At 38.7% G+C, this 144179-nt stretch overlaps 2 protein-coding genes across 5 annotated transcripts; one reads left to right on the top strand and one right to left on the bottom strand.

Moving 5' to 3' along the window:
* Positions 1-56248: 56248 nt before the first annotated feature.
* RAD21 (RAD21 cohesin complex component) lies at positions 56249-112438 on the bottom strand. 4 transcript variants are annotated; one of them, XM_074317083.2, is made up of 15 exons: positions 112340-112438; positions 112090-112184; positions 76776-76950; positions 72230-72359; positions 71114-71213; positions 69220-69326; positions 68323-68529; positions 67704-67829; positions 67233-67355; positions 65202-65425; positions 63730-63889; positions 63147-63295; positions 60358-60507; positions 58705-58788; positions 56249-57976 (listed from the first exon to the last, which is right to left on the bottom strand). In XM_074317083.2, exons 3-15 carry the CDS (start codon positions 76917-76919, stop codon positions 57785-57787), a joined length of 1896 nt encoding a protein of 631 aa, XP_074173184.1. In that variant the 5' UTR covers positions 76920-76950; positions 112090-112184; positions 112340-112438; the 3' UTR covers positions 56249-57784. The 4 variants fall into 4 exon arrangements, with proteins under 4 accessions (XP_074173184.1, XP_019569676.1, XP_019569808.1 ...); XM_019714117.3 differs by lacking the exons at positions 112090-112184; positions 112340-112438 and adding an exon at positions 84183-84396; XM_019714249.3 differs by lacking the exons at positions 112090-112184; positions 112340-112438 and adding an exon at positions 84183-84366 and having other exon boundaries at positions 60358-60501.
* Positions 112439-127280: 14842 nt separating this feature from the next.
* On the top strand, positions 127281-141221 carry AARD (alanine and arginine rich domain containing protein). Its single transcript, XM_088799297.1, has 5 exons — positions 127281-127293; positions 127700-128037; positions 131752-137478; positions 139430-139497; positions 140942-141221. The coding sequence occupies exons 1-3, from the start codon at positions 127281-127283 to the stop codon at positions 131893-131895; spliced, it is 495 nt and encodes a 164-aa protein (XP_088655423.1). The 3' UTR covers positions 131896-137478; positions 139430-139497; positions 140942-141221.
* Positions 141222-144179: the final 2958 nt, after the last annotated feature.

Raw genomic sequence — 144179 nt, 5'->3', positions numbered from 1 at the left:
GACACATAAAATTAACCATCACACTAAAACTCGGAGAGCTCAAGTTACTTGCCCATATATGAACAGATAACAGGTGGCAGACCTGGGATTTGAAGTCAAGTCTGTAAATCAAAGTAGCTCTCCGGGCATGGGTGGGATGAGGGGCACAGGTGGAGAAACTGAGGCAAGACAAGCTTAACATATTTAGAGGCCATCTACAACAAGATTTACTCCTTCATTTGTGGAGATTCTTAATCCTTTGACTTCTTGATATGGCCTAAACTAATTTCTAATCAATTTTGGAGAAAAGATGTTTTGGGAGGAAAAAATGAAAAGGCAAATGAAAATAATATTTCTTGTTCCATTGTGTGCTTTTGAAAGTTGTTCTGAAGATCGTTTCAAATTTGGGAAGGATTCGATGCAGTATCAGTATTATTAGAAAAATGTACTCTTTCTTAAGGTACTATTTTGAAAGACAACATTCATTTGGTGGTGCTCATTTATGTGTGTCTGTATTTATTTTCTGAACACCTAATGTGCTGGGATTCAATGATGAATAAGATAGTTTCCCTTGATGAAGTGTGTGATCTACCTGGGGAAAAAGATATGTAAAGAGTGAATTTTATTACATTGAGATTAGCGTTATAATGAAACTCTTTCCACTCTTAAAATTCTGTGGTATAATATGGAACATCAATTTGAATTTCTTTTTGGCACAAGGCAAAGTATAACTATAAATGAGTAAATACATTATTTATAAATTTTTAAAAATTTATTCTGCCCGGGGGATTTCAGAAAAGCTTGACAGGGGAAGTGACATTTGAAGTAAGACTCAAAATAACCTAATAAAGATGTGTGCCAGAGACAAGGGGCTATTCAACAAATGTTTCTTAAATGAGCCAATGACATACAGAAGCCCTGGTTTTCCTTAATGCTCATTATATAGTATTGCACCTTTTTGAAAGCTAACCATCCTATTTCAATTATGTTGACTTTGGTAGAAAAAGCCCCTTTGAGCTTCGTCACAGTCAGCGAACTGAATGAATAAATGTAGCCTGCACTACGAAATGTAGGCCCAGTAAATTTATGTTGCTCGCACTAAAGCTTTGACAGGTATCATCTGGGCCCAGTCGCCTTGGTTTCATGCTTCTGGCCATTTCATGAAGTCATGTCCTAAGTACTACCTAGGATTAGGCCACAAATGTGAGGCAATTAACACTTTTCTAGATGACACATTCAGTATTTGCTTAAGATGAACTGCCCTTTCGTGTAACTTGGCTGAGTATTTTCAGGCCCTTCCTTGTGAAGTCACAAGGACAGGCCTAACACAAGAGCTGGACCACTCTTTTCCTCGTTCTCACCTCATTAAGTGTGGGCATGACCATAGCAGCAGGACTGCTCCTGTTCTGCCTTCACTCCTGTGGGGACGACAGTGTTTCTCCAGTGTGGTCCCCGGACCAGCTGGATCAGGGTCACGTAGACCTGCTCTTTCCTGGCCTCACTCAGACCTATGAGATAAAAACCTTTGTGAGTGAGTCCTAGCATGTAGAGTTTCTAAGTGACTATGATTCGTAGGTACTTTAAATCCAAGATCCATTAAGACACATAAAGGAGATTCTTACGCTTTCCTTCTGTAGTTTCATTGAGTTTCCTGGGAGATGGCCAACTATTTGACAGCCCCTCACCCAAAGGCTGCCCTTCACCTCAGCCGTCTCCTGTCTCCTTCCGTAACAATCCTATGATGTGAGTCTTATTTACATACCTTGTTTTATAAATGATAAGACCGGCTGCAATGGTCGGAGTTCTTAAAACTCCGCTGTAGCTCAAGGCCTTTAGAATGGGAGGGTCTAATTTGAGGGATGGTAAATGATTGTTCTAAATGACTTGCCTGCAGAGGAAGGGCATGACAAATTCCTGGCGATCTAGGGGCAGTGGCATCTCCAAAGCTTGAGGAAGCAAGCCAGCCCTGGAGAGATGATATTTTTGTTTTTAAATTTTCCTTTTTTTTTTTTTTTTTTTTACATAAAAAGCATAACACGTTTATAGGAAAAATAAAACATCATAGAAATGTACTTTGGGAAATGAAAATCAACAGTTAAATGTGCTCAGTAGGAAAATGTTTAAATAAAATGTGGCACATCTCTCTTCTATTGAATTCTATGTAGCCATTGAGAAGATTGAAGTAAAGGTGTGCAACACGTTGATTTGATACATTCATACGTTACAAAATGATTGCCATCTTTATGTCAGCTAACATTTCCATCATGTCACATAATGTCCATTACTTTTTCTGTGGTGAGAACATTTTAAGATCTGCTCTATTAACAAATTTCAAGTCTATAGTACATTATTGTCTACTATAATATAATCACCACGCTGTACATTATATCCCCAGAGCTTATTCTTCCTCTAACTGGAAGTTTACCCTTTGACCAACATCTCTCCATTTCCCCAATTCCCCAGCCCCTGGAAACCACCATTCATTCTGCTCTGTTTCTATGAGTTTGGCTTTTTTTACATTCTACATATAAGTGATATCATGCAGTATTTGTCTTTCCACTTGCATTTAGCATAATGTCCTCAAGTTCCATATGTCAGAATTTCCTTCTTTCTTGTGGCTGAATAATATCTATACCTGTATATCACATCTCTTTTATTCATTCATCTATTGATAGACACTTAGGTGTTTCCATGTCTTGGCTATTGTGAGTAATGATGCAATGAACATGAGAGTGCAGATATCTCTTTGATACCCTATTTTCAGTTTTTTTGGATATATACCCAGAAGTGGGATTACTGGATCATATATGTGGTAGTTCTATTTTTAGTTTTTTGCGGAACCTCCATGCACTTTTCCATAATGCCTGTATCAGTTTACATTCCCACCAATAGACACAAGGGTTCCCTTTTCTCCACATCCTGGCCTACACTTGTTATCTCTTATCTTTTTAATCATAGTCATTCTGACAGGTGTGAGGTGCTATATCATTATGGTTTTGCTTTGCCTTTCCCTGATTACTGATGTTGAGTACATTTTTAGGTGCCTGTTGACTATTTGGATGTCTTCTTTGAGAAAATGTCTATTTAGTTATTTTGCCCATGTTTTAATTGGAATTTTTTATTGTTTTATTGAGTTCTTTATATATTTGAGTTTTGGGAGATTAGTCCCTTATCAGATATATGACTTGCCAATATTTTCTCCCTTTCCATAGGTTGCTTTTTCATTTTGTCGATTGTTTCTTTTGCTGTGCAGAAACTTTTTAGTTTGATGTCGTACCACTTATTTATTTCTGCTTTCGTTGGTTGTGCTTTTGGTGTCATATCCAAAATATTGCCAAGACCAAAGTCAAGAAGCTTTTTTCCTATGTTTTTTTCTAGCACTTTTATGGTTTCAGGTCTTCCGTTTGAGTCTTTAATTCATTTCAAATTCATTTTTGTGAGTGGTATAAGAGTCAAATTTCATTTTTCTGCATGTGATTATTCAGTTTTTCCAACTCTATTGTTGAAGATATTATCCCTTTCCCACTGAATATTCTTGGCACCCTTGTCAAATATTAGTTGACCACGTACATGGAGGTTTATCTCTGATTTCTCAATTCTGTGTCATCGGTCCACATGTTTATTTTTATTCTGGTACCATACTGTTTTGATTATTCTAGTTTGCAGTATAGTTGGAAATCAGGAAGTGAGATACTGCCTCTAGCTTTGTGGAATCTAAAAAAAGTCTTATTCATGGAGACAAAGAGTAGAAGAGTAGTTACCAGGGATGGGATTGGAGGAAATTTGGAGATTTTGGTCAAACGGTACAAAGTTTCTGTTATGTATAATAAGTTCTAGAGTTCCGATGTACACAATGGTGACTATATAGTTAATGTACAGAGGGTGACTGGATTCTATACTGAAAATTTGCTAAGAGAGTACATCTCAGGTGCTCTCACCACATACACAAACAGACACACAAAGGTAACACACACAAAGAAGATGGATATGTTAATTACCTTGACTATAATAATAATTTCCCTATGTGGATATCAAAACATTATGTAAAATATAAAAAATGTATATATTTAAACATATTTTTCTTTTTCAATTAAATTTATTTAGATGACATTGATTAATAAAATTATATAGACTTCAAGTGTACAATTTTATAGTACATCAACTGTATATTGCATTGTGTTCACCACCGAGAGTCACATCTTCTCCTGTCACCATGTATTTGACCCCCTTTAACCCTCTTCTACCTCCCACCCCTCCCCCTTTCTGTCTGGTAACCATCATACTGTTGTCTGTGTCTATGAGTTTTTGTTTGTTTTATTCCTTTGTTGCTTTCAGTTGTATATCCCACATATGAGTGAAATCATATAGATCACTACTTTTTCTGACTTATTTTGCTTAGCATGATATTCTCAAGGTCCATTCATGTTGTCACAAATGGCAGTATTTCATCTTTTCTTATGGCAGAGTAATATTTTTTTTGTTTAAAAAAGACTGTCCATACTAATGGTTACCAGATGGCAGGGAGGTTGGGGGGCTGGGTGAAAAAGGTGAAGTGATTAAGAAGTACAAATTAGTAGTTACAAAATAGTCATGGGGATGTAAAGTACAGTATAGGGAACATAGTCAATAATATTGTAATAACTATGTATAGTGTCAGGTAGGTACCAGACTTATTGGGGGATTCACTCATAAATATATAAATGTCTGACCACTACATTGTACATCTCAAAATTAATATAAAATAATATTGAATGTCAACTATAATTGAAAAATAAAAATAATTTTAAAAAGACTATCCTTTCTCCACCAAATTGCCTTTGCACATTTTCAGTTGAAAATCAATGTGTTCATCAATTTCTGGTCTGTTTGTCTATCCTGACACCAATAACACACTTTGATTACTTTAGTTTTCTACTAAGTCTGAAATCAGTCCTAAAATTTGTTCTTCTTTTTCAAAGTTTCTTTGGCTATTCCAAGTCCTTTTTTTCTATATTAATTGTAAAATCTGCTTGTCAATTTCTAGCAAAACAACAGCAACAACAACAACAAAAATATGCTGGGATTATCACTGGGATTATGTTGAATTTATAATCAATTTGAGGAGGACTGAATCTTAACCATATTGAATCTTCTGACCCATGAACAGATAGTACATCTGTTCCTTTATTTAGGTCTTCTTTAATTTCTCTCAACAGTGTTTTCGTTTTCAGAGTAGAGTTTGTTGTTCAATTTATCCTAAAATACTTCATATTTTTATGCTATTGTAAATGGTATTGTTTTTTGCAATTTCCATCTCAACTTTCATTTGTTTATTGCTAGTATGTATAAATACAATTGATTTTTGTGTGTGTATTGATTTTGCATCCAACAAACTTATTAAACTCACTTATTAATTCTAGTAGCTTTTTTTGACTCCATTGGATTTTTCTACAAAGTTGATCATGTTATCTGCAATTAAGACAGATTCATTTTATTTTCAATCTAGATGCTGTTTGTTTTGTTTTGGTTTATTATTTTGTTTTGTTTTTTTGCCCTATTGCGTTGGCTAGAACTTTCAGTGCAATGTTGAAGTGATGAGAATACATAGTCTCCCCTTGTTCCTGATTTTAGGGGGGAAAGCAATCAGTCTTTTATTATTAAGTATTATGTTTGCTGTGGGTTTTTTATGGTTGCTTTTTATCATGCTGAGAAAATTACCTTCTATTGCTTGCTGAGAGTTTTTATTAAAAAATGAATGTTTTTGTTTTGTTTTGTTTTCTTCAAATTCTTTCCCTGCATCTATCGAGATAAAGGTAAGATTTCTCTTTTTTAGTCCTGGGATAAACCTCACTTCATCATGATATATAATCTTATATTTTGTTAAATTCTATTTTCTAGGGTTGAGTCTGTGTTTTACTCCTCTTGAATTATCCAGCCTAAGACAGTGCATAGACAAGGCATGTTATAAATGTTTGTTGAATCAAATTAAATTGGACCATGGTCTTAGCAACAGATCTTTAGCACTCTTACTTACCCAAGATAATGAAAATTCAGCTTTCTTGATTCTATCTTCAAAGAACTTGCTAAAGTGGAAAGGCATGACATCTTGGCCAACTCTCCCCCAGGCTTTGGACAAACATGAGATCCCTTCTAGGAGAAACCTGTCAATTTCTGTTTAACTGGAGTTGAGATTTCAAAGGGTCAAATTCAGACAGTGCCATGGACCTCCAAATGAATTCATGATGAATGAGAGCCCCGTCAAGTTCTCTAGTTTCTCTTCAGCAGAGTTGATTCAAGCCAATACAACTCTGTCCCTTCCTCCTTACGATGCTTTGCTGAACGTGGGTGGAAATACAAAAATAACTTGTTCTGTTCTTGGACTTGTAGGATCTTCTCAAGAGGCTCTATTGGCTGGCTGAAGTTTCTTCAGCATACCATAGTATTTAAGCATTTGGCTTTGGAATCATACTGCTCTGGATTTAAATCCCAACCATAACTTTTCATAACTGAGAGATATTGGGCATGTCTCATTTTTTTTTATCTATCTGAACTTTTGCTCCCTTATTTAGAAAGTGAGGATAGCTTAAAAGCATACCTAAAATGATTAAATTGTTTTCAAGTAACTTAAATGCATTAAAAAATCTCAAGCATATTTGTAGGGATACAGAAATATCTAGCCACCAAAAAAAGCACAATTGTCAATATTTGACATCCAATAAAAAATTCTAGGTATGCAAAGAAGCAGGAAAATATAAACTATAATAGGGCCAAAGAAAGAAACCCCAAACCCCAATAGAAATATATCCATATATGACATAGATATAGAATTAGTAGAGAGGAAAATTAAAATACTGAAATCTGGTTGGGGAGATGGATACATCAATAAATAATTGTGATGGAGTAGACTAAGTATGACAGGAAAGAATGTGCACACAGGACTCTGAGGGTTCATAGAGAGGGCAGTGATCTCAGCCTGGAGTTGGGAATATCATACAAGGATTCTTCAGCCTCATTTAGCTGTTGCATGAGCTGCATTCAGAGTTTCAAGACCTTTAATATTACACTAGACATCCCCAGGTACGTAGCAATCATGCCACTTTTTTGTTTTCATTGTTCTTAGTGATTCCAGAGTCACGATGCTGGGAATCCACTAATAGGAGAATGGAAAATTCCAAGTGGTGTTATGAATTTGCTCTCTCTTTGACATACTCTGTGACTCGAGTATGTCTCTGGGCCTTTTGGTTTTCATTAGGTGTCAATCTTGTGACTGCGCTTTGAATCACCTGTTAGATATTAACAGCAGAAGTCAGGAGTTTTCCCAGGGGAATCACAGGGTCAGAATTTGATTAGGGCAGAGTGAAATTCTCCTGAAATATGTGTGGAAATAAGACTTCATTGTGATTACATTCTACAGTACTAGAAAATAACAGTAATCAAGCTATGTTAAAAAGTAAAAAAGTATTATTACTATTACCTCTTAAAGCAAGCTATACTTATTCTTTCTTTTAAAATAAATTATGTTTCTTATACAAGTAACATGTTGATTAAAATGCAGAGACAACTACTGTTAGTTTCCTATTGCTATTGTCACAAATTACCACAAACGTATTTCTGTAAGCAGCATAAACTTATATAACAAATTACCTCAAATACTGTGGTTTTAAGCACATACATGGATTATCTTACAGTTCTGGTGGTCAGAAGTCTGAAATCAAGGTCACTGGGCTAAAGTCAAGGGGACAACAGGGCTGGCTCCTTTTGGAGACTCTCAGGGCAAAATGCATTTACTTGCCTTTGTCAACGTCTTGTAGCCTGCCACATTCCTTTGCTTGCAACCCTCTTCCTCCATCTTTAAAGGGTATCCCTCCAATTTTGTTTCTGTCGTCGTATTAGCTCCTCTGACTCTGACTCTCCCACCTCTCTCTTAATAAGGACCATTGTGGTTATATTTGTCTGACTCAGATAATTCAAGATCATCTCCCCACCTCAATACCCTTAATTTAATCACACTGGCAAAGTCCTTTTTGCCACATATGGTAATATTCACACGTTCAGGGTATTAGGACTTGGATATATTGGGCGCCCCATTATTCAGCCTATCATAACTATTATTGATGTGTTTGAGTATTCGCTTTTAATATTCTTTTTTTTTTTTTTTTAACTTTATTTTAAGTGTGTTCTCTCAGGACCCATCAGCTCCAAGTCAAGTAGTTGTTTCAATCTAGTTGTGGAGGGCGTAGCTCTCTGGCCCATGTGGGGAATTGAACCGGCAACTTTGCTGTTAAGAGCTCTGAGCTCTAATCAATTGAGCTAACTGGCCACCCCCAATATTCTTTAAAAATGTATGTGGTTCAGATTATTCTCTCTATATACATTGGTATTATGCTTTTTTCACAAAACCTTCTATTATTTGTCCATCCTAATATATTTTTTAAAATAATGCTTTTTGAAAGCTGCATAAGTCTCCCATCGGACATATCATCATTTATTTAGCCATTACATTACAATTTTTAATTGTTAGGAATCTGGGTTGTAAGCAATATACATCCAACTCTAGTTGGTTAAGCACAGAGAGGAAGTTATTGGCTCCGGTCGTCTGATGAGGGGCTGAACCAATAGCCTCCCTGGGATTCAGCAGGGCTTACGGAGCCACTGAAACCAGGGACTCCAGTAGTGCCACGACACACACATCTTTGTGTCCTTTTCACACACTCACTGAAACCTGCTTCTTCCCCACCCAACACATGCCATGATTTCATACATTGGAGAAAGGCTGGATGACCTCAAGTTCTCTATTTAACCTGGTCAGTGCAAGCCCCCTGACAAAAAGCAAAACCCCAGTCTCATTCGGGCCAGAATTTGATTCTGGGGAATTTAATGGCAGGTCCTGGTAACATGGTCCTTGCTACTCAGAGTGGTTCACAGATCTGTAGCGTCAGCAACACTTTGGAGCTTGTTAGAAAGGCAGCACTCATGCCCCACGCAGGGCATCCTGAATCATAATCTGTATTGTAACAATACCCCAGATGGCTGTCATGCCATGGATATGTGAGAAGCACTATTTTGGTAACTGCCTTATTTCTCTCCTTCCATTTTTGTGGGTGTCGACAAAGCCCGTGTTGACTGAGTAGCCATCAAGATTTCTATCTGGAAGGGGAATGGGTGAGGATGGTTCAGGCAGACAGAGTGAAAACAAGCAGCTCCACAGGCATTGAGAACCACCCTCAGACATCCGATCATTATCTCTGCATGGCAGGTTCTTGCACCATGGGCAGCTGGACCAAAATGGCCAATAGCTGCAGCTGTGTCATCCACAAGTTGTCTAAAGCATCCCAGGAAAATATGGCTTTGCTGAGTAAATCTGGGATTTCTCTGGTTTGGACTCTATCACCTACTACCTGGCTTACCCCAGGGACTCAGCTAATTTGTCCTTCCATATGTTTATGATTACAGGTACTCAATGGACAGACAAGGGCTAAGATAGTGTGATGCAATGTCATTTTGTTGATTACCTGTGAGGATTTTTTCCATTCTACACAAATTACCTGTGAGGACTTGCATCTGGGATTGCTGTGATTCTCCTCCTATTAAGAAGCATGGACAGGCAGACCTCATTGTATTGTGCCTCACTTTATTGTGCTACACAGATGTTGCATTTTTAAAATTATTTTCAGGTGTACAAAACACCATAATGATTAGACAATTATACCCCTCACAAAGTGATGACCCTCCCCGAAGCCTACTACCCCTCTGACACCATACACATATATTATAATACCGTTGACTGTATTCCCTATGCTGTACTTTACATCCCGTGAGTGTGTGTGTGTGTGTGTGTGTGTGTGTGTGTGTGTGTGTATGACATTCAATATTATTTTATATTAGTTTCAGGTGTACAGCCCAGTTGTTAGGCATTTATATAATCTATGAAGTGATCCCCTGATACATCCAGTACCCATCTGACACCCTACATAGTCTTTACAACATTATTGGTTATATTCCCCATACTGTATTTCACATCCCCATGACCATTTTGTGACTACCAATTTGTACTTTCTAATCCCTTCACCTTTCTCACCCATCCCCCCACCCTCTCTCATCTAGCAGCTATCAGTTTGTTCTCTGTATCTGTGAGTCTATTTCTGCTTTGTTTGCTCATTTATTCTGTTCTTTAGATTCCACATATAAGTGATATCATATGGCATTTGTCTTTCTCAGTCTGACTTATTTTTCTTAGCATAATATCCTCTAGGTCCATCCATGTTGTTGCAAATGGTGAGATTTCATTCTTTTTTATGGCAGAGGAATACTCCATTGTATAAATGTACCACAGTTTCTTAATCCAATCATCTATTGACGGGCATTTCCATTGTTTCCATATGTTGGCTATTGTGAACAGTGCTGCAGTAAATACAGGGGTGCATATATATTTTTTGAATTAGTGTTTTGGATTTCTTTGGATAAATACCAAGGAGCGGAACTGCTGGGTCATAAGGTAGTTCTATTTTTAATTTTTTGAGGCAACTCCATACTGTTTTCCATAGTGGCTGCACCAATTTGCAATCCTACCAACAGTGCATGAGGGTTCCCTTTTCTCCGCATCTGCGCCAGCACTTGTTGTTTGTTGATTTATTGATGATAGCCATTTTGACTGGGGTGAGGTGGTATCTCATTGTGGTTTTCATTTGCATTTCCCTGATGGCTAGTGGTGTTGAACACCTTTTCATATGTCTATTGGCATCTGTGTGTCCTCTTTGGAGAAATGTCTACAGAATGATTTTTAAATGGTCCTAAGATGTAATAATTTGAAACATGTATGTGAATCAATACAGAGACAATATGGACTTTGATATCAGTTATACCTATATTGTCACAGTAAAAAAGGATACAGAATCTTCTGTGCTTGGGTCCAAACCTTAGAGAGGACATTAGAATCTATCGTATAAGATACTATTAACTGCAAGTAACAGGAAACTCACAATCCAACCAAATACATAATAAGGGCATTGATTCTCTCACCTAACACCTGTCCAGAGAGAGGGCTGCTGTTCACACTGGTTTTCTGGGCTCCATCTCTGTTTTGCTGCAATTCTTTTGATTCTCTGCCCTCCTCTGTGTTGGCTTCATCTTCAGAGTGACAACAAGATGGCCATTTGTTCCAGGCATCAGTTCTTACATTTCACTGGCTAGAATGTCATCACATGCCCATGTCTATACCAGTAGCAAAAGAAATGGGTCTTCATGTTTGGCTTTGACAAACAAAAAAATATTCTGTGGACTTGAAGATGGGGCCAATCTTTCTAGAAACATGGGATGCTCAAAGTAGGATTCTGTTAGGAAAGAGGAAATGGCAGGGGCATAGATGTACATGTAATAGGCAACCTGTTACAGTGCCTATTGCAAGGGGTCAGAGCGGCATCTACAGCCACAGAATTTGAGTAGTGATACCGTATTTCCCCCAAAATAAGACCTAGCCAGACCATCAGCTCTAATGCATCTTTTGGAGCAAAAATTAATATAAGATCCGGTCTTATATGAGACCCGCTCTTATATTACATTAAAATAAGACCGGATCTTATATTAATTTTTGCTGCAAAAGATACATTAGAGCTGATGGTCTGGCTAGGTCTCATTTTTGGGGAAACACGGTAGTGTTCTGCGGCTCTAGAGAAAGATTTAGGGAGAAGGAACCATCACCCTAACTGTACTCCTCATATTAATAAAGAAGTTTTTCCAGTGACTTTTCTTGTAAAGCAGAGGAATATAAATCTTATGACCAGAGCTAGAAATAACATCAGGGATACAAGGTGTTTTGAGGAATGAATCCCACCACATTTTCCTTCTAATTCTTCAGATGGGGAGGTGGAACTTGGGAATTTTTAGACCATAGATGGGACAGCGGTTGGGGGCGGTGGGAGGAGGGAAGATGGGGCAACAGGAGAGATCCTTGTATGAATGGAAATGTTCCGTGTCTTGACTGTATCAAAGTCAACAACCTCATTGTGATATTTCACTATAGTTTTGTAAGATGTTATCACTGGAATAAACTGGGTAAAGGGTACCAGGAATATTATTTCTTTTTTAAAAAATTTTTCAATCACAGTGGCATCCAATATTATATTCATTTCAGGTGTGCAGCATAGTGGTTAGACATGTATATAATTTACAAGGTGATCTCCTGATCAGTCTAGTACACACCTGACACCATCTATCGTTATTGCAATATTATTGAGGTATATTATTTCTTACCATGGCATGTGAGTCTACAATTATCTCAAAATATAAAGCTTAATTAAAAGATTGCATTAAAGTTGTCTTTATCTTAATTGCTGAGTTTTTCACATCCCCTTAAATTTTTCTCCCACAGTGAGTATCTTTCTTGCCTCCCCCAGTCACATCCCAACTCAGGCTGAATGCTACTTTCCTTTTTTCTTTTTTCTTAAACAGTTCTTTTTTTTTTTTGTGGTGGTAAAAATACTTAACAAAAATTTTACCATTTTAACCATTTTGAACTGTACAGTTCAGTGACTTGTAAGGACATTCACATGGCTGTGCAACCCGCACCCCATTTAGCTCTAGAACTCTTTTCATCTTCCCAAGCTGAAGTTCTGTATCCATTAAACAATAATTCCTCAGTCTTCCTTCCCTGTCCCAGCCCTGGCAACTATCATTCTACTTTCTGTCTCTATGAATTTGACAACTCTAGGTACTTTATATAAGTGGAATCATACAGTATTTGTCCTTTTGTGATGTGGCTAGCTTATTTCAGTTAGCATAATGTCTTTAAAGTTCATCCATGTTGTGTAGCATACGTCCAAATTTCCTTCCCTTTTAAGACTTAATAATATCCCATTGTATGCATTTACCACACTCATTTATTCATTCATCTGTCAAAGGAGACTTGGGTTGCTTCCACCTTTTGACTAATGTGAATAACTGCTATGAACGTGATGTACAAACAGTTGTTTGAATTCCTGCTTTCACTTCCTTTGGGTATACGCCTAGAAATGGAATTCCTGGGTCATATGGTAATTCTATATTTAATTTAATTTTTGGAACCACCACACGGTTTTCCATAGTGGCTGTACCACTTTACATCCCCACCAGCAATGCACAAGGGTTCCAATTTGTCTACAATGTCATCAATGCTTATTTTTAAATTGAGATATGACAGACATATTATAATATTGTATTAATTTTAGACGTACAACATAATGATTTGATATATGTGCATATTGTGAAATGATAACCATAAGTGTAGTTAACATTCATCACCACACATACTTATATTTTTTTTCTTGTTATGAGAACTTTTAACACTCACTCTCCTAGCAACTTTCAAATTTACAGTACAATATTGTCAACTATAGTCACCATGCTGTACATAATATTCCCAGCACTTATTTATCTGCAATTTTGTACATTTGACCACATTCACCCATTTCACTGCCCCCACTCTCATCTTTGACTGCTACCAATCTGTTCTCTGTCTCTATGAGTTTGGGTTTTGTTTATTTGTTTAGAGATCACCTTAATCAAAGCCTGACAGAACCACTGCCTCCTTTCCAGCATAGAGGAGACCGAAACTTCTTCCCAACACCCAGCAGCAGAGGGAGTAGGTTCAACTTGATTAGAGGAAATTCTATCCTGTTCTCTAACCTCATCTCTGCGACACCTCCTTGCTCAGATATGCTCCCCTAAGCAATCCCCCACCCCCAAATGATGCCTACCCTTAAATGGAAACCTCCTTGGCTTTGTGAGTAGAGGTGGGGTGATCTATAGAGGGGTTTCCCTCCAACTTTGTGGGTTTGGGTACTTTTGCTTGATCATTTTTCATTAGGCAGAAGGATTTTGTGGGCAATATCTGGGCTCTGCTCAGTTACAGTAAGAAAAATAATCTGTGGGTCTTGAAGAAACAGGAGGCTCAAGTAGAGAAACATATAAAATCATTAAACTATCACGTTAGTGGTATTTCCAAATTGTCAAAACCACTCTGAAGTCTGTCTTGCTAACTAGAGGCATTCTTGGCGTTTTACAGACACTGAGTTGGGAAGGAATTTCTCTGTGTGATGGCCGAGGTTGTAGCCAGTAAACGGATCCAGTGGAGCAATATTGCCCTTGGAGCTGAAGGGTTTGAATCCTGTTTGTCCAGGTGCAGCACTCATGTGCAAATCCGTCCACACAACCCCTCTGCCACAAGGGTCTGCTGAGACAGTCAGGTGTGCCCTGAGCTGGTGGCCTTAGCCTTGAGAAGACTGCACCTCGTAGGAAGGTGGGGGGAACCAGACAGGCAGTCTACGGCTCCTGGTGCTGAAATGATGGGCCTGGAATAACAAAGGGAAGAAATCAAAACAAACCCACAGCCTAGGGGTTCCAACCAAGCTTAGAAGTGATGAAAGTGAAACGAAAATACAGTTGGAGTTCAAACTGTGGCTAGGGTTATGACAGTTAATAAATCAGCGAGTCTGGAAAATGTCAAGTCTCAACAATAAAATTAGGAAGCAATACTATCGTTCAACTGGTGTTATTTTAAAAAAACAGTAATTATTAACACGTGTGCGTCTCCTCTCTGCAGATATGTTTTATTTATTCATCAGTAAGGCTTGCCTTCTCCAGGAGAGAGAGTGGTATATTCATCAAATGAATCCTGCCACTTGCTAGCTATGTAGCTGTGGGTGGATTATTTAAGATCTCCGAGCCTCAGTTTATTCATCTGTAAATTGGATTTCATAATAACTTCTCCTTGGGTGGTGGTTTTCTAATATTTTGGCAGTAGCCTGGAGTAAGAAATAGAATCTTATATCTCAATGCAATTCATTACATATACATCACACGTGTGTAAACAAAACAGCTTTCATAAACACGTCCCATTACTATAGTTGACGCATATTTTTGTATTTTTCAATGATAGTTGACATTTAAAATTTTATATTAGTGTCAGATGCACAGCGTAGTGGTTAGACATTTATATAATTTATGCAGTGATCTCCCCCGATAAGTCTACTACCCAGCTGGCACTGGGTTATTACAATATAATCGACTATATTCCCTATACTGTACTTTACATCCCCTTGACTATTTTGTAACTACCAATTTATAGTCTTCCTTCCCCATTATATTTTAAGACATACTGGTTGTGACCCACTAAACTGATTTCGCAACTTAATGTTTCATAAACTTAAGGATTCCAAAATACCATGGTATGGTCACCTGCCCATTGAAAGACATAATATGCGTAAAGAGCCTAGCTCACAGAAGGTAGCCAATAAATAGGGGTTCTCTTCCTTCATCCGTGGGCAGCCACACATAGCATTGGCTACAATCTGTACTTTGTGTTCCTATGACATCTGTATACGTAATGCTTATGTAGTTTTCATAACTCAGTAAACTAACCGCCTGTCACTGTGGGTTTCTCGATATCAGTGCTGATTTGATCTGGGCCGATGAGAAACAATCACCTTTGACTCTTCACCAAGGAATTTATATGATCCTGGGTCATATTTAATCTGCAGTGAATGAAACAACAATCCAAGAAGTAAACATTAATAAAGGATTGCTACACATTGATTCTTAATATGGCCTTACATTTACATCAAACATTATACTTTCCCATGCATTTTCCCGTATACTATTTCATGGGTCCCTCACCATAATTCTCAGATGCTTCTAAAACAAAAGCTATGATTCTTTTTTTGGATGTGATAAAACTGGGATGCAGAGGAATCCATTTGTGTTCTTGACCCTGGCTGCAGATTAGAATACCTCAGGGGACTTTAAAAAGAGAGCCAATGCCTGAGGTGCAGAGATTCTGATTCAAATGGTTTGGGTGGAGCCTCAGCATCTGTATTTTCCAAAATGGCCTTAGGTTAGTCCAGTGTGCAGTCAGGGTTGAGATGCATTGTGTAACACAGTTCTGAGATTAAGATGCTGGTATAATAAATAAAACAAGGTATCATAGGAAAGTAATTTTCATCGTGCCTCCCCAAGCCCTTTACTTCCCTTACAGGTAAGTTAGAGAATCTGTGGTGGAAGGCAGGCCAGGCAATTTGTTCGAATCATTGCCTGTATTCACCAGTTATAAAACAGTTTCCTAGAAATTATTCTCAACGCAGACTTCTAACTAATTCTGACTAAGCCAGTCAGAATTAGAGTGTTTTCTGAATTAGTGTGAACTCTGATGTCTACCTTCTTATCCTATCTTCATGGGTAAGCCTCAGGAGGGTAGAGACTGTCGTGCTGTCTGAAGGCTGCTGACAATGGTAGCTCTTTCCTCATCGTCCCCACCACTTCTGGTTCTCTCCTCTGCTGTCACACCCCACAGATTAGACTGTACTTGATTTTTATTCTGAGCTTGCTTCACTCATAGGCTATGAGTCCTTCAAAGCATATGCCATATTTTGGATAACTTTATGTAACCTAACCTTGTACTAAGCTCGAGCTGGGGCAGACACGCCCCAAATTTTGTTGAAGGAATAAATGAATGACTTTGGAGCTCAGAGCAGATATGTGGCTCTGTGGGAGGACAGAACAGAGTGTGGCCCTACTACATCTCCCTCTCTTTTCCTTCTACCTCATAGCACTTTTGCTGGAAAGTTGGTTCTTTTTTTCACCATGCTATCAAAGGAAAATAGGTTGAGACCTGGTTTCTCTTGTTAACCATTAAGAAACCATAAGGTATAAAACCTTCTGCCATAGGGTTCCTTTGACTCCAAGAGGGAGCTCTGATTTTTGAGCTCCAACAGCACTGCCAGCTGTCTTATGTTTTGGAAACTGATACTACCCTGCAGAAAAACCAATAGCCTGAGAAAATAAAGCTTTTCAAGTGCACACTCCACTCCCAGGCTGGAGCTGGGGTCTCTACCCCACGGCTTGAGGTTCTGGCCAGTGGCAGTAATTATGATCTAATACATCAGACTGGTGAAGTAGCAATCCAGAAAATGTGGTTCTCTAAATCAACCAGGAAACTTGACTTATTTCTCCTTGCAGTACAAATCCCACAGCTTGAGGATGAGTAAGTCTGATTGTTCCTGATGCTGACAGGAAAGCAAAGGAGAGTATAATGTTACAAACATGAAATGCGTGTGTTTATTTCTTTCCTTCTTCTTTCTCAGGAACATTTTTACATTTCATAGCCTTTTATTTGAAGAACACATTTTTTATTTTTAAAACAGTTTTTATGTATCTGATCATAAATGCACTATAAGTACAGAAGTCTATGAAAGATACGAAAAACTGATTATCTCACTCTATCAAAAAACCATTGATAATATTTTGATGTGCACATTTTCAGTCCTTTTTTATTATGTTTGTGTGCATGTCTATGTTTGTATATGTGAGTGTATATAATAATATTGTACTCAAAGTTTTGTTACCCAATTTTTCATTAAAAATTTACGATGAACATATCCCCATTTTTTAATTAAAATTTATTTTATCCTTAAATACCGCCTCAAGATTGTCTTTGTACTCACGGTCTTTGATACAAACAACATCCATGTCTTTCAGGGACATTTATGTCCTTTTTTGTTCATAGAAATTACACTATGTGCTGTGCACAGTAGGTACTCAATGAACACAGTAGGTGATCAATGAAATGAATGAAATTGAACAACGCACCGGTCTCCACAGTGAGCCGAAGTGTTAATGTGAGCAGGAATACATTTGACAGATGTACCAAGGCCTCTTCCAGGAGATGAGGGCCCATCTTAGGGCAACTTTTCCACAAGACAACCCGTCACTCTGGAGTTTGAGAGACATAGCTGGACATATTTTGTCCACTGGCACCCTGATATAATATGGGGCCTGCTACACTAGGGGTTCATCCTATAACTTGAAGCTTTCTGGGTCTTCATTTCTTCATTCCCAATAATGGTGATCCTAACACCCACCTCACAGGGAGTTGATGTAATGAATGTGAAAGTTCCTGGGAGAAGTTGTGAAAATGAGTTCTCTATAAACCCTCAGCTGAGTGGGATTTCTGCCCTTTGTAGACCACACATTAAATCACAGCTCTTTCAAGTTCCCTTTGATGAAGAAATATAACTGAATGGGTATCCTACAAAATATATTGTTTTTCCAAATTAAAATTTAGATTTCACTTATAAATATTTTTATTTATGTTTATGCCACGTGCAACCAAGGCAACTTTTGGTCTCTTTGAATCTGGTTTATTTTATGATGGCATCTTCGGGCTGGAATTAATTTGCTTCTGGTGAGAGCTACCTCTAAGCATCACTAGACGCATTACTAAACATACTAGACTCACTACTAAACATAACTTTAGGTTATGCTGAACGGAAAGCCTGTGTGGTTTACGAGGTCAGACAATTAAGTTCGCGAACTCATCCTAGTAAAAGTGCTGCATACCTCGTTGCTGAATGTCACCTTCCAAGTACTCCCCTTGGGAAGCTATGTACTGACGCCAGCGCCTAGTCCACCCTTCAAAGCAATTTTGGAACTCTCTCTGGAATGGCCATAAGACCTGTCATCGTATTACCCTTGATGTCCTGAATGTTACCAAAAATGTCTTCTTTTCAATATTTCATTTATCTTGGGTAAAGAACGAAGTCACTGGGGGCCAGATCAGGTGAGTAGGGAGAGTGTTCCAATATAGTGATTTGTTTACTGGCTAAAAACTCCTTCACAGACAGTGCTGTGTGAGCTGGTGCATTGTCATGATGCAAGATCCATGAATTGTTGGCGTAAATTCAAGCCATCTAACGCTTTCACGCAGACTTTGCAGCACTTCCAAATAGTAAACTTGGTTAAGTTGTTTGTCCAGTTGGTACAAATTCATAAGAAGTAATCCCTTTGATATAAAAAAAAAGTTAGCAACATCGTTGCAACAAGTTCTCAAACTTAATTGTCTGACCTTGTATTTATTTGTTTGCCTGTGCATTCATTCATTCAACAAACATTGAGCACTCACTTTTTGCCAGGTACTGTGATCGGTATTGGAATAAAGGCAAAAGAGATTATCTTTGCCTCAGGAACTTGCCTTCCTGTGGAAGCAGACACATCAACCAACAACTATACTGTAATATGATGTAACTGTAATAATACAGTAACTATTTGCTGAGCTCCCACTATGTGCAAGAGATTATTCTGGGGGTGCGAATATATTGTGCACACACAGCACTTGCCATCAAGAGCTTGTAAGGCAGTGTTGGGGGGGAAAGTTACAATTTGACTGTTATAGGCACAGAGGCAAAGGCAGTTAACTTTGTCTGGGGGAATCATGGACGACTTCTTGGAGGAGGTGATGTTTGAGCTGAGCCTTAATGATTGAGCATGGGCTTTCCAAATGAAGTTTATGGGAGGTAGAAGCTATGAGGTAGGCTTTGTGGGAAAGAGCGGGTCTTCCAGTCAGAGGAAATAGCATCTGACAGTGCATGTGTGGTTACATATGAGAGAGTGGGAAGAGATGAAAAGGTCAGATCACAAAGGGATTTATGTGTCTTAATAAGGAGCTTAGACTTCATTCTGTTGATGCTGAGTCTTTATAGAGGCTCCACATGGTAAGATTTGTGTTTTAGGATGATTTTTCAATAACAATGAGGAAAATAGATTTCTTGTGGGTAGGAGAGGGCAAGAATGTTGTCGGTGAGAAAGGGTAGGAGTCTGATCCAGTTATCCAAAAGGAAGTCGATAAGTGCTAGAACTAAAAGCAGTGGTGTTGAGAATGGAGAAGAAGGGATAGATTCAAGAGAAATTGCAGAGATAGAATCTATGGATCTATAGGATGTTGGATCATTGGATGAGGAGCATTAGATGGAGTGGAATTCCGAGTGACTGCTAGGCTTCTGGTTTCAGTGATTTAAGGGGTTGATACATGATGATGCCACAGGGACCACAGGAAATGACCCTGGGTCTTTCTTTGCTAATTTTCAGGTTGCTGTTTGAGGACGCTATTAATGTCTATGGTATAGGCAGACAGCTGGTTGACTTGTGCAGGTCCTGTTAGGCTAAGAATATAGTTTTGACATATATACTTATGTAGACATATTTATATATAATAAATATATACTTACATATATATTATAGATATATGCTGACCTGTATATATGTGTTTGTTTGTATACACACATACTGATCTGCATATATACTTTGTGTGTGTATATATGGGTGTGTATGTGCATATGTATATACATATATACACATATATGTATATATGTGTGTATACATATATGTGTATATATGTGTGTATACATATAAATGTGTATGTATATATCCATATATATATATATACGTATGTACTAACATATATACTGACATATATACTAACCACACTTGTTTAAGGGACTACCCATGTGTTTAAGGTATCACTTTCTTTAATACCATGTTACTGCAGCAGTCCCGTGTTGAGGTTGCATGAGTGGGTTCTGGAGCCAGATTGGCTGGTCACAAGCCCTGCCTTCATCCCTCACTTGCAGACTGAGCTGGTGGGAGTGATGTCACTGCTTCCTCCCTGACTCTCCCCCATTTGTAAAATGGTCGTAACAATTCCACCAGCGTTGTAGGGACATTGTGAGGATGAAATGCCTTCAATCATAGTAATTCCTTTAGAACATGGCCTGCCTGGTACATTGTAACATCGTAACAGCTCCACGATTATTATCTCTCATTGTCATGCCAAGAACATCTCCATGGAACAGACCCTCGAAGGGCTTCTGATGCTGCTAGCCCAGCATTTACGCCTGTTGCTGCCAGGCAGAGCCCTTGCTCTGTGCCGGGTTCTGTGCCACAGGCTGTATTCCTTCCTTTAGTTGCACAAGAGAATTACCAGGTCCTACGTAGCGTATCATTGTCCCAGGGTTACAGATAAAGACAGAGACTAAAGATGCTAAGCAATCTGCCCCAAATCACACAGGTAATGAGTAGAGGAACCGGGCTCCCCAGGACTGCCTGGCTCTGCAGCCCTTGGACGTAATCCAGCCAGTTGTTAGGGCAGGGAAGGTGGTGACCAGAGCACTGAACCATTTCTAGAGGGACACTGGCTGGAAGGGCCTCATTATTCCCAAAACAAGAGTGACCTTGTTCTCTAAGAGCCTAGCCCAGTGCCATGTCACGATGAAGTGCCATCTAGCAAGTATCCTTCTATTTTTAAGAGAATGATTATACTTTTTCCTTTATCTTTTTCTCTTAGGCACCAAGCCCATCACAATCATCTTTCCCTCCTCATCTTTCCTTGTAAGGATTTAGCCTTGCTTGTAGAAGCTTTGAAACAAAATATCTAGTGTAGCAGGTTGCAAAACACTGTAAGAAGATGATCTGGAAAGGATTATTTTAAATGCAATTGCCTTGACTATGTTTCACTGAACCGTAAAAGCCACTTAGAGGAGAGAATCCTTTGAATACATATTGGTTGTGTGCTCAGCTTATCCGTCTGCACATCATCACCTTCACGTCTTGCTGGAACTTGGTAAATGTCAGGCCTCATCTTTCATTTTGCTTTCAATGAGATTCCTGCACATGGCTGCTGCTGATGGCTCAGACCAGTGCGTTGCCACTGTTCATGATGCTTTCTGTGATGCACAAACATCACAGTTGCTCAATATAAGCGTGGAATATTACTGATCACACTGTCTTTTTCAATTGCAAGCTGAGACACTTAAGGGGAATTTACTCCTAGAGTAAGTTACTGATGTACATTATTTCCAGGTGCTAAAGCCTGAGGACTTTGCACCATCCCAGGTCATCGTTTATAATCTCAGAGCAGACTCATATTTATAAGAACCTATTCCAGCCAAAAAGCCTTCTATGGACAGCTTTTCTGAGATTGTGGAAGTTCAGTTTCCTAAGCTTCGACTCTGCCATTGAAAAAAAGAAACACTTTTTCCTACTAAGCTACTAGCACCCTTTGTAACCTCTTATATTATTCTCCTGGAGAAAGAAATCTGGCTTCCACCCAAGTCGGGTGTGCTGCTTTAGTTCAACTGGATGTTGAAAATCTACACATTAAAGGAAGATAAAACAGACAAATTGGGTCAATCTAGCAACAATCCTCTGCTTTTCTGAAAGGATTCACTCAGAAGATTCTTTTTTTTTTTTTTAAATTAAAGTTTATTGGGTTGACAGTCGTTAGTAAAGTTACATAGATTTCTGGTGTACAATTCAGTAATACATTATCTATATCTCACTTTGTGTGTTCACCACCCAGAGTCAGTTCTCTTTCCATCACAATATATTAGATCCCATTTACCCCCTTCTAGGATCCCCTCTTCCCCTTACCCTCTGGCAACCCCTAAACTATTGTCTATGTCTATGAGTTTTTGTTCCTTCATTTGTTTGTCTTGTTCTTTTGTTGTTTTCAGTTTTATATACCACATATCAGTGAAATCACATGGTTCTCTACTTTTTCTGTCTGACTTATTTCGCTTAGCATTATAATCTCAAGATCCATCCACGTTGTCACAAATGTTTCTATATCATCTTTTCTTACCACCGAATAGTATTCCATTGTGTATATATACCACCACTTCTTTACCCATTCATCTATTGAAGGACATTTTGGTTGTTTCCATGTCTTGGCCACCGTAAACAAAGCTGCAATGAACATTGGAGCACACATGTCTTTATGGATAAATGTTTTCAGATTTTTTGGGTAGATACCCAGGAGAGGGATTGCTAGGACATATATGGTAATTCTATTCTTAATTTTTTGAGGAACCTCCACACTGCCTTCCATAGCAGCTACACCAATCTGCTTTCCCACCAATAGTGTATGAGGGTTCGTTTTTTCTCCACAGCCTCTCCACCACTTGTTACTATTTGTCTTGTTGATGATAGCCATTCCGACTGGGGTGAGGTGATATCTTATTGTGGTTTTTATTTGCATGTCTCTGATGATTAGTGATGTTGAGCATTTTTTCATATGTCTATTTGCCATTTGGAGAAATGTCTCTTTCAGTCCTCTGCCCATTTTTCAACTGGGTTGTTTGTTTTTTTGTTGTTGAGTTGCATGAGTTCCTTGTATATTTTGGATATTAGCCCTTTATTGAAGGCGCTCTTTGCAAAAATCTTTTCCCATTCAGTTGGTTGCCTCTTTATTTTGTCGATGGTTTCTTTTGCTGTGCAGAAGCTTTTAAGTTTGATATAGTCCCACTAATTTATTTTAGCTTTTACTTCCCTTGCCTTGTAGTCAAATTCATAAAATGCTCTTTGAACCCAAGGTCCATAAGTTTAGTACCTGTGTTTTCTTCTATGCAGTTTGTTGTTTCAGGTCTTATGCTTAAGTCTTTGATCCATTTTGAATTAATTGTGGTACATGCTGAGAGATAGCAGTCCAGTTTCATTCTTTTGCCTGTGGCTTTCCAATTCTCCCAGCACCATTTATCGAAGAGGCTGTCTTTTCTCCATTGTATTTTGCTTCTTTGTCAAAAATTATCTGTCCATATTTATGTGGTTTTATTTCTGGGTTCTCAATTCTATTCCATTGGTCTGTGTGTCTGTTTTTCTGCCAATACCATGCTGTTTTGATTATTGTAGCCCTGTAGTACAAGCTAAAGTCAGGGAGTGTGATACCTCCAGCATTGTTCTTTTTTCTTAGGATTGCTTTGGCTATTCGGGGCCTTTTGTGGTTCCATACACATCTGATCCCAAGATTCTTTATATTGAAACTTTCCCTTGAACCTTTAAGAGGATTGACGAAACTGAATTACACAAAACTTTTCAAGAGCTCATATGTTGAGGAAAGCACTGTTATTAGTCTGTGTTGTTTTGAAATCTTTGATTAGCATAGCTTGAGTACAGATCTGAAAAAAAAAACAAATACCCCACACCTATATAAAAAATACGGTCTTTTGGCACAATAGATTACAAGCAAAGGAGAAGTTCATGAAATTATTGGTTTGGGAAGGAATGCATCCTCACGGACTTAGCTGTCGTTCCTATATTTCATTTCTGTACACTTTGCTATAGGCATGGTGTCATCTCATGAACCGGAATGTGACCTGGAGGCTTTGTGAAATGTACTCACAAAGTACAAGTGGACAAAACTGAGAGAAGGATGTGTTGCTTTGTGTTGTTTTCTTTTAAAGCTTCCATTTTATTGGGTGCTTATGGGCTGGATGATTTGCGAAGAGCTTATGCACTTTATCTCAGTAAGAAATGGATGCAGCCAGACTTAATTGTCTTCATCTTGCCCATGAAAACACTGAGGCTCTGGGAGGTGAAGTCATTTGTCCAAGGTCACATGGTTAATGAATAGTTCTTGATTCAAATCCAAGCTTGTATAGTGTCAAAGGTCATCCGCTGAGCCAGGACACTTGCCACTTGACCTCAAGTGCACCTGTAGGCTGAGCCACTAAGTTGCTGGGTGGAGAGTTCATTTGTATCTGTGTGTCTCTGTTCTCCAGCAGGAATACTGGGGGCAATGTAGTTCTCCTGATTGTGGTGGAGGCCAAGAGAAATCCTGGATGTGAAGATGCTCTCACAGCACTTTGATGTTATGTGAAAAGTAACAATATAAATGTGAATCCCCCCTCTAAAAGATTAGAGAGTTTACACCACCTTGTATTGTGGTTTTGTGCATGTACTCCTATCTTCCTTGAGAAGTCGGAAATGTGTCTCATCATATTTTAATATACTGCATAGCATCTAGCCAGTGAATGGATGTGTGCTAGGTAAAGAATGAATGAATGAACAATAGTGTCAATGACTGACATGTTTTGAGCTCTTAATGTGAACTCAGGCACTATGCTAAATACGTTTTTTATAGTAGACTCGTTTAATCCTTACAACAGACTTATGTGTGGTAGGTTCTAGAAGCATCCTTCCCATTTTTCACAGATAAGGCATCAGGAGATTAAATGACTTGCCTAAGGACACAGTTGAAAAATGGGAGAGGACAGATCAAAACCTACATCCTTTGGCTCCAGAATGTTTTTCCCAAACACTGTGCCCTAATGTTTCTCTATAAAATCCTGCCTCACCATTTCTCCCACTTCCACTGCACTGCTAGCCCCTCTCCTACTTTTACCATAGCATTTCTCACAGCTGACATAATTTACACTTGTTTAATCATGTTGTTTTGTTTTCTTTTTTGGTTTGTCTCCCCACACTAGAATGTAAACTCCAAGAGAGTTCTTCTTTGTTTACTGCTATATCCCTGGCATTGTTACTTCCTGGCATATATCTATGAGGTCTGACAATTAAGTTTGAGAACTTTGTTGCAACGATGTTGCTAACTTTTTTTTTTGGATATCAGAGGGATTATTCATTATGAATTTGTACCAACTGGACAAATAAGTTAACCAATTTACTATTTGGAAGTGCTGAAAAGGCTACGTGAAAAAGTTATATGACCTGAACTTTTCTCCAACAATTCATGGCTCTTGCATCACGACAATGCACCAGCTCACACGACACTGTCTGTGAGGGTTTTTAGCCAGTAAACAAATAGCTGTATTAGAACATCCTCCCTACTCACCTGATCTGGCCCCCAAGGACTTATTTTTTTACCCAAAGATGAGGGAAATATTGAAAGAAAGACGTTTTGATGACATTCAGGACATCAAGGATAATACGACGACAGCTCTGATGGCCATTCCAGAAAAAGAATTTCAAAACTGCTTTGAAGGGTGGACTAGGCCACTGGCATCGGTGCATAACTTCCCAAGGGGAGTACTTCGAAGGTGACCGTAGTGATATTCAGCAGTGAGGTATGTAGTACTTTTCTTAGGATGAGTTCGTGAACTTAATTGTCACACATGAACTAATGCTAAATACAGACCAGTGCCTGGCACATGGCAGGCATTGAGTAGATCTTCACTGAATGAGAGAATGATTGAGTCATGGGCATATCTGTAAGCTCATCAGAACTGGCAGCTTTTCAGGATCATCCTGCTATAATTCTGCTTACAGTGGTGGTTTTTTAAGTCAATATAATAGAACGGAAGATAATGTGAACAAATTTCTCTGGACTCAACGGTGAATAAGAAGTAATTCAGCTGAGGCGAGGACAGATGTAGGATGGTAGCTGGAAGGGGCATCAGTGGTGGGGGAAGATGTCTGTGGGTAGAAAGATTTGCAGACGAACATGAGGAAAGCACGATCTGAATGGAGGTGAGTGGTGGCTCAGCAAAGGAAGAGAGGAACTGGGTTAAGAGCATTAGGGGAGGGATAAGATGATGCACTGCAAAAGGAGCCATTGGCTGGTGATTATGTAGAGAGATTTGAAGTGCAGAGAACTTGAGAGAGATCTTATTGCCTGCCCTTGATCTTCTCAAGATAATAGCAGGGGGAAAGTCTCCACAGATGACATTGAAGCCAATTCTGATTTTAAAAAAATGATGCCCGATAAAATGATGGTTTGCCACTACTGAAACGGGACAGGGGACCGAACTTCATTTCGTTTAAGACATTCATTTTCTGTAGGCAAGCAGTAACAGTGACAGGAAATCAAGACTGGCCTGTAATTAGTGTGAAATTGCTCTCCGTGAAAGTGTTAGTAAAAGGAAATTGTGTTTGATAAAGGGGCACTGACTTAGGCTGTTTTCATTGGCGACTTTTATAGCAACAAAGCAATTGCTTTATGCTTTGAGGTCCCCTATGGGATCAACCAAAGATTCAAGCCTGGAAGAAAAAAGGACACCTCCCTCCACAAAGTGTTGTGGTCACTGACTTTCTCAGACCCGTAGGACCCTTGTAATTCCTGGTTACTTGTGTCAATCAGCTGCTGCTCTTACTAAGATCGCTGACTACGAATGGTGTTCTAGTCAACTTGAGACCTGCTTTCTATTTATTACTTGAAATGTGCTTATGCACCCCCACCCCCCTTTTAATCTTCCCAATATTCTGCGAGACACTAATCTTTCCTCTTTCTTCTCTTACTGATAATTATTTATGTTCTCCCGGAATCTTCCTACTCAGGAATTCACTCCTTATGCTGGTTATCTACTGCTGAGCAATAAAATTACCCACCAAATAGAGAGGCTTAAAAAGCACCAACATTTATTATCTTATAGTTTCTGTGTCAGGAATTTGGGCGTTGATTAGTTGATGGCTGTTAGGGTTTGTCACAAAGCTGCGATCAGAGTTTTGGTGGGGGCTGCCTTAGTAAGTTATAATTTACATCCAATAAATTGAATTTAAAGTATGCCTTTTGATGAATTATACCAAATGTACACATCTGTGAAACTACTGCCAAAATAAATAGAAACTGTCCCTTCACAACAAAATTCTTCCTTGTGGCCATCGGCAATCCATTCTTTCTTTTGCTCCCAGCCCCACACAACCACTTACCTGCTTTTTGTCACTATTGGTGAGTTTACATTTTTTAGAATTTTATATAAATGGAATCATGCAGTATGAACTCTTTTGTATATGTCTTTTTTCACTTGCCCTAATGAGTTGATTTTGAGATTCATTTATGCTATCAGGTTAAGCCTTCCTTATTATTGCTGAATAGTATTCCATTGTGTAGACATACCACAATTTGTTGATCCAAGCTGATGCGGAACTTAGACTTAGGGTATTTTTTTTTCCAGTTTGAGGTGATTGCTTATTAACTTTCTGTGGGCATTTGTGTGTAAGTCTACATACTCACATTGATATACGCTTTCATTTCTCTTCGGTAAATACCTAGGAGTGGAATGACTTCAGTGTTCAGTAGATATACTCGTATGTCCAACTTATTCAGAAACTGCCAAACTGTTTTCCAAAGTATAGTCGTACCATTTTGCATTCCCACCCACAGTGAATGAGACTTCCATTCATTTCATATCCTCACCAATTCTAGGTATGATTAATATTAATTTTAGTCACTCTAGAAGGTATATATTGTGTTATCTTATCGTGGTTTTAATTTGTGCTTCCCTAATGATGAATCATGCTGAGCAATTTTTCATGTAATTATTTGCTCTCCAAATCTTTCTTCTCTGGTAGTTCTATTTAAACTTTTGTTTATTTTTAATTAGATAGTTTGTCTTATTATTGAGTTGTAAGTGCTCCCTATATATCTTATCTACAAGTCCATTGCTGCGTATACACACACACACACACACACAGACACACTCTCACACACTCACACTTCTTTCTAGCCTATGGTTGACTTTTCATTTTAACAGTGATTCTGGAAGAGCAAAAGTTAATAATTTTGTTGAAGTTCAACAAAATTTGTTGAATTTTTTTCTTTTATAGTGCATACTTTTTATATTTAAGAACTCTTTGCCAAACCAAGCTCATTAAATTTTTCCTCCTTTGTTTTGAAAGTTTTAGTTTTAGTTTTACTTAGGCCTGTGATTCATTTCAAGTTAATTTTTGTATATGGTGTGAGATAAGGATTGGGGTTCTTTTTTTGCACATGGCTACCCAATTACTCCAGCACCTTTAATTGAAAAGATTATCCTGTCTCCATTGAATTGCCCTTGCACCTTTGTCAAAAATCAATTGATAATATATCTATTGGTCTATTCCGGGACTCTCTATTCCATTTTCTTGATTTATTTGTGTATCCTGATCCAATACGATATTGTATTATTATAGCTTTACAATAAGCCTTGAAATATGAAAGTGTAAATCCTTTAACAGTGCTATTGTTTTTACAAAGTTGTTTCAGCTATACTCAGTTCTTTGCATTTCCATATCCTGCTGGGCTTTTGATCGGGATTATATTGAATCTGTAGATCAGTTTGGGGAAGAATTGAATCTTAACAATGAGGAGTCCCCTGATCCAAGAACACAGTATATTTCTCTTTTTGTTATGTCTTCTTTAAATTCCCTTAGCAATCATTTCATAGTTTTCAGTGTTGAATATCTTTTGCCGTATATATCCCCATTTAAAAAATATTTTTAAAGGCGATTATCAAATATATTTTTTTTAAATTTCATTTTCTGATTATCTCTTGCTGGCATATAGAAATATGAATGATTTTTGTATATTGAGCTTGTATCCTGCAACTTTGTTAAAGCATTTAAAAATCTATTTCTTAGGATTTTTTTATATGGAGAGTGATGTTGCCTGTGAACATAGCTATAGGTTTTTTGTAAATGCCCTTTATTAGGCCGAGAAAGTTCCCTTCTATTCTCAGTTTGATAATTTTTATCAGGAATGAATTTTAGATTTTGTCAAACAATGCTTTTCATGTATCTATTAAAATGATCATATGACATTTTGATTTTAGTCTTACAAAGTTGATAGTGACATTGATTTTCAAATATTAAAATAACCTTGAATTTCTGGGGTAAACCCGTTTGGTTATCGTGTACTATATTTTTATATGTTGCTAGATTCAATTTGCTAATATTTTGTTCAGAATTTTTGCAACTCTGAGCGATATTGGTCTGCAGTTTTATTTTTTGTTGATGTTTTTATCTATTTTTCTCTTGTCTATTTTATTATTTTCTGCTCTTATCTTTATTTTTATTTTCCCTATTCTTACCTTCAATTTAATTGGCTCTTCCGTTCCTAGTTTTTTAAGGTGAAACCTTAGGTCATTGATTTTAGACACTTATTCTTCAGTGCTATAAATTTCTTTCTATGTACTTAGCTGAATTCCACACACTTTAATAATTTGTGTGTTTTTTTTTTAACCAGTTCAAAATAATTTCTAATTTCTCTTTTAATTTGTGCTTTGACCCATGGATTATTAGAAATCTATTATTTATATTTGGGAGCACATTTTTCTGATGATTTCTAATTTCATTGTGATCCAAGAATATACTTGTTTCTAATCCTTTTAAATTTGTTGAATCTTGTGACTCAGAATATGGTCTGATTTGACAAATGTTTCATGTACATTTGGAAAGAATATATATTCTGTTGTTGTTGGTTGGAGATTTCTATAAATATTTAGACCAAATTGATTGATAGTCTTGTTCAAGTCTTTTATATTCTTACTAATTTTCTGTCTACTTTTTCTCACAACTTTTAAGATTTTATTTTATGATAAAATCTCCAACTATAATTGTGAATTTGTCTATTTCTTTTTGAGCTCTGTCTTGAATCTGAAGCTCTGTTGTTAAGTGCATAAATATTTAAGAGTTTATGTCCTTTTGATGAATTAACCCCTTTATCATTATGAAATGACTCTGATAATATTCTTTTCTCTAAAATCTAATGTGTTGGGTATTAATATAGTCACTCCAGTTTTCTTTGGATTAGTGTTTGCATGTTATATCTCTTTCCATTGTTTTTTGTTTGTTGTTTTTTTTGTTTTTTTTTACCTTTAATCTATGCATGTCTTTATAGTGCAACTGGGTTTCTTGTAGGCAGCAAAAAAAAAAAAAAAAAAAAAATTGGCTTGCTGTGCTTCTCATGAAAATTCTGTTTTTTGTCTTGATTTTTTTTTTTTTTTTAATATAGTATGTCTTTATTATTTGGCTATTTTAAAGATTTTTTTTCTCTTTACCAGTGGTTTTAAACAGTTGACTATGATACACCTTGGTGTAGAATTTTTTATGTTTCTTGTATTTGGGGCTTGTTGAGCTTTTCATCAAATCTGGGGAATTTTGGGCCATTTTTTCTGCCCTATCTTCCTTTTCAGAGAATCTCTTGATATATTAGGCTGCCTGAATTTTCCCCAGAGCTCACTGAATGCCCAGTTCATTTTTTTTTTTCAGTTGTTTTTCTCTCTCTCTTTCATTTTGGATGGTTTATAATACTGCTGTGTTTCGCCGAAAATAAGATCTAGCCAGGCCATCAGCTCTAATGCGTCTTTTGGAGCAAAAATTAATATAAGACCTGGTCTTATTTTACTATCAGACCGGATATAATATAATATAATATAATATAATATAATATAATATAATACCGGGTATAATATAATATAATACAATAATAGGTCTTATATAATGTAATATAAGACTGGGTATAATATAATATAATATAATATAATATAATATAATATAATATAACATGATATGATATAATGTAATATCCGATATTGTATTATATTATACCTGGTATTATATTATATTATATTATATTATATTATATTATATTATATTATATTATATTATATTATATTGACGTGGTCTTAGATTATTGTAAAATGAGACTGGGTCTTATGTTAATTTTTGCTCCAAAAGATGCATTAGAGCTGATGGTCCGGCTAGGTCTTATTTTCGGGGAAACACGGTATGTATTCATATTCACTGGTCTTTTCTTCTACAGTGTCTAACAGTCTCTTAGTCTCATCTAGTGAACTTTTTATTACAATAATTGTATTTTTCACTTTTAGAAGTTCCATTTTCATTTGTTTTAAAAAATTTACATGTCTTCATTTAAAATGTTTAACTTCTTCAACATATGGAATATAGTTATAACTTTTTAAATGACTTTATCCACTAATTCTATAATCTTTGTTATTTATGGCTCATTGCGTATACCATTTTCCTCCCTCAAGGCATGCCTGACATTTTTGGATTGGTTCTTGGACACCACAAATTTTATGTTGTTGGATAATTTTTGTATTCTTCTACTCTTCAGTGGGTTTTTTTTTTTTTTTTTTTTTTTTAATAATAATAGGATGAAGTTTTACTTAGAACTAGATTGCTCCTTTCAGGTCTTGCTTTTAAACTTTATTAGGCACATGCAGAACAATCTTTAGCCTCAGGCTAAATTTTTCCCACTACCAAGGCAATCATTTTCTGAGGACTCTCCCCACCCCACCCCCCACCTCATATAAGGTTTACCATTAAGGATGAAACACAAATTTCTCATTCCTGTGTGATCGTCAAATATTGATGCCCTGCTCGCTTTATGTGGTTCTTTTCATAGTCTCAGCTAGCGTACTCACATACGTTTATTGATTACTGTTCAACTGAAGATTCAAGGGGGACTCTCTATAGAATGTTTAAGTGCTTTCTTTGCACAGTTCTTTTGTCACAGGTGGGCCTGTGAATTCTAGTCACCTTGACCTCATCACACTACCAGCTCCATCTTTTCACCTCAGAGAGACAGTCAGGCTCCACCTGGATTTCCTCTCTCTTCACACCAGCATGGAAGACCTCTCCAAGCAATAGGCCTGGGCAATCAGAAGGCTCATCTCTTTTATTTCCCTTCTTTCAGGGTCCACTGTCCTGAGCTGCCTGATGTTCAATGTCTGAAAACTGTTGCATGATAAATTTTGTCTGTTTTTTAAATTTCATGTTTTTTAAACACAATACCTGTGTTCCATATTGTCCAGAAGGGGCTATCTCTCAGTGAGGTTTTAATTTGTTTTTCTCTTATGATGTGTGAAACTGAGAATCTTCTATTATATGTAAGGGTCATTTGAATTTCTTTTACTTTCCTATAAGTTCTTGTTCTTTGCTTTTTACCCCCATTGAGTTGTTGGTGTTTTTCCTTCTCCACTTCTAGGAGTTCTTTAGATATAGAGGTTATCCCCTCTTTTTTTTATAAGCCTAGTCCAGTGTCTTGTTTGTGTTTCTACTTTGCTTATGGGATTTTTATTCCATGCAGATGGTTTTCATTTTTATGTAGTAAAAGTTATCAACATTTTCTTTTATTACACTTGGATTTTGAATCATGTTTAGGAAGGCCTTCCTGTGGCATATTTTTAATATCCTCAGAGCTACAATTCTCTGCCTGCTGAGAATGGATTTTATTTTTGCCAATAGTCTGAAAGTATTTGGAATGAAATCTGGTGAATAAGAGGGGAACAACAAATTGAGTAATGACAATTTTTATTAAATCATAAAGTTTCTATGTAGTTAAGAGATTGGTTTCCATGTCAAATGCATACATTTTTCCTGAAGCTGATTCCAAAGTGGAATTTTAGAAACATGTGGCTGGATAATGTTTTTAGATATTAACTTTCCCTCCTATTGTAGTTCTTTCTCCTCTCCCCATCCAACCCCCCCATAGTCCCCCCCCCCCCGACACACACATTTAGGCAGGTAGTATGTTCTGTACTTTATGGCCTTGGAGGAAATATGTGACAGAATAATTATGGGGTGGTAGAAGGCTCTAGAGAGAAATAGCCAGCCATGTGGTACCTTTAGGTAGAAAGGACTTCAGGCAGATATGAAGGAAAATTTCTGTGTCTCAAGCAACAGAGAACCACGGAACCCACAGAAGCCATCAGAGAGGGACAATGACACCATATGGGCAGTCCACGTGGACAGGTAATCAGCTGGAGAGCCCCTCCTGGATGACGTGACACTGAAGAAGAGCCTGGAATTATGACAAATTCCAAAGCTGGATGGATAGAGACACCATGAATGATTGACGTGAGGTTTCCTGATTGTGGGGAGTCTTGAATTTGCAATTTAGTTTCTAGAAAATGACTGCATTTTACATATTTAGAAGCAATCTCCCCTCTTTACAAATAGTCTGAGCAATGGTTAACGTCAATCTGTAGCTTTCCAAAGTGAAGGATTTGAAGAGTTGCATTCATTTGCCTGGCTGCTGAGGGGAGAGGGCGCGCCAACTGGATTAGTGTCTGTCATCTTATCACAGGAGCTTTTCATTTCAAGTCCTCAGATCCCAAGGGATCTCTGACCTCCGAAGGTAAAAAGATTACTACTTTACAAGCTTCTAATTGAAATACTGACTTTCCTTCTATTATCGATGGAGACATAAGCCAGAGGCGCATCAGCAATACTTATGATTTCATCAACAACAGAAACCACACACAGTTTCATCTCACAACACGAGCGCTGGCACGTAACTCAGCATGTTGTCAGTCCTCCTTACTACTCATCACTACTTTAATTATGGAAGTTTTTAGACTTATTGCTAGATCTAGTTATTTAATTTGTTAATCAGGAAGCACTAGTATCACTGTCACAGATATTTTTAATATTTTGATCGTTCACATTTCAACATAGTTTTCTTTGTATTCATATATTTTATTTTGCACCCTTGTAAACATTATTCTGACAAGCAATCTATAGGCATCAGCAGATAGTCAAAAGTGTCCATGGCATAAAATAGGTCAGGAGCCCCTGTTTTTGTTAATTAAACTTTGTATAATTCCTGGCTGGAGTCACCTCTAGAAGAAATGAGATAGCAATAAGGCAGTTCCTCGCTTTTCATTGCCAGCTCCTCCTCAGCTGGAAGATTTGAAGATATAACTTAACTCTGAGAGAATCTGACCTTCTACCCTCATTTCAGGCTCAATAAACTGCAGGATCCCATACTTGATCCTTCTGACTTGACAGCTTCCACCAGGAGCAGTGCTTACTAGGTTTGGGGGCCTGAAACTTCTCTGCAATGGTTATCTGATGACAGATTTGCCTTTCTTCTTTCCTTATGAGCTGGTGCCAAAATGACTTTCCACATCAGTGAAATAGCTTTCAATCTGACATTCTGGGCTGGGGGCCTCCTCTCTCATTTAATCAGCACCAATGCCATCTTCTGTCTTTGACTCTGTTCTATTCAGGGCACAGGGCCTGTATTCCTTTTCTTGCCTCTGCCCTCCCAATGCTCCTTCTTCTCTGTCCACACTCCCTCCAGCTGTGGCAGGTGATGCCAGCAGACAGGAGGGTTCCAGCATCCAAGCCTTGCAGGCCCCCATGGAGAGACGCTATCAGCTTTCACCGTTTGACAAAAATAATGGAAACGAAATCAGGCCAAAAGCAAAGTCCATGCTGAGTTAATGTCTCTGATCTTGTCATTTTTTTTAAACACAAAACTCTCTGACCCAGAACTCTCCCTTCTCTCAGATCAACCCGAAGACAAAACTTTTCAGCGTCTGTTACCTGAGACTATGTTACGGCATTGCCGTTCTGTGTTACTGCCGTTCTGTGTTACTGTTTTAACGGTGGTAATGAGAACTACTATTTTACAGTTTATGATGTGCTTTCTTAGTTATGTTTGCCTTTATCCTCCGAGCCATTGTGTACATCAAGTTTTTGTGCTCCCATTTGACAAATGAGATATCTGAGCCCGCCCTGAAAGGTTCAAAACGAGCTCTGTAAGGTGCTTGAATTGGGAGCTAACCAAGACTTCTGCCTCCAGAGGCAATGCCAGTTCCATTGCCCTGTAGTTCCTGCTATAGGAAGAGGTGAATGTGCCAACAGATGAGATATCTCAAATGTGTGCCTCGCTGGCTTTTGTGTTCGGAACATGGTGTTTTAAAAGAACTCGTGTGAGTTTCTAACATGTAGAAATTTGTAAATTTCACATCAAAATCCAGATTCCTGACTCTTCCCCCATTTCGAATGAATGAACAGGTCTGGTTACCAAGAACATGCACTATACTGTGAGGCAACAATTTGCTAGAGCTCAGTAGTGGTGCTTCTGGTAGATGGCGTGTGAACTGTCCAGGGTACTGCAGTCTCCACCACTCCCTATTGTTCCCCAGCATTAAAGCTGGGTGTCAGTTATCATTTATTGTTCTCTTTGTCCTGTTTTTCTTATAGTGGATTTACAAGAGGAAAGGAAAACAATTCTTAAACGCACTTCTTTCTCAAAAATAGGGAAGTGCAAAGTGGACCTTGAGAACTTTATTTTTAGCCTTATTTGCCTGAATTCTATAGGAATTTGGGTTGGTGATTCCTTATGGAGACAATTATTCCCAAATCTGGATGCTCATTGTAAACATTTGGGGGAAACTTTTCAAACGCACATGACTCTGGGCTGTACCACAGATCCATTGTCAGAATCTTCTGGAGTTGCCCCCAGGAATCTGTAATTTTTAAAAATTCACCAGATGATTCTGATCAGGAAACTAGTGATTTAAATCTCAAAGGGCTACTTTGTGATGTCCTCTTATGGAAAGCAGACTCCACTTTCCCCTAAGGCTTTGTCAACAAACAGTGCTAAGAAACTCAGGTAAGCCTGAAACTTTACCGATAGCCCAAGACAGTCAGGTGGAAATGGTCCATTTGGAAATCATAGCAAGTGAAATATCAGTTGATTGACAAATTTTGTCCTATCAAGTCACTAACTAGAAAGGCATCATGAGACCATATCAGTGCCGATTCTTATCACCCCATGGCTCATTCACAGAACTCTGTCCTGACTCACTCTGAAAGGCACCTAGGAATCATTCAGCATTTTGGAGAAGGCACTTTCTCTCCCTGCTTCTGGCGTCTTCAACTGAAAAAACAAAGTGTAGAATGAGAGTTCGAGACAAAATCAGAGCTTCAACATTGGTTTCCTGAGTCCTGGATATTGTTCTTCCACGATGGACTTCATTTCATAGAATTAACTTTTTTTTTTCCCTGAAAATTTTTAAAACAAGATCATGATGGACTAGGTTGGGTTAATTTTTTTTTTTTTTATTATTGCCCCAAGACAAAAAATAGAAAATTGGGACTTTCTTGTAATTTGCTACCACTTACCTAAAGATAAATCAGTTATAATGTTGAATACCTTGCCAGCTGTTGAAGGGAACCAGGAATATGTTTTCTTTCATCATTTTTAGGATAATAGTGGTAATAGTAGTAGTAGATACTCTTTATTGATCACCAATTCTGTGTCCGTCAGGCTCCTATTTGTTTTCTATACATTATTTAATCTTTACAGTAACACTCCGAAGCAGGTATTTACTTCCACATGAGGAATTGAAGCTCTGAAAATTTAATTAACTTGGTTTATTCAACCACTATTTAGCGAGCAACTATCATGTACTAGGTTCTAGAGCACATAAGCAGCAGACCTAGGATTTGAACCTGATATTCTGATTCCCAAACCTATGTTTTTCCACAGCTCCGTGAAACTTTCCTGTTTTCCAGGTCTTCCTCTCATTTCTCTGTTGGGCTCTAAATTGATCCTCATTCCCATAATATTTCTTTTCTTAACATTAGTATCTCTATTTCATTGAATAAATACCTTTTTTTAAAAATAGATAATTATTTAAAAAAAAATTTTATTGGGGAACAGTGTGTTTTTCCAGGTCCCATCAGCTCCAAGTTATTGTCCTTCAGTCTAGTTGTGGGGGTGGGCGGCGCAGCTCAGCTCTAAGTCCAGAGACAGGGCGCAGCCGACCATCCCATGTGGGAATTGAACCAGCAACCTTGTTGTTAAGAGCTCGCGCTCTAACCAACTGAGCCATCCGGCTGCCCCTTGAGTAAATATCTTGTCCAGGCTAGCTCTTCTGAGGCTGGAGCCAATGTGTGGGATGGGGTTCATGGGAGGAGAATAGTTTTGAGGGGCCTGGGTCTGCATGCTGGAGGCACCTGCCAGGGACAGCACAAAGAGGCTGCTGGGCTGGGGAAGGTATGCTGGACACATCTCCATGATGCCAGGGTTTACCTCCTGTGAACAGATTAGGCGGGACCATTGTGCCATAAATCTAACAGGTCGCTAGTCACAAAGTAGTTCCACATAATTTGGAGACAAGCTATACTGAGTGAACACATCAAGATAGGAAATACCTTATATTCATTAATTATGACTCATTTTATTTTGGATTTATTTTTTAAAGCAATTTTGCATATATGGTTTTATTTCACATTCAAATGAATTCTAGAGTATAAAAAGAGATTCTGTACTTATATTTGATCAGGGATTGTTGATAACAGCTGTAAGTCAAGCTTCCCTTAGCCTCTGAAGAGCCCCTTTCTCTACAATGAAAACATTGTAAACAAATTACATAGATAATAGTATACATACTGAAATTAAGTTTGGGAGAGTATTTACATTATGTGTGTATCATAGTGGAAATGGTTCTGGATAGGAAGACGGGTGTTGTGTTTGAAGATAAACACTTGGTCTGGACCTCATTGGTTGATGAGGATGAGGCTACAGAGATTATGGGAAACACTGTCAAACAAATGTAAAAGTTGGGGAGAAAAAAATTTAGGGTGTTACTAGAAAACAAGATAGGCAACTTGAAAAGGAATTTAGTTATACGCCAAAGAGAACAACAGAAAGTTGGAACATAATTGCCCTAGAATATACTTTACAATATGATCCTTTGGGAGACCAGTGTATAATGTAGCTTCTTGGGAGGATAAGCCTGTATTATCTTAATAGATTTTTGATAGAATACCAAAATTGAAAAGTAACAGGGATGTGCTTCTATCAAGAAGCAATTCTTCTCACAACCCATTTTTCATTTTAATGTGCCGTGTGATTGCTTACTCATCACTCTTTGCTTTCTTTCTTCTTTCTCATGATGATCCCAAGTATATTTTTCCAAAAGACAACCATGGACAACCCCAAATCCATTGTTCTTCATTCTTACTCCTATGAGTGTTTCAGGTAATACTGTTCTTAGTATTCTGTGTCATCTTTTTTATCCTTTTATTTACTTTCTTGGCTGCCAAAAGTCTCCCATTTATCTGTCTCATTTTTCTCCTGTCAGACCATTCTGAGTGGTAATTTTTCATCCTATCAGTTTCCTTATCCCAGTGGTCCATTCATTTTCTTTAGCCTCCTTTTCCTTCCTCCTCCATGTCCCTTCATGACAAGTACTTTCTCTGGTGAAGTTTTGAAGCATTTCAAGAGTTGACAGCTAAAGATGGTAATTGGGAATAGAATGAGAGAAGATGGGTTTATTTAATAGTTATTACAGGGTTTCAAACCAGTCAGAGTTTTTGGCTGCAAATGATGGAAACTCAACTCAAGTTAGCTTAAGAAAAGGGGAATTTATTGAATAACTTACCCAAAAAGGATATTGGTATAAAGCAGAAGGGAATGAATTATTGCAAGAACCAGGACCTCACAAACTAGAACAAGAATTCAATACCATTGGGTCAATGCCTTGCTTTTCTCCTTTTTTTTCCTGATGAGTTTCATTCTGCAGACATGCATTCCCTATATGTTGGGAAATATACTGACTTTCGGTTACAGATTTATATCCTCTAGCAGACGAAGGGCTTCCTCTCCCTGCCCCCAAACTCAGATCCATATATCACTCCCAGGGAAGGCATCTGATTGGTTCTGATTGGTCATGTGTTCTCTTCTGGACCAGCCTCTCTGAGTCTTAGCCATACCGGAGTCATGAATGGTGGGGTGGGGTGGTGGTGGAAAGGACTAGGATATGCCACTATAACTGAAAACCTAACAGAACCATCAAATGAGAGAAGAGTAGTTCTCTAAAGAAAAGGATGCTAGGAAGATAAAAAAAAAACCAGTATAAACACTGACATATATATTTTTCTACTAGGGGGAAGGGAAAGGAGGCTATATATATATAGCCTCCTGTATAGATAGATAGATAGATAGATAGATAGATAGATAGATAGATAGATAGATAGATAGATAGCCTCCTTTCCCTTCCCCCTAGGAGAAAAATACCATAAATAGATCATTTTTTCTTGACTTTTGGGAGAAATATGTTAAAGAAAAATTCAACTGTGGGTTATATCAAAGAAAATATTGAGAATAATATGGAAACTCTTTTGCTACAGGGAAGACACCCAGTGAAGAACTCAGAATGACCACTTTTGAAGAGCTAAAAGGGCCTCCCAAGTCAGGAGAGATCTAAGAACATAGCATGTAGTGCTAATATCAGTTAGTTTTTCTGTATAACACACAATCACAAAACCTAGTGGCTTAAGACCACAGCCATTTAGTTATTCTGTTAATTTATTTACTCATATTTTAGCAGGCTTCACAGGATTCTCATGAGCAGCAAGTGAAAGCAAGCCCTGATGCAAATATGTTTCAAGCTTGTTTTGCATCATGTTTATTACTGTCCTGTTGGCCAAAACAAGTCGAATTGCCAAGCCCAGACTCAGTGGGGGAGAGATTGTCAGTGTGGATTCAGACAGGGGGATAATGGTGGACATTTTTAAAAGAATATAACATGGTGTTTAAAAAATAAAAAGACTACTTGGGAGCCCCCATACTATAGTTTTTCTCAAAGTAATTCTTTAATTATAAGGATAACACTAGAGGAAGGTACTTTTGTAATTTTGCAGGAAAACAAATTATCATAAAAACATAAATAAATAAATATATGTATGTGTGTGTGTGTGTGTATTTCCTTTCTGCCATATTGAGAGAGAGAGAGAGAGAGAGAGAGAGAGAGAGAGAGAGAGAGAGAGAGAGAGAGAGAGAGAATGGGTGGATTGGATGCAGGAAAAAAAAAAGCAGGGTAATTGAGGATTAAAGATTTTGAGGGAGCCGAAGGACATAGAAGCTGATTACACTTTTGCTTAGTAGGAAACCTCTTTTGAGGTTGAAGGAAGTGAGTTAAGGATGGATGTGGGCAGAGGAAAGTTTATAGGCTAGTGGTAGTTGTTGAGATGTAGTGAGGCTAAGGGCTTCCATTTTCTCTTATAAGTATATAGTGAGTTATTTGCTAAGTGCAAGGAAGAAGAGGTGGATGACTATAGATGGAGAATTTTGGGAAAGTCTTTTTAATTAGTCATTAAAAGTACAAGCAGTAGTCAAGGGTTTGATCAGTAGTATTGACCAGTGCTAAAGGCTGAAAATTATCTGTATAACTGTGTGTGTGTGTATGTGTGTGTGTGTGTGTGTGTGTGTGAGAGAAAGTGATTGTGTGTGTGTGTGTGTGTGTGTGTGAAGGAGGTGGAATTTCCCCATCATCATTGGTTATGAAGTTTTATGCCCCACCTCAGGAAAGCATAAAGGGATAGGAGAGAATCAGACTATAGGATGCCCTCCTCGTTGAAAATTGTACAAATGTCTCTTTGACTGCAATGATAAAATGATGTCACACAAGGGTGCCAGCTCACTTACATAAACACCCATCACCACCTTTGCCAGATGACATAATAAAGAAGAGCTTATTTCAGGTGAACAGAGCCCTCAGTGAAAGACAAGAGCATGAATTCTCCCTGCCTCACAAAGGGCAGGCTCTCAACTTTGAAACTGGGAATTTCAAATACAGCTGTTCCTTGAGAGTTAAATTATGTAATCAGCACAGAAAGGATGCCATGTGACTATAGAAACTGGCAGAATGATTCCTGGACCAAAGCCAGCTTTGGTTATCACCTAACTGGTGACAGTAATGTATTCGGAAAAAAAGAATAGGTCAGTTTGTCAGGAGAATTACGTTAGTTGGGAAGGTGGAAAAGCTGACTTTGGAAGTGGAGAATCAGTGGCCATTACGTCTGGAACACTCTGGTCCCTATGACAGGGACATCCTTGTTCTAAAATGGTGTCATTAAAGTATTTGGCTCATCAGATACTGTCTCTTGCTCAAATCTATGCTCACTTTCTGAACAGAGTTCAGCTACACCACTTTCTGAACAGAGTTCAGCTACATATATCTGCTGTAAGATAAACATTCATTCAGAGAAAGACCAAATATCTATTATGTTTCAGGGTTACTTGTTTTGGTCCTGGAGATACAGAGGCGAATGAACAAAACAAAAATTCCAGTCTTCATGGAGCTGACATTTATTCTAGCACGCGTGCACACGTGTGCACACACACACTACATATTACTTTGTGCGTAAACGCTATGGAGAAAACTAAAGCAGAGGAGAGAGATAGGAGGTGTTGAGGGTGTTTCAGTTTCTGGGAGGGTCATCAGGTAAGGAGTCCTCGAGAGCTCACATTTACACAGAGACTTAAGGAAGGTGAGGAGGAGAACCATGTGGGCGTCCCAGGGAAGACTATTCCAAGCAAAGGAAATAGCCAAGATAATATTCCTGAGGTGGGATGGGCCCGGCTTGTTCCAGGTGTAATGAGAAGGCCAGAGTGACTGGAGTGCAGTGAGCAAGGGGAAAGGTAGTAAGAAATAAGAAATGTGATCAGAGAGGTAATGGGGGATGGGAAGAGTGACGTTGCATGGGACCTTATAGTCATTGTAAGAACTGGCATTTACTCAAAGTGAGATGGGAAGTCATTGGAAGGCTTTTAACAGGGAAGGGATGTGATCTGACAAAGGTTTTAACATGATCACTCTGACTTCTCTGTGGGGCAGAGTTTGAGCGAGGGAGTAGGCTAACTGGAATGGGAAACTAGTTGGGAAGCTGTTCCGGTGATCCAGGGAAAGAAATGCTGGTGACATGGATAGTAGCAATCCAAGTGGTAAACAGTGCTTGAATTCTGGCTATATTGTGAAGACGGAACGGCAGGAATCGTTGGAACGTGTTAAGTGGGGTGCATGACAGGAATTGAGGAGTAAAAATTCCAAGGCTGTGGCTTTAAGCAACTCGTAGGCTAGAGTTCCATTAAGTATGCTGATGAAGTTGCAAGAAGAGCTTGCTTGTGGGTGAAGATCAGGAGGTCAACTCCGGACATGTTCAATTTCAGTTGTCTAACACGGATCCCAAGTGGCTGTATCAAACCGGCAGCCGAGAGTTCAAGATTAAAATCACAGCTAGAGATAGAAAGTTGAGAGTCATCACACGTGAATGCTATTTAAAGCCATGAGACTGGAAGAAATTACCAAGGGAATGTGCAGATAGAAATGAGATGATCAAGGACTGAGTCTTGGGGGCATTCCAGCGTTAATAATAAGGAGATGATGAGGAATCAGCAAAGAACTATAAGAATGAGCTTCTGGTGAGGTAGAAAAAAAAAAAAATCAAGAGAGTGAGAGTAAGATATCCCTAAAGCCAGGTCAAGAATATATTTTAAGAGAAATGCGTGATCAATTAATTGTTTCAACTGTGAGAATGCACTAATTAGTTAGGCCAACAAAATTATGTGGGCCATGTGACCGTTATATTTCTTATTATAAATTAGCAAATTGGATTTCTGGAGCAAATGGGATTTCTGGTTTAAGTCTTCTGTGGATCCAGAGCAATGAATCTGCTTTGGGTTTGCTGACTGAGTGTGTAAGCCTGAGGGCCAGACCTTGGGCTGTCGTGAATTCATGTCACCTTGTGAGGCTGTTTAGCAGTCCCTCTGCTTGTACTCTGGTTTTAATGATATTTCAGCTTTGTCACATGCAGAGTCTGCTTGGGAATTCAGTCTTCACATCTGCTTCTAACCAGCTTGCCCTGTCAGAGCTAACCTATTAGTTGCCATGAAGAGACATTCCCATATGGACTGGGTCTGTCATGGAGAGGTTTTTGGAATCATTCCCACACACATGGTGAATGGTGCAAGAGAAACTATGGCCCTTATCACAGCCAGAGTTGAATACGTGGAGTAGGAAGACTTGCCTAGGAACCAGGAAATTTTGGTTCTTGTTCCATCTCCATCACTTAATTAAATCTATTATTTAGGGCAATTTACTAGACTTCTCAGGACCACAGTGTATCATCAAGATAGGTGAGATTATGCAGCAATAATATATTAACACTGAAGTCTCAGTGGCTCAACACAACAAAGGGTTATCCCTTGCTCGTGCTAATATTTACCCCAGGTTTATGAGAAGGCTGTGTTGCCTGTATCCACTCAGGACCAGCTTGATGGAGGTTCTACCAGCTAGTAGCTTCCACGGCACTCCTACATTCCTTAATCACTTGAGCTCAAGGCAAGAGAGGGATGATGGGAGACGCGCATATGGGCTTTTCACTGTCTCATTTCTGCTTAGAGTCCACTGGACGGAGTTAAGTCACAAGGCCTCACCTAACCACAGTAGAACCATAAAATGTAGAGGAAAAAAATGGAATCTTTATTGACCATTATAGTCTATTCCACACTCAGTTTACACATCTGTTGATGAGGTTATTAATAATAGAATTTATCTCATAGAGATGTTGGGAGAATTAAGTGAGATAAGCCACGTGACGTGCTTAATGTAGAACTTGGTCCATAGAAAGTGTTAATATCGATTCTACCCATGATAATTATTATTATCATTAAGTGGGCAATAAATTGTACTATTATTATTATTATTATTGTGTGATCCTCCTAAGAACAAAAGGGACTGTGTCTAAGCTCTTAACCATTTATCACATTTGGGCCATGATGAAGGCATTCTACCCTGACCTTTGGCTCAGGACCAAGATAAGAGCCACCGACAAAAGATTCCAGGAAACTCATTGCTGAGGCAGCTGCCCTCAGCCACTGCCCTTGGCCTACCCCTTTTGCTAATACTGCTGGCCATGAACGCCTCTGTCAGCAACCCAGGAAGAAGTCTGAAGACATTGGAAGTCTCCAGCTCTTTCTTCTAGTTGATTTTCCAGGGCTCAGCACTCTTCCTACACATCTAGTCTCTCAGAGCGTGAGACGTGGGGAAGCTCAGTTTTCCTGGCATTAAGGTTCATGTGTAAATAGCTGGAATCAGAAAGACATATAAACACTATACTAGTCAGCAAGCAGACTTGCTCTTGTCTGGAAATGTTTCCCAGCTTTCTACCCTCTGTGTGGTATGTTACAGAATAAACATCCCACATGACCTCATTAAAAGCAGAGTGCCGAAGAGGCTATTGAGAGGCCATATTTGTTGGTGGACATAGGAATGTGGAAGAGACAATGCTGAAGAAAAATGCTAGGTGGTCCTTCAGCCTAGAACTTGCAGGAAGTCCAGCAAGGTTGCTTAAACTGGGTGAAGCCCGTCTGCCTGCTATCTTGGCTTTGCTTCCTTATATTGAGGCTTCCAAATCAACCCTACTCCTTTTTCACTATCATGCCTTCATCTGTGCTATGCTGTTGTTTCTTCCTGGAACACCCTGCCCTCCTGTCTCCTGTACTCCACCTGTGGAATGAAATCCCACTCATTCTTCAAGGTCTAGGTCAAATGCCACCTCACTGCTTCCTTGAAATTGTTGAAGATATAATTGCAAAGCTTATGTTTTCATATGCTTTTAGCACCTAGCGTAGCATCTGGTGTTTAATAAATGTTTATCAAATTGAAAATCCCCCCCCTCTTTATTAGGTTTATCCTCTAGAGGATGTTTATAGAGGCCATGGGCGGTGACAAGCTTTCAAAAACATCGGGGAAAGTTGTTTCTGCCCCAGAGTCTCAGCAAGAAAAGCTTGAAGTACTGAAATCTGCCCAAACTTTTCAGTTCCTAAAACTTGCAATAATGAGCCCAATATGTCAATCTTAACTATGTGCTATCCTCTTATCTTGCTGAAATTGACTTTCAGATTAAGGCCTACATTGTCATCTAATGTGGTCTCTCTTCTTCCAGGAAGTTGTATTATAGCTTTAACTGCATTCATGGAGCACGCCCATTTGAAGTATATGTGCACACACATGACCTTCATTTAGTCTCATCATGCAGAGGCTTCGTAAAGTAGGGGATAACTTTTCAATGCTACTACTGTAATCGAGTAAATACAGCAGTCTGTTATTTCAGCAGAGTCCATCTAAACACATTTGAGCTTAACTCAGGATTACTAGCTGCTATTACCTCTCAAACAGCATGGAGAAGGTGACACTGGTATTTCCTGGAAAGCAAAGTTCCATACCAAGAATTATTGTGGGGATTTGGAATCCCAAATCAAGTATTCCCCTGTGTTTTACCACTTATTTAAACTCTGAGGGCCTTTCTTCCAAACTGGTCCATGTACAGATATTTGAGCACATTACCGAAATCTGGGGCCTTTGAATATTTGTTCTGATCCAGCCACGTCTGCTAGGTGGGCTCAGAATGAACTTTAAAGAGCAAACACACCAGAGCCTCCAGCCTTGGGGCTTCTCCATAACAAATGAGGCAGGAGACCTGGGTGGTGGTCCCAGAAGGGATGGGAAGTTAATGTCCCACGGAGCAAATCTTTGCCCCTGGGAGATGGAAGCTGGCAGATAAAAGAGTCTCCCTTCCTTGTTAGTTTTTCTCCCTTCCTTCTTTTTTAAGGCAAAATGATGAGCAGTTATAAGAGATGTTTTTCGTATCAAAAAAGGCCTGTATCTATCCTCAGTACAGTTGGTAGGCCTTATCCGAAATATACAAAATATGAGGGGAAAAAAATGACAAGCTGTTAAAAACCATAAGAATTCATGTTCCACTCTTAAGACCAATGTCTACAGACCCTGGCTTGATGAGTTATTTTATTTTCATCCTTTGCCCTTGGTGATGTTTAATACCATAAAAACGATCACACCCTGTCGTGCGGGAGACCCTGCTTGCTGCGCCATTTGTCGTGCAGGGCGGCCTGCGGGGTCTCTGGTCCCGCTCCCCACATAAGAACGCAGGACATGGTGAGGCCAAAAAGGAACACCCACGGAGCCACAGATGGGGGAGTCATACCACTATATTCTCGCTGGTGGCTGGGTTGGAGAAACGGGAAACAGGAGCCATACAATTCTCAACCCTCATTGCTCCGCTTGCAGGCTCAGGCACCATCTTCTTGCTAGCCCCCATTTTTTCTGCTAGCCTAGCCACAGCAGTTATATTAGTGGCCAATGGCTCACTGGTTACAGCTGACGGCCTACTAGCCACAGCTGATGGCCATGCAATCACAGTCGATGGCCATTTACTACCTGAGCCAGCACCTGTCTATGTGAGACGGAGAGCCTGGAAACTGCTTTTTGGGGTTCTGTCCCCACACTCCACCCCTACAGGCTCTCGCCTCACAATCTACGCGACAAGCGTCTTCCGCGAGGGGCCCTGTGCGAGGAGCCTGGAGGTGAATGCAATATCCTGGACATAGCCAGGCTCTCTGGGCACAGGCGGGTTTCTCAGGGCACCACCAGTGCTTCTGGGCACAGCCAGACTTCCTGGGCTTCTTAAGGTACCACTAGTTTTCCCGGACACAGCCAGGGTTTCTCAGGGCACCACCAGTACTTCTGGGCACAGCCAGACTTCCTGGGCTTCATAGGGTACCACTAGTTTTCCCGGACACAGCCAGGGTTTCTCAGGGCACCACCAGTAATTCTGGGTACAGCCAGACTTCCTGAGCTTCTTAGGGTACCACTAGGCTTCCCGGACACAGCCAGGGTTTCTCAGGGCACCACCAGTGCTTCTGGGCACAGGCAGATTTCCTGGGCTTCTTAGGGTACCACTAGTTTCCCCGGGTACAGCCAGGGTTTCTCAGGGCACTGCCACTCTCTCTCTGTGCACAGCCAGACTTCCTGGACACAGCCAGGCTCTCTGGGCACAGCCAGACTTGCTGGACTCAGCCAGGGCTCTCAGGGCACTGCCTCTCTTTCTGGGAACAGCCCGACTTCATGGGTACAGCCAGGGCATCTCAGGGCTCAGCCAGACTTGCTGGACTCAGCAAGGGCTCTCAGGGCACTTCCCCTCTCTCTGGGAACAGCCCAACTTCCTGGGCACAGCCAGGGCATCTCAGGGTACCTCCACTCTCTGGCCCTCTCAGGGTACCCTGCTGGAACAACAGCAACTCACAATCAAGGTGCTTACATATTCCCAATGGTGGCCAGTCAAGATTCAAAAGCAAATATCCCCCAGCTCCACTACATGGTGGTATGTTCCCAAACAGTCAAGCTGTCCATTCAATGAGTGATGGAAGGCAATTCCCCATAGTCCATAGTCATTCGCCAGGGCTGTCCTGGGGGTGAGGAATGACCTTGACCTCACCCTCATCTCCCATGGAGGACGCAGCAAGCCTTTCCTCCTGGGACAAGTCCTGCATCCGAGCTGCCTGAGCAGGAACTTCCCGGCCCACAGGGTCGCAACGACCTTTGCTTTCTCTGGCCTATGCTGGTTGGGGAACCGTCCACATCTTTCCACCACTCCACGGGGGTCCAGCTCTCCGGCAGCTGCTCCTCCTGGTCTTCCTCAGACTGGGTGTTCACACGCACAAACTGCTCCACTGCACTTCAGAGAGCTTTGGCCGGCACCATACCCTGCTCGCTGCGCCATTTGTTGTGCGGGGAGGCCTGCGGGGTCTGGGCCCGTTCCCCACATAAGAACCTAGGACATGGTGAGGCCAAAAAGGAACACCCATGGAGCCACAGATGGGGGAGTCATACCACTATATTCTCGCTGGTGGCTGGGTTGGAGACACAGGAAACAGGAGCCACACAATTCTCAACCTTCACTGCTCCACTTGCAGGCTCAGCCACCATCTTCTTGCTAGCCCCCATTTTTTCTGCTAGCCTAGCCACAGCAGTTATATTAGTGGCCAATGGCTCACTGGTTACAGCTGACGGCCAACTAGCCACGGCTGATAGCCATGCAATCACAGTTAATGGCCATTTACTACCTGAGCCAGCACACCTGTCTGTGTGAGGCCGAGAGCCTGGAAACTGCTTTTTGGGGTTCTGTCCCCACACTTCACCCCTACAGGCTCTCGCCTCACAATCTACGCGACAAGCGTCTTCCGCGAGGGGCCCTGTGCGAGGAGCCTGGAGGTGAATGCAATATCCTGGACACAGCCAGGCTCTCTGGGCACAGCCAGGGTTTCTCAGGGCACCACCAGTGTTTCTGGGTACAGCCAGACTTCCTGGGCTTCTTAGGGCACCACCAGTCTTCCCGGACACAGCCAGGGTTTCTCAGGGCACCACCAGTATTTCTGGGCACAGCCAGACTTCCTGGGCTTCTTAGGGTACCACTAGTTTTCCTGGACACAGCCAGGGTTTCTCAGGGCACCACCGGTACTTCTGGGCACAGCCAGACTTCCTGGGCTTCTTAGGGTACCACTAGTTTTCCTGGACACAGCCAGGGTTTCTCAGGGCACCACCAGTACTTCTGGGCACAGCCAGACTTCCTGGGCTTCTTAGGGTACCACTAGTTTTCCTGGACACAGCCAGGGTTTCTCAGGGCACCACCAGTACTTCTGGGCACAGCCAGACTTCCTGGGCTTCTTAGGGTACCACTAGTTTTCCTGGACACAGCCAGGGTTTCTCAGGGCACCACCAGTACTTCTGGGCACAGCCAGACTTCCTGGGCTTCTTAGGGTACCACTAGTTTTCCTGGACACAGCCAGGGTTTCTCAGGGCACCACCAGTACTTCTGGGCACAGCCAGACTTCCTGGGCTTCTTAGGGTACCACTAGTTTTCCTGGACACAGCCAGGGTTTCTCAGGGCACCACCAGTACTTCTGGGCACAGCCAGACTTCCTGGGCTTCTTAGGGTACCACTAGTTTTTCTGGACACAGCCAGGGTTTCTCAGGGCACCACCAGTACTTCTGGGCACAGCCAGACTTCCTGGACTCAGTCAGGGCTCTCAGGGCACTGCCACTCTCTCTGGCCCTCTCAGGGTACCCTGCTGGAACAACAGCAACTCACAATCAAGGTGCTTACATATTCCCAATGGTGGCCAGTCAAGACACAAAAGCAAATATCCCCCAGTTCCACTACATGGTGGTGTGTTCCCAAACAGTCAAGCTGTCCATTAAATTAGCGATGGAAGGCAATTCCCCATAGTCCATAGTCATTCGCCAGGGCTGTCCTGGGGGTGAGGAATGACCTTGACCTCACCCTCATCTCCCATGGAGGACGCAGCAAGCCTTTCCTCCTGGGACAAGTCCCGCATCCGGGCTGCCTGAGCAGGAACTTCCCGGCCCACAGGGTCGCAACGACCTTTGCTTTCTCTGGCCTATGCTGGTTGGGGAACCGTCCACATCTTTCCACCCCTCCACGGGGTCCAGCTCTCCGGCAGCTGCTCCTCCTGGTCTTCCTCAGACTCACGCACCAACTGCTCTTCCGCACTTCGGAGAGCTTTGGCCGGCACTGTACCCTGCTTGCTGCGCCATTTGTTGTGCGGGGAGGCCTGCGGGGTCTGGGCCCACTCCCCACATAAGAACGCAGGACATGGTGAGGCCAAAAAGGAACACCCATGGAGCCATAGATGGGGGAGTCATACCACTATATTCTCGCTGGTGGCTGGGTTGGAGAAACGGGAAACAGGAGCCACACAATTCTCAACCCTCATTGCTCCGCTTGCAGGCTCAGCCACCATCTTCTTGCTAGCCCCCATTTTTTCTGCTAGCCTAGCCACAGCAGTTATATTAGTGGCCAATGGCTCACTGGTTACAGCTGACGGCCAACTAACGACAGCTGATGGCCATGCAATCACAGTTGATGGCCATTTACTACCTGAGCCAGCACCTCTCTATGTGAGGCCGAGAGCCTGGAAACTGCTTTTTGGGGTTCTGTCCCCACACACCCCAATTCAGTCACTTACTGGGCTAAGAAGTTCTGAAATTACAGCCAAGTTCTCCAAAAGTTTATAGTCAAAGTAGTCAAAAGGATAAGTAAGCAGATAAATTACAGAATGTTTCGATAAGTTTTGTAAAAGAAGGAATATAAAATATTGTAACAGAGAAGACAGGCAGAATCATTTCTCTGGAGGAATCAAAGGAGGGCTGATTTCTTTGGAGAAGCTGTCTGGATTCCCTTGAACTTAGGAGAAACCTTGCTCTATGAGGGCAGGAAGGAACCGTGTCTGTTCTGTTCGCGTCAATACACCCGGCAGCTAGAATCATGCCTGGCATGGGGTAAGGTGCTCAAATATATTGTGGCCTGAGTAACAATTAGTAGATATACAGCAATTACCATGGGCGGTACACTGTGCTAAGTGCTTTGTTTGCATTGTATTATTTAACCAGTGCAGGAGCCTTATGAGTTTCTGCAGGAGGGAACCAAAACTTCGGGAAGGCAGTTGCCATGGTTTCTGGTTAGAGGCGGAGCTGATACTGAACCTACCTTTCTCTTACTCTAATCCCATGCCTTCCACCACCAGGCCAAACTTACTCGATAAAGAGAATCCATGGATGTTTTGATTATTACTATGGCTGTGGTTAGTACCCATCCATTGGCTCCCTTGCTCATTTTCCTAGCGTGTAGGAAACTATCAGCAGCTGGGATAATCAGAATGGAAAATGAGAACCCCTTTGGCCAGAAGCCCTCTGAAAATAACACTGTACCAGTTTGCTCCACTTGGAGAGCTTCCTTCCATCCCTGAAATGTATGAGAATTTCCTACTAAACAGCTGTTGGCCAATAGAGAACTAATTAGTCTTAGAGCATAAATAATAGCTGATCAGGGAGGGCTCTTTCTCCCACCAGTCAGAGCTCCAGATGCTGGCAATTGTTCAAAATGGCAACTCCGAGGCTAAATTGTGGCATCTGAAAATGTCAGCTGGTTCCCTGCCTGCCTCGGAACCATGGGAATGCTTGTTAAAAATGCAGATTTCTGGGCCAAATGTCAAGCCTACAGCTTCACCGTGTCCCGCAGGACTCTTGTATTCATAACATCTGAGAATTACAGCATTGCTTGGTTTGGGGAGATTTGAGGGGATGAGAGTTTTGTATCTAGGTCTAAATGTGTCTAGCCCTGCTTCTACACGGAGTTTTCCATTAGGTGATATGCTTGTCTGATGCTTATACAGCAGTTATCACACAAGATATTAGCAGGGCATCACCTGAGGCTTCAAGTTAAGAATGATCCCTATGGGCCCGGAGAATCCGTGGGGAAAATAAAGACGGTGTTCTTTAAAGAGGAAGCAGCCAGGCTGTGGTGTTTGAAGCAGTGACTGAGAGAAAGAGTCCAGGGAAACCTTGCTTTAGTGACCCAAAATTGCTGTCCTTATAGTCATCGCACAGTAGAAGCACAAACCGGAGGTGAATGGGCTGAATCTTTGATGAGCCCAACACAATTTATTAAAGAGACTGTGTTTACCCCACAGTGTTGCCTCCTATATCACAGCTTAATTGACCATATAGGCGTGGATTTATTTCTGGGCTCTCTATTCTATTCCATTAATCTGTATGTCTGTTTTTACACGCCAGGACCATGGCATTTTGATTACTATATAGCCTTGTGTAGTTTGATATCCGGTAGCATGATACCTCCAACTTTGGTCTTTTTTCTCAGGATTGCTCTGGATGTTCAGAGTCTTTTGTTGTTCCATATGAATTTTAGGATTATTTTTCATAGTTCTGTGAAAAATGCCATTGGTATTTTGATAGGGATTACAGTCAATCTATAGATTGCTTTGGGTAGTATATACATTTTAACAATGTTCATTTTTCCTATCCATGAGCGTATCCTTCCATTTATATGTATCTTTTTCAGTTTCCTTCTTCAATGTCTTATAATTTTCCTAGTTTAGGTCTTCTACCCCTTGGTTAAATTTATTCCTAGGTATTTTACTATTTTGTTTGACGCAATTGTAAATGGAATTATTTTTCTAATTCCTCCTTCTAATATAGGTGTATAAAAATACAACCGATTTCTGAATATTAATTTTGTATCCTGCTACTTTACTGAATTCATTTATCAGTTGTAATGATTTTTTGGTGGAGTCTTTAGGGTTCTCTCTATATAGCATCATGTCATCTGCAAATAATGACGGTTTTTCTTCTCCAATTTGTATGCCTTTCTTTTTTTGTTGGACTAATATGGCTAGGATTTCCAACATTCTGATTGGAATCCATCATCCTCTATTATATGGAAGAGTTTGAAAAGAACTGGTATTAATTTTTCTTTAAATCTTTGGTAGAATTCACCAGTGAAGCCATCTGGTGTTCGACTTTTGTTTGTTGGATAGTTTTTGATTGCTGATTCAATCTTCCTACCAGTAGTAGACCTATTCAGATTCTATTTCTTTATGGTTCCCTATTAGTAGGTTGTATGTTTCTAGGAATTTATATATTTTTCTAGGTTGTCAAATTTGTATATAATTATTCATTATTAGTCTCTTATTATCCTGTGTATTTCTGGTTTAAGTTATAATATCTCCTCTTTCATTTCTGATTTTATTTATTTGAATCCTCTCTTTTTGCTTTGGTGAGTCTTGCTAAAGAACTGTCCATTTTATTTATCTTTCCAGAGAACCAGCTCTTACTGTCATATTGTCCTTTTAGTCACTATTTCATTTATTTCCTTCTTTCTACTAACTTTGGGCTTCATTTAGTCTTTTTCTCTGTTTGATGTAGGCATTTATCACTCTGAATTTTCCTCTTAGAAAACTGCTTTTGCTGCATTCCATTAATTTTGGTCTGTTTTATTTTCATTTTTATGTATCTCTAGATTTTTTTTATTTCTCTTTTGATTTCTTCTTTGACCCATTGATTGTTCAGCAGAATGTTATTTAATCTCCATGTATTTGTGAATTTTCTAGTGTTACTCTTGTAATTGATTTGCCTTGTATATTTAGGTGCTCCTATGGTGGGTGCATAAATATTTACAAATGTTATTTACAAACTTATTTCGCTACTTTCTTTGACTCTTTGTGTTGGTTTCTCTGCATTAGATAAAACAGCCACCTCTGCCAGTCTTAAGAGAGTGGTCTCATGTAGGAGAACCTCATCAATAAGCATGACCCATACTCCTGGTTCTCTTAGACCTTTATGACTGTCCAAGCTGCTTTCTTTGTTCTTAGTAGTTCCCAGTAGTTGAGGGTATGCTGAGATGAGTCACCAATCAACACCTAGATGCAGGCTTGTTCGTAGCTGGACCCTCAGGGAGCAGCTAGAAAGATACATGTATTTAGGACTCACAGGAGGAAACTGGGAGAAGGGTATTGTCTGCTCCCTCTGATTTGGGCCTGGGTCTGTAGCCCCGAGAGGGTGGGTGTGTGTATGTTTATATACATGCACACACGTATGCTGCCTACAAGATTTGTTTACTACAGTTCTGTGGGACTTGTGAATGCAAGCATTCTTGGCTATCAGTTGGGTGATCTGGGGGCCCTTCCCTTAGGCAGCAGCCACAAAAGCTGGGGCACCAGACTTGTGTATATACTCTTTTCAGGGAGATACTGGAGACTTGGAGGAGGCTAGAGGGAGAGGGTTGGGAAGTGTCCTCTGGTTTCCGTGGTCTCAGGGGAAAATCACCGTCAGCCCCTATAAGAGTGCTAAATTAGAAGCCTGATCCTTAGGCAGTAGTTTTTAAAGTATGCAAATAGGCCCCTCTCAGGGAAACACTGGGAGATGGGCTATTTTGCCTGTTCCCTTTGCGCTGAGCCCTGGGCAATAGCCACGGTGAATGCTGTGGCACCTGTTAAGGATTTCTTTGCTAGTCTTGTGGGTCTCCTAGATACATGCCCACAGGCTTTTAGAGTTAGGTATTTTGGGGGCCAATCCCTAGGTGAGGCTTAAAAGTTGTGGTGCTAGATGTGGGGTCCAATTCCTTCACTCTTCAGAGAGAACCTAGGGGTCGTGAGTTCCCTTCCAATTGTGTATCAGTATGCTGGAGGTGGGCTTTATGGTGGGAGGGACTCAGCCTTTCCTGTTTGAATGTGGGCGTTTCCTTGTTCTCCCAATGTGTGCCACTCCCCTAGTTGCTGGATTTCTTTCAGAGGAAATTGCTCCATTTGGGGTGTCCATGGCAGGTGGGGAGTTCAGGAGCCTCCTATGTTATTATCTTTGCAGCTCAGGATTGCTCACCAGAGGGAAGAAAGTCCGCTGAAAGGCAGGTAATGTTCAGAGGGAAACCATCTTGTAGGTTCCTGTTTGCATTTCACCCAGATTCCAGTGTTCACAACTACTTTTAGTCTCTTCACTCTATTTTTGCATCCAACTCTGTCAAATTCATATTCTGAAAACTCCATTTTCCAGTATGAATCTGTGGCTCGAAACATTTTTACAATAGCCATTGCTTATTGAGTGTCCACTGTTTTAGGCACTCTATTTCACGTATTCTTCACAATAGTGCAACTTCAACAATGGCCCCGATTTATAGTTGAGTAAATGGAGTCTCAAGGCAACCCTGGTCCATTTATTTGTGAATACGTTTACTTCTCACCTTTCTCTAATAAGGTACTGGTGTCACTGTGTCAGGGATTACTCGAAACCGCACAGTAAATAAGATACACCTTCCAGATTAACACCACACAAAGATTGTGGTGGGAGACCCATTACTGTATATTCTTTCCACCCATGCATCCATTCAACTATTTTACAGAGGGCAGCAGGAATCTGGTAAATGTTCTGCAGGGAGTTGAACCTGGATGTATTTTTCAAACCTCCCTGGCTGACTGCCAAGGGCAGTGAGGTTGAACACCTCTGGTGCACAAGACGTAGCCCGTTCTATTTCCCATCTTGTTTCTATTACTTCCCCTCTCACTCACTTTGTTCTAGTCAGTGTCTGGTCCTGCCTTACCTTGAACAAGCCAGGCACACTTACGTCCCAGTGTTTGCTCTCGTTATTCGCTCTTTCTGAAGCACTCGTCCCTTACAAACCTGTTCTACCATTCTTCACATCTTTGCTCAGAACTTCTTCTAAATGAGGCTTACTCAGACCACCCGATTAATACCACAAGCTATCTTTCTGAACATACTAATTTTCGACTTATGTGTATTGCTCATGTCTCCATGCTAGAATGTAAGCTTTATGAAGGCAGAGAGTGGTGCCTTGTGCATTCTTAGACTTTAAGCACCTTGCATAGGTTTAGGAGTATTATCTTAAGATTGTGCAACATTTTAATGTGATGCTAAAGCTGTGCCAATTCGGTAGCCAATAGTCCAGGCTACTGGACATGTGAAAGGTAATTCAATTAGTTGTAAAGTACTGGAGATGTAGAAAGTGAAGGAGCCACTTAACCAGGATAAAGCATTAGGGGATCTGAAAGAATAAGTCTGGTTAGTTCAGTTTTAGATGGATTGAGGTACCCTAGGGTCAGAAAGGTTAAGAACCGTGCCCAATCATGTGCACCCAAGTGACCTGAAAAAATCCAATGTTCAGCCCTGTCATACAAAGGTTAGCTGCTTTTCAAATTGCTTGTAGCTACCTCATAGAACTTTCACAACTCCTGGAAACAAGTGTGACCTGGTTTTCATTAGAAGTAGGCCTAGATAATGAAGTTTTCTGAGTTTTAGACAAGATGAGAAGCTATTTCCAGACCCCTGGCCAATTGCTTTCTACTGCACCTTTCTGGTAGCTGTTTGAGGATGGAAATCAAGATAGGATTATACTGTCTCCACCTAGGTTTTTAAGTCCTAAATTAAATACTCATGGTTCTGCTGTATCTAAAATGAAACAATTTCACTTACTATGCTGAGCCACCTTAAAATCTTTGCAAAAGCTTTTCACCATCTGAATACTTTCTGGACTACCCCCACGTACTTTGGCATGCGGTATTCCAGGCTCCCACCACTTTCATTATTAGATTATAATTCTTTACTAGTCTTTACCACAGGTGGTGAGCCCTCAAATAAAGCTTCTTTGGGTTTGAGGATAACTGACGCTTAGTCAACACTGTTGTCCCTGTTACACACAGCATCAAACTATTTACGGTTTAAGCCCTGTTTATCCTAAGCATGCAGTCTTGGTGTTTTAAAGCTCATTGCTAGGGGTGGGACAAGTCAGAAGCCTGAATGTAAAGGGTGGTACATTCCAAGTTACTGAATGCCCTGGCCTTCAGCAGGCTTTTCAGATGGACCCAGGAATCTCCAGAACATGCTTATTGGCTAAGTCTGTTGAGGGCCCCCAGGATATACATCCATAGGCATGTCATGAATTGTATGTATGTACTTAGTTAATAGAGAGATTATCTGTGCCCCTTAAAAGTTCCAATAGTTCTGTCAGTTTCGGATCACAAGGCTCTTCTGTCTTTCTACTTTAGTCTTTCATTTCTTAGCCTGAGACCTTTTGAAAAATTCACTTAGTATTTGCATGGATAATTATTCTAGATACGGCAAACAAAAAGATGAGGCATAATTAACTTCTTTCATCAATGTTTCTATGGGGAACACCACTAACGGAATAACCAATATTCCAAAAATTTACAGCTTATAACACAACTTTTATTAGAAAAGTTATACATAACATAGCATTAACTATTTTCAAGAACAATATTAAACCCAATAAGCAACAAAAACCAGACTAACAAAATGTGTAACAAGAAACTAATGACCTTCCATAATCAAACATTCAATTATCTACAATGTCTTTTTACAAAGGGAGGAATATCCATGGTTTACAGGCACATCATATGGAAAATAAAGCTGCAATAGCAATTTTATACAATTACCATTCTCAAGAAAATGAATCATCAAACAGTAATTACGAGTTCACAAATTTAAAACATTTCACATAATTTTAAATTATTGGGTATACACTGAAATTATGAGTTTCAAAAGTGATTTTTTTCCCCACAAAAGTGCCAACACTTAAGCTAGAACTTTCAGTGTATTTTTGCCCTAAAAAGTTAAGACATGTTTTGATAATCATAATAGTCACATAATTTCTGGTGCTATCTGGTCTGTTAATAATAATAAAGCCTTTATCTAGATGTGTTTTTCTTCACTTAAATTATAGGAAACCGGATATAGGATTTCTGTCGCAAAGCTATTAAAAAAGTTCCAAACACAGGAGTGTGCAGCGTTGGAAAAAGAGGTCAGTAATAAAACTTATAATAAATATCAGAGAAGCCATTAGTTTTTACAGCATTGTCCACTCAACGGTTCAACGAGGTGTATAATTTCCCATCGGTCTGTCCTTTTAGTTGGCATAGCAATTTCTATTTTCATGATCTGAATACTCAAATATATCCAAACATTTTTTAAAACTTTGATTTATAGCTCCTGGCAAGTCATAAATGTTTTTTAAATTCATTCTACTCTAAAAAGCCTATTTTTGCTCATTTTAGAGCCTCACTAAAACAACAGATTTCAGGATAGTAAGGTTCATTAAAAAGATTCAAGTGGAATGATTTATAAAAGAGAACACTTTAAACCAAGTTCTATATTTTTGTAGTTGAAGGGGAGTAGTTAAAACACAATTTCACACATCCCCTTGGTCATTATGGAATTCTACTTTAAAACACATAAGAGGACAATCTCTGTTTTGGGCACGATCTGTAAGTAAAGTGGTTACCAAGATTGCCGATGTTACTGATGAGAAGAGACAGTTTCTGTCAAAGACTCACAGCACAGTTCTTAATTAAACTGTCAGGCATTTTTCCTGACAAGTTTTCCATTTCCAATCCAGTAATGGAGAACTAAGACAAAAATCCTGACTTTTGACTGGTACTCAACATTATCACATGCGCCAATATTGCACACATCTGTTCTGAACTGCTGAAATAATCTTCTGGGTGCTTGTTTTCTCCGTAAGAACACAAACACAATCCATACAAGCAGTTTCCCTTAAAGATGAAACTGACAGATTTAAAATACTGGAAATGAAGAAAGAAAAAGGCAGAGACTTTGTACAGACAAAAATCTAAAATTTCTGAAAGGGTTTCGTGTGCCCTACACATGGGGGCAATTTGTACACACTAGTGACATGAACACTAGCTCTAATGCTTCTAAGCTGCTCAGATAATGTGGAACCTCGGTCCGGGTGTTGCGATGATGTCACTGTATGGTTCTTCCTGTGTCAGCTCAATGGCTTGCTGCTTTTTAAGAACCAAGAAACTGTAGAACTTCGCTGCGGCTTGTTTTCTGTTCGTGTTTCGACATAACTCAAGCAAACTAATAGATTCAGCTCCAGTTTTAGCAAGAGCTCGCTGAAATAAAACAAAAAAAGGATCAAATGAAATCTGCAAAATAAGAGGCTAACTGTGGATACCAGAAAAAGTATACTGCATATTCATCCTATTGGCTGGGAGTGGACTTCTTTTAATAGCATGAGACTGAGTCTCACATTAATGGAGAAGGTAAAAGCAAGTGTACCACGGCATGTCTAAAATCACAAATCTAAGAAACCAGGAAAGTTGTTCCAGCAATATTAAAATGACTCATTTCTCTGGACATGTAATGTACTCTAATAGTAAAGTCTAATACTTACTTACAGTTGTTAACTTATTCCAAGTATCCTTTGAATTATTTTAGGAAACCCCTGAGCAACTTGTCTGGTATGTCATAGATGCTTAAGATACCTCATATCTATCTGACACCTTAAGGCCCAAGTGGTGACATCTGACACTACAACAACAATACCACAAATTCAATGATTCAAACACATTAAATTTGCTTAACTAAAAATAAGATCTAGACACACAAAGGAGTACCATAAATCACCACCACAGTTCTGCTTTGCATGATAACCACAGTTAACTATTCACCTGGATACCTTCCAGGCTTATTACTCTGGGCCTAACAGTTTATGTATTAAAATAGGTAGATGTGGAAAAAGTTCCACAAAGGTAGGTTTTCTGGTTATATAGCATGGAGCCGTTTTTTGAGGGGCAATGACAAGTCTTTGAGGAAGACTTCGAAGACTACAGTGGCATACCTGAAGACCATGAAGCATCTGCTGAGTCCTTTTGTTCCATCTTCTTTCTTCTTGATCCTGATCACCCCCTGAAGCATCTTCATCCTGAATGAAAATGACCCCCACATTTGAAATTTCTATAACACCCAAAAGTTCTAAATTAACTTAATAGAAATTAAACTTGCTGCTGCTCAAAAAAATCACTTCGATCTAGTATGTCTTTCTTAAATTATAAAAGGAAGTCCTCTGCACCTGCAAACAAACATTTGGCTGAATATATGATTCTGTACTGGCCTGTAAGGATGTGGTCTATACAGCGTGGCCCACAGACTACTGCTGGTGGTTATTTGGCCCCTGTTAAGGAACTTGTGTTGGGACATAAATCAACTATGCCACTGAACAGTTTATTTCAACTAAATATGTATTTTTTTTTAGTAGAATAATATTCTAGATGAATTTATATTCTGTACCAGTACCAGAGCCCACAAACTAGCAAAAATGAATAAGCAGTACTAGTTTATATGGTGTTTTAAAAGAAATGGGCTACAACCCATAATATATATTTCACTTGAGCCGCCTAGCTCCTAGTTACTGCTAGCCAGCTACCTAAATGACTTTCTAAAATTGGTGTGGGTAAGAGCTGAGATGCTCCCAGGCTATGCTAGAACTATATACCGTGTTTCCCCAAAAATAAGATCTAGCCAGACTATAAGCTCAAATGCGTCTTTTGGAGCAAAAATTAATATAAGACCAGGTCTTATTTTATATACGACCTGGTGTTATATTAAATTTTGCTCCAAAAGACGTATTACAGCTGACTGTCCGACTAGGTCTTATTTCCAGGGAAACAAGGTACACCATGTTCCAAGGAGCCAGAACTAAACAGCTTTACACATAGTGTGAGATAATAGCGCACTCTAGTACATAGGCTAGAGTAACTCGGGAGCTAAATTTTGACTTTAAAACAATGTATGGGTCATTAAATCCTAAGGACTAAGTGGTCATGAACTCTCTGGCTGGCATAATAATAAATTACAAATACATCAAAATGTGTCCAATCCATAACTTTTAAGTCTTGGAAGAAATTTAAAAAGCTTCAATGCTATCTGGACGACACTTTAAAAAAAAGGTCTGTATAAAATATTTGACAGAACATCAAATAGAACAGTAAGTATTCTAAATCTTATCCAATATTCTCAAGACCTTGAACAGCCAAAACATGTCCCAAGGACAGGAAATCCATTCCTAAAGCACCTCTACTTTTTAAAAAAACAAGTCATTCAAGCCTTCAATCTATTTTAGCCAAGTCACATCCCACCCCAGTCTAATGAAAACAAAACCCACACAAATGAAAAATGTTTGGATATCTGATTTTCAGGCCATGGAAAACAATTTAGAAGCAAAAAAAAAAAAAAAAAAAAAAAAATCTAAGGGCAGGCCCATGTCCTTCAAAAGCCCATGAGGAAGCCAGTAAGTTATGTAGCACAGTATAAATCCGATGTTCTCAACGAGCTAGATTACTAAGAATTTGGTTACATTTTCCTTCTGTTCAAGCATTTTTCATCACTGATGCTAAACATCAATTATGTCCAATATGAAAAGCAAAAGAACTGGTTGAAGACTTTTGCTAAAGCTGGAATGGAATATATTCACTAGATCTCTACATTCCTTTACCTCCTCTTCTTCATCATCTTCTTTCTCCTTCTCTTTCTCCTTTTCTTTTTCTGGCAGAAGTTCTAACTCTGGAATTAACTGACAGATATTTGGAGGCTCTTCTGGGGGCAGTTCTACAGGAGGCATGTCCATCTGCTCTACCTGCTGAGGCTTAAAGCAATAAAAACAAGGCAACTTAAGATTTACACTTAAAGGGTGGCTTCTTTTAAAGTTTTCAAAATGGAAAGAAATAATCAGAAATTGATTATATTATATTTATCATTTTTTTTTTGTAAAGCTACAACATTAAAGCACTGTAATTTACAAAAGAAATTAATCCATTATCTTATTTTAAAAAATCCACTTTTGTTCTAGAATATTTACTTTTTAGAAGTCAAATAGTTAAGTCTATGTGACACATTTGCAAATAAGAAGAAAAACTATAAGCAGTAAAAATCCCAAGAACTTTCTGTAGTAGCATTTTAGGGGAAAACACACAAAACAGAACTCACTGACTCCAGGGCAGTACAAAAAAGCTTTACCATCAATTAGTCTGGTACTGTCAACCATTAGTGCGTAACATTGCTTTAAGGTATCACAATTAACCTTGAGTTCTTACAGCAGCAAACGGGAAAGGAGAACTATTTTTCTGGGTCTATCTCTTGAATTTCCTTCCTCTCAGGCTTAATATTAATATTTGAGAAGATTAAAAAACGAAGCCTTTCCCAATCCCAATGCAAAGGAATGGCAAGGGAACAATTACTAGCAGAGTGGTACTAGAATAACCCACTCCACTCACCTACCTGTTCCCATTCCTATTCCTGAGCTCATTCAGAAAAATACTCTTTTGACAACTCCTTACCACCAGAGGGCACAGAGAATTAGTTCTTCAAACTGGCAGAGTATTCTTCCAACACCTCTTGATGAAGGCTGAACCAAGAGTCCAAGGTTACCCAAGAGCTTCCCTTCGCTCAGATTCATTTATTCTACAGACTTAGGGTTGGGAAGTCCTAAACCAGACCTTACCTCCTTTGTACTTAGTTTTCCTATCCTAAGTGACTTAATGGTAGCTAGTTTGAGTGAAATAGCCAGATATTGCTTTACTTTTTTCTCAGCAATTTGAAAAGTATATTTTGATTACTTAGTAACGTAGCCTAAAACTACCTAGTATTGAAGATACGCAGGAATGTTTGCTGAAGATTAAACCAGAAACCGGAACAGAATAGAGAGCCCAGGAATAAACCCATGCCTACATGGTCAGTTCACAACAAAGAAGCTAATATACAATGGGGAAAGGGCCGTCTCTTCAATAAACGGTGCCAAAAAACCTGGATCCCTAATCTCCTATACCAAACACAACATTCAACTCAAAATGGATTAAAGACTTAAGACCTGAAACCATAAAACTAGAAGAAATCAAGGCGGTAAGCTGCTTGACAATGATCTTGGCAATGATTTTTTCAGATCTGACATCAAATGCAAAAGCAACAAAAGCAAAAATAAATAGGTGAGACTACATCAAACTAGAAAGCTTCTGCAAAGGATACCATCAATAAAATGAAAAGGCAACCTACAGAAAGGAGAAAATATTTGCAATTCATATACAGAGGGTGCCAAAAAAATGTATATACATTTTTAAAGAAAAAAAACTATTAATTGTAATAATACATACCAATAACAAAAGATGAATACAAGTCACATATGACTTCTGCAATTATAAGAGGTCAAAGTGGTAAGCATCAGCATAATTTTAAGTTTTTTCCTTTCTTAAAATGTGTATACATTTTTCTGGCACTGACAGTATTTTAGGTATTAACTCCTTATCAGATAAAGAACTCACAAAATTCAAGCATTAAAAAAAAAAAAAAATCATTAAAAATGGGCAGAGGATCTGAGCAGACATTTTTCCGAAGAAGATATACAGATGGCCAACAGGTACATAAAAAGATGTTCAACATCACCAATCATCAAGGAAACGCAAATCAAAACCGCAATGAGATATCACGTCATATCTGTTAGAATGGTTATTATCAAGACAAGAAATGAGTGTTGGTGGTGATGTGAAGAAAAAAGAGAGAGCCCTTGTGCACTACTGGTGGGAACGTACATTGGAACAATCAGTACGGAAACACTTTGGAGATTCCTCAAAAAATTAAAAATAGAACCATACGATTCAGCAATTCCACTTCTGGGTGTTTATCTGAAGGAAAAATTGACTACCTTGAAAAGATTTCTGCACCCTCATATTCACTACATTATTTACAACAGCTAATATATGGAAAAAATCCTAAGTGTCTGTTAATGGATAAAGAAAATGTGATACACATATAAAATGGAGTATTATTCAGCCACGAGAAAGGAAACCGTGCCATATGCAACATCATGGGTGAACCTTGAGGGCATTATGCTAAGTGAAACAAGTCAGAGAAAGAAGTCCTATATGACATTGCTTAGATGTGGAATCTAAAAACGCCCAACTCATAAAAGCAAAGAGAATGGTGGTTACTGGGGGAAATGGGAGATGCTGGTTAGAGTGGAACTTCTAGTTATACGAAGTTCACTTTAGGTCACTGTGAAGCAAGACTATCCAAAAAGAGTCAGAAAGACTGAAAATTCCTAAGCACCTTTTCTCACTTAAGGCACATTGTGCTCATATCCTCGGCTACTGTTCTTCCTCTCTGGACCCATTCCTTTGCATTTTCTGCCTAAACCAAGATACTTCAAAAGGGCTCCTTAAATAACACTTACTACTTCTAGGGTTTTAAAATGAATACCCCTAAACATCATGAGGGAGAGGTGTGCTTACTTACAGGGATCACAGGCTCTGGGTCAATTTGTCCTGCTTTTCGCTTAACTCCCTGAGGTGGTGGTGGTGGCATAGCTGACTCATCCAAATTTGTTCTGCTGGTCTCCATTACTGACTCCTGGAGGCGGCTTGGCTCTTCCAAAATGGGCTCATCTGCAATGTGGTCATATGAAGAGGAGACTAAGATCATACAGCCTTAAACAATTATTTTAGAACCATTTATTTTTAATACTAATATACCAAGACATAGGTACTTTCTCTAATGAAGATGGCTGAAAAAAATTTTACCTCCACAAATATTACTCAATTTATAACAATACACTTAAAGGTGGGAAAGGGCCTTAGAAGGACAAGTCCCACGTCCTGTCCAATGCAGGACAATCCTTTAGCAGACTATTACCCAGCCAGTCCTGAACACAGAAAGCTTCCTCTCTAACAAAGCAGTCACACAATAAGGCATGTATTTCCCCATCCAAAAATCTGGGTCTACGCCTTTGTTCCTGATTTCTTTAACTTTGTCATATGGGGAAATTTTAGGCCAAATGTTTACGTCAACTTCATCAGGGAACTATTCCAACACCACAGACCGATAACATCGCGCTGCTGATGCTGCTGTTGCTGGTCCTCTCTGGGAACCTCTGGATTTTCAAATTCTTTGAGGAATTCATCCAAATTATCAGCCTCTCCTCCTTTCCTCCTTTTCCTCAGATCTTCTGGAACTAGAGGTGTAAGACAGCGTGTGAAGAGCTATAAAAAGAAAAAAGAAAAATAAAGAAAAAAAAACGCAATCATAAAATAAACCACATTAACTGAACACCCACCACTGACATTTCTATTTTCCGTAAATTTTAATATAGTTGTAATCAGGGTATATATAATTTTACATGATTTCTACTTAATGTCATGACATTCCCACTTCATTTCATCTTAAAATGATTTTAAATATAGGATTTCAGATAATTGCAACAATTTTGGAAAAGTTGAAAAGAAATGAAAAATTTTTAATCCGTTGTCTTGTAACTCAGGTAACACTTAAGTTTTAAATTTATTTGCCTGCAGTTTATTTTCATACTGCTACACTTAAAACTTAGTCTAACTGGATCATTTCAAACAGCTTTACAGTCCTTTTTCCACTTATTATATGGTACTCTTATCAAATATTTTTAATGATTGCATAATATTCCACTGAGTGAATATGTTTTGTGTGTATATATATTATATATATACTACACACAACATGTATCTCACACTTGAACCATTTTTCAGTATTTTAAGTTTCTTTTTAAAAAATTAACTGTAAATAACAATGTAATGAACATCTTTGCAGAAATGGCTTTTCCATATTTTTTGAATTATGTAAAATTTCCTTTTCCTTAGGAAAAACTCGTCTTTTTTTTTTTTTTTTTTTAAAAAAAAAACAACCTTAGAACTTAGTCAAAAAATATAAATCTTCCAAATATTATTTGACCATACTTTCTATAAATAGCAGTTAACCATAGCCTTGCTGCTTTGATACACTTTAGGATATAGTAAAATATAAAGTAAAATCAATTGGTTCTATGCACATTTCAACTTTAGGAATAATAATAGCCTAAAGAGCACTGTATCACTCATGAGATGCCTCAGAATCTTGCTTTGGAATACTCTGGAACCTTAAGTGAGCAGAAAAGGGCCTATTCTCATACAGCCAGAATTCTTTGTGGGGAAAAATAGAACCACCACGTTTTTGCCAGAAAGCAACCCCTGAAGACTGCAGACCTGAAGCACAGTCCACACTAAGGCAACAGCGCAGTTTATCACAGGAGGCTGAGGAGAGAGAACTGTTATTAAAAATGTCAGTAGCTTTTTAGTATATGGCAAGTTCACTCTGCATCTTTTAGAAATGCAGGTGCCACTCACTTATCATGATCTTTCAGATCAAGTTATGGTCAGTATACTGGGATTTAAAAAAGAAGAAAAGAAGGTACCATATAGTTGAAAATCAGTTGATCACAGGTTTTAAAAATATTTTTTAAAATGGTCAAACTGTATATGGAAACAATTCTGCAAACTATCTTACCTTCAGTAGTCTGTTATTCCACAAAGGCTGGGCAGGTAAAGAGAAGAGTTTTTCCACTCCCCCTGTCTCTTTCCACATCATCAATTTCTTGGTGGGTGGTGCCAGATCCAAAGTAGTAACAATGTCAGAATAATCACTAAGTTGGGCTCTAATTGTCTTACTATCCAACTCTTTGACACTGTCAACAATTAGCTTCCTCTTCCGCTTGGCTTTTGTTTCCTTGACTAGAATGATTCAAAAAAAAGAAAGAAAGAAAAAAAGGCATTTTCCTGAGAGGGCAGCATGAAACAAACAACCAGACTTGGTCTTGTTGTATTCCCTGCTTTTCTATACACCTACCAGAAAAGTGAAGCCTCATGAGGGCAAAATGTATTTTAAATGAGGTTCCCTAAGCACCATGTAGACTAGAGGCTGGCATTCAATAGGTGCTCAGTAAAACTTTGCAGAATAAGTAATTATGTATTTAGTACAAAATGAGTAAAATAATTCAAGAGCCAGTACAATATTTGCCCATGTACCTGTAAATTGTAAACATGGAACATATCACACTTGGGCTCAAGTCCTGGATTCTATCACTTATTAGCTGAATGACCATTAAGAAAAGTTAGTTTCATCTTGCTTACCTCTTCATTTTCTCATCTGAAATATAGCCAACCACTTACAGGAGTTACAAAATACTTAGTATACTGGTACAGATTGAGTCCTCCATAAATGGTTACAGTTACTATGAGTTTTATTGGAAGTTATAATTCACATATGGCAGTTGTACAAGCAGCTTGATGAAGTGAAACAAGCCCAAATCTAGTCAGAAAGATCTGCAACTCCATCATAGACGCTTTTTGTATATTCATTTCTAATCCTTACTAAAACTTAGCAAAATAGGTAACATTATCTCAATTTCTGAAGATACAGAAAAGCTCATGGGATTAGATAAATTCCTTAAGATTTCATTCTGTCAGATATGTTATATCCCATAGGTTTTTATAAATAAAATATTCACCAAGTGGTTCAAAATTCAAGATTCAAAAAGATGCCAGAGTGATAGCCTTTGTTTAACCCGTCCTCCAGCTACTGAAGTGTTTCCTACCCTGAGTAAAAGTTCAAGTTCTTCAAACAGCCAGGCAAGCCTGACTATCCTATTTTGAACACTGCAGTATATCCCCCGTACCTCTGCTTAGAGTTCTTTGTAATATTTGTCACTAATACAGTATGTGTTTACTTAACTACTCATGTTCCCCCTAATCAGTATTTAAGTTCCATGAGGATAAAGACTCGTTCATTGTTACATTTTTAGTTCCTAAACAGTCAGGTACATAGCAAGCACTCTTTATAAACTACAAGCCCAAGTCACAAACAATTTTTGGTGATCAGATTCTACATAGGAAACTGAAAAGGTTAATCCTGTTCTACTTAAAATAACTGTTATCTCTAAGTATACTGTAACCGACTGCAAGTATTCTTTCACACTGTACCCATAAACCTAGAAATTTTAAAATTTCACAACCATATTATGTAGCTCAAATTGCCTTTTACTCACAAGTAGTACCACCAATTAAATGTTTTGCTATGTTTCTTAATAAGAACTAAAAGCAATAGACTACTGCTTTTAGAACCTTTGATATTTCCAGCTTAAAAAAAAAAAGTGTTTTTAGGTTTTTCTAGATTGTAGCACAACTATACAGAATCTAGAACTTTGGAAGATAATTGATTGGTCAGTCTTATACTTTACTGTAAAACGCCTTACAATGTTTTCTAAATGTTATACATAACATGACCTGCTAGCATTTTGGGAATCCCAAAAGACTAAGATACATTATTAGCAGAAAACTTCTATCCATTCATGTTTCATAGCAACCTGTACAAATATTCTGTAAGATATTCAACTTATATTTGAATTAAACAAAGATTCTGATAGAGACTGTGACAAAGGAAAAAGAAGCTTAGTTATCTAAAATGTAAGCAGATTAGTGGGAAAGAGCCAGAATTAGGACCTTATGTTCTAAGTTGTGTTAAGTCATAAAGTATGCTCACCAGTGATATCAATAGGTTCCAAAGCAAAGGCTTCTTCCTCATTCGGAACAAGTGTTGTTTGATCAGTCATAGTTGGCATTGGTTCAACAGGATCCACTGAATCAGGACTGTCAGGCCCACCCACTATAAGAAACAGAAATCTGGTCACAAAAGGCTTGGGTATTTAATGTATATCCTACAAGTAGAAAAAAAAAAAAAATCCCTCTGAGAAAAGAAACCTACTGGTACCAAGAAAAAAATTTTCTAGTTATGAGGACATGTGGCCCGAGTTGAACCCTATTGGCCAAAAAAGGAGGAGGGGCATAAAGTTAAAAACCAAAGAGAATAAGAACTAGTAATCAATCATAAGCACTATCTTTAAACAGATTTATAGTTCATCAAAAGTTGTAACTTTTAGTCTGTGGTCTTCTACGTCATATCTTTCTGGATATCATATAGTCATGCCCAGATCACCGAGTATATAATGCTTACTTGATACGTTATCATCCTCATCCATATCGTCATGTGCAGGCTGTTCTGGCAACATAACCCCGGTCTCAGACAGGGCAGGGGGATCGTCAAAGATACCGCCATCATTATTACTAATAAGTTTGTCATCTAAAATAGGGAACGTAATTTAGTTATAATTTATAAAAGAAATGCTAAAAGGACACTAGCCAATCACCAGAGAAACAAAATTAGGTTGAAATGAATTAAATTTAAAAATTTCAATTTGTATTCAATTTGCACGTGTTTTTCTTCAAAGTAGTGTACAAAATTATAAAACAGTATATAAAAACATTTCTCATTCCTAATTTATATTTTCTAGCTAGTACCTACGTGATATATTTACTTAATGTAGATATCAAACACAAGCAGAGCAGTTTTAAGAACTAGTAAAATTTAGAACTGTAAGACAAGCACCTTTGAACAAAATCATGGCTTGTTACATTTTGAGGCTATAGTTTTACAGAAAAATTTTACTGACCCATAGGGTCACAATTCATACATATATACCTAAAGAGTTACTCAATACCCAGAATTAGCAACTGCTCTACTCTAAGAACTAAATAATGAAATTGTTAGAATTAACCAACTTGTTGTGACCTACCTAATATACCACCATCATTTCCTTCTCCAAAATTGTCATCCTTATATTGGTCTTCATATTCTAAATGGTTAATTTTCTCATTCAGATTGCTGGTGCTCTGTTCAGGCTCTAATAGGAGGTTAGAAGCACTAGTGCTTACTAACATGTCATCATCTTCGAAAGCGCTGCCTTCTCTCATTATCTCACGATCATCCATTCCAAAGTCACCTGAACAAATTTTAGTCAGTCATTAATTGAAAAAAGAAACATCATTGTTACAAAAGAAAAAGGTTAATGATTTACTGTAATTATGTCACATGGGCTTACTGAAGTCTTGTTTATCCTTAAATGACAAAAGATCTAGTTTAAACTTTAAATCTTTAGCATCTATATTTCATAAACTGATTCTAGGGCATGACTAGTGAATTCAACTGTAAGATCCAAATTTAGGTTATCCTAAATATGTTAAGTACATCTAAATATGTGTATCTGTTAGGTTGCATTAACAGTCACAGATTTAAACTTTCTTGTTTTCATCAATAAAAGGATTTGGCTTGGTACCAGTTTTGAGTACTATTCCAAAAGAATCGTATGTACACAATCCAACTATTCCAAAATAATTAGTTTAAAAGCGCACATCACTTTAATGTTGGGACTTTCTCCACTCATCAATGTATAGGTTCTAACACTGTGTATGGGGAGCAAGAGTAGGCAAAAGATGAAGTTTGGTGCATAAATGGAAATGATGCTATGCGCTGGTAGGAAGGCAAATTCTTTTCCTGATGAAAATGCGTAAGATGAAATGCTAAGTCTTTCTTTCTGTGAATGTGACAAATGCCTGGTTTTCTTTTTCAAATTGCTAGCAGGGCCGAACATAATTATAACATTGTAGCTAGTGGCTAGTGACTTCTCTATTACCAAAATCATTTTCCTGTAGGATACTGATGTTCCCAACTTCTTCTCTCATGGTTATCTCTTCCACTCTACTCTGGTTCAGGCTGAACTGCTGGGCCACATCAATGTCACTGTAAAAGAATTTCAAATAAATTTTAGTTTAGTTTCATTATATTTATAAGGAAAAAAAGCAATTTCCTCTATAAGAAAAAATCATATACACAACCTATTTAGATTTAGAAGCCTTAATATTTAATTCTAAATAAATATAATCCAAAAATATGAATAATGAGTTAGAAGTTAATTGTGATTTTCACTTAAATTTTAAAGCCATCAATGACCAGTAAGCTAAATATCATATGTTGAAATCACTATGTAAGGCAATATGATATATAAAGGAAAAACTTAGAAATGCATGAAACAAACAGGCATAGCTTTTTATCAGGGCCCTGCAACTTACAGGCTGTGTGACCTCTAAAGTTACCTGGCTTTTCTGAGACTATTTCTTCCTCTAACAAATAACCTTTCATACTGTTTAAAAATATTAAATGAATTAAAAAAAAACCAAACATGCAATGTTAAACACCAATGTGCAATATCATTGGCCAAATTCAGAATGTAAAATAGTTAAAAACAAATCACCAGGTTCGGTTAGCAAATAAATGGCAATGAAAAAACATAAGAGGGATGCAGAGCGGGTACAGATTCTTAAGAGAGACTTGTGAGACATACTAAGCAAGTTCAGTCTGCAGATTTTGTAAGGACCCTAACTCGAACAAACTGGAAAGGAAAAAGAAAAAAAAGTCTCTATATGTCAACTGGGACATGTGAACACTGATTGGATATTATATCAAAATATTACCATAATTTTCCTAAAGGTATGACGTTATTATGAATATGTTTTAGAAATTCCTTACCTATAAATTAGAGATACATACTGAGGTATTTACAAATAATATACGTTATTTGCTTTAAAATAATCCAGTAGGGGTTGAAAGGTAAGTTGGGGAAATACCTATGAAATAAAACTGGCAATATATTGATAATTACAGAAGGTGGATGATCAGTACATGGAGTTTATACTAATCCCTGTACTTTTAACTATGTTAAAAATTCTCCATGATAAAAAAAAAAGCGTACGAAGAGTAAAGAAGCAGTAAAGCAGCTAGACAGTGCCTAGCACTAATTAATACACACACAGGTCAAATCAATTAATACATATACAAGTCAAAATAAATCAAATTTAATTAGGAGTCATAGATCATTTTAAAAAGCAGAGAAATTTGTCCAAAAATAAAGGGTCTTGGTATAGAGGGATTCTTGGTTGTCAGTTGTGCTCATCAACTACTTGGAAAGTTAAAGTCACATTCCCTGTCATGGGAATGACAGCTGCACTTTGAGAAAGGATATACCACAGTACTCTGCTATAATGGCCAGCTCTACAACTTTCTCCACTTAAATGTGTGTTGTGACAATGACCTTTTCATTTCTTCACAGAAAGTTATCTCATATTTAAAAAAAAAAAAAAAAAATTGTGGCTGAGTGTATCTTGGTCCCAAAAAATAACCAGGTCCCCTGAAGAAAAATCATGAAGTCAATAGTTGAAGTTTGCTAATATTGTCATATAAAGCACACACCTAGACAACTGTTCAGTTTACATAAGCTTTGGCCTAAGAGCATCAGAATTCTTGTATTTTAGCTGTGTGAAAGTTGACATCTTCTACACTATTTTCTTACAGAAAAAGCACTTCTAGGTTATGCATTTCATATTTATATACTATCCTAAATAAAAGTGTATGTATTTCAGCTAAACGTTAATTCAATGTCAAAACATTCCACGGAAAACTGTACATCTGGAAACCAGTATGATTTTTTTGTAGACCAAGTTACCAATTGAAAACAGAAAAAAGAGACATACTCTAAGTCAGGCAGTGGCTGATCAAAGTCATGAAATTCTTCAGGTAAAGTAATAGCATTGTAAGCAGCTTCTCGATTTTCCTCAGGCAGGTCAACAACACCTGGAAAAGAAACGGGAAGCTTCAAGGCCTGGCTACATCACAGATTATCTAGGGATCAAAGGAAGGTCAAGTCAGTCTAACTCCCTAAGGTTATATTCTAAACGGTTGATAATACATGCAGAGTACCTTGAAGTACAAGTATTTTTGTTTTTCTGTAATCATAAGCTATACTATTTGCTTTACAAAAAAAGGTCGAAGCACTAATTATGCATTAAGCTAATTAGTCTTTGAAAGGACATATCAACAAATATAATACATTTTTTAAATAAGCATGACATTTTTGAAGAGGAAAAGGAATGATTACAAACAAGTACCTCAAATGTTAACAGGAGTTGGTAATTTTAGGAAAAGTGAAACTAAAAGATTTTAATTTTCTTTATACTTTCCCCAATTTTTCAAGCTGTCTGTAATATGCATTGCTTTAAAAGACAAACATAAAAAAGCATGTTATTTAAATAAAATACACTTAGTAGCCATGTGTTAGAAATCATTCAAGTATCACAGCCTCTGCCTAAATTTTAAGTAAAATCTTAGATCTCAAAAAGTTCACTGTTCATACAATACAGTACAATTGTGTAATAGACTATAACCCCAATAGAAACTAATACATAAGGCATCTCTCCTATACATTTAAATTAATTAGAATAAAATTTCATCAATGCTTTAAAAAATTACAGAATGATATATGAATTTAGCTAAATACCTAGTAGTTACCTATACAGATAGAAGTTTGGTTGCTAGAGTCGAGTTTTAGAATCAATTACTAGCTAAAGTAAAATAACAAAAAACTACAGAGAACATTTAATAAATTCTCAACAACTTAAGTTAAAAATAATTACATAGGTATAACAGAAGTAAATGTTTCTCCGTTGAACCACTGCCTGTTCCAGCCATGCCCTATTTTGAAGGGTCCCTTATATTGAAATTAAAACAAAACATGCTGATCTAGAATATCTTTTAGCAATGTTTCACACTGAACACGAGAAACTGAAAAAAAAAAAAAAAAAAGTCAGTACCTGGCCGAAAAGCCATCTTTATCTTAATGAATGCTTCATTACAGTCTGCAAGGAGATATTTAGCTTTTCTGTGATAGATTCGAACTACTCCCAGTAAGAGATGTCCTGATGTTCGGAGTGCCATCTTTACCTGTGAATAAAACATTAATATTAGTCTAATGTATAAAGTTAATTTTCTGGTTTAGAGGCAATCATACTTCAAAGCTTCTATTTTGTGCAATTTATAGGCAGTTTTTATTTTATCTCTTCAGATTTTTTATATCATTTATTTGAAGATACCTCATAATCACCTATAGTCCTCACTGCCTTTACCTCTAAATTCCCTGATATCCCCGAAGGATAGACTAGCAGTAATTCATACATTAACACAGATGTGAAGGTAGCTGTGATGCAGGTACTAAGGTGTCCCATGGATGGTTGTCATTAGCACATTAAGAAGTATGTGGCACGTTGGGTTGCTAATCCAGAGCAGAGCCATTGCTCCTTGCTGCCCAACTGAAATGATTTTGTTTGGGAACAGAATGTCCCCAGCCTCAAAGGATGACTGATCGTCTCAGTCGTCTCTGCTAATGTTTGTCCTGGAGTGGGCATGTAACCTAGTTCAGCCAAGAGAAGTGTAAAAGTATGTCAGAATTTCTAAGAAAGATTTGCCCATTAAAAGACTGTCCCTCTCTTCCTTCTCCTTTTCCTGTGTTGTGACATAGGTGGGGCTTGCAGTCATCCTGTAACAACGAGGCCCTAAGTATGAGGACAAAAAGCCAACAAACTAAGAACAGTGAGTCCTTGAATGACATCACTGAACCGCTAAATCCTAAATTTTGCTATTTCTAAACTTCTAATTAAGTAAGACTGTTCACTTCCTCATTGTTTAAGACGCTTTTCACTGAGTTTTTATTACTTGACTGGAAAGCATACTGGTAAAGGATAACGGTACCCATCTTTTTCACAATAAATACACTCCTCCATCCTGTTTTTGTTGAGGGAGAACTTGATCAATACTTATGTGGGATGAGACACAGTAGTTGGGAAAAGAATGAGAGAATTAAAAAGATTCAAACTTCCCCTGGCTATAGTAAGGACAATTTTTGAAAGAATACGACAACATGAACTCAAACTCTCCAAGACCGTTTTCCAAATCATACCATAAAATGAGTCAATTCTAAGGTAGCAAAGAACATTACTAAACATTTGCTTAAATTATGAATAAATTATATTACTTATAAAACAAAACGTTATTTTTTAAGTTATATGTGTAATCTCTATAGCATCTAGGAATTCTATTTATAATGACTCGGGCTCTATATTTATGACTTCGTGTGACTTGCAGCATAAATTATGAAGTTTACTGCTATAAATTTTTAGGTGTCTAAAAGTATAATTTGTGATAAAATCAAAGACTTATCAGATGATAAATCTCTGATATGAAAAATAATCCCGTTAAAACATTGCTCCTAATGGAAAACGAGAATCTACTTTCATGATGTGGTCTTAAGAAATTTAAAATTAATATTGACTGCACCTTCAACTAAGAAAGAAAGAGGGAGAGGAGAAAAAAAAAAACTTTGCTTGCCATTATCTTATTCAGAATTCACCACCTTTCAAAGTGATGTTTAGGCAAAGGCTTTCTTTCTGGATTAGTTTGGTTCAGAGTTTAGCAGCTGGCTCATGTTAAGAGTGTAGGTATAATAAAAGAACACCGGCTATGTATCCAGGGAAAGCTCTGTAGAGGTTGCCAGTGGTTGTGCCACCCAGAGAGAAGGGAAAGGATGCAAGAAAGGTATGCAGTTGCAACTCAGTCATATGTCTGACACTTGCTCTCAACAATTAAGCCAACATTTCCCCATAACAGGAACTGCACACCAAGAGCAAACGTTGGAACTTTTCAGGTCAATTTACTCTGTGGACATATCTATCACAATACAACAAAATCAATCATATAAAAATCCACTTGGAAATGGTTCTTAAAGTAAGTTATTCTCTCTCTCATATATAGTCTACAATCTTTTACATTATTCTCGAACCTTATGTGTGCCTTCTTTTGCAGCTGTTGGTGCATACCTTCATATTTCAGATCATCTCGTACTCTTTTGTAGTGTCCCTAATAGACTACAAAGTACTCTGCACATACTATGAAAAAATGTGTGGTCCTTTTAAGCCAATTCATGTTCAGTATTTGCTTATAGATGTTAAAGATTAGCCACTTCAATTTCAAGAAAGGAGCTAAATTTTTCCTTTTCTGTTCACTTATCTTGGTAAGCATACCTAAAAAAAAGTAAAAAGACATGTTCCCATACAATTCGACCAGCAGTGTAAACTGGTACAATCTCCCCAAAGAGCAACTTGTTAATATCAGAAATCTAAAAAAATAAGTTTATTATCTCCTGGCCCATCAATTATATTCCTAAACATCAATATTAAGGAAAGACTTATGGATGTGAACAAAAGATTTAAAAGGCAACGTTTACTAAATGGTTATTTTTTAAAAAGAGGGAAATAAAAGAAAAACTATAATCCTACCACCTAGAGAAATCTTTAATAATATTTTGGTATGCCGTCTATCTAGACTTTTATGTGTATATACTCATGTTTTTCTTTCCATGTGTGTATATAAAAATTGCATCACATTGTTTGGTAGTGAGGCTGCATTTACGAAAGTCTCTGTTCGTAACATAATTTTTAATGTCTGCATTGTAGCATCAGAGGAATAAAAATTCAAAAAATTAGGAAAAAATATAGATTATCAAAATCAATCAATCAATCACACACAAACTAATCAATTACAGGTCCATAATTCTTTATCTGGAATCCTAGGGGCCAAATGTGCTTGGAATTCAGAGCTCTCTGAACACTATAAAGGTAACAGAGTGCATATGCCATGTATTAAACATTCCTAGGAGAGTCTGGAGCAGCCGCCCACAATCCTACACACTAGTATTTCTGTAGTAAATTGAGTATTCAAATGCTCTCACGTCAATTTTGGTCAAATCTGTTTCTGCTTTTGGTACTTAAGTTCTGTGAATAAGAGACTATGATACTGTACAATGCAACCATTAAAAATGATGGCAGAGCTATGAACAGAGCTTTTTCTGAATGCAGTCTTGTTACAAAACATATTAATGCAGTATTTGTGTACATGCATAAAAAGGAAGAAAAGTTATGTGTAAAATACATGCAAATAAAAGTCTACTAAATACTAAAGGTTTCTCTAGGTGGTAGGACTATGGGTCACTTGTATTCCTCTGTGAAGTTTTCGTTTTAATAGTTTTGAAATTAATATTGTCTTAGAAATAACACAATAGAAATATCTTTAAAATCAGTAAATTTCACTAGCTACAATTCTAAAACCAGCCAAAATTCCACAGACAGAAACTTTGTGATTTATCCTAATTCAAAATACGAACAATCACTTCTCCACATAACTTTTCTGAACAAGTCTTTGCAACATCCCTGCTTTATTCCTCTGAGAACACCTCGCTCTTTCAGCAATAAAGAACACTCTTATTTAACACATTATGCCAGCATGGTCCAAACTGCCAATTGTAAGCATAGCTCCCAATCCCGGTCCAGACTGTGGTGATGTGGAATGTTTTCACAAGAGGACGTTAGTGCATGTATGTACAAATACAAGGTCAAGAAACGACCTTTAGAACACAGATGTTACACACCACACACACACACACACACACACACACACACACACACACACGATGCAAATTATATTTAAGGATTTCCTTTGAGATTAGTCCTTCATACATTTTTGAATATGTCTGTTCTAGTGAAATGCTAATGTTAGATGTAATTGTGTCTGTGTGTTTTAAAGGTCCTTTCTAGGCAACACAAAACCCCCGTATTACTCCAAGTTATATTATTTGTGAAATCCAAGGGTGGAAACTACTGCTTCAGAACTGTTTTATAGAACTGTACCTTACAGTTTCAGAAGATGTTAATAAAAGTTCCTCTAGGAACAGAGTACTCAGTAAACAACACAGGTAAGGTAAAGGGTATACATGAAGCTTCCATTCTAGTGGGAGACAGACAGTAATGAAATATTTAGGGGAAGGGCAGAGCAAGTTAAAAAGTTCTAAAGTGGGGAAAATGCTTGGTATTTTCAAGAATCAGCAAGTAGGTCTGTGAAGCTTAGGGGGAGCAAGTGGTAAGGGTACTGTTCTGTCAGGTGGATAAGACAGATCTGCCCCCTGCAACCTTTTTGAATTAATGGGTCCTTGCTTTGAATATTTTGTAAATTCCTAAGTGAGAAACACCCACACACTTATTTTAGTACAAAAACATCTAGAAAGCCAAAAATAAAATATTTGGTCCCTACTGTATGCTTATCTAACATTAAACAGACAAATGAAAATATCTGTGTATTTATAGATTTTTTTAAAGGGAAAAGACTATCAAACTGGAATTCTGGCTTATCTATAGATTCTCTTTGCCTCCAATATCCATAGATGCCTACCTAAAAAGTTGTTTTGTAGAACTGTACCTTACGTATCAATAAAAAAAAAGACAAAATAGACAAAAATATGAACATCAAACATACCTTTGGTGAGATGATACTCTCCACACTGCTCTCTAAATTACACTCAAACACATGGGCTTTGGTTAGCTTCTTATCCCAGTGGGCCGCTAGCCAAATTTTGGCCAGCGGCCCTCTTTTGCTGAGGACAAAATGTGCGTAGAACATTGTTCTGGTTGACTATGAAACAGGAAGAAACCTGAAGAGGAAAAAAGTTAATATAAACACCATGAGAATTGAAGTATTTATCATAAGAAACCTGAAAATAAAATTTTCTATTACTGATATGAGAACTATTAAGGGCTTGCATTAAATATAGGATGTATTAAAACAACGACAACAACAACCTACTGCTTTAATTTGGGGAGGACAAGACTCCAAAATAGTAAGAGCTGAAGGGAAATGGGACAAAAGAGTCAAATTACTTTCATGCCTCACTGTCATCTTAAAATAAAAGTGCTACTTTTTTTACAAAGTAAAAATTGTCATCAGAAAACTCATATTTTTTTGAAGCCCCATAAAGTGTTAATTACATTCCTGATTACTGACTGTGGAAATAAAGTCTGCTTCTGGCCAAAAGCTAGAGAATATATTCTTCCTGGCAAGAAAAGCCTGGCCAAAAAGAAAAACACTCAGGCACAAATATTATTACTCTACCACACAATGGAGGTAGGAACTTCCATTTTTAGAACCCCATTAAAAATTGAGAATCTTGGCTTTATACAGTAATTACTACCGTAGGATGAGCATTTCCTATTCCACCAAGCAAACACAAATAGGTGTGCTGGCGCCATGAAGAGAAGTTTAGAAAAGCGGAGGCTTAAAAAGGTAAAATATTACATACACAGTTTTCTCAACTCAAGAACTTGAAAAGCACTTACCTACTTATAATTTAACAACTAAATTCAGGACCGTGATGCAGTATAACATTTATCTTATGACTGAAATAGCCTCAGTAGAAATACAAGTATGTTATTCATATTTTTTTTTTTCTAGCCATCTAATGTATTAATACATAAGAAAAAAAGGCAGCCTTAAAACTTCAGGTTGGAGTATATTACCGTGTTTCCCCCAAAAATAAGAACTGGTCTTATACTGTATTTCCCTGAATATAAGATGGGGTTTTATATTAATTTTTGCTCCAAAAGACGCATTAGGGCATGTTTTCAGGGGATGTCTTATTTTTCTCATGTACAACAATCTACATTTATTCAAATACAGTCATGTCATCTTCTGGAACATCGTCATAACGTACTAAATGTGTCTGTCTGTCTGTCTGACAATCTTCACTGAGACTTATTTTCGGGGTAGGTCTTATTTTCAGGGAAACACGGTAACTGTGTAAATTGCTATTTCCCTTATTTTATTTTCCCCTTTCATAGATTTTTGAAAGTCCATTTGCCAAGTGAATTTCTATTTTTCTCTAATACGTCCATGACTAGAATAAGATACATCATGCTTTTACAGAAATAAACTCAAGCACACCCATAACACATGAAAAGTACTTAAAAAGTTTGCCAAACCTTTTTATTTTGAAGTAATTATAGATTCACAGGGAATCCCAGAGAGGTCCCATGTACCCTTTAACTAGCTTTCCCCAATGGTGACCTCTTACATAGCCATAAAACTACCAAAACCAGGACACTGACGTTGGTACATGTGTGTAATAGTTCTTTGCTGTTCTATCACACGTGTAGGTTTGGGTAACCACCACCCAGGCGAATAAGATACAGAGCTATTTCATCCCCACGAAGAGCTCCCGCTCTCTAGCCCTTGCCATCCATCCCTTGCTCGGTACCACTCCTAAGCCCTGACAACTACCACTCTGTTCTTCACCTCTGATTTTTGTCATGTTGAAAATGTTGCATGAATGGAATCATACAGTAAGTGACTTTTATAGAATGGCATTTCGGACTCAACATAATGCCTCTGAGATCCATCCAAGTTGTTGCATGTATCAACAGCATGTTCCTTTTTATTGCTGAGTAGCATTCCATGGGATGGATATTTACTTAGCCATTCACCTATTGAAGGACTTTTGGTTGTTTCCAGTTTTGGGCTATTTCAAATAGAGCTGCTTTAAATATTTGTGTATATAGACTTTTTGACAACCTAAGTTTTCATTCTTTGGGACAAATGTCCTGAAATGTGATTGCTAGGTAGTATGTTAAGTGTATGTTTAGTTTTAAAACTTAATACAACTTCTATCAAAATCCTACTGAGATTTGACAAGTTTTTCTAAAATTTATATGGAAAGGTAAAGGAACTAGATAGTTAAAACTATTTTGAAAAAGAATATAGTGGGAAGATTTAGTTTAACCCAATTTCAATACTTAGAATAGATTCATAAAAATAAGTCCAACAGATTTTTCACAAAGATGCAAAAGCAATTCAAAGGAGGAAGACTAATCTTTTCAACAAATGGTACTTGAGTGAGTGGGTATCATCCATAGGGGGAAAAAAATCTTGACCCAAACCTCACACATTATATAAAAGGATAATTCAAAATAAATCACAGCCTTAAATGTAAAACTACAAAATTTTTAGGGGAAAAAAACATAGGGCAAACCTTTTGTACACAACGCTTGGTAAGAATTTTTAGACAGCACAACAAAAACATGTCCCATAAGAGGAAAACCCCCGATAAACTGGCCTTCATCAAATTAAAAACTTTTGCTCTATAAAGGACGCCATCAAGGATGCAAAAACAAGACACAGAATGGCAAAAAAAATTTGCAAACCACATATCTGACTGGGATCTGATCTAGAATATATAAAAGACTCTCAAAACTTAACAGTGAAAAAAATCCAGTTAGAAAATGGGCAAAGAAATGAGAAATTTCACAGAAGGGAATATACTGATGGCAAATAATAACAAGAAAAGATGCTCAACATCATTGGTCATTAGGAAAACGCAAATTAAAACCCAATGAGATACCACTGTACACCTATTACAAGAGTTAAAATAAAAATTAACGGTAACACCAAGTGCTGGTGAGGATACAGAGAAGCTGCATCTCTCACACACTGCTAGTGGGAATATCAACTTTCTTTTGAATTAGCTTAAAAAAAAGATTCAGAGTAAGTTAACTCTAATTTTCATGTTTTGACAATGAAGACTGCAAATTTTAAAACTAGAACTTTGCTTTTTTTGTACTTTCAATTAAAAACTGTGCCCATTCTTTCCAATGATGTACAGAAAATAAACGTTAGTTAAACGCACAGGCAAGAGATTAACTGCCTGTCAAAAATGTTCAGGAGGGCAGAGGGTGGTGGTGCAAGAGTAATTCAGTCAGGTTTGCCTCATCTCCATTTTCCATTATAGCAAAGGATCCTGAAATTCTGACATTCTCTGAACAGATGCTCCTAAGGGATCATTAATTGCTAGGAAAACTTTCCCAAAAGGAAAAATAAAACAGGCTTCATTAATTGCTTAATGTTGTGAACACTTTCTCTCAAATGTGGTTAAAAAGAGAACTAAGGAATACTAAACTAGGAAGAATTCAGATCAAACACTGAAGTAGAAGCATTAAATAATAAAACCTCAAGCATACGTGTTACGTTGTTTCCCTCTCAGCAGTATTTTATAGATCAAAATATTATGATTCCCATAATCAAAGAGAGCCTCCCATGTTGCAAACAGCACTTTGACTTCAAGCCTTAAAGTTTGTTAGCACAATAATTAAGTTGCTTCTATGGCATTACAAACAAAATCTACAGGATTTGGAGAAATCCAATAAGGCAGTATGTGCTTAGAAATATAGTCACTGTCATACACAAATCACAAGTTTCACTACCTAAGATACTTGTGTTCCAAATAAAAACTTCTATAATGCTACCTGTTGCGTGACAACTACTAAATATGTGCTTAACGAATAATGAAATAGACTACACCAAGTGATCTAATAATTGACATATGTAAACAATTCTGGAGATTTTAGACATTAAAACACTTCCCAACAGGTGTGGTAGCTTATGCCAGCACTTCAGTTGCTGCCCAGAGCACCATGCCTAAAATATCCCAGCTATGCCCAGGCAGATTCCTAAATAGATGCTTTTCTGGCATGGGGGGGGGGGGGGTAACTAAAGCAGAGTGGTGTTAAAATTATTCTGGGAAACAATTAGCAAGAGGAAATCACCCTAATAACTAAAGGAAGCCCAAGGCACAGTGCTGGATCAACTACTGGCTTATACCTAAATAAGGAGAAAGTGTAATCCTTGTTGCCTTTTAAACCACTGTTTCTCTTACTAATATCAAACTTGACCCAATCTTAAAACAAAAAAGTTGATTAATCTCTGCAGGTTCTGAAGACTGAAAATTCTGCTAATCCTTTACAAAAGGACTGAGCAGAAAGCCTGCCTTTGGTCCCACAGTTTAGCAATTTCATGATTTCTCAATTTTTTTCTAAAGCAGTAAACAACTTTTTTTAACTAGTCCTAAAAAATAAAATTTAAGTCTGATGTGAAATGGCAAAAAGATTGATATTTTAGAACATACTCAGAAAGGCAAAAAAAGCGGGGGGTGGGGGCATTTTCTTCAAGATCTTTGCAAAAAAAAAACCAGTCAAACTACAGCTCATGTTTCTACAATGATGTTAGTCATTAAAGTATTTCACTCATTTGTTAGGAAGCAAGGCAGGACACAGACTGTATAAACTGGTATGACCTCTTTGAAGAGCAATTTGTCAACATCTTATGAAAATTTCAAACACGCATACTTTCTAACCAAAACCTCACTGCCAGTAATGTTAAAAATATATATACTTGGAGATGCATATTAATAACACATTTAAAAAAAAATTCTTACTAAGCTCCAAGTATGTTATGTGTCCATTCTCTTCATGACAGTCCTACAAGGTAAATTTATACCTGCCCATTTTACAGACCAGGAAACAAAGAGGAGACAATAAGTAATGTGCCAAATGGTCACTAGTATTTAATGCAAATGGTACATGAACTTCAGAACCCACGACTCTAACTACAACACTATGCTGCCTTCCCAGCATGACTTTTAATAGCAAAATATTAGCAATACGGTAACCTACGTGGGCGGCAATAATGGACTTTTAACTAATGCAGCTATACAACAGAATTCTATGCAGCCTTAAACACAATATATGTATTAAAAGAAGCGCCTCTCTATATATAAACTACATGCAGTTGCATAAGCATAAATCTGTAGAGTACAAATGAAATTAATGACACTGGTTACCTTTGGAAAGTAGGTCTGGAAAGTGAGGCTTATCTTTTTGTATTTTTTTTTCAACTTTGGGGCATACATATACATCACCTATTTAAAGTACAAATTAATATATTGGGAGTCAAGACCCAATTTTGCTTTGCCATTAACTACCAAGTTAATTAATCTTTGTAGTTCACTTTCCCTAACTACATAAACCAGGAAGGTTGAAAATTCGGTGATCCACTACCTTTGGAAAATGTCAATACTTCAGATAAGAATGGAATTATCTTTTTGGAGGGCTGGAGGAGTGTCTCAGGGACAGAAGGTATTTCCAAACCTGCACACTAGAGCTTCCCTTCCCTTCTGGTACTAACATTCTTTGAACAAGAATTTTTTACAATGGGAGAGTCGCAGGTTCAAATTCAGCTCCCTCCTTAGTTGTTCTGTAAAAATTATGTAACATCTGAGTCTCAGCTTTCTCTATAAAATGGGAATATTTACCAAACAGAATTATGAGAATTAAATAGAACAGCATATCTAACACAGTGCCACTGTAGATGCAAATAGTAAGTTCGAAAAAAAAAAATCACACAACATATGCCATCAGCATGATCATGCCCAACAATTTTGACATTAAAAAAACACAAAAGCTTTATTTCTCAAGAATTAGAAATTCCCCTTCTGTACCAATCTATAAAGAAAAAAATTTCTCAGAAATTTTGTGCTCCAATGAATAGGAATTTATCAGGAAAGAAATTCTCAATGTTAAGAATACTTTAAACATATACCTCTAGGTGGAAAACAACTCTAGACTAATATGTTGCCTTTATAAACACACACAAAAAGTAAATGACGATCATGCGTTACCAAGTTTATTTTTGACTTGTGTATAAAAAGCACTATGTCCATTAGTTACTAAGTGACTTGCTGTCACCTCAACTATCTACACACTGTTAATTCCTGGATATGTCATATGTCTCATCAATGTCTTCTCAAAAACAATTATTTAGTTACCTCCAACATTAAACAAAGAAATTGAATGACTCTACAACTTAGGAAAGCTTCTCCAGCCTGTCTCCAAATTTCTGCAGACTCACACAGCTCACTGGCATTTCCATTCATTTTAAAGATAGGAATTTTTTTTTGGAGTTTAGTGGTTATTCTAAACCGTGTTAACAGGAGCAAACGTTAACTTTCGCTTGCAAAGAGAAGTCGTTAAACACAATCCTTTACCAGAAACCCTTAAATACACAACCGCGTTTTTGAACACTGAAGACAGCCTAGCAAACCGTAAGGTGACCAAACTCTCTAACATTTGCTTTCAAATGTGAAGAATGCCGCTAAGTCTGGCAGCACAACGCGACAGTCACCCCACACTATCACAGCCATCATTCGCAAAACCTTTCTCAGCGGGGTTAAAAGACACACGAGTATTTCTCAGAAACACACCTCCCCAGTACGTCTCTACAACACTCAATACCCTTCACCATTAGAAAAGTCCGGGGGAAAACCAATTATGCTAATTTCCTAAGAATCAGAAGCAACTTCCCTTGGTCGCGTTTTCTATTGGTCTGTCCAACATTTAATATTCCCAACATGAAATTCTTCCTTTGGGGAAAAAAAAAAAACATGAGGAGCAGGAGCAGCAGTCCCCGGCGAGGGGCCCGCCGCCGCCTTCCGGCCCCACGGCGCCCGCAAAGCCAGGGTCGCAGGTCTCCGACCCACGCACTCAAATTCGGCGCTGGTGGCTGCCCCTCCGAGCTGGCACGACTGGCGCCGGGCCCGCCGCCGCCGCCTCCCGCCCCGACTCCCGCGTCTTCCCAGACAGCCATTTTTACCCGAGGAGGAGGCGGCCCAGTCCCCAGAGCGGGCTCGTTCAAACCTCCTCTTCTCCCTCGGCGGCCCAAGGCTCCCTCCGCCTCCTCGGGGAGAGGCGGCTTCCCGAGGGACCCGCGGAGGAACGGCTTTTCGGACCTTGCAATGGACCAGGACCATTTGTTACCGAACCGGCGATGATGATGCGGGCCCAGGCTGCACGGGTCCTGGTCGAGGGCAGGCCCCGGTCGAAGGGGCCTGGGCGGGTGGCGGGGCTCCGAGAGTGGCAGCGCGGCCCGCGTCCCCGGGCGCGGCGACCGCCGCCTCCTCCCGCTGCCCTGCCCAGCCGAGTCCGGCTCCCCGAATGCAAGACGGCGGGGAAGGGGTGGGGGGAGGGAGCCGGAGAATAAGAAGGGGTCCGCCGAGTATCTTACCTCGCTCTCCGCCGGGAGTTGGGCGGGTTGGGTGGCCTGGGGAGGGGAAAAGGGTCGGGGGAGGGGGCGGGGAAAGGGGGGGAGCCCTTGTGAGGTGTAGCTTCGGAGCAGCTCCCGCCGCCGCCACAGCCGCCGCCTCCTTTCCGATTCACTCAAACAAACAAGATGGCTGCCGTTACGCCGCGACTCTTCCTGCCGCCCAAATCCTCGGTTCAAATCGGCAGGATGTTTACGGTCAAAATGGTACCTGTGCGCCTGCGCAGTGAGCGTAAGCCCCAGACGGAGCGACGCAGGCGCACTGACCATTTCCTTTTCTTTGGAACCCGCCTCCTGGTTGCACAGCGCCGAACTGAGCAAGCGCAAGGGTGATTCTCTTGCTAGAGGATCTTCCAGCGTTGTCAACCTGGAAAGTAGCGCAGGCGCAGTGCTTGCCAATGAAGTGCTTGAAGTTCGGCTTTATTGCACTTGTTTTAAAGGAAAGAACTGTCGTTGTGCAGTTTTGTGTGTCCCTGACACAAAAAATGTACTTTAATGGTTCTTAGCGACGAAAGTAACATAAAACCCTTAAGCAAGTCCCATAAAATGTAGGGTCTCATTCATTCAATCGACCTATATTATACATGGCCCTCTCTGAACCACAGAACGTGATAGGTAGGATCTGGGATATAATGATGAATACAACAGAGATAGTACCTACCTTCATGAAGCTTGCAGTATAGCCAGGAAGGGATCTTAAATTTTCTAGAAATATTTGTGTCACGAAGCAGAAGCCGGGTATAGAGGGCGACCTGACAGTGGGGAAGCTGGGCAGTGGGAGAGAAGGTCTTCCCTGAGAAAGAAGGTTGAATTCCAGGAAGAGGGAACGGCATGTGCAAAAGCCCTGTGGCAGTAGAGAGCAAGATGGGGATAAAGGAAAAGAAAAGCCCGTGTGTCCGAACACTAAGGGAGGCTTCTGCATTTTAAAAAGACCATCCAAGTATACTAAAGAGGACTAAAGTAAATGCCCAGATGTAATTTGTGTTTATGTGTGTTCATTTGTTTTTTAGGAAATAAAACTAGTAAGAATTGGTGACTGATTCCTTATGGGGTTGTGGTAGAGGGGGTTGCAAAGCTGATTCCTCCTGGTTTGGGGCTTGTAGGATTACATGGACTAGACTGGGAAGACACACACTGAGGGCAGATGGAAGAGGTTTATAGGAGGGTTTTGTTTTCTCACCCATCTAACGTCAAACTTCAAATTCTCTCATTGGCTACCTTAACTGGTGTCTCCACCTCCAGACTTGTCATGCTTCAGTAATCAATGATCTGCAATGCAGTCAAATGAACCTTTGCAAAACACATATCTGATCACTCGCCTCCTCTTCTATAAAATCTTCTATAGCTTTTAGGCTATTACTCAAAATGCTTAAGATGACACAATGATCGCTCCTGCCTCCTGCTCCAGCTTCCTCTCTTCCTCACTGTGTGTTCCACTCTGCCTTTTCAATTGTCAAGTGCACCATGAGCACTCCTGCCTTGAGGTTTTTGCACTTGCTGTTCCCAGTGCTTAGCGAGAACGGTCTTGCACTTCCATACCTTCCCTTTCGTCTAATTCTTGACCTTCTACAAATTAGTTAAAAAGTCACTTCCTCAAGATAGTCTTCCCTGATCCTCTGTATTACTGAGGGTAAGACTATTACTGTAAAAAATGGTCCCCGTTCTGCCCCAAATTCCAGGGCTTTACAAAAAGGTCCTGCCACTTACCACTTATATGACCAGGGGTGTCTTAACTCTGTGTTTCATTTGCGTTTCTTATTTGAGGTTATTGTGAGGATTCATGAATTAATACATGTAGAAGCATTTGGAATGGTGCATGGCATATTGAAATAATTTAAGTTATTTTTATTACTATTTTCATTGTTATTATTATCACCATTATCCTCCTCTCTATTTTTTTTTCCTTTCTAGAGAATGGCATCCAGAATTAGATAAAATCTTCTTAGCCAGAGTAGAGGATAGTGAGAATGTCATTTTTTGACGTGGACACCTAATACTTTTTCAATCCAGCCCAATCGTGTGCTAGTTTTTAAACTGCCTGTTTTGGAATTTCTTAAAAAATGGAGGAATAATTTATTTCTCTGTCATAGTTTCTGAGTGTAGATGCATTTTAAAGTAAAGGAATATGCAGAAAAGCTGATACTATTTAAGCACATACATTCCTCATTATCACCAAGAATTACCCTTAAATCCTGGGCCCTTCCAGGGCTTTTAACAGTTCTGTCTTTGAAGGATGGTTATGAAGGATGGGTTTTGGGTTCAAATTCGTCTCTTTTTCCTCCCAGGTATTTTACCATATGTAATTTATTTAACGTCTCTGGTCTTTGATTTCTTTATCTATAAAAATGGGGATAATACTTTTCATGACTGTTGAAAGAATTAAATGAGATCATATATATATGATATACATATATATGATATACATATATCATATATATGTACACACACACACATACACAGCATAGTGCTTGGAACTGAGTAATTAGTAAATTTCTCTTGTTCCTTCTACCTCCTGAGTAATGAAATAGCTAGCAAGGTATGACAAGTATTTATCAGATATACAACTTTTAAGAACATCAGCAAACACATGGATACCCCAAATGCCCCTCTTAATTATGCTTTGCTCTACGCCCATTTGTAATCATTATTTGAAAAAGTTATTCTCTCTTACTGTCTGTCACTATATATCTATCCCTATCTCTATCGCTCTACCTCTCTCTCTCTCTCTCTCTCTCTCTCTCTCTCTCTCTCTCTCTCTCTCTCTCTCTCTTACCTTTCCTCTTTCTCCAGTACTGAACTCCCAAGGTACTACCACTTCTTCTCTCCTGAACCATTTATTCTTACCCAATAGTTCTGCATCCAAGCCCAACTTCCCTTTCATGGATTTTTATATAGTTTCTTCACATACAACTCTAGTCACCTGAAGCTGCTGGATTTGGTTTATTTCAACAAGTTATCTATTCTGCTCTGGCTTGAAGTCCCATCCTATTAACATATTCATTCATCTCCTTATACTAAAACGTCGAGTTAACTTTTCTTGCTGCAAAATTTAGCTGCAGTCAATATTTCCTTTACTTGGAAATACTTATTAAATAAATGTACATTTGTCAATTTAATAATTGTGAATTTGTTTGACTAAAATCACAGCAGGTCAGATTTAAATTACAGAATTAATCTTCCTTCAGTTGAAAATAGTCTGCTTTTCTTTTCTGATTACTTAGTTGATGACCTGTATGGTTTGGGACAATCACTATCTGAAACTGGAAGCTGCCACTGTCTTGAGTATGTTTATAAAACAGCTGTGTTCTTTCCATGTCTTATTATTTCATGATGACACACTCACAAAAGTGAGGTTTTCTGTGAAATAAAAATTTACAGAAAGTGATGACCAACACATAGTAGCAGAGTTGTTTAAGATTTACATGCCATTTTGCAGACTGTTCCTCTGAGTTGTCAAACTTTTAAAACAGAACAGAAACAATAATGTAGCAAGTAGGAGGGACCAGATTAAGAGAGAAATAGGCAAACATTTCCATGAGTATTTCAATGTTAGTAATGGGTGAGCATTAAGTATGTTGCATCCAGAATTTTTTTAAAATTGTATTTAAATAAAGAAAAGTCAAAGTATGAAATATTTGTTGCATGTAGTTTCTAAAGTTCATTGAAGTAAAGCCCCGAAAGAGTGAATAGCCTGTTTAAGATTTTGGGGTTAAGCAGACAAAAATGGACAGAAAGTGACTGAAAAAAATTGTAGATTCTGTCTTTTCTTTAAATGTCAACAATCTCTTTTAATCCCTAAAAGAGATGGTAATATTTTGATTAACAAGGGAACATATTTAAGGACAACAATCATTGTCAAAAATGTTATAACTAGGCATGGAAATTATATAAGGAGGAGAGGGATTAAAGACAGAGCATCAGTACTAAAATATCAATTCTTAACACATAGGGTTTTGTAGGCCATTGAAATGGTAGATTTCATTCACAGTCACATGCTCAGCTTCAGGATTTGAGTCAGGACTGTGCTCTGGAGAAGGGCTGCAAACATCTCTGTCAAGGCTGCATTAAGGGTCTGCCCAGCAGGTAGGTGTCAGCCAAGAAAAATCACCAGGGCCCAGGAGTGGGCCCAGGGAGGTTGCCGGTCACTGGGCCACGTGGGGCTGTGAGCTTGTCAAGGACAGAGGTTGAGAGCAGGGGAAGCTGCAGAGGCAGAAGCTGGGTCAGGGTCTATGTTAATCACTGGGACTTTTTCAAAATTTCATTATGCTAACAACATTTCAGCACCATGAGCCATGGTAGCTCTCTAGCTGGGAGTTTTTGTCATTGACTGTTTTGATGCAGTTCCTCTATTTTCAAGCCCATCGTCTCTTATGTAATAATACAGCATCTTTGAGAATAATGGGTACTTATCCAAAAGCAGATGGATATTGCTTCCTCAGAACCACTCTAGTCATTCCAGAATGCAGGCATTTTTGTTATAAGGAAGTATACATTGTTCCTTCCATTCTGCAAAATTGCTTGCTAAACATAGTAGGGCAAACCAGGGAAATACGGTTGGGGTAGATCTTGTAAAACCTATGCACCAAAGAAATAAAAAAAATACAAAATAAAAAAAAGTAACAATCCTAATAAAAAAATCTTTGCAAACTTAAAAAGACATGCTAAATTACCACTAATCAAGGAAATAATATAGCAAATATAGTACTTTACCTAAAAAGGTGACAGTAGTTTGACGGCAGGGGTGTAAGGAAAGGCAGAAGCTGCTGAGTTATGAGACGAGGGCAAATTGCACAGAGATGAGAAACCCCGTCAGTAAGCATTTCAAAGACACAGCCTGGGCTCACCCAAGCCAAAAGGCGACTTGAAGTGAAAGGGCATCATGTACAGTCCTGTGTAAATGGCCAGATGCTCAGGTGTGTTACGTGCTTTGCTTCATCTTAATGGGGGCAAAAAATAATGTGCTGGGGGAAAACTTGAACTAGTGTAACTTCCATGTTATTTGGAAATCATTCTTCTTTCTGCTAATCGCATGTGAGGAATTAGCATTTTATAGAAATTCACATTGTAACAGAACGCTAAAGTTGAGGTTTTATTATCAGAGAGGTCTATATATTCATGGCAGCATGGCAGACAGTGATACTTTTCTAGTTTAAGTGGGCTTACAACTCATCTTGAGATCTTGCTAAAATGCAGCTTTGCATCCAGTGGTTTGGAGTGGGGCCCAAGAATGTGTGTGTGTGTGTATGCGTGTGTTTGTGTGTGTGGCAAGCTTCCAAATAATTCTGAGGCTGCTGGCATGTGGATCACATCAAGGGGCAAGAATAGACTTGGAGCCGGGTAGATCTGGGTTTGCATCATGGCTCATCCATCTAGAGGCTGTGTGACCTTGAGTAAGTTGCTGAACTTCCCTGAGGCTGTTTTCTCATCTGTAAAATCAAGGTAATTATATCTACACCGTTATTGTTGTGGTGTTCATTACATGAGATGACATATCTGAAGCATCTAGCATAGTGCTTGGCACATTGTTTGAGTCCATTAAATAATAGTTATTATTTTAATATTATTGCAGTAACTATTATTGATATTTGGATATCTAATGACATACTTATTTTCCTCAACATATTTACCATTCTTTCCTTCTGAGATCTACTGATTTTCTCCTTCACTATTGATCACTATTCTGTATTGAGTTCTAAATTGAGTTTAATTATAGAACTAAAACTGAGAATTCCGTTCCACATCATTCGCCTCCCTTTTTTTTCAGTGTGGCACATGGCACCCAGCTAAAAAGATTACATTTCCCAACCTCCTTTGCATTTAGATTTGGCCAAATTAGTATATTCTACTCAGTGTTATGTGGGCATTCCTAGATTTCTTAAAAAGAAGCATCTCACCCTTCTTCTCTTTTCTCCACCTTGCTGCTTAGAACATGGATGTGATGGCTAGCACTCCAGCAGCCATACTGGACCATAAGCACAAGAATTATGCTAAGGATAGTGGAGCAGTGAGATGGGCCAGCTTGGAGCTGCCATGTAACTCTTCAACTGCTTACCTCCAGAGCTCTGTTATGTAAATAAGAAATAAAGTCATGTCTTGACATTTTTGTTTTTTTCTGTTATTTGCAGCTGTATCTAATCTTCATTGCTACGAACACTTGCTGGTTCAAGTGGTTTACACGATACAGGGATATAAAAATGAATGTGTCGTCTCTAACTTCAAGTAGCTCAGTATTCTATGTCATATAAGTTAGTTGTCTTTCATAGAGTACTATTTTATAATTTCATTGGGAGAATTTTATCCCCTATAAACTTTACTTTCAAGCTCTCATCATTATTATTTTTTTATTATGCTGGTAAGTCTCGCACCAAATATGTTCTTCCAAGTCTTTGTCATATATTCCAGTCTTCTTTTAAAAATAGCATTTTAAACCATGTGTGTGGTGGGGAGGGAGGGAGGTCTCAGTATCTGTAAATCAGTAGTGGTAGCCAGCTTTTCCAGTATCTTTTTGCTTTCACAATCACCACCTTCATGGTGGAAAACTGCATTTACAAGTATAAGCCTAAGACATGGCAGTTACCTATTCTAGACTTTAGGCTCACTAGCAATACTTTGCAGGTTTCCCTTGAAGGCAGTATTTCATGTTTTCTGAAATTGTTAGTGGTTTGTAAGTTTGCTGAGTTTTGGAAAGCTTTCTCTATATCTCTCTTTGAGATGCTGCCTCCAAAACCTAACAGCATTTCTCTTTGGTCATGTCAAGTCTGTATAGAAAAGTCTCTGCACACCTCAGGAGAATTCTCAGGTGCAATGGTTATGGATTACTCCTGGGATAGAGTTTGCTAACTAGTACCTTTTCCTTCTTAGCATTATAATTGAATATAGGTAACTATCGTGGCTTCTCTCAATGGTCCAGAATCAATCACCCTTTCCGGACAAAGGTGCGTCTGACATAAACTTTTCTCTTTTATGATGCATTGTGTACTTCTCGTATATAGTTAACTGGATTTCATTTATGTTCAAGTGTTACTTCAATCACTGATAGGATTTTAAGTTGCAGAATAAATGTTTTCAAACTGGACAAACTCTTTGTCCACTAGTTAATGAAAGGTAAGGCTCAAAAAGATATCAACGAATTATTTATTTTAGGTGTGAAAACGGTATTATGGTTGTATTTTAAAAGAATGTTGTTATCCTTTAGAGATGCATACCAAAATATTTAAAGGTTAAGTGACAGGATGTCTGGAATGTATTAAAATATAATCCCCCAAGAGTAGGAAGAGGAGTGGGTGCAAGTATAAATAAAACAGGATTGGTTATGAGTTGATAATTGTTGAAGGTGGGTGAAGTGTATACGAGGAATCACTTTAATTTTGCCTCTTTACCTTTGCATATGTTTGAAATTCTCCAAAATAAAAAGTTTAAAAATTTTTAAAAATGAGATCAAGACAAAAAAAAAAAAAGTTTAACCTGGAGACTTCTAGTCAAGATGACAGAGTAGGGAAACACTGTGTTTGCCTCCTCCCAGGACCACATCGAAATTTCAACTAAATTATAGAACAACCACCCTTGAGAACTGCCTGAAGATGAGCTGAACAGAACTCCTATAACTAAGGATATACTGAGGAAGACATGTCAATACTGGTTAGAGGGACGGAGGGGTGAACATGCTGGTCCCACCCCTACATGCAGCAGTTAAGAAGAAAGAGGGCTATCTCAGCTGCAGAGATCCTCACTGAAAAGCAACGGGTGCCAGCTCCACACCAAGCTCCCCAGCAGGGAGTATCAGTGCTGTGAAAAGGAGTCTCCACAACATCTGGCTGTGAAAATCAGCAGGGACTCAGCCTCGGTGAGATGGCGGATTGCTGTAGTGCCACGCATCCTTTTAAAGAGCCCAAGCATAGACTCACTCACCCACAAACACTCATCCTGAGTTCCGGAGTAGGGGCAGAAGCTCAAAAAGCACCAGGGGCATATGGGGTGGAACTTAATTGTCTGGCTCCAGGGAGAGGGCTGCTCTCTCTGTGACTAAAGTGCTGGCAGGAGCCATTGTTCCTTTGTGGAACCCTCTCACCCAGCTAGAAGATGCAGGTAGGTGCCAAATCTGAGTCTCCATTAATTTGGCTAACATGCTCTCACCTCATACTGGTGATTCTCTGAGAACTCCCCACCCTACTCAATTCACGCACCTAGCCTGAACCTCTTTCAGAGGCTAATGCACACAAGCGAGCGGCTTGGGGCTGTGCTGCAAACTTTCCTAAAATCTCTCAAAAGTCCTAAAACCTCAAACAAGCAGCAGCTGTTCTTCGTGTGCCCTATACCTCTTGCTAAGCAACCCCAAGTCCAGCACCAGTGGCAGCCAGCCTTAGTTCACAGCATAACCACTCCTAGGCACCTCCAAGCCCAGCACAGGCAGCTGTCAATGGCAGATCACTTTGTAGCTCCTACCAGGTGGCCCTAGGCTAGACACAGGCCCTAGGCTGACATTTTCCTGTGCTGGAACCCCTCCCAAGAGGCCCAAGAACAAACATACCTGGTGGTCAGACCACGCCAAAGCACCATCTGATTAGCACCATAAACAATACACCCAAAGGGTAAACTCGGCAAGCACCAGAGCCCTGCTAAAGTGAATCCTGCTCTGTGGGGTCAGCTCCCAAGCAACAGCTTGTCTGCTATAGTCAGGCCAATCCTCACACCCTGAGGATCAGTCAGCCTGAGGATCAATCTCACCCACTGATATCAAGGCTCAACTACAACAGGAAGGCACACGCAACTCACACAAGAGACACTCCTGGAGCATCTGGCTCAGGTGACCAGGGAGAATGTGCCACTGGGCTCCACATGCTTCAACCAGCATTTACTCTAGGTAATAGGACACCTATTACCTAAGGACACTCTGCCAAGACTGGGTGATGTAGCAGATCTATCTAAAATATAGAAACAAACACAGGGAGGCAGCCAAAATGAGAAGACAAAGAAACTTGTCCCAAAGGAAAGAAAAGGACAAAACCCCAGGAAAAAAACCCAAAATGAAATGGAGGCAAGCTATCTACCAGATACAGTTCAAAACACTGATTATAAGGATGCTCAACGAACTTAGGAGAAGAAGATCTCAGTGAGAACTTCAACAGAGTTAGGAAACATAAAAAAGATATAGAAAACATAAAGAAAGAACCCATCAGAAATGAAGAATATAATAACCAAAATGAAGACTACATTAGATAGTAAATTAGATGAAGCAGAGAATAAAATCATGATTTGGAAGACCAAGCGTAACAACATTTGCATCATAGGGTAAGAGAAGAGAGAGAATAAAGAATTGAAAACCATTTAAAGAAATAATGACTGAAAACTTCCCTAACTTGCAGAAGGAAACAGACATATAAACAGAGTAAGAGCAAACAGTCCCAAACAAGATGAACCCAAAGAGGCCACACCAAGACACACCATGATTAAAATGGCAAAGGCAAAAGACAAAGACAGAATCTTAAAAGCAGCAAGAGAAAAGCAGTTGGTTATCTACAAGGAAGCTCCCATAAGGCTATCAGCTAATTTTTCAACAGAAACTTTGTATGCAAGAAGGGTTTCACAGGAAATATTCAGTGATTAAAAAGCAAGGACTTACAACCACAAGTACTCTACCCAGCAAGGTTATCATTTAGAATTGAAGGAGAGATAAAGAACTTCCCAGACAATAAAAAATTGATGGAGTTCATCACCACCAAACTAATATTACAAGAAATGTTACAGGGATGCCTTTAAGAAGAAGAAAATAAATTAAAAATATGAATAAGAAAATATCTCACTGAAAAAAATTGTCACGGACAAAGGCATAATACAAGCAGTGGATCAACCAACAGTAACGCTAATACAAAGGTGAAAAGGCAAAAATAGGACGATCATGTGTAATTACAACAGTAAATTAAGGGACACACGGAGAAGAAGTACAAAACAATGACAAAAACATAAATATGGAGGTGGTGAGTATAAATAGCAGTGATTTTAGAACGTGTTTTAACTTAAGCAACCATAGACTTAAAACAGACTGCTATAAACACAGCTTGGTATACATAAAGCACATGGTGACTACAAATCAAAAATGTACAAGAGACATGTGAGAAATAAAAAGAAAGGAATCCAAACACAATACTATAGAAAGTCATCAACATATAAGAGAAGAGAGAAAGAGAATAAGTAAGGAAATGAGAAGAACTATAAAAACAATCAGAAAACAATTACTAAAATGGCAATAACTACATACTTATCAATAATTACTTTAAATGTAAATGGATTAAATGTTCCAATCAAAAGATGAATGGACAAAGAAGATGTGGTACATATATTCAGTGGAATATTACTGAGCAATAAAAAGGATGAAATCTTATCTTTTACAACAACATGGATGGACGTAGATGGGATTATACTAAGTAAAATAAGTATGATATTGCTTATATATGGGATCTAAAACAAAATTAATGGACAAACAAAACAGAAACAAACTCAGAGATATAGAGAGCAAACTGATGGCTACCAGGTGAGAGGGAATTTGGGGGACCGAGTGAAAAAGGTTACAGGATGAAGAAGTTCAAATTGGAACTTACAAAATAGTCATGAGGATGTAGAGTACAGCTTAGGGAATATAGTCAATAATATTGTAATGACTATATATGGTGCCTGGAGGATGCAAGACTTATTGGGGCTATCACTATGTAAATTATGTAAATGTCTAACCGCTATTCGGTACACTTGAAATTCATATAATATTTAATGCCAACTGTAATTGAGAAATAAAAAAAGTTAAAAAGAATAATTTTAACCATAAAAAGCAAATTTCCAAAGTTTCACAGAAGAATTTTCAACCAGCATTTACTCTAGACCATTTGGAATTTATGAAGTATATTTACATGGAACCATCCAGTTCAACAAGTTATTCATCTGTTTTATTTAACAACAATCAGTTGGGAATAGGATTTCTCCTATCTTGCTGTGAGAACAAATCAGTGAGCTTCATCCATTATCACACTACGGAAAGATGAATTGGGATGAAACCTAATTAATATTTTAATCAACGCATCAGTTAGTCTCTATTGTCTTCCATATTTCATGTTGCTTCCCTACTATCAATATTCACTTCTTTAGCATAATGAGACCATGAGTATCAGTGGCAAAGGTGGGTTATTATATCATCTGTCAATGATCTAATAGATCAATGGCAGTCTTCATCTATTCATCCTGAGGTGAACTCTGCTGACTTCCACGTCTGTCTGGTAACCATACAACTAATCATCCATTCAACAAGCATCTATTTGATAATTATTATATGATAGCACTATCTTCAATATTTTAAAAACTTTCCATTCACCCCACATCCTCTTTCAGCCATTGCATCATTTCTCAGCAACCTGTACAACAAAACTCCTTGAAAGAATTGTTCATGTTTTCCACCTCTAATTCCTTCCCTCCCATAATCAATCTTTTTACTGTGGTTATACACACACACACACACACACACACACATATATATAAATTCACCATTTTAATCATTTTAAAGTGTTTAATTCAGTAGCATTTAGAAGTTTCAGGCATACAATTTAGTAGCATTTAGCTTTAATTTACATTTCTTTAATGACAAATTACATTCAGTATCTTTTCATGTGCTTGTTGACCATTTATATATCTTCTTTGGAGACTGTCTATTTAAATACCAGACCATGTTTAATTTGCTTGTTTGCCTGTTGTTGAACTGTATGAATTCTTAACATATTCTGGATGCTAGACGTTTATTAGATATGTCATTTGCAAGTATTTTCTTTACTTTGGGTCATTCTTGACAAAGGATAGCACCTAAAAATCTCAAATGTTTTAATATTCAATTGAATGAATTAAAAGCAATGGAGTTTTTTAAAAAATTGTAGTTTGCCTATAGGCTCATTATTAGAAATAAAAATTATTTCAAACCCTTGAAATGTAGGCCATAGCAGAGGCCAGTTCTAATTCCCAAACGCTTCCACAAACACTGAAGTATTTAAATGTGCAATTTAGTTCTCAGACTGAGAATCAAAATATTTGGTTGGAACCACAATTAAAATAAATGTTAATGGGTGTAAGGAAGCACACCACAACAAAAAGTCAATGACTCCGAGTCTTTCCTGATTCCTGGACCTTTGCAAAGTAATACATATTGATTACATTTAACGTACTGGATTACCAGGATCAGAAATTTGGTCTTACTTGCTTGAAATCACAACTGATGAGTTGATTTATTTTAGAAGTCAGTAGGCTCCTGACATTTGCGTAAAATAAAGCTACCCCATGCAGAAAGTCTATGAATGACCTAGAGACAATGTGTCTGTCAGGATATAGCCAGGAGACAGAAACCACTCTGTAAGTTGAATGGCACATTTCAATATAAAGAATTATTACCTAACAATGAACTAATAGCCGGGATTAACTACTAAGGAATAAATTATTACTAATGAACTAATAACAGGGGATTACAACTTAGCCATAAAGAGAACTGTATAGAATACAAGACTAGCAGATAGAAGGAGAAGCTACTACCTGTACAGCTGAGGCTAACAGTCATGGGAGGAAAAGACTTGGAAGGAGGCCAACACTGACATCCAGATCCTATGAGAGAGGGTGTGGCTGTAGCCTACTTAATGGCAGACAAATTTGCTGAAGTGCCACCAGCCAGGGCTGGCTGGAAACCACCTGTGTTGGGGCCTCAGTGAAACTAGCTGGGAATCAGTTCTCTGGGCTGCTGCTGAAAGCAACTGGGAAGCCACCCTCTTCAGAGTGAGACTCTGAAGTGGTGCTGGCAAAACCTGCTGAAGCATGAATGCTACTGGGTGTCCCCTACGCTGCCTGCCGTCCAGAGCTGCAGGAGCAAAAACCACACACAAGAAACAGGAAGAGCAGCCCTTTCCTCCAGCAATGTCCCTTCCGCACCCCCTACTGACAAAGCCTAGCATTGCATCAGCTAACAGTGTTTTCTTAGTCCAGCTCCTGGATTAAGACAAAGAAAGGCAGATTTGGAGCTGACAGACAATAAATTGGTAAGTGGCACAGACGGTGATCTGTGACTACTGGAGGGGAGAATCCAGGATAAAGATGGTTTATGAGGAAACATTTCAGAGATGGTTATTTATGCAACACATGGCAGCAATGTGATTAAGTTGAGAAAAAGCTTAGTGATGGCTGAACAAGGAAATCTGTAATAGTTAAAAAATTGGTATGTTAAGGATTACCTGAATTTGTCAGCCAAAAATTTCCCCAAACAGGAAATTTTCTCTTGGAACAGACCCCAAGATAATGTCAAAAGCAGGTCCTATACAATTAACTATGAGTCTATATCACATGTTCTGGATAAAGTGTTCTATTAAATGAATAATTGATTTTGTTTGTTTGTTTGTTTTGTCTGGGAATACTATGGTGAAGGAGCGTTGAGATCAGACTGGGCCTGTTTTTGAGGATCTAAAGAAAGATACATTTTTTCCTTTTAAGGGCACATCCATTAAGAATGCTTTTTCCTGCAAGTAATAAATGACCATTTTTTTTCCTGCAAGTAATAAATGACCATTTTTTTTCCTGCAAGTAATAAATAACAGTGGTTTCGAGAATAGAGAACATTTGATTATCTCACATAGGTTACACGGAGGAAGCAGTACTGCAGAGCCTCTAAGACCTATATCTTTTATAGGTCTGACAATAAAGTTCGTGAACTCATCCTAGAGAAAGTACTACATACCTCATTGCTGAATATCACTACGGTCACCTTTGAAGTGCTCCCCTTGGGAAGCTATGCACCGACGCCAGTGCCTAGTTCACCCTTCAAAGCAATTTTGGAACTCTTTCTGGAATGGCCATCAGAACTGTCGTCATATTACCCTTGGTGTCCTGAATGTCATCAAAATGTCTTCCCTTCAATATTTCCTTTCTCTTCGGGTAAAGAAAGAAGTCACTGGGGGCCAGATCAGATGAGTAGGGAGGCTGTTCCAATACAGTTGTTTGTTTACTGGCTAAAAACTCCCTCACAGACAAAGAGACGTGTGAGCTGGTGCATTGTCGTGATGCAAGAGCCATGAATTAATTGTTGGTGGAAAGTTCAGGTTGTCTAACTTTTTCACGCAGTCTTTTCAGCACTTCCAAATAGTAAACTTGGTTAATTGTTTGTCCAGTTGGTACAAAATCATGATCAATAATCCCTCTGATATATAAAAAAAGTGTGCAACATTGTTGCAACAAGTTCGGGAACTTAATTGTCAGACCTTGTATATCTTTCTGCTCTGTCATCCTTAGAACACTGGCTTGTTGGCTCATGGTTGGAACATGGCTTCTGTTGCTCTAGACAACATTTCACCATTTAAAACAAGAAGAAGGGAGAAGTTGCCCTGTGCATCTGTGCTCAGCAGACATTATTGGCCATCAACTGACAAATATTTACTGAACCATCACGTGTGTGGCAATGTGTCAGGCTGTGGAATTTAATGATCCATCAAAGAAGGTCCATTCCCAGGCCTTCAGCAAATTCTGCAGATCCAAATATGAGAGTTCTCTTTTCTAGGATTTCCTTTTTCACCCTACACATGCCACACTCTGCATAGAGCAGGGTCTTTCTCTAACCCCTGTCCACTCACAGCAATTCCTCTGACCTGAATCTTCCTGGTACATTTTGGATGTTATCCTATTCACATACCAGGATGCCAAAAAAAATGTATACAAGTGGACACTTTGGTCAACGTTGCTCAAAGTTCATTCACCATAATCAGAAGTGTCTGGACGTTGATGGTAACCACTTTGAGCACCTCTTATAATTGCAGAAGTCAAATGTGACTCATATTCATCTTTTATTATCCATATATATTGAGAATTACAGTTTTAATATTTTTTCTTTCTTAAAATATGTACACATTTTTTTGGCACCCTCTGTATGTGTACTACATATTTAGGACAAGATTTTATATGATGGTGTTTTGTGACCGAATTCTGTAATATAAAATCCTTTAAAAATATAATTCCTCCTGATGGTAGTGAAGATGTTTCTCTCTTTTCTCTTCTCTCTTCTCCCTTTTAAACCTAATAAACTATTATGCATTTAACATGAAACTCAACATGAAACTAATATTTTTAAGGGGCATTCTCTTTGTTGTTAGGATCCATTTTCCATTTGAACAGTAATTAATTTATTGTTGACTTTGATGGCTAAGAGAGAATTTCTCTTTCTTTTAATAACTTTTAACAATAACGACAATTTCTCATTATCTAACTTGCAACTTTAGAAGGGACAGCTCCTTCTGTACATTTTTGGACCAATTCTTAAAAACTCATGGAATCACTCTTTAAATACAAAAACACACACACGTGTGTGTTAAAAGTGCAATATAATCACCTTACACTTATTTGATAACCTTGTAGTACTTTCAAATATCCCTGAAAAAATATGTTAGCCCTAGTCATCCTTGGATGCCTCCTACTTCATTTGCTTTCTATATTATGGAATTTCCTCTTACCAGAAATGTCTCTTCAGAGGAGCAGGCTGTCCTTGGCTTGCCTGTATAACGTTATATAAATAATGGAGATTCTCCCCCATGATGTTTTTCTGAGATGGTTTTCTCTTCGAAAAATGTTTTCCGATTCAAGAGCAAACTCCACAGATGTACAAAAAAAAATAAGTAGATGTGGAAAGTGTTTAGCTGCTTCAACAGAATGTGCAAAAGATAGGAAGCAACAGCCAGACCCCCAGCCTCTGATTGTCCCAAATCACACAAGTCATCAACTGAGTAATCAGAAAAGGAGAAACGAACCATATGTACTTGAAAGAAGATTTGAATCCATAATATGCTCTGTAAACTCACAATGAATGTTTTATAACCAGCCGATTTTTTGTGACTTGAGTTTCCCAGTACAACATACCCAGAAAATTCCACAGAAATATCATACAGGACACATTATACAAAGTGCTCAAATATTGAGACGCAAGATTTTCTTGCCTGTCGGGAGCAGTCTTAACAGATATCGATAGCAGGTGCAAACTATTCCAGGCAGAGGGCTGGGCTGGAAAGAATGTATTTATTCATCAGTTCCAGAAATTCATGTTTCTGAGGGAGTCGGAGGAGGAATTTTTGGGACTGAGTAGGTTTTTCTGTGTCATTGGAAGAGGGATCGAGAATTGTTCATCTTGTTTGTAGGATCATATAAACTTGGGCTTGACGCATTATTCTTATTTAATGTTCCTGATACTTAGTGTTCTTGTAAAATGGAAATATTAGTATAAATATAAATAGTATAATATACATACAATGGTCAGGTCTCTATTTTAGATAATAGAAAACACTTGGATCATCGGAGATAGATTGGATAATGATTGTGGAGAATAAGTGGCTTTAGTTGTGTCTCTAAGAGCAGTGACTCCTAGAATATCAACCGAGAACCACCCTCTAAAGAAAGGGCTACCTCTGCAACTGTCAGAAAGCTGGAGAGTCGGGAAGGCGTTGCTGGCACACTTGGTTCTAGCAACACACCTTAGCTATGGACTGAAGTGAGAAGCTGCCACAGGCATTCGAACTCCAGAGCCAGATCACACCTACTAAATTCACTCTAGCAACATGTATGCTACCGGAATCACCACCTTTCCTTCCTTTTATTTAGTAACTGAATGCAGCATGAGTTTACTGAGTACTTATTACAACCAACATGTACAATACATAATACATTAGAAGGTGGTAAGTGCAATGGAGAGAAATAGTGCAGAGAACGGGAGTAGAGAGCATTGAGGGGGTGAGGGAAGGCAACGTGACAAAGTGATATTCATGTGAAGATTTGAAGGAAATGAGAGGATGAACCATGTGGGTCTCCAGGCAAGGAGTGTCTGGGAGAGGAAACAGGAAGTACACAGGCTCCGAGATAGGAGCTCCCCTGGAAATGTGAAGAAACACCAAGAACACAAATGTGGCTGGAGCAGAGTGAAGGAGGGGATGAGTCCTCTGTCAGAGATTCACTCTTATTCCAAACCAGAAATTTCTTCAGAGATTTCATAATTAATTTGTTGCTTGGTTTTGCTATTGTGTAATTTGAATGAGGATATTCAAAGATTTGGATAGAATTCAAACTAATATATGCTTCTTGAAATGATAGAACAGATTTAGTAATAGCAATATATTTGAAGCTACTTGCTTTCAAATAATATTCTGTGCTATTAAAAATGTCATACCCAGTTTGGGGTTTTTATCTTTATTTTTTAAGATTTTTATCATCATACAAAATTGAAAAAGACACCTCTGTCTTTGATGTGACACTTTTGTGTGTGAAGAATTAATGAGTTACATGATTGAATTCTACCTTTTGGAAGATTCTTACAACAGGTTTTATCTTTATTATAGTTCAGTTATTATATCTGAAGAACAGCCGAGTATAAGTTGTCAGATGCATTACTGAAACATGTCTTAAGCGTGGAGAATAAAACGTAGTCTGGCTTTGACACACTACTTCTTTTCAATGAAAGGCTGTAAGTGAGAAAATAAACTCGTTTCCGTAGGAGAGAGCAACGTACAGTTATCTTCTTTTGACAAATATTCCACCCTCACAAGTAACACACATATTCTAGGAATACCAGTTTTTGTCTTCTGAGACAAAGGTGATCTTATTGTAGAAACCACTGCTTTATCATTATAATCATATATCAGTGTAGGGATTAAAAGGAACATATGGGAAGTGGGGCTGAAGAGAAAACAGGAGATGTCTAAGAGAAAGAAAGCATCAAAGCAGGGTTTCTCAGCCTCGGCATGACTGCCATTTTTGGGCTGGACAATTCTGTGTTGTAAGGTGGCAGGAGGCTCCCTTCCTCACACCATCGTACTTGTTCCTGTTCTCCTGGCTGGCTGTACATGGCCAGGAATATCAGTCTTCAAAAGTCACTTTCAAGTTATGGTTTCTCCAGGAAACATAACACTGATGTTTTTTTTCTTTTTTTTTTTTTTTCTTCTTTTGCTTGGTTCAAAGGTACATGGGTGAATTTGCACCTGATCTTGTATGTTTCTTTTATTATTTCTGTTTATTTTTTATTTAATTGTTTAATTAAAATTTATTGGAGGTGACAATGGTTAGTAAAATTACATAGGTTTCAAGTGTACCACTCTGTTAATACATCATCTATATTTTTCTAATTCAATACTACTACTAATAGTAGCAATTGATATTTATATAGTGCTTTGTCAGCCACTCTGTAAGCACTTTTGGGTTTTTTTGTTTGTTTGTTTGTTTGTTTGGTATTTTAAGACTTTTTTTTTCTTAGAACAGTTTTAGGTTCATAGCAAAATTGAAAGAAGTTACAGAGATTTCCCACATACCTCCTACTCCCACACATGCTACTCCCCCAGTGTCAACATGCCCCACCAGAGTGGGACATTTGTTACAATAGACGAACCTACACTGACACAGCATTATCACTCAGATTTCATAGTTTACATTGGGGTTCACTCTTGGTGTTGTAAATTCTGTGGGTTTGGACAAACGTAGAATGACTTGTACCCATCACTATGGTATCATACTGTGTATTATCACTGCCCGAATCTTCCTCTGGGCTCTGCCTATTCAACTCTCCCTCCTTTTAATCTTTGGCAACAACTGATTTTTTTCATTGTCTCCAAAGTTTTGCCTTTTCCAGAATGTCATATATTTTGAATCACACAGCACGTAGCCTTTCCACATTGACTTCTTACACTTAGTAATACACATTTAAATTTATTCCACGTCCTTTAAAGGCTTGATAGCTCATTTCTTCTTAGCACTGAATAATATTCCATTGTCTGGATGCACAACAGTTTATCCACTTATCCACTGAAGGACATCTTGGCTGCTTCTAAGTTTTTGCAATTAGGAATAAAGCTGCTGTAAACACTCACGTGCAGGTGTTTGTGTGGGCATAAGTTTTCAACTCCTTTGCATAAACTCCAAGGAGTGCGATTGCTGGATTGTATGATAAGAGTATGTTTAGTTTTGTAAGAAGCCACCAAACTATCGTCCATTTTTCATTCCCACCAGCAATGCCCGTGAGTTGCTGTTGCGCCATATCCTTGGTAGCATTTAGTGTTGTCAGTGTTTTGGATTTTGGCCATTCTAATAGGTGTGCAATGGTAACTCATTGTTGTTTTAATTTGCATTTCCCTGATGATATATGATGTGGAGCGCCTTTTTCGTAGGCTTATTTGCCACTGGTACATCTTCTTTGGTGAGCTGTCTATTAAGATCTTTGGCCCTTTCTTACATTGGATTGGTTTCTCATTGTTGAGTTTTAAGAAATTTTTGTATATTTTGGATAACAGTCCTTTATCAGATATGTGTTTTGCAAATATTTTCTTTTAGTCTGTGGTTTGCCGTTTTATTTTCTTGATAATGTCTTTCACAGAGCAGAAAGCCTTTTATTTTAATAAAGTCTAGCTTATTATTTCTTTCATAGATTGTGCCTTTGGTGTTGTATCTAAAAACTCATCACCAAACGAAAGGTCATCTAGATTTTCTCTTATGTTATCTTCTAGGAGTTTTATAGTTTTTGTGTTTTACATTTAGGTTCCATTTTGAGTTTATTTTGTGAAGACTGTAAGTTCTGTGTCTAGGGTCATCCTTTTTTAATTTATTTTTTTGTATGTGAACGCCCAGTTCTATCACCATTAGCTGACAATCTAAGCATTTTTTATGTGTTAATTTATTTAATCCTTATGAAAACCTTAGGAGTTAAGTGTCATCATCGTCTCCACTTTACAGACAAGGAAACTGACAGCCAAGGCTTAGTAACTTATCCAAGATCACCAGGAAAAGGGGAGGTTGTATTTAAACCCTGAAGTCCAGTTTCATAGACTGTGCTTTAACCACTGGGCTAATGATGGTAATTCTTGCCCATAATAATGATGATATCGATAACCACTTCTATTTCTTGAACATTTGCTACATTAAAGGCACTTTGACAGGTGATAAGTGAAACTGAACATCGCATCATTTAGCTTCTAGAGAGAAATATTTGCATATATTATGTATACTTATATGTGTTATTTATTCTGATATAGGTTAATATTTTTATACCATTTCACAGATGGAGAAGCCTAGGGAGATTTAAGTCTCTGATAGTAAGTGACAGACTCATTCTTTGAACTGGATCTGTCTGACTCTAACCCATGGACTCAACTGTCAGTTATACCTACTTAGCTTTTAGAAATTTGGTTTTGCCGGTGGTTTCTGCTGCATCCGGCAGGTCTTTTCTAGTACTAGCAGTATCCTGTGGGAACAAAACAACTCTTTGCAGCCCCAAAATGGGATCAAAACCCTAATAGCTTTTTTAAACTGTGCAATTTCAGCACTTCTAGTGTGGCTTACAACTCATTCCAGATTGCATGTATTACTCTGATGGCTTGTTCCAACTACAGGCGATAGAGAAGCAGACTATTTCTTGAAATATGGGATAGCAGGAGGAGCCTTTTGGTTTTCTAATGGGGAAGGAGAGGATGCCAGCAATAACTTCCCATGTTTCCATTAAGATATATTATTGGTGCTTGCGTTCATTTAATTGAATTCATAAATTTATATAGAATTATAGTCATTTTCTTCATCCCAGAAGTCAAAACTTTCCAAGTAGGAAAGCAAACTGACTTTCATGTAATATTCTTAGTTCATTTATGTTAAGGAGTCTTTTACTATCTGAGGTTTTCTGAATGTAGCTCAGAGGCAAATGAATCTTTCACTTTAAATAGCACGACACATCTGGGAGTTAGCTCTTATCTGTTAAATTAGTAGCTCATGGAACTCCAGTTCCACACAGCTTGTCCTAAATTCAGGGTAAACTGAAAGTTCTTTTCCCTAATGGGAAAAAAAAACACACACAAAAAACTTCACCGCTATGCTAAAATTGGTTTTGCTAAAGCTCGCAATTTGCTCATGGATTTAATTAGGTGATTCTCATTTTATTTTACTTTAAGAAGATGTCTCTATGGGATGAAGTGAGTATATTTTTTTAACAGAGATATGACACAGATAAGAATTAGTTATTCGTTACCATCAGACATTGTTGATTCAGTCATTAGACTGTCAGGCAGAAGTGACCTGAGATTAAGAGATACTTTTCTTTTTTCTTTTTTAAATTAAAGTTTACTGGGGTGACAATTGTTAGTAAAATTACATAGATTTCAGGTGTACAATTCTGTATTACATCATCTATAAATCCCATTGTGTGTTCAGCACCCAGAGTCAGTTCTCCTTCCATCACCATATATTTGATCCCCTTTCCCCTCATCTACTACCCCCCACCCCCCTTACCCTCTGGTAACCACTAAACTACTGTCTGTGTCTATGAGATACTTTTCAAGAGCTCTCCTTGGATGGTAAGAAATGAACAACTTTCTGTATAAGTTCTTCCCGTTATATTAACAATGTCACCTTTTAGAATTTAAAACAAATGGCACACATCAGGTTCTCTATTAAAGACTTTCTAGAATAAATACTCTGCTAAATATTTTCTGTGGAGAATTTGTTTCTTTAAAAACTTGCAAGCCCAAACATGCAATTCCAACATACAAAACTATTTCCTTTTGCTCTAAACATAACACTGTTCTCCAGATGGGGTCCAACCTTCACAGAATAAAACTGATTGATACCCTCTCTCATTATAAACCTTTAATGATATAGGAGACCCAACTATAGTGCAAAATAAGAACTTACTGAGTATTAGCTGCATTTAAAAATAGGCTGAGTTCATATTAGTTTTTTCTGTATCCTAGTTTTAATCCACACCAAGCTTACTGTCAATCAAAGATCCTCTGATTTTTAAATTATTATTATACCTGCTGCTGCTAAGTCACATTTTCCTTTATTTGTGTAATTGTTTGTTACATTCATCCTTAGCTAATTTGTTATTGGTACATTTATGGTTAATCTCATTTCGTATAGATATTGTTCAGTTTTGATATTGTCCATAGCGTCATCTGGAATTTTTTTGGCTATAACTGTATTCAACTCATTTACAATCAACCATGAAACAAATAAGAAATATTAACCAGAAAGCATCAAGATGTTCTTATCTAGTTAATGAGGAGTCAATATCTAGTTAAAGCAGTTAGATTGATTCTATAACTGTGTGTGTGAGTGTGTGTGTGTGTGTGTGTGTGTATACTTAACTTTAGTATTAACATACATTTTCCTAACTTATAAGAGACTACTCCATATATTAGAATGCCAATGGATTGATTAATAACAAGATTTAACTGCTGTGACCAATGTTATCATGCCCACCAACTGAAATTCTCCTTCTTATTATCAAGATACCTGCAATCCAATTCAATAATCAGAAAATTGCAGAGTGACCTCAGCATCATGGTGGAGTAAGAAGACATCTTCATTTCTCCTCTTAAAGTTACAACAAATAGGACAACCATAATTCTAAAAAAAGGTTCCCTGCTCAACACACAAACATGTCTGAGAGATCCATGCATTTACATACCTGAAGGTGGACATATCAGAATGAGCAGGGGAGGCAGGATGTGGGAGGGAGGAAGGACAGAGACGGGAGCCACAGACCCAGTGCAGTACTTGCTGTGGCCGCAGCTGAGCAGTAGTGGTGGAGGTGTCAGGCTGCAGCCTACACTCAGCAGCCTGGAGGGCTGGAGGGGCAGAAGCAGCATTCTGGCTTCAGTCGCTGGTGCCATTACGAATGAACCCAGTGGTGGGGTAGAGATGTGGCACAGAGATGTGGCAGCCATGGCCTAGCAGCCACAATTACCAGGGAGAAAAGAAAGCCACAGACATGAGAACTGCCTCCCCTCTGTCAATCGCCCTGCCCCTACCCTGAAGGCACAACTGGGTAGAGGCAGGTGGGACACCTCAGATACCACAGAGAAGCTGGCAACCTCTGGTTACAAGGAGGCAGCACTAGAAACTCACAGATCTGGAGCCCCATCGCCCACCCTTTCTCACTATAGAGGTGGTACCCTAAGGCAACCTGGTCACAGAGAGGACTCCCCCATCTCCTCAGGGAATAAGGGGCATTTTCCATGGCTGAGGGGATACTGTCCCACAGATATCCTGAAAGTCCCAGTAAGGCAAATCAGAGAAAACAAAAAAAATTTGTGCTATAGCACCGTCTACTGGAAAACAAAAGAAAGGCCACTACTTGTTAACTTGCTGAATTGTTAACTGCAAAATAGTACCTATAAAAGAAGAGTTTAATACCTCAAATGCTTAGGCAGCGAAACAATCCACCAAGTTCCATGAATAACCAAGGTAACCTAATGGTAACCACAAAACAAAAATGTAGAATTGAGACATGTAATATATATATGAAATGGAGGAAAAAAAATCATAGAAAATCACCAAAATAAAACAGCAGACAGAAACACAAGGGAAAAGAAAACAACGGAGATACAAAGTTATCAGAAAACAAAAGACAAAATGGCAATAGAAAGTCCTCTAATATCAATAATCACCCTAAATGTACATGGACTGAACTCATCAATCAAAAGGCACAGAGTAAAGAGGTGGATTGAACAACAAGACCCAACTATATGTTTCCTTCAGGAGATCCATCTCTGCTACAAAGACAAACAAAGGCTCAAAGTGAAGGGGTAGAAGTTGATACTCCAAGCAAACAGCATCCAGAGAAAATCAGGATAATGGTATTTATATCAGACAAAATATATTTCAGGATAAAAAAGGTAACAAGAGACAAATATGGACATTTTATAAAAATAAAGGAGACAATTCATCAAGAAGCCATAACACTTATCAATATATATGCTCCCAACCTCGAAGTATCGAAACATATAAAGCAATTACTAGCAGACCTAACGGGAAAACTGACAAACTACAATTATAGTAGGGGACCTAAATATCCCATTGACAGCTATGGATAGATCATCCAAACAGAAAATAAGTCATATCAGCCTTAAATAACACATTAGACAAAATGGACATAATCGATATTTATAGAGCTTTCCATTTCAAAATGACAGAATACACATTCTTCTCAAGTGCACATGGAACATTCTCAATGATAGACTATACGTTGGGGCACAATACTAATCTCAATAAATTTAAGAAGACTGAAACCATAACAAGCATATTTTCCAGCCACAACGGACAGAATGGTTGTCTAATCTCTGTTGGAATACAGAAAATAACATTTCATAAAAGTCACTGAGTGAGAGTCAGCTGGGAGGATGGATGACTAGTTTCTCAGGACAAGTCTTAAACCCATTAAATCTCAAGAGAAGATTGCTTATGCATTTTATCAGGATGGCTAATTTCTTCCCAGAAGCAGATTTAGAATAATGTTACAGAATTGGGTTCTGCCCCATACCAGGTTTTGGGCAGTTTTTTTTTAAATAGAGTAATGGGGTTTTATATATATAAACAACCCTGATTTAACATATATATATATTATATATATAATATATTGTATATTATATAATATATATATCAAGACTGAACTGAACTATATATACACATACATACATACATATATATGTGTATATATGTATGTATGTGTATATATATATATATATGTATGTGTATATACATGGTTCAGTTCAGTCTTGCTAATGAACCCACATTTAGCTCCTCATTCTTGGAGATCACAGGTATGTATTTATGAGGATATTAGAGAGAAAGAATGTGTGTTTGTGTGTACATATATGCTCCACCCTATCTATGGATTCAAGATTAGGGAAACTGCCCTCAAGCCCTGTGATCAATTATGACAAGGCAGGTGTTACAGAGCCTGTTGAAACAACACAGGAAGAATGCAAGTGCTAACGACGTTACATTTCAAGCCAGTTAGGGCTAGTTCAAAACTATGAAGACACAAAAGACCTGCAAGATATTAAAATTGTGTGGGGAAATTGATTTTGCCTTAGCAAAATGGTATGTATCCTGAACAACAGAAGAAGGCAATTAATGAGAAGGGTTTCTAACACAACTGGGTTTTAATGCCACGAATCTGATTTGTTTTGGAAGCAGATCCTTTTTGGAATATTTATTTATTCTTTTAAAGATATACTTAATGCCATTTAAATCATTTTAAATCCCTATTTTATAGGAAACCTTGATTTTTGCCAATCTAGAGTATGACGAAAATAAGACTTTTTAGGAAGGTTGCTCCCCAGAGGTCGACAAGAGATTACTATGTCCATTTACCTAGTGCAGGGATCATGCTTAATTTGTTTTTGCTCAGTAGGCAGTTGGAAATCTTCTGTTGGGTGAACTTACGTGATAAAGGAGAAAGTGTCTTCTGAAGTTTTTTTTAATCTGTGAGGAGCTAACCAATATATGATACTGTGCCAACAGGTCACAGTCCTTTGATGAATGAACGAATGAATGAGTGAATGAATGAATGGAATTATCTACTGATCACCATCTGAGAGCTGAGGGCTCTGAGGTTACAAAGGTGGTTCCATTACTATAACCGTGTTTGCCTTGCCTTCAGCAACCACTCAGTATTTTTTGGCTGATTTCAATGGAACCTTATCCGTGCTTCCAGTGCCTTGTCATTTCACATTTCCTGTTCTCTTTTTAACATCTAATTTTCACTAAAATATTTCACTTTTTCATGAAACTTTATTATTCTTTTTTTTTTTCTGTTTTTTAATGGCTTCACAACAGCTATTAAAAAGACGAGAAGGAATATATCATTGTTAAAATGAGATGATATGTGATTAGAATCGTGTTTTATGATTTTTAGACTTTTCTACAACTAGTATGCATTAATAAAAATTGCAAAAAATATCTTCCACCTGAAGTTTACTTGCTTTCTTCTTAATTCCCGTGTTTTCTCATACCCAGAGATAAATACTCACATAATTTCCAAACCCTAGGCCCACACTTAACATAAACTATAATAGATATGTTACAAGAATTGTAGAGTTGTAAAAAGAATTCAGTACAGCTAGAATAAGATTGGACTAGATTTTATGATTCGACAACATTCATTCCACAGCCTACACTTTTTTAAAGGCACATAATTGGTGTGCTAAATCCTAAGAAGAACAAAATAAATAAAATGCTGTTCCTGTCTCCATGGAGCTCTTAGGTAGGCAAGTACATATATCGTCTAAAATACTTGCAGTGACTGCTAGGTAAGTGAAATTCTTCAGATGCTACGGAGTCAAGAGGATGGTGTGGCTCATTTCACCTCCCAGGAAGATCAGAACATGCTTTTAAAAATAGGCAACTGACTCCTCTTCAACTGAGTCTTGAAGGGTTGAGAGTTGTGGGGCATACAAGAGAGGAGGGTTCAGTTCAGGTAAAGGGAAGGGGACCTGTACAAACTTGTAGTCAGTGTCACAGATAGCCATGGTAGTCACGTGGTCAATTCCGATTCGGTGGCCGTCACTATTTCTGGCTTCCCTTGACTTGCTAATACTGAAAGGAAGTGACTCTCTCAGAGGAACTGCCAATCGTGAAAATGCCTGAGACCCACTAGAAGAGCCTACTGTTTGTACCTATGTTCTCAAGCTATTAGAATCCCCTTGACATCAAAAAAAAGATTCTGATGTGAGGCAAACAGTCCTTTAAATGTAGGTTCTAGAGTCAGACTGCTTGGCTTTACATTTCTAACCCTACCATTTTGTACATCTTCAAACATGGGCAGATTACTTCTCTCTGTTTCAGTTTCCTCGTCTGTACAATGAGGATTGTAAGAGTAACTACTTCACAGGGCGCTTGTGAACAGTGCAGGATAAGAAAGATCATTGTGGCTGCCCTTCCAAGGCTCATCCTCCCGTAGCGTTTTTGTCAGTAATCCTGGTCTCTTGATGGGTGTCAAGCTCAAGAGTGGGAGAAAGTAGAGTCACTTACTAGATGCTTAAAACCTTACTCACTTAAAGCTGCCACGTGGGGTAGAAAAGATCTATGGTTTGGTTGCCTAATTAGACTTTTTTTTTTTTTTTCTCGGAAGATGACATGTTAACTGATAAGAACATTCTGATTGGCTTGATAGTTATATTTTTCACTGCACATTACCAGGTGGCTCTTTTGGTTGATCAAACCAGAAAGCAAAATTGTGGCTCATACTTTCTGGAATCTATTTGAGGGTCCAATAAATTTCCTGTAGTATGGTGTCTCTCTCTAAACATGATATATACAATTTAGTAAGTGTGAGCCTTTCTTCCAATGCCAGCATTACAAATAGACTCCATCTTATATTTTTAAATTTTTACCAGAATGGAAACACTTCTACTTAAATCAAAAAGCTAATAGCCAAAGGTATTCTTCCAGGATTTATTTTAATTATTAAGTATCTCTCAGTAGATATTTATGATTCTTGGATGACTTAATCAAATTTTGTCTTGCTAAATAACTACTTGAGATTATGAAATCCCGTAGAAATAATTTATTATACTAATTAAGAGACGTTGTAGTGACATGTTTAATAGTAATAGGAATCAGACAGTATTATAAAGGATGGGGTGAATATATAATATAATGCTATTCATGACTAAAATTTATCTTGATTCACTTTCTAAAAATAACTTAATATATTTCATTTCTCTGATAATTTTATTACAATTCTCTATGAATATCATTTAGCCTAAGAAAGATATTTCATTAATTAAGCATAAATTGTAGTATGTCAAGGCAGGAAATGCTAAAGTTATGTGTAGTGTAAGTGTTAACAGATCTGAAAGTAAATGATAAAAATTAATCTCACCAAGATGCCAATTATAAAAATAAATTACATGGGTTGAAGAAAAATGTGAATGTCAAATAAAAAAGAAGAATTGCATTCTAAATCTAAGGCAAAGTGGGTGGGTAGAGCTGAGTTCCAGATAAAGATTTCAGTTCATAACTATAATTAGCTTTAACTTGAAACCAACAAATCTCAATTTAAATTCTTTCTTACCCTGAGCGGCAGTCAATATGCATATGTCTCCATGTCATGATGAAAACTGTCAAGAACGACAATGGAAGATGAGTTGAACTATCAAGAAGCTCCTCCTAGAATGGAATGCCATCCATGTGAAGGGAAAGAAGACAGATTAAGTTATTGTGAATCAGGTATTTTCTCCCTTGATATTTTAAAATGGTTAGTATTTGACTATGAGGTTAATCTGATGGAGACACCACTCCCAGTGACCCCTGACCACACGTACTTGTTTGCAGGTTTCCTGCCTTGTGGGCTGGTTGCGTCTCACTCATCTCTGTGTTCCCAGTACCAGGCAGGGCGCCTCACACATGGCAGGCGGGCAATAAATGTCTGCTGAATTAAGAAGTAGTTCAATGGCAAAGGCATGTAAGGCAGTGCACCTGGGTTTAGTCCCTAGCATGCACTCCCCACAGTGTCCTCCTTTTGCCCTCTTTTTTTTAAAAAATAAGTATTTAGATTATTTTATTATTATGGGAAAATAGATATACAGATTAAGCAATTCCTGCCTTTGTTTATGTTTTCTCCAACAACAACAACAACGATGAACATGGCTGGAGCAGTTATTATACGCCTGGTGTTGTGCCAAAGAGCTTTGACTATATTTATGTCATTCAGTTATCCCAAGGCCTATGATGGAGACATTATTAGTCACTTTTTAAAATTAAATATTTTGGCGTGACATTGGTTAATAAAATTATATAGGTTTCAAGTGTACAATTCTATAATACATCATCTAAATATTGCATCTTGTGTTAACCACCCAAAGTCAAATCTCTTTCCGTCACCATGTATTTCACCCACTTAAAAAAAAAAAAAAAAAACTTTAGTTTTTAAAGCAGCTGTAGTTTCACAGCAAATTGAACAGAGATTTCCCATATACCCCTGCCCCCACACATGCACAGCCACCCACACTTTCAATCTCCTGTACCAGAGTGGTGCATTTGTTACAAGTGATGAACCTACATTGATACATCATTATACATATATAGAGGTCTGACAACTAAGTTAGTGAACTTGTTGCAACCATGTTGCTAACCTTTTTTGCTATCAGAGGGATTATTCATTATGAATTTGTACCAACTGCACAAACAGTTCACCAAGTTTACTATTTGGAAGTGCTGAAAAGGCTGCGTGAAAAAGTTAGATGACCTGAACTTTTCACCAACAATTCATGGCTGTTGCATCACGACAATGCACCAGCTCACACAGTACTGTCTGTGAGGGAGTTTATAGCCAGTAAACAAATAACTGTATTGGAATACCTCCCCACTCACCTGATCTGGCCCCCAGTGACTTCTTTCTTTACCCAAAGAGGAAGGAAATATTAAAAGAAAGACGTTTTGATGACATTCAGGACATCAAGGGTAATATAACAACAGCTCTGAAGGCCATTCCAGAAAAAGAATTACAAAATTGCTTTGAAGAGTGGACTAGGCACTGACGTCAGTGTATAGTTCACAAGGGGAGTACTTTGAAGGTGACTGTAGTGATATTCAGCAATGAGGTATGTAGCACTTTTTCTAGGATGAGTTCGTGAACTTAATTGTCAGACCTCGTGTGTGTGTGTGTGTGTGTGTGTGTGTGTGTGTGTGTACACACACATGCATAGATTATACATACATTAACATACTCATTACTAGCTTTGTGACTTTGAAGAACTGTATAAGTCTTGTCTTTCTAGTTATGAAATGCAAAATGCAAATCATCGTTCTTTCTCAGGGAAGAGAACAGGATTTTCTTCCCTCAGTCCCAGGAACGCTAATCTTGCTGTGTGCAAGGCATGGTGTGAGAGAGTTCTAGAATAACTCCAGGAACCAGGTGGGAGGGGTCCTGGAGCGGATACACAGGGCTAGTAGGTGAGAACTGGAAATCTCAGGTTCTCAAGGTACTTTATCAAAACACCATAGGAAAGCTGACTCCCACCAAAAGAGGAGAACACAATAAAGACCGACCTCTTCCCCCAAAAGAACAAAATGATAAAGGGAAAAATGAATGAAAATCATTAAATCATTGAGAAAACACTGATGGGCATGTTATATTCAAAGATGTTATCTTGATCAGAAATTGCATTGCTAGACATTTATCTTAAGGAGTGAAGTAGAGTTGGGTATAAAGACATGCAAACAATGACAACATCTGTAGTCTGCTTGCAATGTGCCAAGTGTTCTGTAACGTGGTTACTGTCTCAATAAGTCATCACAACCACACTGAGGCTGGTCCTCATTTCATGAGGGAAACTAAGGCTCAGAGCAGGAACTGGCCCCACGTCATGAATCTATGAAGAGTCTCTAGGTCAACCCCAAATCTGATGACCCTGTGCCCAGTTTTCTCTCAAATAGCAATCTCTGGGGGTTCCACTTTCGTGTGTGTGTGTGTGTGTGTGTGTGTGTGTGTGTGTGTGTGTGTGTTTCAAAGTAGTTTTGTCCTAAGACACAACCATAGTTTTTATGTTAGTTATGTTTCCCTAAAACTAGTTTGAACACATTCCACCTATAATTGTCTCAGAGAAGCTGGCTGTTTGATAAGTACAGTTACTAACACCTTACTTGAAAGACTAACACAACAACGGTCTGAAGACAGGGTTCTGAGTGTTGAGTAGAACAGGTTTCAGGGTTTGTTATGGAGGAGGGACTAGTGACCAAAGGCACTCTTGACCTCAAATACCTTACTGATGGCATGGGATTCCTGCGTTTGATCTATTCCTACACCTCTGGCATCTAAAAGCAGTGAGTCTTGTAACTTACTCTTTACCAATCACTTATAAGAAGCATCACTTATTATACCGATGAAAATTATTTTTAATACCACTTATGCAATTAACATACCCGCTGGAGTAGATATAAATAAACACACCTCAAGGACACGTTAATCAACTCTTAATCACGTGTTGCAAACACCACTCATTACACAAACAAAAAAATATTTTTAATATTGCTTGTGTTAGTACACCCTCTTGTGTAGCTATCAACAAGAATACTTTAGTACTAAATAATCTCCTTACAATGTTGATTCCTTTTAGAACATTTCTAGTGCTAATTAGTTGTCCCTAGGATGTGGATCAAAGATAATTTGCATTATGATGCCAAGTGAAAGCCTGTGCATGCACGGACACCATCCCAAACGCTTACACTGATGCAATGTGAAGTAGATTGTCATGCAGACCATAGAATGGCCTTAGCAAATAGGAACCGCCAAGATTTTCATTCCAGTGTTACTTATAATAATAATAAAATTTATTTAAATTCTTACGAACTATGGCATTGTTTTTTACAAAAAGAATCCTGATTTAAAAAGAATCCATTCTCAGATTTATCAATTGCAGCACTTTGACATTTTGGCCTGGAGAGTTCTTTGTTGTGAGAGATTGTCTTGGGCTTTGTAGGATATTTTAGCAGTATCCTTGGTCTCTATGCATTACATGCCAGTAGTACTTTATTTCCCCCAGTTGCGCCAATCAAAAATGTCTCTGGACAATGCAAAATGCCCACTGGGGGCAAAATTACACATAGTTGAGAAGAGTGATTCTGCAGGATGAACTATGATACTGTGAAGCTAGTAAAATGTGTTATAAAGAATTTTAATGACCTACAAAAACGATAATATTTTTAATGAAAAAATCAGGATATAAAACAAAAAGTAAGTCTAACCCTGATTTATGAAATATAAATAAAAATGGCTATATGCATTGAAATATAATAAGAGCTAAACATTTTGGGGTGTTCACTCTGTACCAAACATTAAACTTTCACATGTTTTATCTATTTAATTCTCAGACTAACCTTATGAAGTTGGTGCTATTGTTCACCTCATCTGATAAAGAAGGAAGCGGAAGCTCAGAGAGGTTAAGACACGTTTAAAGATGATACCATAATATTTATTTATCTCTATATTTTCCAAGCTTTCCTCAATAAACATTTATTACCTTTAATCAGACAACTTTAAAAAAAGACATCATAGAATTATAAGCCTTTCTTTTAGAGAAAAAATACATTGAGCACGTTCTGACTGTTTTCATCTAATACCTATCCTTGCAGCCTTTTTCCTTGCCTTGACTTTCTAAAAAATAACATTTTTCTCTAATTGTTTGATTACTGAACCATGTAAGGAAGACTCTTTCCCACTATTCTAGCTCAGATGTATACTTAATGCTTCAACTTAAAGCTTTGCATCACTGAGATACAACCTTGATGAACTCTTTCTAGGGAACGGAGGTTCCCAGATTCCTGGAAACATTTTTTTAAAACTTGGAATTAGCGAGAAAACGCAAAAATCATTGTTGAAGGTCTTTGGAAAATATATCAGCCAATCTGCACCTCCTTGGAGAAAGACGTCAACAGGCAGAACAAGTGAAAAGAGCACTACTGTTCTTTGAGGATGGAGCTTCCTTGCGGCTGTGGAGGCTTGGGTTTCTGAACATTCATGATCAGGACACAATACTGATGATGACGAAAGGTAGACACGTCTGACTACAGGGTGCTATTGTTATGTTGCTTCTTGCCCGTCTGAGGATTCTGCAAAGTGACAAACCCTTTCTGATCATTAATTAAGGCATTTTCTGTGGACTGCTTATGTATGTTATCCGTCTGCTAGGGCAGAAAAGAGTCTTCACATTGGCTTCAGCTTACTCTTCTGACCTCAACTTTTTTTGGCAATTGCTCCAAGTTCCCAACCCTCATTCAATCTCCTCTCCTTCTATTTTCCTAGAAGCCAGTGAACTGCCATCCGAAGTTGATCACAGTGTCATCAGTGGAAACTTGTCAAATTTAGTAAGCTGCTTCTTTCCGGAAGTAAGTGGGGGTTTGGTGGTGAATAGGTATCAATGCGGAGTAGTAAACATTACCAAAGCTCCCACTGTTTTTGTGTATTTTTTAAATAAAAATTATCATATGGTATTTGACTCTAAGCTTCAAAGTCAAGTCCTAAATTATGGAACATGCAGCTCTACTTTCCAGTCCTCACAAAACAATCACCAAGAAGACATTTCTCAAAATATACACCAAACACGCAGTTTTCATGTGTATATTAAGTCCTGGCCCAGTACTCTCTTCACTCAATACTTTTTCTTTGCAGTAAGTCTGTAAGAAACACGAGCCAGGTATACAATTCTAACCAAAGGCAATTTAAAATAGACAACCAGAGGTGGAAGAGTTAGACTTGGTATTAGCCATTTGAGCAACCTCAGAATCAGTGAGGTGTTCTTGGCTTGGTTTCTGCCTCTAAAACGAACCTTCATCAGCAGCCAGGAAATGGTAAAAGGCACAGGAAATGGTAAAAGTTAAATTTCTAAGGTAGCATGGTAAGTGTCTAACACTGCCCTGTTCACGTGGGGGAGGTTGCAGTGTCTTGTATTCTTCTGGGCAGCAGGGGGCTCCCAGGTATTGGGAAGCTGCAAGTGAGTCTCCTATTGTATTCTGTACTTGGCTCAGCTAACTTTCTTCTTGTGGGCAAAAGTGAGCTAGCCTCATTTAATGCCATGGTTAAAAAGAAACTGTGTATTCCTAGGATCATAAATGTACAATTTTTCTCTATTAAGTACTTGAAATCCATTGAACCTTATAGAGCTGGAGTGTATTTTTTAGTCTTTAGTTTAACATCCATCATCCTTTTCACAGCATTTATGGGACAGTGGGGCTAGACCTCATGAATAAGACCAGGTGCCTGCATCAGGATCTCACAGATTAAGGGGATAACAAAGGAATAGAGGTCTTCGGGGAGGTATCACTCTCCCTAACAGCAAACTATTCTTTAAAGCTACAATAATCAAACAGTATGGTACTGGCATAAAAACAGATATACAGATCAATGGAAAAAATAGAAAGCCCATGAATAAATCCTCACTTATACGGTCAATTGACATATGACAAAGGAAGCAAGGATATACATTGGGATAAAGACAGTCTCTTCAGTGAGTGGTGTTGGGAAAACTGGACAGATACATGCAAAAAATGAAATTGGACCACTTTTTTATACAATATACAAAAATAAACTCAAGGGGTTAGCTTAGTTGGTTAGAGCATGGTGCTAATAACACCAGGGTTGCAGGTTCAATCCCCATATGCGGCCTCCTAAAAACAAACAAACAGACAAAACTCAAAATGGATTGAAGACTTATATGTAAGACCTGAAACCGTAAAACTCCTTGAAGAAAACATAGTCAGTATACTCTTTGACATTGGTCTTAGCGTATCTTTTTCGATATGTCTCCTCAGACAAGGGAAACAAAAGAAAAAATAAACAGATAGGACTACATCAAACTAAAGAGATTTTGCACAGTGAAGGAAACCATCAACAAAATGGAAAGGCAACCTACTGAATGGGAGAAGATATCATTAGTGAATGATACATTGATAAGGGGTTAATATCCAACATATATAAGAAACTCATACAACTTACCAAAAAAACCCCAACAATCCAACTAAAAAATAGGCAGAGGACCTAATATACATTTCTCCAAAGAGAACATACACATGGCCAACAAACGCATGAAAAGACGCTCAACCTCACTAATCATCAGAGAAATGCAAATTAAAACCACAATTAGATACCACCTCACATCTGTCAGAATGGCTATCATCAATAAATCAACAAAGTGCTGGTGAGGATATGGAGAAAAGGGAACTGTTGTGCACTCTTGATGGGATTGTAAATTAATGCAGCCACTATGGAAAATGGTTTGGCGATTCCTCAAATAATTCAAAATAGAGCTGCCACACAATCTAGCAAGTCTACTTCCGAGTATTTATCTAAAGAAAACAAAAACACTAATTCAAAAAGATATACACACCCCTATGTTCACTGCAGCATTACTTAGAACAGCCAAGATATGGAAGCAACCTAGGTGTCCTTCAACAGATAAATGGATAAAGAAGAGGTGATCTTTCTCTCTCTCTCTTTCCGTGTGTGTGTGTGTGTGTATATATATATACACACACACACACACACACGGAAAGAGAGACAGAGAGAGAGATCACCTCTTCTTTATATGAGTTTCTTATATATGTTGGATATATATATGTGTGTATATATAATGAAATATTACCCCGTATTGAAAAAAAGAATGAAATCTTGTCAATTGCGACAACAGGTAGGAACCTGGAGGGTACTATGCTAAGTGAAAAGACAAATACTGTATGATTTCACTTCTATGTGAAATCGAACAAAACAAATGAATAAACAAAACAACAGAAAAAGACCCATAGTTACAGAGGACAAGCTAAGCTAAGGCTTGCCAAAGGGGAGGGGAGGGTGGAGGGACGGGTGAAAACAAAATTGTACGCGTAACCAGCAATATACACCTCAGTGAAGTACACTTAAGTCATCATCAAGTATACCTACCTCCCTGCCCCTTCTTTTACTTAATAAAAATATACTTTCCCCCAACTAGCATATTCAGATCTACCTCATTCTTTATTCAGCTTCACAATAACGCCTTGTATGGATATTCCAGAATTTATTTAACCGGTCCCAATTGATGAATTATTTGAAAAAATACATAAAATGTGAATTGTCTGTCATGCATATTTTACAAAAACATAAAAATTAAAACAAAAATGAAAACAGAACAAAACACACACAGCCCATGTTCTTGTTTCCAAATGGCAGTTATAATTTTTACCATGATACGTATAAAAAAGAAAAAAAAAACAAAACAATAAGAACAACAACAAAAAAACATGGCCAGGTCTGAGAAGCAGCATGTGGCTTAGTTTACCAATTCCAAACAGATTAGAAGTAAAAAAGGTTTTTGAAAAGTGGGTATCTTTATAGTCAACTCTGCCCTAAAAGAGCAAACAAGTAAAATCCACTCCATACTACTCACTTTTCATCATCTCAGTTCACACTTTGCACTTGCCTGTTGCAAGCATTGTGAGTGTATCTGTAGACAAAGAAGTTCCTAATTCAACCAAGAAGCCAGGTCGATCAGGGCACAGAAACAGACTTAAAGACCAATGGAAACGAACAAAGAGCTCAGAAATAAACCTGCTTATGCCGTCAACAGATTTTTGACAAGGGTGCCAATAATACACGATGAGAAAGGATAGTTTCTTTTATATATGATGTTGGGAAAACTGGATATCCACATTCAAAAGAATGAAATTGGACTCTTACCTTATACCACACACAAGAATAAACTCAAAACAGATTACAGAAACCATAAAACTCATAGAAGAAAACATAGGGGAAAAACTTCTTAATGTTGGTCTTGGCAACAATTTCTTGGATATGACACCAGAAGCATCGGGGTACAGGAGGCAACAAAATAAAAACTCGACAAGTGGGAATACACCAAACTGAAAAGCTGCTGCACATCAAAGAAAATGATCAACAATATGTAAAGACAATCTATGGAATGGGAGAAAATATTTGTAAACTACATATGAGATAAAGGGTTAATATTCAAAATATATAAGAAACCCCTACAATTCAGTAATAAAAAGCCAAATAACCTGATTTAAAAAATGGACAAAGGAAGCAAACAGACATTTCTTCAAATGGCCAACAAATATATGAGAAGGTGCTCAGCATCACGAATCATAAAGTGAAAACCAAAACCACAATGAGTTACCACATCATACCTGTTACGATGGCTATTACAAAACAGAAGATAGCAAATATTGGCAAGGATGTAGAGAAAAGGGAACACTTGTACACTGTTGGTGGGTACGTAAATTGGCAGAGCCATTTGGAAAACAGTATGGAGGTTCCACAGAAACTAAAAATAGAACTAGCATATGACCCAGCACTTGTACCTTTGGCTATATATCCATAGGCACGGAAATCAGGATCTCAAAAAGATGTCTGCACTCTCGTGTTCATAGCAGCGCTATTCACAACAGCCAAGACATGGTAGCAACTTTTTTGTCTATCAACAGATGAATGGATAAAGAAAATGTGAGATATGTACACACACACACACACACACACACACACACACACCCCACACACACATTATCCAGCCATGAATCTCAAGGACATCACGCTAAGGGAAATGAGCCAGACATGGAAAGACAAACTCTATGATACCACTTATATGAGGAATCTAAAATAGTGAAACACATAAAAGGAGGCACTCATAAAACGGTGGTTGCCAGGGGCTAGTAGGGAGGGGGAGGCATTAGTTAAAGCCTACAATGTTTCAGTTATATAAGATCAATAAATCTTAGATCTACTAGATCTACTTAGATCTACTAGATCTACTTAGATCTACTAGAGATCTACTGTACAGCATAGAGCCTATAGTTAACAACCCTGTATTGTGTACTTAAAATTTGCTCAGAGGGTAGATCTTATGTAAAGTGTCCTTATCACAAATAATAATAATAATAATAATAATAATAATGATACTGATAATAAAGAGGGAAGGAGGAAACTTTTGTTAAGTGATGGATATGTTTATGGATAGATTGTGGTGATGGTTTCATGCATGTATACTTATCTCCAAACTCATCAAGTTGTGTATGTTAAATTTGTATGTCATTCACACCTCAATAGATTTTTAGATAAAGAAACAGTTAAAAATCCTTATAAGCTTGAAATAACAAATACTATATCAGAATTTTTGTGTTCCGGAACCTGGTGTAGTTTAGCTGGGTCCTCTGTCTCAGGGTCTCTCGTGAAGATTCAATGAAGGTGTTGGGTGGGGCTGCAGTGTCATCCGAAGGCTGGACTGGGGGAAGATTTATTCAAGCTCACTCACTTGGCCGTACCAAGATTCACGTCCTCATGGGCTATGGGACTGAGGGTTTGGTTCCTCACTGGCTGCTGACCAAAGGCCTCTCTTTGAACCCACTTAAAATGGTCCTATCCTGTTTCTAACAAAATCCTGAGTTGCTTTTCAGAGACAACAGACCAAAATTTTAAGTCATGCAGCCGCAGAATGTGCAGAGGAGATAACTTTGACCTCTAGCTGCACCTGGAATCAAAGTCTCGCCCCCTTCCCTCTGGAACCAAAAGGCTGGGACATAACTGGAACTTGAACACCAGAACCCTTTCAGAAGCAAAGGGTCTGCTGTCCAGGAAGATTTGGTGCTGAAGCCCCTTACCATAAATGGCCAAGTTCCAAGTTCCTTCAATCAAACTTCCCTGCCAGTGCCTTCACATACCTGTTCCCTTAAGTCCTTAAAAACCCGCCCAGAACTCTGAATCAGGGAGACAGATTTGGCCTTTCTTCCCACCTCCTCCTTGGGCTGTCTCTTGAAATAAACTCTTTCGTTGTTGCATACTTGATGCTTTAATGATTGGTCTTACTGTGCATAGCGCATACAAATTTGGTTTCAATTACACCTCTCTCACTTGCCACATGGCCTCTCCATCAGGCAGCTCATGGCATAGCAGCTGGCTTCCTTCAGAACAAGACAAAATTTACAGTCTGTTTGTACTTAATCTCAGAAATGACATCCCATTCCAGGGAGCCATTTTAGAGGCTGCCTACCTTAAATACTAAAAATGTTTCTGGCAATTATCCCAATTTCAATTTCAGTCCCAAAAGAAATGCATTTGTTAACATATTTCTTTGCCTGGGTGCTCTTTGAACACTGCATTCTACTAAGTACAGCTAAACAAACATACATGCTGATTGAATAATAGTTCAGTTTTACTGAAAAGCACGTTCAGTCTTAAAGAAGGTAACAATATTCTTTGGCAGATATTGCTTCCTAAGTACTTATATCTTTTCATAGAGTTGAAATTGTCAAAGAAAATAGTTAACTTGTGTATCTTACATTAATATATATTTATTAGAGTGGGTGTCAAAATTGTTCTTTGGACAAATTTGACATTTATTCTATTTCTCAAAACTCTTGCATATCACAAAAGGTCCTGCAGAAAAGTGCCGTAAGTTTTCAGTTTCTATATTTTTCTGGTGTCACATTTTGTTGAATCTTAGAGGAAAGCTGTAACTGAAATGTCTTTAAGATACAGGGCATGAAGACAAGATAAACAGTCAAAACTATCTTAAAAGAAACATATCCCATTATATATTTGGTGTGGAAATGACGCTGTGATGTTCTTCTCAGGATATAAACTGACAGTCTCAAAATGATATAATATCATGCATATGGGCTTTTATATATTCTCTGTCAATAAAAAAGTTACTGCTATCTATATTTCACACCTGACTTTGGTAATTCATTTAAATTCATCTAATAAAAGAGCAAATGAATTTGGACAGTTACTAGAACTTTTTGGTGCCTCCCAATCACTAGATTTTTCTTGTTTGAGGCAAATTAGCTTCCGTATATCTCTTCACGTATGATTCAGTAAAACTTCAATTTACTAGACCTCAGTTATCTGGATGCTAACATCTGCACTCCGCTTTTAGGAAGAGGAAATAAATCAAAAGGAGAATTGGATCTCTGGACTTTCGAAAAGCAAACACACCCATCTCCTTGGATGATTACATATGTTTACTTCTCACTCAAACTACACACGCACGACAGGCCAGCTTCCTTCCTGCTCAATGATACCTTCATTCCAGGACACAGGGTGAAGGAACGGCCTGCCCTGGGACACTGCTGGGAAACAGAAGAGGGTGGGTTGTGTGATGGCATCTAAAGATTTCACTGGGAAATTGCACAGGTCCCTTCTGCTCACAGTTCATTAGCATGAGCGAGTCCTATGGCTGAGCTGGTATCAGTGGAATGGAGAAATATAAGCTTCCCACAAGAGGTAGAAAATATTCTGAACAATAATATGACTCACCGTACACAGTTAGAGGATATGATTGAGATGATTAAACTGGTTCCCTATGGTTGCTGGCAATTTAAAATGGTCATCCAATCCACTGGAATGGGCATTATCTAGCCTGGTTTTACCTTTGTAGTTCTATTCTGACTCAGCTTCCCTTGGAATCCTAATACTAATTCTCTTGTATCTTTTAGATACATAATACTGTCGTGTTCATTCATGCAGCATTTAGAAACATGTCCCTATGGTAGAAACCCAATCACATCCCTTATGAATCACATTTTTGAGGGGCCTGCTTGGTTCAGTGCACTCCTGGGTCCTTTAGTGAATCTACTTAACAACCAAGTGAGGAGGAAAATATTATATTCATTTTACTTGTGAGTAAATCGATTCAGCGAACTTACACAAAGTCACGTGGCCAGTGAGGGGTAAAGCTGGGATTTGAAACTAGCATTTTGACCCCAGAGTTCTGGCAAATTAAGCTAGACTACATTGTGGACATGCCACAACCAAAAAGGAATGTTCGCCAACTCTTTGTTAGCAGAAAATATAATGACCACATTTCTCCCTGTCTTGCAAATGGCTCAAACCACTAATCTGTTCGCTAAAAAAATTACAAATATTGATATTAAGGCTTCTAAGGAAAATCTTTCTCTAAAGCCTAGAGAAGTATTTGTTCTTTTCTGCACAGAGCACTCAGGGACATTCTGTTTGCCGTGGGAACACACAGAGCCCATTGCTTAGAAGAATAACTGTTCAGAGTGGATGGCTGAAGAGGATGCAAAGAAGTGGAACTAGATCTAAGGTTCCCAAGGCACGTCTAAAGAGCACATAAAAGAACTAAGATCTGGGTTTCCCAGGGGCAGGCAACAAAAGGAGAATGAGTTGCAACAACAGTAGATATTAACTGATGAATTTATGAGATGAGATTAGGTTTTTTTCATAAGGAATTTCAGACTTGTTTTGCTGCTGCTCTTCATGAGTCAGGAGTATGATCTGTGCATTCAACAGCCTCCTGGTGTTCAATAGAACCGAGAGGTGGCTTGCTTATGTTATCTTCTAGAAGATTTATAGTTTTGATCATTTAGGTCTATGAGCATTTAGATCTATCACCCATTTTGAGTTAATTTTTGTGAAGGGTACAGATTTTTCTTTTTTTCTGTGTGCAGATTTTTTTTTTTTTTTTTTTGCACACGGAAGTCCAGTTGTTCTATTTGTTGAAAAAGACTCTTTTCTCCCTTGTGCTGCCTTTGATTCTTTGTCAAAGATCAATTGACTGTATTTATGTGGGTTTACTTCAGGGCTCTCTATTCTGTTCCATTGATCTATTTGTCTATTTTTTGCTTGTATCACACTGTCTTGATTACTGTAACTTTACAGTGAGTCTTGTAGTTGGGTAGTGTCAGTCTTCCACTTCTGTTCTTCTCCTTCAGTATTATGTTGACTATTCTGGATAGTTTGTCTCTCCACATAAACTTTAGAATTGGTTTGTCAATATCCACAAAATAACTTGCTGAGATTTTGATTGGGATTGCACTGGGAAGAACTAACATTTTGACAATATTTAGTCTTTCTATCCATGAACATGGAATAGCTCTCCATTTCTATAGTCCTGTTTTGAGTTCTTTCGGCAGAGTTTTCCTCATATAGATCTTGTGCATATTTTTTTTATATGTATCTAATCATGTGAGTAGATTTTCCAGGTCCAATCACATCCAGCTTCAGATGACAGAAGTTTTGGCTGACATTTGACTATAATGTCATGAAAGTCCTGGATGATGACCTAAGCTGTCCCAAATTCTTGCCTACAGAACCCATGAGAGATAATAAATACCTATTGCTGTTTTAAGTCAGTAAATTTTGGGGTGATTTTTGATGCAGCAATAGATAACTAATAATTTCAGAACTCAAATATCTCTGCATGTTATATTCATTCTAGTTCCCTAATACTTTAATGCACTTTATAAATGTAAAAGAAAAAAATTATTGTAAATTTCAAGATGGACCACAGCTGAAAAAAATTCAATCTACAGAAGAAAATTATTAATTTGTGGTAAAACCAGTCTGTTTTAAAATACCATTTTATCTTTCTGGCTTACTTTTGCAGCATGAATACCTTGTATAATACTTGGTGCATAATAAGACATTAAATAAATATTGCTTTATGAATGAATGAATGAATTTGCTCCTCCAGGCTCTAAGCTTCTGGATGGCAAAAACTGTGCCTTTCTCCTCTTTTAATCTCCCTTACATGGTACAATGCTTAACACTGACCACGCCCCATTCACTATTTGCTAAATTAAATCAAACTTAACTAAAATTCTTGTTGAAGTAAATGATCTGGAGATGAGAAAAATCATGGCAGAAAACTCATTTTAAACATTTATTCTACTATATTGACTAGTGCTGATTTTCAAGTCCCATCAACCTATCATCTAAAAAAAAAACAAAAAACCCCAAACCCTAAACTTATACTCTGTTGGTTCCTGGTAGACTATATGGGTGTTCTTAAGTTTTACCAAATAGAATACACCTTCAGATGTTTCTAGAGAATCTTGATGAAACGATATACAATGATAACTTTTGACTGTGCTAGGTTGTAAACTATTGTAAGGTTTGGAATTTGGAATTTGGAATTTGGCAGGTTGACTACAGAGGCCTGGTAACCTGTATTCCTCCTTATTCAGTCGAGCCAGAAGAACATTTCAATAGAGCTGAATTTTATGAGCATTTGGAATTTGAATAGACTCACGCAACATGTAAATTGAACAACTTTTTTTCCTCTTTGGGAGGTATACCTGGGTGTGTCCCAGTGGCTCAGAACACAAGCTAGACTTCTCGGATGACCACGTACCAGTTTTATGATCTTTGGCATATAGTTTAACCTCTGTCTTAGTTTCTTAATTTGTAAAATTCTGAAACTCAGGGTATCTACCTCACATGGTTGTTGTAAAGATAAAATGGGATAATACACGGAAAATGCCTCGCACAGAGTAAGCACTAATAAAAATTAGGTCTATTGCCTTCAATGCCCATCACAGACCTGGAACACGGCAGGTAATTTCTAAATCGTTTCTGAACGAACAAATAATTCTAAGAGAGTACATCTCTGTCACTGTTTTGGGGGGAGGAGGTGATAATTGTATTCTATGATCATGCAAAATTTTGTTTACTCCTTTTTAGAAATTCTCCCTTAGCTCAAAAAGAGGCCATTGATTATGTTCATTGAGAGAGGATATGCAAGTAATACTGACACATTACACTAAATTGGGAATTATAAAGTAACAAGCTTTGGGATAAGAGGAACTTTTATTTTTTATTTTAACCCCGTCATAAATGTGACAGTTGCAGAAAGGGTCAAGTACAGAAAGAAGCACGGAGGTCAGAATCCCAAGTGCCCTCTGCATTGTGGGGCTTATGGAAAAATCATCCTTCTCACCGCAAATAGGGCTGGCGAAGTTTCCGCCACATGACTGAGGACAATGCCTGGGAGAGGTAAGGGGCCTAATTAGACTTTCTATTGGGGATATAACTTGTCACAGTGCCTGGCAGACAAGAAAGTAAGAAAAAATTATTTTAAAGCGATGAAGTATTAAATAATCAAGGCACCTGGGGCAGCAGTTATGACAAGATATTCTATTCTAGCTTTGTTCTCAAACCTTCCATCTGTACTTGAACTTCCAGCTCCCTGGAGGGGTCCAAGTCCCCTTGGAAAGACACTACAAAGAACAAGAAATGTGGCCCACTTGAAATACCTTTTCGGAGTTACGGGAACCACCTCCTTGGTTTGCTGATAACGAGGGGAAGAAGGACAGAGATGAGGCTGAGAGAAACGGAGCGCCTCCCCGTGGCGGAGCCACAGCGGCGTCCCACTTGGCAGTGGTTCCGCATATTCCGTTAGTCACCCCCGCCCCGCCCTCTCCATTTCTCGCACTAGGAAACAAGCCGTTAGCAATACGTGCCTGGGAGGCTGGGACCCGTTGTCCCCGCGATGGGCCTCGGGGACTTAGGCCGCTGCAGAGAGGGAATGCCCCGGGGGCCCCACGCAGTCGCCGTCAGAGTCAGGCTTTGGCCCTCAGCCCCCGGGGAGGAAGCCCCGGCCGCCAGTTCGCGGCTGGAAGACCTCAGGCGGCGGCTGGTGCGCGCCTTCCAGTGTGCAGTTCCGCGCGGGGCCTCCAGGCGCTCGCCTGCGGTAGCGGCTGGGGAGGAGCAGAGTCCGCCGGGCTGCGCGCGGAGCTGGTGAGCGCGCCCTGGCGGCGCTGGGACCGCCCTCGCCTTGGTCCTCTCGTGGGGCTCCCGGCCGCAGGCTGCGTGGCCCACTCCAGGGATTGCTAGGCAAGAGGAGCTATTCAGGGAGGGAGACAGTGAAGGTGTGCGGCCAGGGGCAGCGAAGCACTGGCTGTCGATTTTCCCCGACGGTCGCCTTGTGTCCCCACAAGGTGGTGATGCCCCCCACCTCCCCAGCAGCACCTGGGAGGGAAGGGGTAGCGCAGGATCCGAGGTGCTGAGTCCACTAGCGACAAGCCCAAGACCCCAGTGATCCCTCCCCAACTTGATGTGTTTTTCCTACCCTATAGAAAGTTCCCTGTAGGGAACTTCCCCATGTAAGTTCCCCATATAAGAATATGGGTCGTGGAGAAGGAAATTTCAATGAAATACATTCTCCCATGGGGTTGTTGGAGCGAGTCCACCAGCAACTGTTTCTTTTATTTCGCAAGTTTTACTCTTATCGTTCCCCTTGGTAAGAATTCAGAAAACAGGAAATATTATGTAAAGTTGTATTTAAAGTAGCCTTTAAATATTGGGCAGGTTAGGTCCCAAGGGTAAACAGAAAAGAAAAAGTTATTTGAGACTACTGCTATTTTTTTTTAAAATTTAAACAATTTCCAAATGATACAAAATTTGAAAAGGACAAATGAGGAAGAGCAATTCAAACTTTAAAATACTGTTGTCTAAGAACATGTGTGTAGGGAGACTTGACTTGGAAATTTCTACTCTTTTGCACTGAATACTAATAAAATATTCACTACTTTAGACCTGATTCAACCATCGGTAAATTTATTTAAGAACCTTAATAGAATATTTGTCTCATTTCTGAGTTTTAGAATGTCAGCGAGGTAGTAAAGCTAATTTTACCCATGTTAACAATTTGAATTTGACAAGGGATGTATTATTTCTGAGGGAACCATTCTGAAGAAACACCTGGTTTTCTTCCTGCAACTGAGTAGTTGGATAATGGAGATACCTCATTGGTAGAAATACCTACCTGGAGGGGTGCGCTGTGGGCCACGAAGCAAACTGGAAGGCTGAGTGACAGCTGTCCCAGCCCTCTCTGTGCTGCTGACCTGGGATGTCACCACCCCTCTCTGCACCTCAGTTGACTCATATCTGAGTCAAATGAAAAGATGATATTGGATAAGCTCTGAGACACCTTCCAACCTTAACGTTCTAACAAGTCTCTTTACCAGTAGGCATTTCAGGCAACTAATGTACTGGGGGTGGGGAGGAGGGGGAGAATAAAATTCCAAACAGTTGAGGGTTCATATCCCAGCATTAATGTTTACAGGCTCTGCTTACTACACTTCCCGGCCCTACAACTTGGGGAGTGTTAATTAGCAAGTTTGAGTTTGAGTTTACTCGTCTGTGAAATGGAGGTAACAACCTCATAGGACTGCTTTAAGGATTTGAGATACTATTATAAAGTGCCTAGCACATATAAGCACGATTCAGTGGCTCTTATTCTGATAATTATTATTATAGACCTTGGAGACTGTACCAAAAGCATGACAAATACATAGCTTTCACAGATTCAGAGTTTTTGCAGAAAGGAACCAGAGAATGTCACACAGGTGATATGTTCTGGGGCTACAGACCATGGTCAACATCTTGGCCAACCATTCCACCATGTGAATGACTAGTCATGAGGAAGAGGCAAAATCCTGTGGATGCTGTAGTTTAACATCACCACGAGAAGTGGCAGTTTCTGATAACGAGCGATTAACCAGATTTGTATAGGAATCGTATTATGTGCACGTATCATGTATTGAGTGGTAAGGAGCAATGATGAACAGGTTCAATTAATTTAGAGTTGTGATGCTATTTACGTGATGTTATTTATGCCATTATATGTTGTTCGAAATGGTCTTCTTAGTGGAATGCATTGATTTCTAGGGTCTGTGAGTGGATTTCAGAGGTTCTGTATACCTAATACTGTATGCAAAATTTTGTATGTGCATTAAGTGCATTTCTTTTTTTTTTTGAACCTCAGAGAGGGTTCTTGGTTTTCATCAGCTTTTCGAAAGGATCCATGATGAAAGCAAAGTTAAGGAAGCATTGGTGTTTGAATTTCCTAAATAGGTCTGAATTACACATACTTTACTTAGGTGGTAAACCATTGTCAATAATTTTACTCCTTGGTTCTTGACAGGAAATTAGATGATGGATATTCATCAGTTCATACATTCAGTCATTCATTCACTCAGTCTTTTAACAAACACACAGAGAACCGACCAGGTTGTACGCCCAGGCAGTGCAGCCACAGTTGGGGACACAATTAGGAATATGAAACAAATTGTACCCTCAACCCTCAGTCTAGTCTAGTCTGTGTGCTGTGAGAGGCACGTGTACAGAATTCTCTGGAAGCACAGGTGAGAGGCATAAGGGAAGGGACTTCTTCTAAGAAGAGTTGGCATTGGACTGGGTTCAACAGGAAGAGGGGTGGCAAAGGGCATCTTCAGCAAAGGGACAAGATGTGGCTCAGCCCCGTGGTTTTACGTGGAGACAGGCAAGGTTTCTGACCAATGACAGCGGGGTCTGGTGTGAAGAGAGTGCCAGGAATGAACCCGGAAAAGGAGAGCAGGATTATAGAGTATCTGGGCCACACTGGAAGAGTCAAGCTTCCTGTCATCAAGTTGCAGGGACCTTTTGTGCTGCTGTTCTGTCATTATTGTTAATGTTTGTTGGCTGGCTGCTCATCTACTTTATTCTTTGTTAATTCTTGCTATCAGAGAAGTGGCTCCAGCAGATGAAGAATGACAATAAATGCATTGGAAGAAAACTAAAAGAAAATTTTATCCAATGACCTTAGTTTGCTAATTGGGAAGGGACCACCAATATTTGCTTTTTGCAAACAGAATGCCCTGGTCCATCCTTGGGTGGTTCTGTTGATGAGGTGACGAAGGGTTTTAAGCAGACAGAACAAGGTCCTCATGAACTGCATTAAACAAAACACTAGTTGAAGAAATTTGCAGATAGTTAATTTTCAACTGTAATACAAAGGCAATATTGGATTAAGCGTTGTTGGTCAGCCTCCTAGGTCAACTGCCCAAGAAATCTATTTTTTAATACCTGAGGACCTTCACAAATTCCCATTGGAAAAGGGTATAAATCAGCCTTGCTGTATAGCAGATTTCACCCTAGAGTGAAAATTGTTAGATTATATCAGTACACAGAACTGTACATGTGCCTCTAAGGTGTCGTTAGATGTTTTTGCTCGACAGACAGACCATTTAAAAATCCTAAAAACTTGAAATGACAAGTAATCAAGAAAATGAACCCAGGTGCTGAACGCTGAGGTGGCCCTGGGCAGTTACGCTGTAGCTCAGAAAGCTCATATAGATAAATGATTTCATCGCAGATCACGTGCCATTGCTTGAAAACAGCCTTCCACGCATAGGAATTTTTCATATGGACAGCTTTGTGCATCAGCTATTTTTGTTTTCATTTCAAGGCCATTTCAAAAGCTATTTGTATATCTACATTTTACTTTGTCACACAGAAAGTTAAGTTTTATAGTCAGGCCCACCAGAACTGGAGAATAAGATGAGAAATATATCTTTCTTGATATCTTATTTTCCTTTCCTATAAAGTCCTTATTTTTCCTGTGCAGAGAACAGTTCCATTTGATCCATATCTCAGGCTAATAAAAATCCTTATTCTTTTTCTAACTTTTAGCTGGAAATGCGTTTCCAAAATCGTCACCTGGCCAAAACTTTACTGGATTTAAACATGAAAATGCAGCAGTTGAAAAAGGAGTATGCACTAGAAATTGCATCAAAATCTCAAAGCTCAGAAGATAATGCCGCGAATCTGGAATGAGGAAATTGGAGATCTGAATCCTGAAATTAACATAGACACTTTCGAAAACAAACCTGAAAGTATCATTGTAGATATTCTGCATGAGATTTGAGGGATAATTTGTAGACTACAAACTCCGATGCCACAGGAAAGGGACAGAAAACATCTAAGAGACAGGAGAGGGAAAATGATGTGTTGTCATTACAAAGTGATGTATTCATTGTTTCGGCTGGGAAATAGAAGCGAAACTACAACATATTGAAGAATGCCTTAATGCCAATTTCCAGCCTCCTACCTTACGCCAACTTAACTTTCTGGCATTATCTGAACTTTCAGAATCTGCGCCTCTTTTTGTTTCACTTGGTTATTCTTGGTTTGTCTGTCCAGTTTGCTATGTTGTATCTCAGCCCCTGCCCTTTTTTTTTCTGAATTACTTCTGCCTACATTCCAACTGTGCCTGTGGGGACAGAGCCAGGAGTGCAGTTTCCAGGCTCTTGGCCTCACGTGGAAAGGTGCTCACTCGGGTAGTAAATGGCCATCAACTGTGATTGGATGGCCATCAGCTGTAACCAGTGAGCCATTGGCCACTAATATAACTGCCGTGGCTATGCTAGCAGAAAATGGGGGCTACCAAGAAGATGGTGGCTAAGCTAGCAAGAGCAGATTGCAGTTAGCATGGTGGAGTGTGGGCTGCGGATTGCAGAGAAGTGGACAGCAGGTTGTGGATAGGTTGCTCCTGCTTCCTATGTCTCCAACCCAGCCGCCATCGAGAATATAGTGGTGTGACTCCCCTATCTATGGCTCTGTGGGTGTTCCTTTTTGGCCTCACCATATCCTGTGTTCTTATGTGGGGAGCGGGAGCTGAGACACTGCAGGCCACCCTGCATGACAGTGCCCCTTCGGTAGAGTCTGCGATTAAGGGTGCCTCACCTCCTTGGATATGGGCACACACATCAAGGCAGGTTGATCAGCTTGTCCTTGGGAGTTTTTGAACTAGAATTAAAGGAGTAATGAGTATTTTCTGATGGCAGAATCTGTGGTGCCGGGGTGCTTGGAAGTTGCTGGTGGCCTCCAGGTGAGAAAGTGTGAGCTCTAATGAAGGGAATTGAAACTAAACTACTGAGAAAACAAAAGGGGATGGAGACAGCTGCTTTTCCTTGTCGCTGGGGCTGAGCTGTATGAAACCCAGTCCCTTGCTGTCACTTGGATACATGAATATATTCTAGTGTCCTTCTAATAAAATTTTCTTTTGCCTAAGTCAACTGAAGTGGAGTTTTATGACCTGTATGCAAAAGCTTCACTACTAATACAATTCTCTTGTTGTCTTTAGGTGTTAAAATTGTGTTCTTGTTGAATTAGAATATCTACCTCTACCCTAAAAGTGCTGCCTTCTTGATGCAAAAACTAAAGTTAAAACATTTACAGACCTAAGTGATACTCATAATGGTCATTATCTGTAAACATAAAGAGTAATTTATAAAATGTATGTAATTTTAACATTGAATTGACCATAAAAATTAGTTCTTAGAGATAAAGGACAACAGAATGGACGTGGTCTTTCTCTTAAAATCAGTGCAAGTTGTTTTATGTGCGTGAGCATTTGAGGTTATCTGAACCAAGTTTAGTTTGTCCTTAACTTTTTTGTTTTTTTTCGGTCATAATAAGTGAATTACTCTAGCCCTTTGGTACTTAATTTCTTCCCTTTGTAGAACTGAGGTATTGGTGTGTTCAATTTACAGGACACTGTCCATGAGTTGCTGGCAGCATCTTAATAAGCATCCTACTGGATTTCTTGAGACGTTCTGCATATGAGTTCTTGGCTTATAAATATGTGGATTGGTATCTTAAATTTTATCTGTAAAACAGATTCCTTATATCTCTTCCTCAAAGCTATCGAAATTCTGAGGAACGAATTGGTGGACTTCCTGGTGATCTGTTCTTTGAAAAAGATTCTACTTAAATGTTGGAGCAGTCATTCTCAAGTCCACTGTAAAATTTAATATTTATAAATTGTTATGATTTTGTGTTTAGAAAATACTCAGGATTCATTTTAGAAGCTCAGTTCCTCACAGAATCCAGAGAAGCTGACATTGGTTAGTATTGACGTAAATAATTCAGTTATACTGAGAATGTCTTCTATTGGGAATCAAAAGAAAGAAACTCAAAAAAGAGAACTTCTGAAAAAGGGATGCATTTTTTCCACTTTTTCAGACAAAAAAAAAAAGTCCTCTAATTTATTATAAAGCTTTTGGTCACCACTTTTTTTCTATCTTCCAGCAATAAACTTTGGATCACTGTATCTTTTAGGAGTGACAGATACAGAAAAAGAATAAGAAACTCTTTGTTTCAAAAGTGTCTTATTTTTGGAACCCCTAATCAGTGGGGTTGGCCTGTGATATTAGCTGTCAACAGGGAGATACAATGAGAGCTTGATACATGGGACACTGTCATTATTAAATATTTTTGCTTTGTTTTCCTTCCTAAAGTGAATTCTGCTTTCATATGATACCCATCTCCTGTTTTTATTTTTAAGTAGCAAAAGCCAGATTGTTTTCATTTTTAAATATTTTCTTTGCAGAGCACTTAGCTGTTTGTTGTTCGCTTGCTGGATTCTGGTCCTGTCATCGGAGGCACATGGAAAGACAGCGGGGACACTTTACTAAGGGATGTGGGACGTGCCTAAGATGGATATATTTCTCCACTTCCCAGGGTGTTTAAATAAGCTAGAGCAACAGCGTGACATTTTAATACGAGGTGAGAGGGACCAAACTACTGCCAGCTGGAGGGGAAATGAGAAAATAATTATAACCTAAAGTATGCAACAGGGAAGCAGTAACTGAATAAGCCAAAGAAAGTAAAGGGTTCATACCAATTGTGGATAGAGACGGCCAAAAGAAGAGAAACTAAAAAGATACTTTCGGAAGAAAACAGGGTGTTAAGGTTTTTCAAATGACACAATTTCTCAAAGCTTTAATTATGGGGGGATAAACCATGTTAGCAGGAAATGGGCTTTCGCTATACGATACTTGTTCAACACCTACCAGTGAAGAGGTGCCAAATTAATTATAACAATTAGGAGCATTATGCAGCTTGTTAAGCATTAAATCCCTTTACAGGTGGCCTGAATGAATCCACATTTTGTTTGGCTTGCCAAACTACTTCTGCTGTAACAGGTGCTTCTAGCGCTGGGATCCCAGCCTATGGGTAAACCTCTGATGGCTGAGCCTGCACCAGCGTGATTACAAAAATTCCATCTCTCCTTGTCCCTTCCCTGGCAGGGTACAGGGCCCTGGTGCAATCATCAGCTCTGTTTACTTAACGCTGTAATCACTGCTGAGTCCCTTTGGGCTTTGGGCCTGGCACAAGGCCCTCCAGTGCCAGCTGCTTTCTCTTGGTTGCTTGCGTTGTTGCTACTGCCACCACTGTCACCGTCTCTCCTGCCTCTTGGCCATGTTACTAAGGAGGGTTATGGGGGGATTAGAAATACGGGCAGGTTTAGCATTCAGCCTGTGCCACCCTGCCGACCTCTGGGTCTGGCAGCGTCTTGTTTCCCCTGAGCCCAGGGCAGTATAACTGTGAGAGGGGTGCACACCTCTTCCAGCAGCCCGAGTCAGGTACTGCCTGTCAGAGGACCGCGTACTTCTCGCTGCTTCCTGATCCTGGCTCTGATGAATGCTGGGAGTTAGGAGGCGCCACCTCTTGCTTAGGAGCAATAGTGCCACCCTCTTGCTCGGCTGGGTCCTGTGCAGGAGGGACAGGGCAATATCATGATAATGATGAAACTCGCAGTGATATGAGCTACCACTCCTGTGCCAGGCATGTGCCAAGAACTCCACGTGTATTAGCTTATTTAATGCCCACAATGGTTTGTAGGCACGTAGAACATGTTTTTGGAGTCATTTGGCCTTGGTATTTAGTCCTGGCTCTGCCACTTGCCAGCTGTATGACCTAAAGCAAATTCCTTTGAATACTTTAGATCTGTCTAAAGAAGCTGGTAAAAATGGTCCCTGTCTTATCTAAATCTTAAGGAGCCCAAATGGAAGAACGCTGAAGCAGGTCTGGGAGACTGAGTGGCGAAGGCTCTTCTACTATCTCTGTGCTTCTTCCTTTCTTATCTTCAATTCTACGTGAGCATCCTACGATTGTGGACTCAGACTTTCCCTGTGCCTCTTTCTTCATCACGTCTTGATGTCTAACACTCTGCTGCCTGATCTGTGTTGTGATGTTGACTCTTGAGTCTCCTCTGCTGATTGACACACTGATTCACCAAAATTGGGAGTAGGCACCAGGGAGCTATGACATGAACAGTAACGGCTACCTACCAACCCCTGAATCTGCCTGGCACACAGTGCTATGTGCCGTTTAAAACTTCATTGTCCCAATAGCACTGTGACGTTGGAGCTATTGCTTTTCCCATTGTACAGAGGAGGAGAATGAGTGTTGGAGAGGCTGTGCAACTTGCCGTAGGTCACTCAGCTAGCAGGTGGAGTTGTCAAGACTCATGTCCAGGGAGGGGTATGGTCTGGCTATTGAGACCCTCCGGAAAAACAGAAGCCTGCATGAAGTGCTAGGGATACTTTCTGCAAGGGTCACACCAAGGCTTCGTGGAGGGCATGCCCTCAAGTCATTTGTGTCCTCAGGGACAAAAAAAAACAAAGCCCTCATTTTTGTGTCTCACATTCTACATAAATGAGTTGGATGATTTGGGACAAATGACCGTATTTGGACCTCAATTTTCTCATTTTGAAATGAGAGGAAGAGTGGAATTAGCCTCTAAAACATTCCTCTAACTTAGAAACTCTATTCTATTCTAATCCTGCCTGCTGGCAGCTGGATTCTTCAATCACTCACCTCTGGCTTGCCCCAGCTTTCTGTTACCTGTGGGAGCACAGTGGACCACTGACTGGTTATTATCATCTGGCCCCTGGCCATGAAATGGACTTTCCCAGTCCCAGCCCTTTCCCGGATCATGGCTCCAGCTGCTGCAGCCCTGATGATGACAGGAATCCATTCTTGTCACTCTTGGATGCCTCTCTGCTCTTTTCACCCACACCTTGACTGCAGCCAGAGGAAAATGTTACATTTGCACTTCAGAGGGAAACAAGTATTGCTCAGACCTTTATGTGTTAGATGTTAGAAGCAGCCTGGTGGATTGCTTGCTGTGGCAGATGCTGCAGGCTGAGAGCTGTGCGATACGTGGTTAGAAGTGCAGCCTCTCGTATCAGGAGATCGAGCTGGATTCTTGGCTCCTTCACCACCTCGCTATGCTATTGACCGTCTCTGAAGTTCAGTTTGTGTCTCTTAAACATAATGATCACACCTACCCAGGGAGCTTGTTCTGAAGATCCAATGGATTAATATGTGTGAAGTACTGTAGTGTTTATTATTATAACGGCTTGCCCAGTGAACGTTTTACTCATCCTTCTTGCCTTTTGGAAGTGCCCAGTTCCAAGGTGGATAGGAAGAATGACGGTTTCACTTTTCCCAGCCCCTCTAGGAGCTCGGGATGGCTATGGGATCCAATGACGTCCAAGAAGACACAAGGGGAAGTTTGTCGGGTGTGTTTCTGAGGAACGTTTTTCCTTACAAAAGGAGAGCTAGGAGGTAAGATCTCTTCCTTCCTTTCACGCTTAGGAACCTTGTCACATGAGGTGGTAAAGCTTGCATCTGCTGCAGCCACCCTGTGAACAAGGTGGAAGATATATGGGTACTTTGAAGAGGGGAAGACAGAAAGATGGAAAGAAGCAGTGTCTTTGAGGGTATCACTGAGCTGCTAAGCCAACTGTGAGACTGACTCTATGGCTAGTCCTGATCTGTGAGGTGACAACAATATTCAAATCCAACGGTTGAAGCCACTTTTACTTGGGTATTCGTGTCCTTGTACCTGAAGCATCCAAAGGGACAAAACTGAACTCCAGCAACCTCCTGGGATGAAGGTCCAGGAAGGTGTGCTGTCTGATTGCAACTGTGGCTATCATCGGAAACTATAAGCAAAGGATTCCAGGGACATCATTTGGTTGCTGGAATGTTCCTTACATCCTTTAGTGAGGGTCCATTCTATGCAATAGGAGACCATTTAAAGCATAGTGGAGGGAGACCCCTTGGGAACTCTGGAATTCGCAGTAAGGATTCTGACTTTTGAAATCATTTTCCAGTGCTTGCCCTCCATTAAGCATTTCCAAACGCCTATGGAACCTACTACCTATTTGATTCTGTCAGAGAGGCCACTTTATTTTTCAGCAACTGAAAGAAGTGGGGATGAAATAATTTCCTAAAGTGTCCCAGATGTGAACTGGCAGCAAAACACAGTAAACTGTTCATTAGCTCTTACATTTTTATATCATGGAGTTTAGCAAACTGTCAAAAAACAGCCTGAAATTGAGTTTCTACAAAAATTGTTTCTAAATTGGTACTGAGGATGCTGGTCACTCTAAACTTCTACAGGATTCAGTTAGAAATGGACAGGCAAAGAAATTTCTCAAAAAGGAAACCCTCGTGCACTGTTGGTGGGATTGTAAATTGCTGCAGCCACTATGGAAAGCAGTATGGAGGTTCCTCAAAAAATTAAAAATAGAACCATATGACCCAGCAATTCCACTTTTGGGTATTTATTCAAAGAAATCTAAAATACTAATTTGAACAGACATATGCATTCATTGTGGCATTATTCACAATAGCCAAAATATGGAAGCAACCTAAGTGTCCATCAATAGACAATTGAATAAAGAAGAGGTAGTACATATATACAATGGAATATTACTTGGCCATTAAAAAAAAATCTTGCCATTTGTGACAACATAGATGGACCTAGAGTATATCATGTTATAGGAAATAAGTCAGAGATAGACAAATACCATATGATTTCACTTATATGTGGAATCTAAAAAACAGAATGAACAAACAAAACAGAAACAAACTCATAGATACGGAGAACAGTTTAAACTGGTGGTTACCAGATGGGAGGGAATTTGGGGGGATGGGCAAAAAAGATGAAAGGGATCAAAAAGTACAAATTGCCATTTATAAAAGTAGTCACCAGAATCTATAGCACGGAATGTAGTCAATAATATTGTAATAACTATGCATAGTGCTAGGTAGGTATTAGACTTACTGGGGTGATCACTTTCTAAAGTTTATAAATGTCTAATCACTATGCTATACACCCGAAACTAAGCGGATACAATATTGTATGTCTTCTATAACTAAGAAATTAATTTTAAAAAATCCCCCCCCTCCCCCCGGAAAAGATTAAAAAAATGTCTCAAGATTTCAAGATGGAATTGTCAGGTTGCTGAAAGCATGACCAATGTCCTCTGGAGTCTACCAGCATTTGTACTGACTTTCTGGTTTACAGTTTACTCCAAACCTTAGAGTTTACCAAGTGCTTTACAGTTTACAATCTACCAGGTGCTGTCATAGCCAACAGCTCATGAAACCCACAATAACCCTCTGAGGTAAGTATTGCGTGAGGCTATTAGGAGCAGCAAGAAAGCTTGCCTGTCTGATGTTGGAAACACCACCCTCATCCTGCTTCCCAAGATGTCACTCTCTCTAGGTGGGCAGTGTTACGTTCCCTCCGGGAGGAAGACCCAGCTCTGAGCTGAACTTGCTGTGTCATAGCTGGTGAGTCACTGATGTCTCTAGGCTTCAATTTCCTCATTGGTAAAGTAGGGTGGGAGGAGGGGGCGGTTGAGCTCAAAATGATCTTTAAGACTGTCTGGGTTAAGCATCATTGCCTCCAACTAATGCTTTTTAAAGCAATGTTTTCACCATTTCTTTAATGTGAATTAGCTTAGGTGGTGATAAAGTGAAAACACTGAGCTTTAGAGTGTTTAGAGTGAACAATTAAAGTGGGGAAGGGCATAGAGGAAAAAAAGCAAATTGCTACATTTAAATTCTTTGCACCTTATAATTTGGCCTAGAGTATAGATCAATCCACAGTATGACTCTAAGAGTCCAAACAGTCTTTGTTTCTCTCCCTCTATTCTCTCTTTTCTTCCCTCCCTCCTTCCCTTCGTTTCTTCTTTTCTTTCAGTCAACTTTATTGTTGTTCCTACTGGGTGTCAGGCACTATTCTAGATACGCGTTGAGCATCAACTTTGAAATAAACATCTTGCTGGGTGCTGAATACAGGACAACGAACGTGAGAGATGGGGATCTAACTCTCATGGAGCTTGTACTCTAGATGAAGGAGCAGATAATTCAATAAGACCTTATAATATAATGTGGCAAATACTGTGATGGGAGAAAATTCAGAGTTCTAAGGGAATACATAGGAAGCACACTTCACCTGGATGTGATGGGAGAGGGAAGGCTTCCAGAAGCACGGCCAAGAGAAGGCTGTGGAGCAAAGAGGCGGAGCAGACAGTCTTCGGTAGAAGCAACTGCTCCTGGGAAGTCCCAGAGGTGAGCAAAGTCATCATCAACTAGGAGGTGAAAAAGGCACAGTATAGTCGCAGGTGAGAAGCCAGGGGTAAGATGGCCAGGAGGATGGCTGGAGCCGGAAGCAGTGGGGCTCTGTGATGACAGGCCTTGCAAATTATGCTCTGGATTTCAGACTTTATCCATCATAGCAAGGGTAGCCATGAAAGAATATTTTTAGATTTAACTTTTACTATAGTAATACATGTGTATAATACATAAAAAATAAAAGTCTAAAAGTCTTACACAAAAACTGTCAGTGCTTTAATGGCATTTCTCTGCCTGCCCCCACTCCAACCGTAACCACTTTCAATTTCTTTTAATCTTCTATAAATAATGTGAATACTTCTTTCTTTTGTTGATTTTAGACATTCTTTCCTATTATGACAAAGGAAAATTTTAGCTCTCTTATACCCCCTCTTTACAATCCCTTCACTCTTCATAGTATTAGAATGTGGGGGAAAGATTGCTTTTTGTAGAAATCCACAGAGAGTTCTCCACACACAACACAATAGTAGGGGCAGCAAATGGTTGAATTTGGTCACATGTCAGGTATTTTTAAAACAACTCTGTAAGTTCATTAGCTATTTTGCTAAGTATTTTGGGATAATATATGTATGCTCATAATTTCTGTCTCCTTGTTTAGGAAACTCTCATGGGCAGAATCTAGAGGAATCCTACAGAAACTGAAGCAATCACATGTGAGGAACTGATGGAAACGCAGGTTTTCACATCTTTCATAAGAATTTAATGTGAGGAAAATCTTTTTGATTTTTGTCTTAAAGAATGTAGAAGGTATTAATGCTTGCTTGTGACTTGTTTTACGCTTCTACTTGTCATGGCTCTCCTATCTTAAACAATGAGTATTCTTAAGATCTCCTCAGTATCCTTTGTACAAAAGAAAGGAAGAAAGGAGGGAAGGGAGGGAAGAAAGGAAAGAAGAAAGAAGAAATAAAAAAAGGAAGGGAGGAAGGAAAGAAGGAAAGAGAAGGAAGGGAACAGCTATTTGTTTATTCAGTCACTCATTAATTCAAGATATAGTTGAGTTTTCTCTACTCATGTATATACAATACTTTGTTTTAAAAGGATTTTTGGCAACCTACAAAAATACATACACTGTAAAGGCACAAAGAAATAGACGAAGGAGAAAGTGGGAGAAAGAGAAATAAAACCACTAAACAGTTGACACCAGGGCAATGTCAGTATTTGAACTGTTGTCTTGAATATTTGTGAGTGACGGGTTGAATAATGAGCACGAAGCTTCCAAACAGCTAATAACAATAACATCAAAAAGATAATTTAATCTATTTAATTGGTGTGCCATCAAAGACAAATTGTTTGTAATATAGGTGCCTATGAACCGAACAAGCTAACTCATTTTACTGGCTCATTAACTGCAAAGCAATTAGGTCCAACGAAGGCTGCCCAAAATGATGACTTCTGGCTTTAGAATAGTTGAACAGTAGGTCTTACAGAGAAGTAACGAAAAAGAAGGACCAATAGTTTGTGCAGGCCATTCGTCGGTTATAATAGTAATTCCAATAAAAGTCATGCTGCCTCCATAGTTTAAAAAAATGGTTATCTTAATTCTTATAAGTAATCTCTCTTTTCTCCACCTCAATCCTAACCTTGGCATTCTACGTTGATGTCAAGACACTCACATAGATTTTACCCCATCATAGCTTTTATTCTCCCAACCTGTTACTAGACTGTTCTTACTGATGCTCGCTCTAGTCATGGCTTTAAAGTCATGACATTTTATGAGCATCAATAGCCCAGGAATAGCGGGAGTTTATTCATTTTAGCCAATAGATCATTCATTGTTACAGAATGAAAAATTAAAGAGAGATCAAGAAAAGTCATAAAAATTTCATGTTACTCCTAATTTAATTCACCAGCTGGGAAGTAGTGTAACCAACGCCATGTCTTAAAGGCACTGCTTTTTCTTGTAGGACACTGACTTTCAAAGATCTGGTTTCAGTTTATTGAAGGGAAACAGACATACCATTTTATGAAAGACTTAGTGCATGAATAGGGTAATAATTTTGGAGTGGTATATGCTTACTTTAATACATGACGTAGAATAATTTTGGAAATCCCTCCCATGTACCAAGGCAGAGTGTAAGCATCACAGAAAAAGTAGCAAGTCTTAAGAAACTCAGAGTCTGGTGGGGAAGGAAGATAAGCCAGCAAACAGATAAGATATAATGTGGTAGCGTTAGTATAGGTATTGCATAATACTATGTATGTTTAGGGATAAGACTTAAACTGGGATTGGCAGAGGTCAGGGAACTCTCTGTTTAAAAACTTAGGCGAAATTCAAGCTTGGAAGGAAAAAGCTCACTTCATGGAATGGGGGAAATTACTTAAATTGGGCTTCGTTTATGCTCTGGAACACCAGATCTGAGGTAAATCATGAAGCTGTCTCTAAAGTTTCCCACTTAGATTTCAGGCAGGCTTGTAGGTACACTTTCAGAAATGTGAGAATGAAACTTACTCAAAACATTTCTTTAAAAAAAAATTGTGGTAGGATACACATCAGACTGACCACGAGTGACCTTTAGTACATTCACAATGTCGTGCAACTATCATGACTACCTAGTTGCAGAATATTTTCATCACCTCAAAATGAAGCTCCATACACATGAAGCCATCACACCCCTTCCCCCGCCTCCCCGTTTAATCTGCTTTCTGTATCTATGGATTTGCCAATTCTGGATATTTCATATAAATGGAATCATACAATATGTGGCTTTCTGTGTGTGGTTTCTTTCACTTAACCTAAATGACTTCGAGGGGCATATAAATGACATTATATGACATATCGGGGCATATATTAGCATATACTGTATTCATTCCTTTTATGGCAGAATAATATTCCATGATATGGATAGAACACATTTTGTTTATCCATTCACCAACTGATGGACATTTAGTCCTACTTTCCAGCTATTGACAATGGTGCTGCTACAAACATCTGTGTACAAGTTTTTGTTTTCAGTCCCCTGGGGTATATAACCAGGAATGGAATCACTGGGTCACGTGGTAATTTTATATTTAGCTTATTATGGAACCACAAATTGTTTGCCACAGCAGCTGCACCATTTTACTCAACTTATTTTTAATGAGAAAGTATTTCTTTCAAGGGTACCCTGTGCCTTGGTAATTTATTCTCCCTCCCAGCTTCAAAAGATTGTTCTGAGGACTAATAATCTTGGTGAAACTGTTAAAGGCCTTTTGAAAGAAGCCTTTAAATAAATTAAAGGTATTATGCACTCAGGCATTCATTACAGTGTAGTTTGCAAGGAGTTTGATAGTTCAATAAATTTACATGAAAATCTGTAAAGGTGTGCGCTTTTACAATCTTAGAGGACCTGAAGCTCAAAGGAGACAAATTGAATTGAATTAGTTTGCCTCCCTTTGAACTGTTTTTTTCTAATGAGATATTGGAGGCATAAAAAAAGTGCAATCCTTTTGAGGTACAGCCACACGGATTCCAGTTGTTAAATCCATTAATTAATTTATCTCTATTCAGGACATTCTAATGAACTGAAACCCAAGATTGCTGTTAATTCCAAGCAGAAGCAAAAGCCTGGCTGAACAGATGACGTTTGCTGTGTTTTAGCAGACTTTAATAACGGTTTCTGAGAGATAACCAAGTGAAAAACAAATTAGAACTATTTTTTTGTAGCTCTAGACAGTGTTTTAAAAGCTTTTCTGAAGGGATCCTCTTACATATTTGGCTTGCACAGTGCTTTAGGGAAGCTCATAACCTAGCAAAGCATTTATGTAGCTCCTCTCCCCATAGCATCTGGGTTCCTGGATGCCAGACTCTCTGACAAAAATCAGTGTCCTAGGCTTGAATCAATCCACGACTTGTATAA

The sequence above is a fragment of the Rhinolophus sinicus genome, chromosome 6 (genome assembly GCF_057876585.1).
Source record: "Rhinolophus sinicus isolate RSI-liver-muscle chromosome 6, RSI-T2T, whole genome shotgun sequence".
NCBI lineage: Eukaryota > Metazoa > Chordata > Mammalia > Chiroptera > Rhinolophidae > Rhinolophus > Rhinolophus sinicus.
The sequence above is the reverse complement of the archived record's forward strand: the minus strand, read 5'-3'. Positions and strand labels throughout refer to the sequence as shown.

Coding starts and splice junctions, on each gene's coding strand:
- RAD21 (XM_074317083.2), bottom strand. CDS start 76,919: ATGTTCTACGCACATTTTGTCCTCAGCAAAAGAGGGCCGCTGGCCAAA. Junction 71,214..72,229: donor AAAGATGGCTTTTCGGCCAG/GTACTGACTTTT, acceptor TTTCTTTTCCAG/GTGTTGTTGACCTGCCTGAG. Junction 68,530..69,219: donor CCTACAGGAAAATGATTTTG/GTAATAGAGAAG, acceptor AAATTTGTTCAG/GTGACTTTGGAATGGATGAT.
- AARD (XM_088799297.1), top strand. Junction 128,038..131,751: donor CCGGGCTGCGCGCGGAGCTG/GTGAGCGCGCCC, acceptor TCTAACTTTTAG/CTGGAAATGCGTTTCCAAAA.